The sequence below is a fragment of the Gorilla gorilla genome, chromosome 14 (assembly GCF_029281585.2).
Source record: "Gorilla gorilla gorilla isolate KB3781 chromosome 14, NHGRI_mGorGor1-v2.1_pri, whole genome shotgun sequence".
NCBI classification, from domain to species: Eukaryota; Metazoa; Chordata; class Mammalia; order Primates; family Hominidae; genus Gorilla; species Gorilla gorilla.
Window position 1 is genome coordinate 23,386,385 of NC_073238.2, and position 139,589 is coordinate 23,525,973.

The 139,589-nt window shown below is 55.9% G+C and overlaps 3 protein-coding genes, 1 long non-coding RNA gene and 1 pseudogene across 13 annotated transcripts; 2 read left to right on the forward strand and 3 right to left on the reverse strand.

The window, feature by feature from the left end:
• Positions 1 to 6,462: 6,462 nt before the first annotated feature.
• Positions 6,463 to 40,628, forward strand: LOC129526389 (alpha-2-macroglobulin receptor-associated protein-like). 7 transcript variants are annotated; one of them, XR_010130444.1, is made up of 12 exons: positions 6,464 to 6,671; positions 13,817 to 13,961; positions 18,724 to 18,845; positions 19,925 to 20,045; positions 20,696 to 20,854; positions 22,690 to 22,772; positions 23,960 to 24,136; positions 24,838 to 24,994; positions 28,729 to 28,895; positions 33,905 to 37,109; positions 37,943 to 38,065; positions 38,477 to 40,628. XR_010130444.1 is itself a non-coding variant. In XM_063697090.1 (8 exons), exons 1-8 carry the CDS (start codon positions 6,468 to 6,470, stop codon positions 24,880 to 24,882), a joined length of 1,056 nt encoding a protein of 351 aa, XP_063553160.1. In that variant the 5' UTR covers positions 6,463 to 6,467; the 3' UTR covers positions 24,883 to 26,321. The 7 variants fall into 7 exon arrangements, 4 of the variants coding, with proteins under 4 accessions (XP_063553160.1, XP_063553158.1, XP_063553159.1 ...); XR_010130443.1 differs by lacking the exon at positions 24,838 to 24,994 and having other exon boundaries at positions 33,905 to 33,980; positions 37,012 to 37,109; XR_010130442.1 differs by lacking the exon at positions 24,838 to 24,994.
• Positions 36,602 to 74,305, reverse strand: LOC129526387 (protein Dok-7-like; annotated as a pseudogene).
• On the forward strand, positions 51,751 to 63,032 carry LOC129531443 (uncharacterized). 4 transcript variants are annotated; one of them, XR_010130447.1, is made up of 4 exons: positions 51,751 to 52,177; positions 52,371 to 59,256; positions 60,593 to 61,804; positions 61,934 to 63,032. It is a non-coding gene; the product is annotated as an uncharacterized lncRNA (long non-coding RNA). The 4 variants fall into 4 exon arrangements; XR_010130448.1 differs by having other exon boundaries at positions 52,371 to 57,163; positions 57,589 to 61,804; XR_010130445.1 differs by having other exon boundaries at positions 52,371 to 61,804.
• A 13,919-nt stretch (positions 74,306 to 88,224) lies between the features above and the next one.
• LOC134757059 (hepatocyte growth factor activator-like) lies at positions 88,225 to 93,694 on the reverse strand. Its single transcript, XM_063697653.1, has 10 exons — positions 93,562 to 93,694; positions 93,281 to 93,412; positions 92,996 to 93,106; positions 92,736 to 92,910; positions 92,379 to 92,464; positions 91,393 to 91,645; positions 90,077 to 90,216; positions 89,673 to 89,813; positions 89,432 to 89,580; positions 88,225 to 88,473 (listed from the first exon to the last, which is right to left on the reverse strand). The coding sequence occupies exons 1-10, from the start codon at positions 93,692 to 93,694 to the stop codon at positions 88,291 to 88,293; spliced, it is 1,503 nt and encodes a 500-aa protein (XP_063553723.1). The 3' UTR covers positions 88,225 to 88,290.
• Positions 93,695 to 97,701: 4,007 nt separating this feature from the next.
• On the reverse strand, positions 97,702 to 107,912 carry LOC134757060 (regulator of G-protein signaling 12-like). Its single transcript, XM_063697654.1, has 3 exons — positions 107,871 to 107,912; positions 106,579 to 107,125; positions 97,702 to 98,155 (listed from the first exon to the last, which is right to left on the reverse strand). The coding sequence occupies exons 1-3, from the start codon at positions 107,910 to 107,912 to the stop codon at positions 97,926 to 97,928; spliced, it is 819 nt and encodes a 272-aa protein (XP_063553724.1). The 3' UTR covers positions 97,702 to 97,925.
• Between the last annotated feature and the right edge of the window lie 31,677 nt (positions 107,913 to 139,589).

Genomic DNA, 139,589 nt, shown 5'->3' on the forward strand with positions numbered 1-139,589 from the left:
CCACCTATCAATTCATTCATTATCAATCCCTCCCCATCCATCTACCCATCCACCCACTCATCCATTCATCATCTATTCTTATCCATCCATCCACTTACCCATCCATCCGTCCACCCCATCTACCCATCCATCCATCCACCCCATCTACCCATCCATCCATCCACCCATCCACCTACCAATGCATTCATTATCCATCTATCCACCCACCCACCCATCCATTCAGCATCCATCTATCCCCATCCATCCATCAACCCACCCATCCATTCAGCATCCATCTATTCCCATCCATCCATCCACTCATCCATCCATCCACCCATCCATCCATCCACCCACCCATCCACCTACCAATTCATTCATTATCCATCCATCCCCATCCATCTATCCCCCCACTCATCCATCCATCCATTCATCATCCATCTATCTCCATCCATCCATCTGTCCCCACCCATCCACCTACCCATCTACCCACTCATCATCCATCTGCCTACCCATCCAGCCACCCATCCATTCTTCATCTGGATGGACAAGTCTTCATTGAGCACCAATTCTGTGCTGGGCAACAGGAGACAGAGATGCAGGAAACACAATCTCTGCTCTTAGAGAACATGCTTTCCAGGGACAAGAAGACATGGACAGAAGCACCAGGTGAAGATGCTAGGACATGGCTGATCTGTGGTCCATATCCTATTGGGGAAAACTGGGGGCCTGGGGACGTTGGTCTAATGAAGAGAAGACTTGGAGGAACTGGCATATGCTGCTGAGAATGTTTGGTGTCCACCATAATACCTGGGAGGGGGGAGGGAGGACAGAAGGGTGACCACAGTGAAAATGTGGAGGGATCAGTGGAGTGTAAGCCCAGCCATTGAAGGAATGTTTAGGTGAGGCACTGCAGAAGTCAGCTGGACACATGGACACAATCAGGAGTGTAAGTGTTAAAGAAAGAGGAAAGAAACACAAAACGCAGCCTTGGGGCTGACATATCTCTGGCTAGAGGGGAGGTTATCTCTGGGTTGGCATGCCTCTGGTGAGGGAGGGGTTTGGAATGTTTCTGGTCTGAGATGTTATTTGTGGTTTTTGGTCATGCTGACCTTAGCCATTAGGCTGATGCCCTTTAGATTTAGGCAGTTTTTGATCAGGGTGAACTTAAAATGGCAGTGCTTGTCCAAGATGGCGATACTCCTGCTCTGTCAAGGAGGTCACAGCTGCTGATTGGCCACTCGGAATTGTCTTCATGGAGAGAGAAGACTTTATGGTTATGGGCCACAATATCTAGGGTGTGGCCATGGGAGAGGAGGGCTAGGGTAGTTTTGAGGTCAAGACCATGAAAGGAGAGCAGGCCAGGGTTTTGCAGGGATCACCCCCTGGAAACGGAAATCACCAAAAGTTATAAGAAGAGGAGGAGTGCTGGAGAGCGATGTGGTCCTTGAGGGGCGAGCGGGTGTCCATCTCCAGTTACAGCACAGTCAAGGGGATGCTCAAAGTGTCGACAAAAAAGAGTCAAACTCTGTAAAATATTTGAAGAGAGTTATTCTGAACCAAACCTGAGTGATCATGGCCCATGATGCAGCCCCCAGGAGGTCCTGAGAACATATGTCCAAGGTGGTCAGGGTGCAACTTCATTTTACACATTTTAGGGAGACATGAGACCTCAATCTAATACATTTAAGAAATAAATTGGTTCAGAAAAGCAAGAGAACTAGAAGGCGGGGGGTGGGTGAGGGGGGACTTCCAGGCTATAGGCAGATTTAAAAATTTTCTGGGTGACAATTGGTTGAGTTGATTTAAAGACCTGGGATCAATAGAAAGAAAATGTTTGGGTTAAGATAAAGGATTGTAGAAACCAAAGTTCTTATTTTCAGAGGAAGCCTTCAGGTGGCAGGCTTCAGAGAGAATAGACTGTGAAATATTTCTTATCAGACTAAAGTGTGTTGATGTTAATGCTGGAGCGATAATCATGCAAGTCCGATCCCCACTTCCCATGACAGCCTGAACCAGTCTTTCAGGTTACATTTTAAGAGTGCCCTGGCAGAGGAGGAAGTCCATTCAGATGGCTGGGGGGCCCTCAGAATTTTATTTTTGGTTTACAAAAAGTTTAGGATATGGGGGACGTTGCTCATGGCTGGTCAGGAGCTCAAGAGTGGAAGGGTTTGAGGGAACTGGGGATGGGGGAAGGGGTCTGAGAAGGGGATATACAGAGCTGTCTGGGGCAAGGGGTGGCCTGGGGGGACTCGAACTTTCCATACAGAGGGAGAAGCAGCATAATGAGCTTCATCCTGGGGTCCACAGTGGCAGACAGTGGGGAAAGCAGTGACAGGGAGTTTGCCAGCAGAGGAGGCAGCTGAGGGTGGTCTTACTCAAAGACCCTCCCTGAATGCTGGGAGCTGGGAAGGAGTTTGTTTTGCCCAAGCACATGGGGTCTCACTTGTCTTCAGGCAATGGTGGCTGCCTGAGGATAGCGGAGGCTCATTGCCCTAGGCCAAGTGGGAAAACTGCCTCACCCAGAAGGTCACACCCTCCCCCACAACCCAGTGCCTCACTGATGAGGGGAGGGAGAGGAGACACAAAATGGTCCTGGCCTTAAGGCAGGGACAGCCGTGAGGTGCAGTGCTCCCGAGCTCACCTTCATCCAACGAGGCTGAAGCAGTCACAGCCTTGCTTAGCTCTCTGCACCGGCTCTCTACCCCCACTCTCCTTTCCTAGGAGCACCCCCTCCATAAACACCTCCACAGGAATTCCATCTCAGCTTTGCTTCCAGGAAACCTGACCCAAGACAGAGGTTGTTGCAAGGGCAGAGGCCACAGGCATCCACACCAGCCTCTGTGCGTTCAGTCTGTGAGCGGCCCAACGCTCCCCATGCACTCCTCCTTAAAGCCTACTCAACCCTGCGGTCTGCAGGCAAATTCCTCACGGGTGCCTTCCCTTGTCTTGGCTGCCGCTCTGCTTCCTTTGCAAGCTCCTTCTTGCACCCTTGCGCTGGCTTCCTCCAGAGGGCTCCATCCCCTGCCCACTGTGCCTTCGTGGGTGGTGCCCAGATCTCTGTCTCCTCTGCCCTGGACCCCTCTTCCCCTGACTGGCAGATCTATAGAGTTCAATGCCCCTGGAGGGCTCCACGTACATCCCACAGGGACCTGGACTCTCATCTTCCTCCTGAGCGTGCTCTCCCCGGAGACCTGGCATTGGAATTCGCCCTGCCACCTTCTGGTCTCCCCAAGTGGAAACCTGGGCGTCAGTCTGGACGCTTGTCACCAAATTCTGTCCCTTCCACCTTCACATGGCCTCTCAATCTTCACCGCCTCGGTGTCTCTATCTCGTCCCGATCACCATCGCCTCTCCTCTGGCGGAGAGCACCAGCATTCCCACTGGTCTCTGCTTTTCCTCAAACGCATCTCTGTGTAAATCTCCCCTCAGGATCACTCTGTGGCCCCCACTGCTCTGGGTGGAATCTTCTTTCCAGCGGCGTTTCAGTCCCCTGGGTCTGCCTCACTCCTCACCACCATCTTGTGCTTCTGCACTGAGCTCCAGCCAGACCACCTGCCTGCAGCCACCTGGCGCTACCTGTTCCCATGTGCTTCCTGCCTTTGCCTGGAGAGAATAACAATCTATAGTCCAAACTCAAGGACAAAAACAAACTGCTTTTTGGCTGTGGTGGCATGAAACCCCAATAAGTCAATGACAATGCTGCATGCTTCTGAAAGCTGGCCAGTCAGGGACAGCCCCACACTACAGAACAGGACCAGGCAGCAAGAACCTTGTGCCCCTAAAGTCAGGCTGAACACTCTCGCTTCTGAAAGCTGGACAATCCTCAATGCCAGGCTTCCCAAGAGACTCAATTTGTTTTGCTCTGAGAGATGGTCCTATAAGCACAGTTCCCCTTTGCTCTAGTAAGCAAGATACTCAGCTTCAGCACTGACCAGCCTCACAATCTGTCCTCACCAAGTGGAGGGCCCTCTCTCCGGGTTCCTCCACGGCCGTATCTGTCTGTGTTCATACACCTTCCCCTCAGCACTTACAGACATGGGCTGGCATAGGGGGTGCTGGTGGCAGGGGTGAGAAATAAACTTTCAGCCCTAGGTGAGGAGCCCAAGAGGAGAGCATGCTGTCACCTGGAGTCTCTGGTATGTGCCTGGCACCTGTACTGATTGCATTAACCACTGTGATTTTTTAGAAGATGTACTACTTTGAAATGTATAATACATACGGAGAAGTGTATGAAATATGTACAATTTAAAGATAAGGAAAAATGCATGCCTGTGTGCCCACCACCTAGTGAAGAAATACAACCTGGACACCACTTTGGAAGCCTGTCTGTGTTCACCCATCGCATTCTCCCTCCTCCCCCAGCCCAGGTATCCTCCATCCTTTAGCCATCCCCTGACTTTCTTTAGTTTCATTGCCTGTGCATGCAGCCACGAATAAAATATTGCTTAGTTATCTGGGAAACTGGGCTGTACAGGAAAAGGGCTCTTAGAACCCCACACCACTGTCAGATGCAGGATCCCAGAAGACTCTGCTCCCAGTCCAGCTTCCAATTCCTGTGGGTTTATAACAGGCCTTTCTAGAGACACTGGGGGCAGGATTCACAGAGCTGGAACATTTGCAGTGAGGACCACATTCCAGATGACCAACAGGGACATGCTTGGGGGGGACAGGCCAATTTGGACTGTCCCCTTCTAAGCCCACCAAGACCTACCTGTAGCTCTCAGGAGTGGGGTCAGGGCAAAACATGTATGTGGGGTAAAACAGGTGACCTCTGATTCTAGGCACCAGGAGATGGAGAGAAGAGCAGGAATGAGGGAACAGAAGGGGAAGGCAGGCACAGGTGAGAATCTAGGCCAGGCTCACCTGGCCATTCTGTCCTGAGGCTTAAAAACATGCAACGATGGCAATGACAGCATTTGATCTGTCTCTGGAGTCACTTCGCATGAGGTCATTCTCCCTCCACCACCCTCCTGGGGGATTCCTTTACCTCCTCTCCCCCATACATCCCATATTGGGAACTTGTGCTTACAGCTAAGATGCAGTAACAGACTGAATTTACCCTCTTGCCTGAAACAACTCAACAGCTGGAAAAAAAGAAATGAAACGATGGCTCTGAAAATACTAGAAAAGCAGCACAGGACAGCAGCAGATCACCTTGATTCCAGGGACCTGAAATCTTCTCTGGAACAACACAAGATACAATTTAAATGTAAATTAGGGTAGGCCCAGTGGCCCACGCCTGTAATCCCAGCACTCTGGGGGACCAAGACAGGAGGGTTGCTTGAGCCCAGGAGTGGGAGAACAGCCTGGACAACATAGGGAGACCTAATTTCTACAAAAAAATTTCAAAAATTAGCTGGGCGTGGTGACATGTACCTATAGTCCCAGCTACTTGGGAGGCTGAGGCAGGAGGATCTCTTTACCCAGGAGGTCGAGGCTGCAGTAAGCCATGATCATGCCACTGCACTCCAGCCTAGATGACAGAGACCCTATCCCCCCACGCAAAAAAAGGAAATGAATTAACATTAATTCCTCTCAAGATGCCCAGGCTCTATTCACCCCCTTTGTCATTGTCCCTCCAGTTGGAAATTCCTCCCTCCCCGGGCAAAATCCCGCCCACCCTTGGAGGCCTTTTCAGATCATTCTTGCCAGATGAGCTCCCCTTGTCCCTTCTCTGAGCCCAAAGGGGCCCAGCTGCCGTCTGTCTCCCTGCTTCCCCTTGTTTCCCGCGCTACCTCCAGGGCACTTCCCAACTCACTGGCCAAGCCCCCAACGAGCGGTCTATGCTAACTTTGGCTCTGTGAATTTCCTAGAGTGTCATGGGTTGGGGAAAAGCGCACGAAGTCCTTCCTGCCTTGCAGCAGGCGCGAGAGCAGGCGCTTGGGACGCGGGTTGGGGCAGGGGCCCCGGGACGTAGGGGGACGTCTGCGCGGTCCTGCGTCCCCGGGACAACCTGGCCTGGGCTCACCCACGGCCAGGCGCTCCGCGGAGGGCAGAAGCGGGCTGGGCCAGGCTCCTCAGCGCCAGGCCCGGGCCGCAGTGCCAACCCCGCAACAGCACTGGACATGCAAGAGTCGGCGTCAGTGCGCGTGAAGCCGGAGCATTATCAGGCTCAGCCAAACATGGCCCGGTTCTTGGGCTTTCCGCTCTTTCTGTGGGGCAGAGAGGGAAAGAGGCCTCGAGTCGTGCGGGCTCCAGGCTCCGGGCTCTGGGTGAGGCCTGATCCCTGCTCCCGCCCGGCCACCCTCATTCTCCAGTTGTATCCCCTGCCAGAGTCTGCAGCCTCGGGCCGCGGCGTGGTTGCCTGGGAAACGCTTGCGCCTGCGCAGGGCTTCCTAGGCTCTGGAGTCCGCAGGCGGCCTCGCCGCTGCCGGTCGCTCACGGAGGAACTACAATTCCCAGGAGACAGCGCGGTGGGTGGGGGCGGGGTAGTGGGCGGGGCATCGGCAGGCTAGGTTCTCTCCGCGCAGCGCCAGCCGCAGAGAAAGATGGCGCCGCGGAGGGTCAGGTCGTTTCTGCGCGGGCTCCCGGCGCTGCTACTGCTGCTGCTCTTCCTCGGGCCCTGGCCCCCGGCGAGCCACGGCGGCAAGTACTCGCGGGAGAAGAACCAGCCCAAGCCGTCCCCGAAACGCGAGTCCGGAGAGGAGTTCCGCATGGAGAAGTTGAACCAGCTGTGGGAGAAGGCCCAGCGGGTGAGCGCGGCCCGCGGGCGGTGGAGCGGGGCCTGGGGGCGGGGGCGCGGGGCCTGGGGGCGGGGGCCGTGGTTGGGGTCGTTGGAGCGGGGCCCAGGGGTCGGAGGCGGAGGGGGGCGCAGCCGGGGCACCTGTGCCTCACGCGCCCTGTCCTTGGCACAGCCTCCCCCAAGTGTCAGGTGGGGCGCCCCGACCCCTTCAGCAGGAAAGGTACCCGTGCCGGCGACGACGCCGTGTGAAGCAGGTGGCGGCCGGCACCCCGAGGGTCAGTGTCGCCCTCCCCAGCCTGGGCGGCCTGCTGACCCGAGCGTAGGGACAGAACCAGGCTAGATCACAGGTCTCCTGCCTCCCGAGCCTTTGCCTGTTCCCTCAACCTTATCTCCCTATGTGGGGGAACAAGAAAAACAAAATGTTGGGTAGAAAGACGTGTCCAGGGACAGAAGGAATCCCAGTAGCAAGCCCGTGCTTGTTCATTTGAGCGAGAAATGAGGAGGTGAGGAGATGGGATCGGTTTAGAGCACATAAAACGCGACCTTGGGAATGCAGAAAGTCAGTCTTAACAGGGCGCTCACCTGATCTCTCCTTCATTTGAGAGATGAGGGTACGGAGGCCCCGAGGGGAAAGGGCACCCCCAAGGTGGCTCGGCCGGTGGGGCCCCCCGGGACAACAGCTTCCTAATTGGTGCGTGACCCTGGGCCAGCTGCTCTCTTCATTAAGATACGGTTGCTTCATTTGTTAGGTGTTCCTGAAAACACCTGAAATGGGTGTTTTCGAACTATGCCGACCATCTGGGCCTCATTATCTCATCTCAAATGCAGGAGTCAGATTAGATCTCTGTCTCAATAGTCCAGTTTTAAGCATTCCTGAGTCTTTGAGAGGGAAAGTAAATGATTTGCAGAATAAGAAGGAACTTTTGGAACGAAAAGGGAGAGGAGAAACAGGTGGGGGACAGATACGACGGTTATAAGACTGCGTGGGGATGGGGATTGACGCCTGGGCATCAGCTCCACAGGCCCTTCCTGAACTGCTCCTGGGACCAGCAGTCAAGCCCCATGCGTAATGTTCAGCCTGCGGAGGTGGGAGAACGCTCTGGGCTGGAGCGGCAGGGCGGCTTCTTGGAGGAAGGGATTCTGGAGGGGCTGGGGACACGGCTGGGTTTGGATGTGTTGATGGCCTCCCAGCAGCAGGGAACAGGTGTGACCAGGAGCAGCCGGGATGCAGTGCTGCCTCCCCGTGCCCACTGCACTGGGCATCTGTTGAGTGGGTGGAGTCCCCCCTCCCCATGAGGAATGGGGAGCCCGAAATAGACTCCCTGACCAATTGGAGGTGGCGCTGAGGAAGTGCACTCGGGCCCAGGAACCCCAGCGGCTCCCTTTACTTTTGGGTGCTGGCCCAAGTCTTCCACCTGCTCTGCAGGGCCGCCCTGGTGCGCTCCACCTTACCTCCAGCCACCTCCAGCTGGTCCTCTGTCTTTGTCAGCCCAGGCCCCCTGCAGCAATACGCCTGCCCTCAGGCTGCCCCTGCATTGGTCCGGCTACCCTCGGGCTGCCTCTGCACTGTCCCCTGGTGCTGGGTGCTCGCCTGACCAGTTTCAGTCTTGGGTCGGGTCATGTCTCCTGAACCTCCCTGAGGTTCACTGGGCACCATGGTAGGGCGAGCTGCTCACCTCCACTTTGGACTGAGCCTTGGACTAGATGATCTTTCTGGTCCCTTTAAGTCCTGAAGTTCTAGTTGTGTGGGCAAGTCTTTTTTGCTGAACAGAACGTGAAATTCTTCGAGGGTGAGAGTGTTTTGGGGGATTTTGTGTGTCTTCCCCCCTTCCAGAGAGCCTGGTACTATGGCAGGTAGGCCTGCAGAGCCCATTCGTCTTGATTTTCCTTCCAGATAACAGAAGCTTGGAGGGTGGCGGTGCTGTGAGGGTGTTCTATCCTGGAGCCAAGTGTGCAGGCGTCAGACCCGTCCGGGTCTTTTTGAGGTTCTCAGTGGCGGTAGCGCATCCCGGGTGGTCTTTGTGCTGTGGCTCTTGCTGCTGAGCGTGCCAGGGCCCAGGGTGGTCAGGAGGCAGGAGGAGCCACAGTCAGTTCGAACGTAGGGGCAGAGAATTGTTCGTGCAAACAGTCACTCCAGTCGGCTTCTTACCCCACCTGACTCGCCGCTCTAGGTAGGTATCAGACGGAGACGGGGTCTTGGATCGCCCCCTGGAAGATAACTGAGGTGAGGGCTGCTTTTTCAGAGAAGCACGTCCTGCCTGGCTCTGCAGCCACTGCTCTCAGCCTCCTGCGACCTGCGCTCAGCAGCCAGGATGGTCTTGTCCTTTCTTTGGTTTGCTTCATGAAAACATCGTGTCCCTGTTTTCTGCATGTAAAGCCACATCCTGGCATATAGGATTGTGTAGTGTGTCAGTAGGCATAGGGTGAAGGGAGCGTTTCAGGAAACCTTTGCCTTTGATGGGCTGTGAGACCTGCGTTGAGGTTGCCGCCAAGAAGATGCTGAGACCCGCTTTCATCAGGCAAGACCCGGCCGGGGGGTGCTGCTTCATCCTCTCCAGCAACTTGAATCTTGACTTTCTGTGACTCTCCCAGTTCCTCTTTCACAGGCGGGCTCCACTGTGTTGCAAGACTCCTGAGCAGAGGCTGTCCCTGGAGCTTTGGAGGTCGGAGGCCATGCAGAGCCCTTGTGCTCACAGACGCCTTCTGAGGACTCTGCCTCTTCAGAGCTCTGTGTGTTGTGTTGATGCTGAGGAGTAAGCTCCAGGGTCTGCATGGTCCAGCTGCGGCGCTCAGGGACACACTCGTGTACCTCTTGGCCTGGGCTGCACGGTGCCATGAGCTCGGAGTCCTTGGCCATAGGTCCTTAGTTTTTTTGGTTTTTTGTTTTTCTGTTTTTTTTTTTGAGACAGTCTCACTCTGTCGCCCAGGCTGGGGTGCAGTGGCGTGATCTCGGCTCACTGCAACCTCCGCCTCCCAGGTTCGAGTGATTCTCGTGCCTCAGCCTCCTGAGTAGCTGGGATTACAGGCATGCACCACCATGCCCGGCTAATTTTTATATTTTTAGTAGAGACGGGGTTTCACCATGTTGGCCAGGCTGGTCTCGAACTCCTGGGCTCAAGTGATCCTCCCGCTTCTGCCTCCTAAAGTGTTGGGATTACAGGTGTAATCCCAGGAGGCACCACACGCAGACGGTCCTTAGTTCTGACATGAATGGTGACTGCAATGAGAGTGTGTGAAGCATCTTGTTCTCAGAGGTCTGACGAGTGGAAACTGAGATCTGCAGAGAGGAGCCCTCAGAGCCCCACCCCAGCTCTCAAGCATCCCCCCTGGCTTGAGAAGGGCCTCTGAGGATGGGCCAGCCAGTGGCCTCCATGGGCACCTAGGACTCGCCAGGCCAATGCATGACCTCACAGCAGCTCAAGGTGGGTATGGCTGTGCCCTTGTCCATGGAGCTCAGGTGGAAGGAGCTGGGGCACAGTGGCTGGGCTGGGACAGTGCATGCCACCTGCCGTGGTGAGACAGGTACAGCGTGCCAGGAAGCCTTGGTCACCGCCACAGCCTGCTCCTCATGGTGGGTGCCTTGCAGTCTGGCGCGGGCACTCAGGTGAGCACTGGGAGAATGGCACGTGCCCTCTGAAGAGGTGGTCCATTGGCGGTCCTGGTGGCATTGGAACCTGCCCAGCCTGAACTGTGCTGTGTGTGCAGGTTGACACCAGTGGTGTAGCTGTGGACCCTGGCCTGGGTTTCCTGGGGCGTTGAGAAGCAGCAGCAGGTTATTGGAAAGTTCCAGAAAGCTCTGCTGGCACGCGGGTGGTGCTGTGTGGGGAAGGGCCACTGCTGAGGTCCCGAGCAGTGCTGGGCCCTTGGGTCTGGTCAGGAGGACACGGTCGGCTCTGCTTGTGTCTGAGGACACGGGACCGGCATCGTTTGATCAGCTGAACCGGCTTTCTTGCCTGCATGTATACCCTGGCTGTTGATGATTTGCCTCGCTGCTTCATGTTTGACAGGTTCTTTTCTGCAGTTGGTCTCCACAGGGTACTTCTAACTTGATGCGTTAACATTTAACTTGAGAGAGGTGAAAGAATCCAGACGTGGGGTCTGGGGTCTGCACGTGACCTGCTGGTCTTCCTCTGTGCAGAGCTGGGGCTGCTTTCTGTGGTGGTGCTGCCAGGCTGGCCCCTTCCGCGCTGAGCACTGGCAGCCACACATCAGGGGAAAGGGAGCTGGCTTTTGTGAGACATGCGGTGTGAAATTTAGACACCCTGTTGCCTGAGAGTTGGGGAATCAGAGGGAGAAAATGACTTTCGCCTGTGGGTTGCAGATTTTACAGCCCACGGAGCACCTGCCCTTGATTCTCCCAGCACCCTAGGGAGGCAGACAGGAAGCCAGTGAGGACTGCAAGTTACAGGGGTTGGTGCCTGGCTGTGAGCCTGCCAGGACGGGCCCAGGACTTCAGCAGCCCTGGGTCTTCAGCTCCGCTTTCCAGCGGGCAGCCCATGGGCAGTCATGGGACACCTGCGTCCTCTCCCCTGCAGCCAAAGAGGGCAGACCTGGGGCCCCTCAAGGCCAGCACACACTTGAGAGCATGGGCCTGGATTGCCTGCCCCAGGGTGCTGCTTCTGGCTCGGACCATCACTGTGGGCCTCGCATCTCAGACCCTCCCGGGCAGTGCAGCGCGGTAAGTAAGGCGCCTACAGGGTAGCAGCAGCCACGGGGAAGTAGAGATGGAAGCAGACCTGTTCCTCCAGGAGTTTGGGTCACAAACAAGATAGGCAGGTGTGGGCTCCCCCTCCTCCTGAGGCACAGACTGCCCCTCCTGAGAGTTCAGCGTCACTCAGGTGCCTCATTGTCCTGGGTCCTCCTGCTGGGAATGCTCAGATCAGACCTCAGGTCTCCTAGGGCCTTCCAGTGGACGCCGCAGGCGAGTGTCCAGGGCACAGAGGGGCACGGGGTGGAGCTCTGGGGAGAAGGGGCTGGGTGGATGGGGCTGGCTGGGGAAGAGGCACGCAGGTAGGGGTGTGTCAAAGGCTGCCAGGGAAAGGGTTTTCAGGTCGGGACAATCCTGGAAAGCAGCCCCTGCAGAGATGGGAGCGCAGAGCATCTACCAGGAGGGCCCAGACAAAAGACTGCCCTGGGACCACCCACCAAGGGTTAGAGAACCTTCTAGAGAATTAGAAGCTTTCCTCTGCCCTAGGCCCTGCCATTCATTTTGTGCCTACCGTTTGCTATCTGTTTACCATTGGGGATCTTGGCTCAGTAATCTGAATTCGTCCCTAACTAAATTTTAAACTCCTGGAGGGTGGGGCCTGTGTGGCTAGGGCAGCTGCGGATAGTCAGGCTGGGCTTCTGAGAGGAGAGAGGGCGGAGCTGACAGCCCCAGCACCCAGCTGGAGACAGGGCCTGTGGTCAGGGGTCTCCTTCCTCCCAGGCCCAACACAGACTGAGCTGCAGGGAGCAGGATGGGCTCAGTCTAGATACAGGCAGAGTGAGGCGAGGAGGTTCCGGAGTGTGGGGTGTGCCAAACACACAGAATTGGCTTCGCGTGAGTCTTGAAAGAAATGTGTGCCCCTGCGCGGCGCGGACCTGAGGGCTGGGCCTCCTGAGGTCTCGGGCTGCAAGGCAGTGTGGGCCACAAGGCGGCGCGGGCTGCGGGACACTGGGAAGGCAGCCGGCTCTTGACGCTTCCTGGGGATGTTCACTGTTTTACATAAACTTTATTGAAATATAACACACATACTTTGGATACTAGCTTGTGTTGTATTTATGTTAGAAAATAGCTAATGAAATATAGATAAAAGATTAATATTTCAAATCTCTAAGGGGAAACAGACTCCATATTGAAACACACATGATCAGAGGCAGGCGTTAGGTGATGGGCACCTGGAGCTCAGAGGCAGGAGCTGGGGTTCCCTCCTAGAGCCACGGGCAGCTCATGAGGACCAGCCCCGGGGGAATGTGAGAATGCAGGTGCTCAGGGAGGGGGACCCTCCTGAGAGCTGAGAGATTTGGGGATCTGCACTGCACAGTGCCGAGCACTTCCTTTGCTGCAGGACTCCACAGAGCCTTTAATGCGCTGGCGTCACGACAGACATGCGGTGCAGCCTCCCCAGTTAGCCAGGGACAGCACCCTGTCTCCGTGAACCCTGGTCCCACCTCATGACACGTTCTGGTTCACACAGCTGGGCCACTCTGCTCTGCACGGAAGAGCCTTCGCTTCCCTGAAGGGCTCGCCTGCCCCAGCACACGCCTCTTAGCGGCCGGGCCAGCCCCGAGGCCAGAGTTGATGAGAGCTGGCCGGTGGGTTTCCTTCTGCTGCTTGCCTCGGCCGCCTGGCATTCTGGCCCAGTCATTCTGACGTGGGGACACTCTTGGCCTAAATCCTGTCTTTGCAACCAAAAAGCAGTGTGCCCAGCGGTCACCTCACTTTCTCCCTTCTCTCACCCAGGGTCCCAGAGCTGGGAGGGCAGGGGTGGGATGAAGGAAGCGTGGCCTGCCCTGCGGAGAGGGATGAGGGTGGGGCGGGGAAGTTCCTCAGCCCCAGTGCGGCAGCTCATTCCGGGGCGCTGCCTGTGTGGTCTACGCCAGCAGGTAAGTGAGAGGGTGACAGATTCCTGCTCCAGAAGGATCTGGGGCTGTGTAAGAACCGTCTCAGCAAGACAGTTCGGATCATGGTACACTTGAGAGGTGGTGACTGAGGGTCTTTGGGAAATGAAGATGGGGCAGATCTGAGATTACAGTGATTTTTTTTAAAAAAGAGCTTCTAGGTGTCTGTGTCCTTGCAATGTGTATCTGCAATGGTAATGCAGTGGGTATCTTCTTCCTGCTCTGTTTATCCGAGTGCCCGATGACTGTCCTCAGGTGCTAGGGTGGGGTGTCCTGTTACAGCCGGACAGGAATGAGCAGCCGCTGCTGGTAGGGAGCCCCCGATGGACTTGGGGTTTCCAGATCGTGTATACAGACAGGCCTAGAGAATGGTGTCCATGTTGAGTTCTTGTCTAAACCTGTGGGGTTTGAATCCTGCGGACAGTGACCCTGACTCCACCTCTTCCTGGTCTCCCAGAACCTCCCGGTGGCCAGCCTCTTCCGAGGTCAGTTTCCCGCTGTGTCCTGGTCCATCCTGCTCGTGGCTCACAGGCTCCTCCCCTTCGTTCGCAGCTGCATCTTCCTCCCGTGAGGCTGGCCGAGCTCCACGCTGATCTGAAGATACAGGAGAGGGACGAACTCGCCTGGAAGAAACTAAAGCTTGACGGCTTGGACGAAGATGGGGAGAAGGAAGCGAGACTCATACGCAACCTCAATGGTACATTTGTTTCTTTCCTAATGCAGGTCGAGTATCCCTCTTCCTAAATGCTTGAGAGCGGCAGTGTTTTGGATGTCGGATTTTGTTTTTGGATTTGGGAATATTTGCATTATGCTTAATCTGGATATCCAAAATGAGCCTTTCCCCTGAGCATCCTGAGTGCCCAGAAAGCTTAGGATTTGGGTTGGGGGCTCACCCTCATGAGGGAGGTGGCCACTGGCTTCAGAGGTTGGCGAGGCTAACCCTCATGAGGGATGGTGGCTGCTCGCCTCAGTGCTGTGGGCTACGCCTCTGACTCCTTGGCTCTTGGCCAAGGGGCCCATTGGGCACAGCCTGCGGGGGGCTCTCCTCTGAGCACAGATGCGCCCTTGGCCGTGGTCTCGGTTTGCTGTCACAGGTGCCATTGGCACGCCAGAGGGAGGGCCAAGGCAGGGGCACTGGGTGCAGGAAGGGGCCGGAGGACAGCAGGAGGCTCTGTCACCCAGAGGAGGAAGCAGTCTCCCCTAGCATCTTGAAGTTTTGGGGACATACTCCAGATGTTGTCAGAATGGACACTTGGTTGTGATGCACTTAGTGAGCCCTCGTCCCTGTGGGTATTCAAGAAGAGGCAGGACAGTCACCTGCTTGGTACCAGCATACGGAAGACAGGTGTGTCCTCAGAGCCAGGAGGGTTTTAAATGACAGAGTTGCGACTGTTCCTTTTGGACCCTTCTCCTCCACCATCCTCCCTCACCACGGGCCCGTCAGCAGGGCACTGGTGGGCAGAGGACGCACACCAGGTGGGCCCGTGGGACTGGGGTTGGGGCTGCTCCGGAGAGTCGAGTGCTCAGCTGCCTGCTGTCAGCTATGTGTAGCAGCCCTAGGAGCTGCTGCGCCTCCACCCAACTGCTGCCCCTGGGCCTGACCCCAGGCACACCTTCCCCAATCCCCTCCCCCGCTGCTCCCTGTGTGACCTGGGCCCCCGGCATAGTCCCCTGCCCCCCACCTCCATTTCCTCCTCCTGTCTCACAGGACAGTGGTGTGAACCAAGTGGGATACTCCCCACTGGGGTGGGGGTGGGGGTGGCTGCCATCGCACTTGTTGCTGTCGTGAGGGTGGCCCCAGAGCCCTGGCCATGTCTGGAGTCTGCTGTAGCCCTGCTTTTCACACGTGCTGATGGCCTCAGGCATTGCAGCGCCTGGGTTGTCTCTGGTAAGGAGAGGAGGTGTCTACGGAGTTCCTTCGTTAGGCCTGATGCTCTAACACCTACTCCTCAAAACTCGTTGTCGTCCCATTTGACAGGCTCAGAGAGGGTGATTTGTCTGGCGTTGCAGAGCTGAGTAGTGCAGCAAAGATTTGGAGCCAGGGTTTTCTGACTCCTGAGCAGGTGGTCTGTTCCCAGCCACCCCTCTTCTCCCATTGGCAGGCATCAGTAGACATGTCATGTGGCTGCGCCCGGGTTAAAGACAGAGGGCTGGCTTCATTTTTGCTGGTTTATGTCACCATGTTCAAGAGTCTAGGTGGGACGTAAGCCAAGACATGGCGGTAGGGACTGCCTGGGGAACAGAGACATGGCTGAAACAATTCTGGATGGTTGCATCCCCACCAGCATGTCTAGTGGGCCATTCCCAAGGGCCAAGAAAGAGCCTGTCCTGGAGGTGCCCCCAGGAAGAAGGGACTGGCTGTGCAGCAGGGCAGCATTTGGGGCCTGGAGGAGACAGAGCAGCTTGCAGGGGGCACAGAAGTGGGCTAAGAACCAGCTCCCTCCTGCACGCCAGGCAGTGTCCTTGCAGAGTGTCCAGGTCTGTGGCCCAAGTGGAGCTGTCTTGTTTTCTGCCATTGCCTAGTGACCTGGCAGAAAACTTAGTGGGACTCTAGGAGCTGGCGTCCCAGAAGCAGACCGTGCCCACACTCAGGAGAGAGGCTCGTCCTGGCCGGTTGCCCGCCATCTTCTGGGTGTGGCCCCTGGACCCCCAAGGTCCCCCGTGCCATTATCAAGTCTGATACCATACCTGGGGGACCAGCCATAGCCAAGTGTGCCTGCCCTTGGCACCCTCCATGCTGAGGTCCACCCTGAGACAGACGGGCCACGCTCCACTCTGCCCTGCCCTGCTCTGCTCTGGGGTTCGCTCCTGTCCTCACCCTCACTGCGCCCCCAGGGCCACTTCACTCCCCAGGCAGGGAGTGTGGGGCGGCGTCCATCCTCCCCAGGCAGGGAGTGTGGGGTGGCGTCCGTCCTCCCCAGGCAGGGGGTGTGGGGTGGCATCCGTCCTCCCCAGGCAGGGGGTGTGGGGCCACCTCCGTCCTCCCCAGGCTGGGGGTGTGGGGTGGCATCTGTCCTCCCCAGGCAGGGGGTGTGGGGCGGCGTCTGTCCTCCCCAGGCAGGGGGTGTGGGGCCACCTCCGTCCTCCCCAGGCAGGGGGTGTGGGATGGCGTCCGTCCTCCCCAGGCAGGGAGTGTGGGGCCGTGTTCATCCTCCCCAGGAGCTCTAAGGGCTCGGTGCTCCTGAGGCCGCCTCCAGCTTCAGTGCTCTGTGACTCCATTCCATGCAGAACCCAGCACCTCCAGAATCCAGAACCTTCCATAGTCCCTGCTGCTGATCGCAGCCTTGGGCACTCTGCCTTTTGATGGGGTCTGACCAGCCACTTTGGGCTCTGGCTCAGAGCTTTTGGCTCCAACTAGGAAGGCTCGAGCCAGGCTAGCCTCAGAGCCCCAGGACATGGCCCAGCCTCCCTGTCTCCCCCTCTCCTCCTCTCGGGCTCAGGGGTGCACAGCCTGGGGTTGTGACCTCAGTGCTGCTGAGCAGTGGCTGGACTTGGGGGTCTGGGCAGGACGGCCTTCACAGGCAGGCCTGGCACTGGCTTTCTAAGGCCAGGAGGCATCCAGGCCACTTTTTTAAAAAGTTTGTGTATTTTTGTATGTATTTATTTCATTTATTTTCTCATCCCCCACAGCCGGTATTATTTATTTAATTATTTATTTATTTTAAAAGATGGGGTCTCACTTTGCTGCCCTGGCTGGTCTTGAACACCTGGGTTCAGACGGCCCTCCTGCCTTGGCCTCCCAAAGTGCTGGGATCACAGGCATGAGCCACCGCGCCCGGCCTAAAATAGTTATTTCAGGTATAAATTCCCTGCCATGGAAGACAGGCCCAGCATGTGGTTGAGCTTTGAAGCGTGCATCTACGGGACCCGTGCCCAGTGCCAGCAGCTCTTGACTGCTGTCAGGAGAGACGGCTTTCCTCAGGGACAAGACCACAGGCTGTTTTCTCACGCTTAGGAAGATCACAAGCGCTTCCAGGCTGGAACACGAGAAGCACATGCTGCGTGTGGCCTTGAGACCCCCATGGCCCAGGCTTCCAGACAGAATGAGACAGGAGGGATCAGAGGCCAGGGTGGTGTCGATGAGAAAGGAGGCCTGAGGCTTTCGGGGTGTCCCTGGAGCAGGGACAGTCCCCAGGGCTGGCAGTGACAGAGGATGGACCTTTGGGAGAGGTGCGGGGAGGGGGGGCCTGCTGAGCCCAGAGCATGTGGAGGCCCCGCTGGGAGTAGTTCTGTCCAGTAGGGTCACGGGTGAAGGTGAAGGCCCAGAGGAGGCGCTGGGGTCCAGGAGTCACCATCTGGGTGAAGAGGTCCCGGGGTGAGGGGAAGTGTGAGGCGAAGGGAGGCTCCGAGCCCAGCATCTTGGGAGAGGCCTACTCGGGGCCCTCTCGGCCCGGAGGGGAAGGCAGGACCCCATTCTGTGGGAGGCGGGGCCCTGGGAGAATTCCCCCAGCCCCCAGGAAAGGGCCGGCAGGCAAGCCCACCGCCAGCTAAGGAGGCGGGTGGGGTTGCATGGGCCCCGGATTCCAGGGGACTTAGTAGAGGGCCTGTCACACAGAGCCACAGCACAGGACTTGGAAGTGGGAACTGGGGCCTGGGGAGAGCTACTGCCGGAGGGCCAGGCCAGCCCCCAGGCTCTGCTCTCACATCCCAAGTGCAGGACTTGTCTGCAGCTGAGTCCTGTCGGTACCAGGGCCCGCGTCGAGCGCCTGCTTTCATATCATGTTGGTGGCAGCGTGTGGTGACAGACACAGCCCACAGATGCCGAGTCCCCCCTAGGGAAGCGGGGCTAGGGGAGCACCACGTGGGCAGATCCTAGAGGGCTCCCCGAGTGGCTGGGCCACAGCACACTGCAGACTAATTATTCCTCCTGGCTGCTACCGGTAACTTTTTGTTAGAAGCTGCTGACACTGACGTTTCTCCTTTAGAAACTGTTTTTCCTCCCAATAAATATAAGATGTGTGCTGTCAGAAAGCCCTGCCACCCTGCACAGTCTGCAGGTGGCCTCTGTCCTGTGGTCCTTAAGAGTTTTTGCCCTATGGTAGCAGGTGAGGCTGCAAATTTTGTTCTTGAAAATCTGTGCAGCTGGTCGCTAAAGACGGGCCAATCGGTAACCACTCTTACAGCCCAGCCCACCAGCTGCTTCCGACAGCTGCGTCTCACGGGGACACAGCTTGATGGAGGACTCCAGCCGGTGTGTCCCTGGTAGGAAAGAGGGAGGTCCTGGGGGTGTCCCGTGAGTTGCCAGACCCTTTCCTAAGCGCTGGGAGACCACAGACCCCACGCTTGTTTATATTCTTGTTCTCCCCAGATCTCCAGTGGTCATCCAGGAAACGGGTGAAAGGAAACTACTGGAAAATGAGAGGCAAACCTGTCTCACCCACCGTGGCAACCCAGATGTGTTGGCTGTTGACTGTTTTTCACAGGAAACCATATCAAATAGAACCTCTCCTCTCTCCTAGTCATCTTGGCCAAGTATGGTCTGGACGGGAAGAAGGACGCTCGGCAGGTGACCAGCAACTCCCTCAGTGGCACCCAGGAAGACGGGCTGGATGACCCCAGGCTGGAAAAGCTGTGGCACAAGGTACTCTTCGATTGTTTGCATACCTTGCAGAATTGGTGCCGTTACGCTGAGTGTTAAGGCGGGGGCTGTGAGGGGCAGTCTCTGCTCTGCATGGGAGCCGGGGTTTGGGAAAGTCTCAGGAAGACGGTGGCTTCCTAAGGAAGCCATTCCACTGTCGTTCTGTGAATCTTTTCAGCTTTCCTGTTTAGAAGATTCCTTGCTCTTTAAGTAAAGGAGCTCTGTTTGGCCTGCAGCTGTCAGACCTTCAGCTCAGGTCACGTGTGGTTAGGGATGGTGACGTAGCATGGGCTGCGTTCTTTACTCCGTGTCGGATTTTTAGTGTAGTGAGTGGTGCCGTGGACGTGCCTCTGTGATTAGAAGGGTGCCCTCGTGTGTGGGGCTGGCCTTTCACCCTGTGCCTGGGAAGGGTGCGGGGGCCTGGTGCGGGGCCAGGCGCTGGGACCCAGCAGGGCCTGGTGGGCCATGGCAGGGTGTTTACCTGCCGCAGCTCCCCCATTTCCAGCGGCTCCAGAACAGTTTCTCTGGATCACATTGATTTGGGGTCAACAGTTAGACTTCTTGTACTAGCCCAGTCACAGCTCATTGTCCTTGGCCAGGAGAGATGGAGTTGGTAGAAGGGGGCTGAGAGGGAGAGAGGGCCCTGTGTGGCCTCCCTGGACGTGTGTGAGCCACGTCACCCCACAACCGGGAGGCAGGTGGGATGACAATGAGGGGCTGGCAGAGGTCCCCCTAGGAAGGTGGCCTTGCTGTCCTCACCACCTGCAGCCGGGAGAGCCAGGCAAGCCCAGGGTCACCGGGCTGCTGCCCTGTCCCCCTCCTTGGGATCTTCTGCTCCCCACCCCAGCCAGCTCGGTAGCCGTCCCCTGTTGAGCCTGGACACGTCCAGGAGAAGGGTGGTTGCCTGCCGGCAGCTCTTCTCCGGTTTGTTTTTTGTTTTCCTGCCCTTCGTGAGGCCAAGAACCTGGCCCGGCACTCATGTAGGCAAGGGCCTGCCTGGCCATGAGGAGTGGTCGGCTGAAGAGCGGCCCTGGCCACGCGAGCCCGCGGCGGGTTCACTCCAGGCCTTGTTTCCCTCTTAGGCGAAGACCTCTGGGAAATTCTCCAGCGAAGAACTGGACAAGCTCTGGCGGGAGTTCCTGCATCACAAAGAGAAAGTTCACGAGTACAACGTCCTGCTGGAGACCCTGAGCAGGACCGAAGGTGCCCCCCGCCCCCACCCCCTCCTGCCCCCCACCCCTCCTGCACCTGAGGCTCGTTGTGCTCAGTGGGCAACCTCGGCTCCCCTCGGGAACACGGCAGGGGCAGGGGGGCGGCACCAGACGCCCTCTCCCAGGGTTCCACCGGACTTGTGAGTGGGGAGGTTGCTGTGCAGGCAGGGCTGGCTCTGGGAGTCGCCAGCCTGCATTGGATGAACCAAGTCTCACCGGCGCCTGCCCCCACCATGGGCACAGCTGCTGCCTTTGTCAGACCTGAGCTTCACTGATGGGTCCTTCATTCTGGACTCGTGACCCTCCCCAAATGTGTGACTTTCCCACCCCACAAAGCTGGAGTAAAATGGAGGGTGACCCAGCAGAGAGGGGGCAGGGCAGGGGTCCAGAGTCAGCCCCCAGGGGACCTGGTGCCCCAGCTGTCACCGCCAGGCGCCACTTGGTGCGCGTGTCCCGGCGTCTCGCCTGGAAAGGAAGCTGTGCCAACGGTTGTTTCTGCGGCACTGCAGTACCGCGGAAGGGGGACATTTTCAGCCCAGAAATGAGAGTTTGAGCTCCCCAGCAGTGGGCATTATAGACAGTGGTCTGGGCAGGCAGGGCGAGGACTCCCAGCCTCATGGCGTCCTGCCTTCGGTTTTACAGAAATCCACGAGAACGTCATTAGCCCCTCGGACCTGAGCGACATCAAGGGCAACGTCCTGCACAGCAGGCACACGGAGCTGAAGGAGAAGCTGCGCAGCATCAACCAGGGCCTGGACCGCCTGCGCAGGGTCAGCCACCAGGGCTACAGCACTGAGGCCGGTGAGTGCCCGCCGGGGACTGTTGGTTCCCGAGGGTGGGGCCGTCTCTGGTTGTGTTTTGGGGACAAGCAGGCAGGTGCTTGTAGCGACGGGAACCCGGGCCTGTGGACGCAGCGGAGACCCTCGGCGCGCTCAGTCTACCCAGGGGTGGTCACAGGCCTCGCTCCCAGGAGCTGCTCCATGAAGGTCACTTGCCGTCCCCAGCCTTGTACCTGGAGACTTGCGGAGGGCAGTGGCGGTAGCGGGCCTGGGAGCAGCCCTTCCCAGCGTCTCCCCAGCCTCAGCAGCACGGCCCCTCCCATGCTGCTGTTGGCCAAGAACAGAGACCACTTGTCAAACACAGCTCTGTCTCCATCTCATGCCACCCACACCGTCCGTCAGTCCCCTTCAGCCCGGCAGGGGCAGGACGCCCGCTGAGGCCACAGAGCTTGTGGCTCCATCTCAGCAGCTCATCTCCCTCCACTGCAGGCCCTCAGTGGCCAGGCTCTGCACCACTGCTTCTTGCCCCGGACCCGGGCCAGAGCCTTGTGCAGGGTTTACCAGAAGCCTGCTGGCCTCACTCACACAGCTTCCGATTCTGTACCTCATCCTCCACGTGCACACTGAGCGCCAGCTGCACACCAGGCACTGCTCTAGGCTCGAGGAGGCAGCAGCCGCCAGGAGATGGCATCTGTGCCCTCATGGTGATAAGACAGCAGGGCTGGTCTCTGTCCCCGGTGCCAGGCAGAGCCACCGCCTCGTCTCCAGGATGGTCTGGCCAGAGGCAGCCTCCAGCACAGCAGTCAAGTGTGTCCACGCGGGCCCAGGTCCCCTTGGTTGGCTGTGCTGCTGTCACCTGAGTGCCCTTGGGCAAGACCCCTCACCACCCACCCCCAAACCCAGGCTCCCTTAGCCTGACCTGGTGCTGGTGACTGTGTCAGCTGTAGGCTTTTGGCCGTAGTGTTGGGGGCTGGACCACCTTGTAGGCCTGCGATGCAGTTTGCTGAGTGCCTGTGCTGGAGAGCGGATGAGCCTGGCTATAGTCCATGCAGGAAAGGGCGACTCAGCCCCACACACTCCTCTTCCCACCTCGGGCTGTCCCCAAGGCAGTTGTGTCCAGCGGCTCCTACAGTTCTCTTGCGGGTCTGCCTGGGCCTTCCAGCAAGCCCCTCCAGCCCAGGGTCCTCAGGGTCCTGAGCAGGAAGGGGTCAGCAGAGGAGGGAGCAGGGGCCACTGTTGCAGGGCTCCATGGGCAGGCGGCTCTGGACTACTCGCTCCTGGATGGAGAGTGGTGATGGCCCCGGAGTCTCTCACTGCGTCCCTTCGTGAGCACCAGGGCCCAGGAGCCGTCTTGGTTTGTTTGGCTCCTCCCAGGAGCCCGAATGTTTGACTTTCACGAACAACACATCCTGCTGGAGACCCTGAGCAGGACCGAAGGGAAACAGCCTGTGCCTGCGTCTGGACCTGGCTGAACTTGCAGGCGCCCCCACCCGAGGTCCTGAGCAGCCTCTGCACACAGGCCACGTCCATCCTCTGCCTCCTGCTTCAGAGGCAGCCAGGGCGGGCTGTGGCGCTTCCCAGGCTCTGATGGAGGCAGGTGTTTCTGGACACAAAGGAGAAGCAGTTGTTTGGCCAAGGGGACAGAGAAGCCACATTTCAGCGAGGTCATGTGAGCTACTGAGCAGATGCCCTCTGTGCCCCACGAGACTTTGAGTGCACGCACCCGTGTTTCACACACATGCAGGTCGCGCCTGCAAACCCTCATAGGCTCCATGCACACTCAGCGTGGTTGCCGCGGGGCTGGCTGTGGTGTGCACCCCGGGTGCTGCTGAGGCCACTCTTGCTCCTCCCCTGCAGAGTTCGAGGAGCCCAGGGTGATTGACCTGTGGGACCTGGCGCAGTCCGCCAACCTCACGGACAAGGAGCTGGAGGCGTTCTGGGTAAGGCAACACGGCCCTCTCCTTCTAGCTCTCTCCTGTGGTGAAGATTCTCTTGCAGTTTCCGGGTAAGGAAATGCAGCCCTCTCCTCCGAGCTCTCTCTCTCAAGATTCTCGCAGTTTCTTCCTTAACCACTCGGTGAACCTGCTTGCGTTTTCCTTCTCATCTGCGTGGGAACTCGTGTTTCAGGGGCGGGGCCAGGCTCTGGAGGGAGGGGCTTTGGTTCTTTTGTCCGTGTTCACGTCTGAGCGTGGCCTTGGTGCGGGTACTGTGGATGGTCAACAGTTGGTCGGGACCCAGCCACAGCCTGGGGGGAGGGGACCAAGGACACTACCGGGATCGTTTAGGGGTGTCACCGCTTCCTGAGATGGAGGCCCAGGGAGGGAAGGAGACCACCTCAGGTGGCAGGGGCTCCTGGGGCGTGTGGAGTGCCAGATCATTCTGAGGGTGGAGAATTCATCAGCTCGGTGAGCACCCAGCAGGGCTGTGAGGAGTGGGGAGTCCAGCGGGGGTCCTGGGTGGGCAGCCTTGGGTATGGTATCTGGCCGTGAGTTCACCCAGGGTCGCTATAGCTGGTGTCTGTTGGGAGGGAGGTGGGTGTGGTCCTGCCCTCATAGGACTTGGGACTTTCCTGGCCCCAGGAAGGGCCCTTAGCATCTCCCCCAGAAAGGGGTCAGGAGCTTCCCTCTGGGGCTGGGGCACCTTAGCTGGCCGCAGGCATGTGCATGGGGCTTGGCAGGTGGGGCCACATGGAGGGCCCTGGGTCTGGAGTGTGGGGTCAAGGCAGGGCAGGGCGCCTACAGGAGCAGGGACAGAGCTGCAGTCCAGCAGCAGTGGAGCCCAGGCAGGCTGGGGGCAGGGTGCAGAGGCAGCCACCACAGAAGCACAGCCCCTGGACATGGGGTCTGGCTGGGAACGAGTTGGAGGCCCCCCAGATTCGGGGGGCGGGGGTGCCATTTGCAGAGACAGGGAAGGGGTCGGCTTAGGGCTGCCGAGGAGGCGCGGGCTGGGACCCATTGCTAGTGTGATGGCCTCCCAGCTGCCGCCCCCTCATTGCCCATGTCACCGCAAGGCCTGTCCTGCCCCGGGTATGGCACCGTCCCTTGGCGTCCTTGCGGTTCACCCGGGACCACAAGATGGCATGGCGAGCACGGGGAGGGAACACTCACCTATGGAAACCTTGTTCCAGGAGGAGCTCAAGCACTTCGAAGCCAAAATCGAGATGCACAACCACTACCAGAAGCAGCTGGAGATTGCGCACGAGAAGCTGAGGCACGCAGAGAGCGTGGGCGACGGCGAGCGTGTGAGCCGCAGCCGCGAGAAGCACGCCCTGCTGGAGGGGCGGACCAAGGAGCTGGGCTACACGGTGCGCACGGGTTCCAGGACCGGGGAGGCCACAGTTCCCCTGCAGGAAAGACGAGGCTGCCCACATGCAGCTCAGGGCTTCCTGTAGATGGGGTGTGGGCCCCACGCTGTTGTCTTCCCTGTCCGAGTTGAACCCCAGGGCCACAAGTGTGTGGGGCACTGAAGGCCACAGCAGCCATGCTAGGGGAGCCCCCCGGGCTTGTAGTGCAGTCTCCCGACCCTCAGGTGTGAGCGCAGGCCCCGGCAGGCCACTGCCTCGTCCTCCTGTGACCAGGATGGGGCGTGACCTGGATACCCACAGCCAGCCCATGAGTCAGGGCACTCTCCAGCCCTTGAGACAGGCGAGCCCCCTTCCCCACAGCCCCTGGGATGTGAGGGGAGGAGGGGCAGAGCCCAGGAGAAGCCGAAGCCAGCGCACGGCCTTGCCACAGAGGCACAGAAAACCTTGGAAGCTCATGCCAAGTTCTTTCTGGAGGGAGCTGGGGCTCTGGAGCCCCATCTGTGCCCTTTAAACTTTGAACTGCAGGCATGTGTTACCGATTCAAAAATAGGAAAGGCCTAAAAAATAAATGAAGGTAGAAGTTCTGGTAGGAGAGGGTGGTGCGGGTCTGCCTGGCAGAATGTGCGGGAGAGCAGCCTGCGGCCCTTGCCCGTGGGCAGGAGCTCAGGTCCAGGGTGAGCACCACCATGTCGGGTTTGCAGGGCGCTCCCGTGAGACGCGGGGATGGAATGCTAGCGTGCACCTAGCTTCACCTGACCACGGCAAAGCTCGGTGTTGGTTAAGAAAGCCGTGTGGCACTGCCTGAGGCACCCGCACCGTTGGAGCAGAGGTCAGGGCCGCTGAGAGAAGGGACCTTCGGTGAGTTATTCACCCTGAGCCACGGGCTCCTATGTGGAGAGGGAGGTGGCGCCCACGAGCAGGGTTTTGTGAGAATCCGGGGAGAGCTACAGTGACCCCGGCCCAGGCTGGGCTGACGCAGCACCTGCTGCCACTGGGGTGGTATCTGTGGGGATGCTCTGGGCTGTTGTGATGTGAGGAGCTGGAGGTCCCTCTCCTTCCCTCCCAGGCCCTGAGGAGGAAGGCGCCTTTCCCAGAGCTCTGTCCCAGTCTCTCTGGTCATTACTTTTAAAAATAACACTGTGGGGCTGGGCACAGTGGCTCACACCTGTAATCCCAGCACTTTGGGAGGCTGAGGTGGGTGGATCATCTGAGCTCAGGAGTTCGAGACCAGCCTGGGCAACGTGGTAGAACCCCATCTCTACCAAAAATAGAAAAAATTAGCCGGGCGTGGCGGTGGGCACCTGTAGTCCTAAGTACATGGGAGGCTGAGGTGGGAGGATCACTTGAGCCTGGGAGGCAGAGGTTGCAGTGAGCTGAGATCATGCCACTGCACTCCAGCCTGGGTGACAGAGCGAGACCCTTTCAGTAAGTAAATAAATAACACCATGGGCCTATCACAGAGACCCTGAGCTTTCCACTTCAGCATGAACTGCTCCTGGCTGGTGGCTCTTAGCGTTCTTTGGTGGGATTTTCTAGTTAGCACTGAGCTGCTTTTGTGATTTGAGCATTTCTGGATGGGTGTGGAATTGGAAAGTCAGATGTGCAGGGCTTGCGCCTTTTCCTTTTGGATCGCGCGTCTCCTGACGTGAGGCTGAGCTCACAGAGCTGGCCTCGAGGCGCGCTGTCACCAGCTGATGAGACGTTTCTGTCCACATGTGAAGAAGCATCTGCAGGACCTGTCCAGCAGGATCTCCAGAGCTCGGCACAACGAACTCTGAAGGCATTGGGGAGCCCAGCCCGGCAGGGAAGAGGCCAGCATGAAGGACCTGGGCTCTTGGCCGTGGCATTTCCGTGGACAGCCCACCGTCAGGGTGGCTGGGGTTGGCACGGGTGTCGAGGCAGGAAGGATTGTTTCTGGTGACTGCAGCCGCTGCTGTCGCGACACAGGGCTTGGTGGTGGTAGCATTTGGGTCTGAGATCGGCCCAGCTCTGACTGAAGGGGCTTGGCTTCCACTCAGCATCAGCGTGGCAGTCACCACCCCAGTGAGGACCTTGATGTCCAGCTGCTGTCAGGTCTGATAGTCCTCTGCTAAAACAACACGATTTACATAAAAAATCTTACACATCTGCCACCGGAAATACTATGCACAGAGTCCTTAAAAAATAGAGTGCAGTATTTAAACCACCCGCTTGTTGGCTGGTCACTAAGTGTCCTGGTGGCTGGGGCCGGAGCCAGTGCTCGTGAAGGGATCGCGTCATAGCCAGCTTCCCCTCTGGGCCCCGTGGGTCTTTGCAGCCAACCTCCTTTTCCCGTGAGACGGCCCGGCCAGATTTAAAGCCAAGAGCGCTTGGGTTGAGTTTGAAGGGAAGATGTGGAGCGTGTGGTTCTGTGGACAGTCAGAGACTGTGGCCTGGAGGCAGCGTCTTTCAACTCTCACCTCTGCAGCTCAGGGACCTTGGGAGACCTCACCAAACCTGCAGGGCCTCCGTGTCCCTAAGTGTGCTGTGTAAATGCCCCATCTCACGGGGGAGAGAGAGCCATGGAGGCCTTCCTCTGACCATAGCTGATGGACTGGTGGTTGCTCAGGTCCGGCTCCGAGCATGTTCCCGTGTCTGAGCCTGGAAGAGGCTCGGGTCCGGCTCCGAGCGTGGTTCCCTTCCCGTGTCTGAGCCTGGAAGAGGCTCGGGTCCGGCTCCAGGCATGGTTCCCTTCCCGTGTCTGAGCCTGGAAGAGGCTCGGATCCGGGTCCGGTTCCGAGCGTGGTTCCCGTGTTTGAACCTGGAAGAGGCTCCACCAGGCGTATTGTGTTTTGACTGCAGCTGGATCTTGGCTTGACTGTTGAGATCTGCCAAACATCCGCTAAGCTATCATTTCTGAGAAAGGTCAAGGCTAGAGGCAGCATGTCGGGAGTTGGTGCATCAGGGTTGGAAAGGCCCCAGGGTACAGCATGTGGGTGCCTGTTCCTATGTGGACTTGTGTGTGTGTGGCTGGTGGGGCGGGGGGTGGATTCTGGTTCTTTTTTTTCCCATTATCCTGAGAGCCTTAAGGTACTCAGTGTGTTGGTGAGACTCAGCCCTGTCATCTAGCAGAAGCATGTTCCTTTTCATTGCTGTATAGTATTCCATTGCATGACTGTCCTGTGCTCTGATTTTAATGCACTTTATTGTGGGTGGATATTTGAGTTGCTTCCTTTCTGGGGTAATAACACTCACTTGGAAATAGCTGTGGTGAACACTCGTGTGGGGGTGGGGGTGGGGGCCGACTCTAGGAGCACCTAATGGATCTTACGAAGTGTGTTGTCCAAGTATAGAGATGATTCCAAAGTGGTTGGACTATGTTTCTTTCTCCCAGCCGGGTGGAAGGAGAACACTAGTGGATTGCTGAGACTTGGTGCTCGGTATTTTTAATTATGGACAGCCTGGCTGGCGTTTTGTGGTGTCTAATTGCGGAGTAGCGTGTCTTACTGTATAATGGCCTCTTTTGTATGTGGGAGACCATGGTGTTGAGGGGAGGCAGTTACACAAAAAGCCCAGATACCCAGTGTTAGTTCCATGGGTGTGGCTGGTCATGGTGCGCACTCACGAAGGACGTAGGTGATGCCCTCCACTCCGCAGAGCCAGTCCCACAGGGGTACCCATTCTGACTCCTACCACCGCAGCTCCCTACCTCCCGCCTGCCATGGGTTCCACGTGCATGGCTCTGGGCAGTCTGTGTCTTTGCGTGCGTCTGTGTATGTCTGCGTGTATCTGCTTACATTCGCTCAGCGTCTGAGATTCACCCAGGCTTTTGCGTGGATCAGCGGCAGACTCCTGATTGCCGCGTGGCGGCCTGTTGTGTGGGTGTGTTCCGCGTGTGCATCCAGTCCCTACTCAGGAGTGTACGTTTCCAGTGTGGGTTGCAGTCAGGATCCATTTCTCCCTTAACTTTTCAGATTGTTTGCTGCATAGGCTTTTTTCTCCTAATTTGGCGCCTTTGTCAGAAATCAACTGACCTACCTGTGTGGGTCTGTTTCTGTTTGTCCTTATGCTCTTGCCATTGCCACACTTTAGACAAGGTCTTGCTCTGTCCCTCAGGCTGGAGTGCAGTAGCGTGATCTCAGCTCACTGCACCCTCGACCTCCCATACTCCAGCAATCCTCTCGCCTCAGTCTCCTGAGTAGTAGCTGGGACCACAGGCGTGTGTCACCACACCCGGCTGATTTTATTTTTTTTATTTTTATTTTTTTTGTAGAGACGGGGTTTTACTATGTTGCCCAGGCGGGTCTTGATCTGGGCTCAAGTGATGCTCCTGTCTCAGCCTCCCAAACTACTGGGATTACAGGTTGTAGGTGTGAGCCATGGTGCCCGGCTGCCACACTGTCTTGGCTACAGTTGGGTTTATAATAAACCCTGAATCGAGGTGATGTGCATTTTCCAACTCTTCTTTTTAAAGATTCTTGTGGCTGTTTATGTCCTTGGTGTTTCCATATATGTTTTACAATCAGTGTCTCAATTTCTACCAAAAAAAACATGACTTCTGGAATTTCAATAGCAATTCCCTTGAACGCATTTTTGAATACCTTTTCTGAATGTCTTGAATACATGTTGGGAAGAATCGGCGTCTTAACAGTCTCCAGTGTCCACGCGTTGACTGCCGTGTGTGACTCCAGTCGGCGTCTCAACAGTCTCCAGTGTCCACGCGTTGACTGCCGTGTGTGACTCCAGTCGGCATCTCAACAGTCTCCAGTGTCCACGCGTTGACTGCCGTGTGTGACTCCAGGTATTGAATTCATCTTCAACTTCTCCCAACAATGGCCTGGAGTTTTCTGTGCATGTGTCTGGCATGTTTTCCTTTAGATCTAGTCCTAGGTGTTCAATATGCTATTGAGGACTGTGTATTTTTATTTCATTTGTCACCTGTGCGTGGTGCTTTAATCCTGTGCCCTAAACTCCCACTTTGGCCATGGCGGTGTTTCTGTGGACTCGCGGGGTTTCCGTGTGCACACGCGTGTCCTCTGTCTGACAGTGGCTTTGCTTCCCCTTGTCAGTCTGTGCCTCGGCTTCTCACTGCACTGGCGAGGTGAGCCGGCGCTTGCTTATCTTATTCCCAGTCTCGGTGAACATGGGCTCGGTCTCTCCCGGCTCAGTGTTGGGTTTGCACTGGTGCACTTACAGGCAGAAGAGCTTCCTCATTTGCTGAGGGCTTTTCCTGAATCCATGTTGAATGTGGTCAGCTGCCTTTCCTGCACCTAGTGAGATGCTCATGAGGTCACTTCCTTACCGCATTACTGTAGTGAATTACGCTGACTTTCATATGCCAAGATGACCTGGCATTTCCAGGTAAGTCCCTGTGGCCGTGGTGCATTGGCCTTTTCTCTGCATGGCCAGATGAGATTTGCTCATACCGGGCTAAGGACCTCCTGTGTAGGAATGCTCATGAGGGACACTGGGCTCGGATGTTCATTGTCTTGTCATGTGATGTGTCTGTCATGGTTTGATATTGCATTAAGTGGGCCTCCTGAAACAAGTTCTGCCATAGTTTGTATAGGATTGGCATTATTTGTTTCATAGAGATGTGATGGGTGAAGCCATCTATGCCTGCCATTTTCTTTTTGCTTAGGTTTTTCATTAAGAACTTGATTTTTAAAAATAGACATGAGGCCTGGCATGGTGGCTCACGCTTGTAATCCCAGCACTTTGGGAGGCCAAGGTGGATGGATCACCTGAGGTCAGGAGTTTGAGACCAACCTAGTCAACATGGTGAAACCCCGTCTCCATTAAAAATATAAAAATTAGCAGGGTGTGGTGGTGCATGCCTGTAATCCCAGCTACTCTGGAGGCTGAGGCAGGAGAATCACTTGAACTCAGGAGGTGGAGGTTGCAGTGAGCTGAGATCACACCACTGCACTCCAGCCTGGGCAACAGAGTGAGGCTCTGTCTCAAAAAAAAAAAGACATGAGGCTTTTGGATTTTCTGTTTTCTTCCTTTGTCATTTTTTTAAAGATAGGTTTGTTGCAGAATTTCATCTAAGTTATCAAAACAATTTACATAAATCATTCACAGTATCCTCTGTGCAGTGATGTCCATTCTCATTCCTGCTCTGGGCCATTTGTGTTTTCTTTTCCCCCTGATCAGACTAGCTAAGAGTTTATCATTTTTACAGATATTTTCCCCAAAGAAACCTACTTTTGGGTCCATTGATTTTTTTTTTCTGTTGTTTTCTTTTTCATTGACTTTTGCTCTTTTCTTATGAATTTCCTTTCTTCTACCTATTTTGTGTTCAATTTGCTGTCCTTGTTTTAGGTTATTTTGATAGAGGCTTAGATCATTGATGAAGAATATGAAAGAATGGGATAATACAGTTAAAAACTTGGTCTACTTATGCCCATTAGAGAAAACATTCTTAAGCACGCGTGGAATCTTTTAAAAATGGACGAGGTCCTAGGACCCAAAGCAAATGTCAGTAATTCGCAGATGATAATGTAATGTATGAATATATGATATGTAGGTAAATAATACAAATCACATTCTTTGGCCAGAGTGCAATTGAGGAGGAAATCAGTAACAAAAAGACAATTAAATCCATTTGATTTTTTTGTTTTCGTTTTGTAGTAACTTGCACTTCCCTGGTGCCAGAGGCACGACACCTTTTTGTCTGCTCTTGGCCATTTGGGTGGCGTCTTTGGGAAGGGCGTACTTAATTCTTTTGCCTATTTAAAAAACTGGGTCTTGGAAATCTTGTCTTTTTTTTTGAGTCAGGATCTTTCTTGCACAGGCTTGGAGTGCAGTGGTGCGATCATAGCTCACTGCAACCTCAAACTCCTGGGCTCAAGCGAGCCTCCCACCTGGGTCTCCTGAGTAGCTGGGACTACAGGCATGCATCACTATGCTCTGCTAATTTAAAGAAAAGGTTTTTTTTGTAGAGACTGGGTCTCGCTGTGTTGCCCAGGCTGGTCTCGGAGTCCTGGTCTCAAGTGATTCACCTGCCTCCACCTCGCAGAGTGCCAGGATTACAGGTGGCGGGAGCCGCCACACCCAGCCTGGTCTTAGCGTTATTCCCAGGTCTAGGTGTGAGTCCTTCCTCAGATATGTGTTGTGAATAATTTCCGATCCTCTGGCTTGCTATTTTACTTTCTTAATGGTTATCTTTTGGAAAGCAAAGATTTCCAGTTTGATGAAATCTAATTTTTATTTGTTATTTTTCCATTCTAGTGGTCTATTTTCTCATCAAATTGAGACTTTGGGGAAACTACAGAGCAGCAAACCAGGATATATCCTCTTAAAAACAGCTCAAGCTGGCTGGGCGCAGTGGCTCACGCCTGTAATCCCAGCACTTTGGGAGGTGGAGGTGGGCGGATCATGTGAGGTCAGGAGTTTGAGACCAGCCTGGCCAACATGGTGAAACCCCATCTTTACTAAAAATAAAAAATTAGCCAGGCATGTTGGCAGGCACCTGTAATCCCAGTTACTTGGGAGGCTGAGGCAGGAGAATGGCTTGAACCTGGGAGGCAGAGGTTGCAGTGAGCCGAGATCACGCCATTGCACTCCAGCCTGGGGGACAAGAGCAAGACTTCGCCTCAAAAAAAAAAAAAAAAACCCAGCTTTAGCCAAGTGTGGGTGGCTCCCGCCTGGAATCCCAGCACTTTGGGAGGCTGAGGCGGGCAGATCACTTGAGGCCAGGAGTTTGAGACCAGCCTGGCCAACATCACAAAATCCCATCTCTACTAAAAATACAAAAATTAACCAGGAGTGGTGGCAGCATCTGCCTATGATCCCAGCTACTCGGGAGCCTAAGGCACGAGAATCACTTGAAGCTGGGAGACAGAGTTTGCAGTGAGCCAAAATCGTGCCACTGCTCTCCAGCATGGATGACAGAGCAAGACTCTGTCTCAAAAAAAGAAGCTTGAAAATTAAAAAATATCTCAATAATTATGAGATGCAGTGATTTTTTTTTTTACTTCCCTAAGCTGGGTTTCCAGGTATCTCTAGGTTCAGCTCCTCCGGGGCTGGAAGTACATGAAGGGCAGCATTGCCCACCTTGACCAGAGCAGGCTCGGAGCAGGGCAGTGGAAGAGCTGGTCCCAGCTCAGCCCAGCCTGCTGGGTCAGCATCCATCTGAAAGGCCATCTCTACCCAGGAACTTGGTGGCTTCCAGCTCCACCCTAACAGAAACCTCCCCAGCATCTTGCCGAGTTGTAATCCAGGGTGGTGGTATAGACGGTCTTGGGGTAGCTGGTATAGACGGTCTTGGGGTAGCTGGTATAGACGGTCTTGGGGTAGCTGGTATAGACGGGCTTGGGGTAGCTGGTATAGACGGGCTTGGGGTAGCTGGTATAGACGGGCTTGGGGTAGCTGGTATAGACGGTCTTGGGGTGGCTGGTAGTGGTGCCGAGGAGGTGTGTGGGCTGGTGCTGCAGCTGGAAGCGCACCTCAGCCATGGTGTTGTGCCAGGTGTGGTTGGGGATGCAGGGGACCTTCCGGCCGCAGGAGGCCCCTGCCAGGCACAGGCAGCTGCGCGGTGTGGAAGAAGTGCTGCTCAGAGTCGTGCTTGACAAGGAAGTACACCTTACTCCTCTCAGTGGTGAGGGGTCAAACCACTCCTTCCCAGCGATGGGGCCAGCAGCCTGGCGAGGGCTAGGCACTGGGGAGGGATGCTGGATTTGGAGCTGGGGGGAAGGGGTCACCCTGCATTGGGCTCCAGTGCTCCGGGTGCCATGCCTGCTCCCCCACCACTGCCCCCGCGGGACCCCAGGGGCTGGGGCTGAAGAGCAGCCTCGAGCCGGGCTGTCCAGGACGCGGTCACCCTTCTTCCTCGTGTCCGTGAGCTCAGGCACAACCTGCAGCTTAGCCAGCCCACTATGGCTGCGTGCGTGGCAGGGCCCGGGCCACCATGGCTGCGTGCGTGGTAGGGCACATGATTATTTTAGCCTCTGGTATCACTAGCCATCCCTAAAGTCTCCAATGGTCTGTTCCTGTCTTTCCCTCTGGTTCACTTGTGGGGTCATGTTGTCTTCTGTTCTTTTTTATTTCTTATTTTTTTCTTGAGACGGAGTCTTACTCTGTCGCCCAAGCTGGAGTGCGTTGGTGCGATCTCGGCTCACTGCAACCTCTGCCTCCCAGGTTCAAGCGATTCCCCTGCCTCCCAAGTAGCTGGGACTATGGGCACCTGCCACCATACCCAGCTAATTTTTCTGTGTGTGTGTGTGTGTGTGTGTGTTTTGTTTTTTGTGTTTTTTTTGAGATGGAATCTCACTCAATTGCCCAGGCTGCAGTGCAATGGCGCAATCTTGGCTCACTGCAACCTCCACCTCCTGGGTTCAAGAAATTCTCCTGCCTCAGCCTCGCAAGTAGCTGGGATTACAAGCACTGGGTGCTTGGCGCTCACGACCTTCCTGGGCCCCTGCGTCCCTCACTTCTCCCTTGTTTCTACCTTCCTGGCTTGTCAGATTCCCACAGCTCTTAAGGAGAAATTCAGTATTTACTGCAGCATGTGTTTTCAGTGTGATGGTTCGTCCAGGTACCCTAGCCTGTCGTTGCTGGAATTGGAAATCTTTGTTGTCTGCTGTTGTTTTGTGAAACAAGCGTGTGAGGTTATAAGTTTCCCTCAACGTACCACATTAACCACATTTCCCGAAGTTTTGATGTGTAGTATTTTCACTGCCATTCAGTTCAAAATATTTTCTCATTTCAAGTATGATGTCTTCTTTGATCCATGTGTATTTTTAAGTTGCTAAGTGTACTTACTTTGGCCAGGCATGGTGGCTTACGCATGTAATCCCAACACTTTAGGAAACTGCGGGGGAAGGATCACTTGAACGCAGGAGGCTGAGGCTGCACGTCACAGGGAGAGACGGGCCGCGGTGATGTACGAGCTTCCTGTTGATAGGCAGTTAAGTTGGTTCGGGATAACGTGGCCTGCCTGGCACGGGTATTCCCAGAGTCACAGATGCTCACCCGTGCCAGCGTTGGCTGCTTGGGACATGGGGACGGTGAGGTCCCCACACCCCACATGTGAGCTGCTGGTAGCTGGGCTGAGCCCAGGTCCCATCCGTGTGTGGGGCGTGAGTGTGCGGTGCCATCGGGTCTGCACGGGCCCCGCCTCGTCCCGGACGCTCCAGGCTTCCTGCGGCACAGGTGCCGAGAGGGACCAGCCTGGGCCTGCTGAACAGAGGGGGTGGTCTAGGGCAGAGGCTCCTGCTCTGACAAAAGGGAAGGTGAAAGGCAGGAGCACCAGGAGGGGCAGCACGAGGACAGGGCGTGGGGTGGCAGCCGAATGGGTGGTGTAGCTCGAGGGCAGTGGGCCAAGGCCGGGGCAGTCTCAGGCCCAGGGATGGAAGCCCCATGCAGGCACAGGTTGGAGTCCTGGGTGCCTGAGACACGATGGCCCGTGTGCTCCACCTCCTCACATCTTCAACAGCTTTGCAGAGATGACCCTGTTGGGCTTTGGCTGCCGGTCACAACTCCAGGGGAAGGTCAGGCTTCCTGTTCAGTTTGTCCAGTCACAGCTCTGGCCTTGAGTGGCTGTCCTGGGCCAAGGGCAGCTGCCCTGAGATCAGAGCGACCCCGCCTTGGCCAGCATCATCCCTTCCCACGGCTCCTCCACCACACAACTGGGACCCATGGGTGCCAGATACAGCGTGGGCCATCACAGCCTCCCCGGGCACTCTGCTGGAGACCTGGGTGTACCTGAGCCCCATACCACGCCCCCCCCGTGGTGCCCTGGCTAGGTCTGACTCTGACCCCTGCTTCCTGGCTTCCCACAGCCGTGGGACCAGCCCCAGCCCCACATCCACACTCTTCGTGTGGCCATTTCCTCAGGACATGGCCTGGCCACTCCATCGTGCCGAGAGGATGTGGCCCAAGGCACACCCAGACACACTGGGTCTAGGCTCCAAACCCGCCCCCACAGCCCCACGATCCCATCAGCAGCAGAGGGGCTGACCCTTTCTCCCACTTTGTGAACAGGAAGCCTGAGCTCCAGCAAGCTAGGGTCACGGGGAGGGGTGGGGCTGTGCCACCCAGGTTGCGTGTCTGAGCTGGTGCATGTGGCCAGCCCCGGAGGTGGACATCTCAACTCTGCCACCCTAAGGGCCCGACACGGCTGCAGCCCTGGATCAGGGTGCAGGCCATGCCTTGCCCCAACTTGCAGCTGAAAGTCTTGTCCATGGACCCTCCAGGCTGAGAGCCCAGCCCTGCCCTGTCTGTCAGAATGCTCCCCAGGGCCTTTGCGTCTAAGCGGGAGATCTCTGTCCTGGCCCCAGCTGGCTCCGGTTGACCCTGCATCCTGCCACCTTGACGCCAAGCATCCTCAGCAGTCACATGCGGAGCGGGGGCGCCAGGAGGGCCAGTGCTCTGAGCCTGCCCACTGAGGGCCCCGCTGAGCAGCAGTGGCAGCTGCCTGCCATACCCGGGGCAGGCCAACCACAGACTCTCTGGGTCCTTGGTGGGCTCCTGGGGGAGGAGCGGGGGAAGGACGGGCAGGAAGATGAAAGAAAGGGATGAATACGGATGCAGCCAGGCAGAGCAGAGAGCCCCATCTCCAGGAGCAAGGCAGGGGGCCCACCCGGTGCTTCCTCCTGCCACAGGGGTTGAGGGCATGCAGGACGCCCACCACCTATGCACATAGCCCCGTCACCTCACCCACCCCCAAGCCACAGCACCGCACCGACGCAGGAGGAAGCCCCAACCCCGTGCCACCAAGGAAGGCAGCTCTGCTCGCCCCAACCCCGAGCACCCCCAGGTGAAGACATCAGACCCATGTCCAGGAGCAGAAACCAGGAGAGAGAGAAAATAGGCATTGTCAGAAACAGAACAGTCACAATTTTAAGCTCTTTACATGACTGGCTGTAATAGGTCCCAAGAAATGGAGCAGTCAGGTGGCTGGGAGAGTCCAGGCTCCGTCCCCAGGTGCAGGGTGGCGGTGGCCCAGGCAGGACAGCCGGGAGGCGGGGAGGGGATGCCGGGAGTGTCTGAGCCGCCAGTCTCAGGAGCGGGCATGGTGCCGACAGTGGGAGCGGGCACTGGCTCCTGGCTCTACAGGGCCGCAACACCCAGGTGAAGGGATGAGCATTTTGCCAGGACACGGCTGACATCTGTGCAGTCACCCCCAGGGTGAGAGGGCAGTTTGCATCCCAGGCACCACAAACCATGCTCCCAAACTCCTGGGCAGCGGCCTCTGCCTGAGACGCCACAGCAGCAACCAGAGCTGCCTGATGCCTGGAAGCAGGGCCTCAGTCGGCCTGGGGTCCAGAGCAACTCTTTCAGGCCGAAGGAAGGGTCAGCCCCAGACACCTGCGAGGCAGGAGGCCTGGCCGTGGGCCCTGAAAACTTCCTGTTTGCACCATGGCCCCGAGACCGGCCATGCCTGCTCCTGCGACTGGGGGCTCCCGGGGGACCAGACCACGGCCAACAGAAGGGGCCGGCCTGCCGGGGGCCACGGGGCCGCACAGCGCACCGGGTTTGCGGTCAGCTCCTGGCGCTGTGACCTCACTGCGGGGCTGCCTTCCTCTGCTCCAGCTCCGACAGCTGCTCCTCCCGGGCCTGTGCGTGCCGCGTCCCCACTCTGTGCGCCGTCTCGGTGGCCGTGATGTCGATCTGGGCGTAGAGGGAGGCGCCAGCCCCTGAAAGAATTCTGCAGTGAGCAGCAGCCTGCGCCCCCGAGCCACCCAGCCCTGTGACCCTGCCCTCCACACCAGTGCCCCAGCCAGGCCCTTGGAAGCATCTGAGTGGGGACACCTTCAGGGGATGTGGCCTGGCCAGGGATGGAGTTGGGGACGTTTGCCTCCTGGGGGGAGGCTGTAGGAAAAGCTCCCTGGCCAAGGGCTGCTGGGTGGGGCTGGGGGCTCAGGGCCCTGAGGCTGTGGTCCCAGCCCCCCACTGTCAGGGCTTCCATGCAGGGCGGGGACCCACCTCGGACACCCTCGCTGGCCTCCTGGAGCTCCAGGCCCATGTAGTGCACCTGCTTTCTGGAGGACGGGCTGATGGGGATGTTCACGTAAGTGGGCGACTCACCGCGCGGCCTCTCTGGCCCTGGGCTGTCCACAGCCACGGGTCCTGGGGATCCTGTGGGGGGAGCGGCTGTGAAGCCCCGGTGGGGACCGAGAGGGGCACAGATCCCAAAGATTGTGCAGTAAAGAGCTGCCCACTCTGCTTAGCCCCTCCTCCCCGCTCCGCCTCTCCTGCACCTTGGAGGTTCCCGCTCCATTTTCCTGACCGTCCATCTTTGGCCCAGCGCTGCCCCATCCTGAGGCCCCCCCACACTGTCCACTCCTGGTCCAAGTACCCACAGAGCAGAAGGAAGCGCTGTCCCCTCCACTGTGCCGCCTCCCCTGCAGGAATTGCCGACCCCCCCATGGGCCCCCCAAGGCCCATTCTTCTGTCCCTGCGCCCCTCGCCCCGCACCTTCCCAACTCTCTCCACCAACTGCCCTTCCCTGGCTGTCCCAGCACCTTCTCTCCCTAACCCTCCCGGGCCAGCACAGCCCTGCTTTGTCCTGGCCCCCAGCACCTCCCCCTCACTGTCCTCCTGGGTCACCCCCACCTGCTGCAGGCTCCAGGGACCCCCTCCTGTCCTGCACACAGGCCCACGCTCCCTCTGCGTCCCCTCCAGGACACCCAGGTGCCCCACACCCTCTCTCCCCTCATAGGAGCTACTCCCTTCCCCCCACCCCCTTCCTAATAGCTGATGGTTCTGTCTGCAAACCCCATTGGTGCTGGGGAGGGCAGAGCAGGAGCAGGATAGGAGGGGACCCCACAGGCCCGGCTGGGTGGGACTTGAGGCAGGCTCCCACCTTAGGGGGTTGGACACACACTGGCCCCTCCTCTGCAGGCCTGAGGGCTCCGCACCGTGGGCACCCAGGTCCTACAGGAAGGACCCCGTTCTCCAGTGCCGCCTCCCATTCTTGTCATCAGGACCTCGTGAGGGAATGCACAGCCACGTGAGGCAGGGGAGGTAACAGCAAGTCCCCCCCATTCCCTGAGCCAGTGGCTGGGAGACACAGCCAAGCCCCACCCACGGTGACCTCCCCACCCCCAGCACACACTGAGCCCTCAGAATTCAGGTGGGGGCTGGGATCCAGGGGGTGACAGCCCTGCAGGTCGGCCTCCCTGAAACACCTGCCTGTCCGGGGGAGGGGCCTGACTCGAGGCTGGGCCTCCCTGCCCCAGGGATGCATCCTCAGCAGATCAGGTTCTCCTGTGGCCACCCGCTGCCCGGCACCTGCTGCAGACATCCACTCTGCCTGGCTTCTCTCACCCTTGTCCCCGTCACTCTCTGCAGCAGGGCTAGGGGTTAGGAACTTTCACTTGCTTGCTCCCGGTGGGGAAACTGAGGCCAGAGAGACCTGACTCGCTGATTCTGCAGGCAGCAGCCGGGACAGAGCGAGACGGAGCCCAGGTCGACGAGGGTTCGCTCACCTGATTCCATGAACTAAAGCAACCAACACAATTCTGCCCCAACCCTGCCTGGTCCTGAGGCCCTGGGGAGACCCCCTTCCTGCAAATGTGTGGTCCTAGAGGGCTGGTCCCCTCGGAATGCCAGGACCCCTTCATCAAGATGAGCCACAGAACATAGCGGCCAAGTTCTGGTGCCCAGGCAGGCACCTGGGCCAGCAGGGACAGGGCCAGCAGGGCCAGCTGCCTAGAGGAGGGGGCATGGCTGAGGGGCTGAGGCCAAGAAGGGGTGGTGGGAGAGGCAGGTGGAGTGAGGGCCTGGGGAGAGCTGAGGGAGCGCCGGGGCCTGGCGTCTGGAAAGGGGGCCTTGAACCCAAGGGGCAGGGCCGGGGCTTGCCCACGGTGGGGCTGGACACCCCCCTGCAGCCTGGTACCTTGTTTTAGGATTGCATCCGTTCTTCCAAGTTTGCTCACAAGGGTGGGCGGTGAGGGGTGAGGGTGGAAGCAGGAAGGAGCATGAGGTCTGACTGCAGGGAAAGGGGACGAATGTTCCCAACACCACTCGGAGTCACACGGGGGCTGTAAGCAGCGCTGGGCCAGCAGTGTGTCCATATCTGCATCTCCCCCAAGGCCACTGGCTCCAGGGCCCTCAGTGCTCCTCCTCCCGTCCACTCCTTGGGACTTGGATTTTGCTTCGGCTTCTGTGAGCATCGCTTCCAGTACCTCGGATACTCTTTCAGTGAAGCAGCAACCGGGAATCGGCTGGCCCTTCTGCACCCTCCTCCCAGACCCCGCCCTGGGCTGGCGGCCTGACACTACCACTTGGGCCTGGCTCACCTCTGTCCCATGACAGACCCCAGGCACCCCTCCTGAGTCCCCTGCCTCTGTGGAAAAGATTCACATCCTCCAGCAGATACTGGGCCTGTCCCCTTGATCCCCACACCTGTGTCCCAGGGCACCCCTGTCTGGGTAAAAGACATCTGAAGGGTATGGGTGGCCTCGGGGAGGCAACAGCAGGCTGCCCAGGAGGACCCTTGGGGCAGGGCTGGCCCCACCACCTCTGGTCTGGTGGCCGCCTCAGCACGCTGGACTGCAGGGATCGGTGTCCAGCCCAGGGCCAAGGCCGACTGGTGGGGGCTTTCCCAAGCTGCCCCTGCCTGCCTGTGGCCTCGCCCCCATCCCTGACTGTCTTCTCCAGGCCTGCCTGGGCCCCTCCCCCAACCCTGGGTGTCCCCTCCAGGCCTGCCTGGACCCTGCCCCCCTGTAGGTGCCACCTGCCTGGGAAGAAGGGATTGAGGAATCCAGGGTTCTGCCCGCAGTGGCTCCTACTCCACAAGGAAACAGGCACAGAACTGGCCCGATGCCACCCATCTACCCCATGCCAGCCGCCCTCACCTCCAGCCTCTGTCAGCCCTGCCCAATCTTCAGCACAGCTCTGGCCCCAGTGACTGCCAGGCTTCTCTAGGGAGACCCTGGGGATCCGTACCTTCCTATTGCCTCCCTGCCTGGCCCTCCCTCCCAACCTGGCCCCAAAACTGCACCTGCCAGGGCACCAATGCCCTGCCCCTCGCCGAGTCGCTTACCAGCAGCCCAGCCTCCACAGGCCCCCTCCGCTGTCTGAGGACACAGCCTCTCCTCCCTGAGCTGGGGCTCCTCGACCCCAACCCTGACTGCCTTCCTGCCATGCCCCCTCCCAGGAACAGGTCCACACTCAGGGCTTGGGGACCCACGGACCCCAGTCTGTGTCTCCCAACCTTCAGTCCATCCTCCAGCAGCCTGCCCTCTACGCACTGCCCTGCTGTCCACACCTGGGCTGGGACTCACCCCCACTGCCACCCAACACCCACTGCCACCCAGCAACCACTGTCACCTGTCACCCAATATCCACTGTCAGCCAACAACCACTTTCACCACATTGCCCACATTCCCTGCTGGCAGTGGGCCCCCCACCCTCCCCACCTAGCCAAACTCTGGCTGCCATCTGCACCCACCCAGACTCCCGCCTCCCTGTCCCCGAGCTCTGGGGGACCGGCTCCAGGTGCCTACCTGAATGTGCTGTCGCAGGTCCCGGGGCTGAGGCTGCCGCTCCCTAGACCAAAGAGAACCTGGGTCAGTGCATCCTTCAGTCTTCCCCTCATCCTGTGCCCGGGGGGCCCCCGAGAACAAGGACACTACCCCCCAAGAGTGACACAGGCTGGGGGGCCTGGGCCACCTGCAGGGAGTCCAGCCCGCAATACCTGATGCCTTCTCTCCAGGGCCCGTTGCCCCACAGCCCCCAGATCTCCGGGCCACCCACTGCCTTGACCACCCAGCCTGGTGGTAGCCCCCATAACCACCCATGGGGGAGCTGGAGGCCTCAGCATCTGGGGAGGGGGCGGTTCCGAGCCCCGAGGCCCAGTCCAGCCCCACTATTTTGCTATTAGAGCTTTACTGGAGGAGGACCATGCCCATGCAAGGTAGTGTCTGGGCTCCGACCTCAGAGCTGAGCGGCTGCTCTGAGGGCGCCTGTGATTTCCTTTCCCGTCCTTGAGGGTGTGGGCCCTGCTCTCAGCAGCTGGCAGGGAAGGCTCCACAGGGGGGTGCCCCTGGAAAATGCCCCACTGGGAGGCCCCAGGTGAGATGAGCAAAGTTCCCTGACACTGCAGGTGACCTTCTCCTGGGCCTCTGAAGTGGGCCGTGCCTAACGGGGTGCCCCAATTCCCTGGAGGAGCGTCCGGTGGGGTCTGAAGGGCGCTTGCGGGAGGGACAGCGGCCCACTGCTGAGCAGAGGCTTCCTGCCCGCCTCCAGCCCGGATGAGCAGAAGCGGGGCCAGCCCAAGACAATGTCCCACATGGGCTCCGGCAGCCGGCAGCTAGAAAGAAGGTGCAGCACCCTCCTGTTCTGAGGGGCCTCGTGGGTGGGGGCTGGGAGGCCGGAAATGGGGGCTCAGCACCTAGCACTGGTGCAGGCCAGACTCAAGGGCAGACAGTCACAGGGCTGGGACCCTCACACGAGGCCCCCTGAGCAAACTGAGCTGGTCTAGACTTTGAGAACCTTCGACAACAGGCCGACACCCCCTGAGCTCATCACATACACAGGCTCCTGAGGGGGGCCCTCCCCAGCTGCTCCTGGGGGGGCCAGGCGGGCAGGTGTGGATGGTGCAGAGCCCGAACCAGTGAAGGTCCACCCTGTCCCCTGCCTGGCCAGGCCCAGGTGCTCCAGGGGCGTCAAGAAAATAGAACCAGTGTCTGCCCCATCTGGTTGCCCCTGGCCTGAGGAGAAGCCCCCAGCCTGTTGGCCACCCACCTGGGAACTGGGTACTGAGGCTGGAGACCCTGGGCTGCCGTAGCAGGCGGTGGCCGGAACCTTCAGACGCCCGGAGCGAGGCCCACTCACGAGCATAGTGACGACAGGCAGATGGCCCGGCTGCATCCCCACAGGGAAAGGCTGTCCAGGGGCCCAGCCCCCACCAGGCAAGAGGCCCCATGACTCCACGCCACCCCCAGGCCACCGCTGTGGGGTGCCTTGGTCTGCTCTAATCAGAGGGACCTTGCCCCCACTAGCCTTGGGCAGGTGACCTGTGGGAACACAGAAGGCTGAGCGTGGATGAAGAAGACTCCGGCGAGAAGGGCCTGGCTCCCCAGCAAAGGAGCTACAGCCTCACTCGTCCTGCAACAAGACTGGCACGGCCACCTCCGGAGGTGACAGCAGCAGGGGTAATGGTGACGGGCAGCTATTGAGCACCTGAAGAGTGACCTCATCAGACCCTCAGTGCAGCCCAGTGAGGCGGGGTCTGTCATCCCGTTTGCAAGAGGAAACTGAGGCTGAGAGGGGCGGGGCTTGCTAGGGTCACCCAGCCAGCAGGTAGTGGATGTGGCCCAAACTCAGTCCCCAAAGCCCACACTTGCTCACCAGGCACTGCTGCAGAAGCCCTCCAGAACTCCCCGCTCAGTCAGTCCCCGACAGGGTGGCAGGCAAGGGGGCAGGCAGGCACCCACACAGATGTGCAGGGGTGACGACTGAGACAAGCCTGGAACTTGGCCCCATGTTGGGGAGACAGGCAGGGCAAGGGCCCTGGGCTGAGCCAGCCTCCTCCTGAGGTCCGCCCTCACCGGGACCTGAGGAGCCCCGTGCCTGAGCCTGAGGGACTACTGCAGACCCCACACTGTGGTCTCCAGGACACACCACACATGCACATCCCAGCCCGAGGGCTGCCCGGAGCTGCCTCTCCGCACACCACAGCATTCAGGCCCAAGGCTCACAAGACGGACGAGGCCTCTCGTACTCTCTGAGATAAAGGTCAAGGAGGCTGGGCCCGGGGACTTTGCATCCAGGCAGAGGCCCCACGTGGAGGGCGGGCGAGGAGGCGGAGAGGGCTGGGCAACGGACTAGGACAAGGTGGTAAGAACATTTTATTTCCAGTCTAAGAATGTATTACAAACAGTGTCTGGGTTTAGAAGCAGGCGACAGTGAAGGGACAAAGGTGTTCACAGGGAGCTGCTGGGCTGTGGTCAGGGCAGGCTCCAGGCTGTGCAAGAGGAAGCCACCCAGGGCGGGGGACAATGGGCCCAACACAGCCCCACCTCTGACGCAGGTGAGCCCAGCTGCTGAGCACCAAGCAGGGGCTGAGGCCTGGGCCAGGGGAAACACAGGCCAAACCAGCCTTCGGCCCTGCGAGGAGGTTCAGACGGGAGCCAGCGGAGCTCCCACCAGGGGCCCGAGGCACGGGGCCTCTCCGAGTGGGGTCAGCAGGCAAGGCTGTTCTGAGGACACCACCTGCTCCCGGAACCTTCCCACAAGGGATTCACTGGGGAACAGTGGGGCCCAGAACCCCGCAAGCCATGCAGCCTCCTGAGCTTCAGTTTCCTCCCATAGATGGGGATGAGGCCCAGCGCACACGGAGCCCAGGGGGCTGGGCTGGTGGAGCCCAGGTGGCCGGAGCCTCTGTGGTAGCTTGGTGCTTAACAGGTGGTGTGACTGCCCCAGAGAGGTGATGGGGAGAACCGGCCACCCACGAAGGGGGCGTGAGGCCCAAGGAGGACAAGGCCAGCGGCAGGGCCTCCAGCCCTTGGCACCCCAGTGCAAGGCACGAGCCAGCAGAGGTGCAGCACTCACCTGATCCTCAGGGGTGGGGGACACAGAGTGAAGCAGCTGGGCCTTGGGGCTCTGGTGACCCTGACCTGCCAGACCCAGAGCCCCTGCCTTCCAGAACTCACCTCCCCAAGTCAGCCCCTTCCTCCACTGGCAGCCACTGGGCACGCCCTCCAGCTCCCCTCTCCGGGAGACCCCTGGTCCCTCCCACAGAACGCAGAGCACCCGTCTGCAAGGAGGCTGGCGCCACCTCCTCTCCCATCTGGGGGCAAATTCAGCCCCTTTGCAGCCGCAGGGCCGGATCTGCAGCTCTCAAGGAGGGGGGTTTACCTTGAGTCCTCTACAGACTGGACATGCCAAAAAGAAAGCCGGGGGTGGCCCCGCGTGGGAGCTGCCTGCATCCCAGGGCTCGCCGGGGGCAGGGCCAGGCAGTGTGGCCTCGCTGCCCTGGGATCCTCCATCACCAGGCCCCGCCGTCTCGTGCCCAGCCAGCCAGAGGGCCACCCGGCAGACGTCTGGCTGCCTGAGTCCCTGGCCGCACTGTTGCTGGGGCTGCCCTTCGAGGTGGGGCTGTGGTCTCTGGGAGCCAGGCGAAGGCTGCATGGTGTGTCATAGTGGGGCCGCAGGGAGGTGGGCACCTGGTACTGGACTGTCCCAGGCAGGCAGATGCACAGGCTGGGCTCGGGGGCCCCCGCTGCTGGCAGGCCGAGCAGTGAGCCCAGTTCGTCCGTGGCCCGCCACACGTCCAGGCTGCTGCTGGAGTAAGAGGAGTGGCTGCCAGTGGCGATGCCGCTGTCCGAGGAGCTCTGGCGGCCAACCTCCTGCAGCTGCCGCGGATGCAGCGGCTTGGGGGGTGGCCTTGAGGCACCCACCATGGCTTCCCCGGGGGCCTGGGCAGCTGTTGGTCTAGGCCCCTCCTGCGACATGCTGGCCGACGACGAGGATTGCTCTGGCCATGCGGTGAGCCAGCTGCTGGCGCTGACGTCCAAGTGACTGGCCTCTGAGGATTAGCTGGACAGGCTGCGGTCATCCCCTGAGACAGAGCAGGAAGCCAAGGCAGTTGTGAGGGTACAGGGGTCTGGGCAGGACGTGGCTGATGCCTGGTGGACCCCCACGGGCCAGCACTCTCTGGTCTCGCCCCAGCCCCCAAGCCCCAGGGGCTACAGCAGAAACCTGGCTTTACCAACAACAACCCCTCTGCCCCTCATCCACTCCTGCTCTTTGTCCATTCCTGTCCTTCTGCCACCTGCTCTCCTAGGGCCTGCGCCCCTCCCTCTCAGCACCCGTGCCACCTCCCCTAGAGCTCCCCACCCTCCCTGCCTAACAGACCCATGCTCCATACCCAGCCATCCCGACTACCTTCCAGGGCCACCTGGGGCAGCTCACCCTCCGCACCGTCACAGCCCTAAGGCTGGTCTGGACATCCCTTCCCCGAGAACTTCCCAGGCCCTGCCAGCCTGGACACGAGGCACCAGCTGTGCCCACACACCTCGACTCGCCCCCTGCCCTCACCATGCTGGCATCCTTGCCTCACTCCCGGTCTCCCTCCCCACGGGGGATGAGAAGCACACCCAATGCAGATCTCAGGCTGCCTCCTGCCTGCCAGGCCAGGCCCCTCCCGTGCTCTTGGGAAAGCCACTTTCATCTCTGCTGCGTCTCTAAGCTGCCTGCTCTGCCTTCCAGGGCTCCCCAGGGCTCCCAAGTGGAAAGCAGTTGTGAGTCACCCCCAGGAAGGCAAAAGCTCATTGCAAACCTGAGTCCCCTCCTCCTGGGGCAGGGCAGGAGGGGAGACGACCACTGTCTGCTCGGTGCCCTCTGGGGGCAAGCAGTGATCAGAGGGCACTGGCCGGAGCAGCATGGCTCCTGCACTTGGCCCTGGGAACACAGGTCACCCATGCAGCCACCCTTCTGGGAGCACAGCGGCCCCTCCTGCTCTGCCAGCCCCTTCCACCACCTCCTCTCCCCACAATGGCAACAGAGCCAGAGCCACTGGCAGCTGAGGAGGTGCCTCTGCTCCTGGGCAGCCAGGCAGCCAGCTCACCTGCCTTAGAGCCTTTTATCTGGGCACAGAAGGTAAAACCAACACGCAGGGCCTTGGTCTCCCCTGGCCACAAGCTGGTGGGGAGGAAAGGATTCAAAGGCTCTCAGGGCAGAACCACCCTTCCCATCAGCACCTCAGACCAGAGTTTAGTAAATGTGGAACCGTAAGTGAAGGAAGGAATGAATGAATGGGTGGGAGAAGGAAGAAATGAATGAACAGACAGAGAAGGAAGGAAGGAATAAGCAGGAGGGAAATGAAGGAGCAGGGGGAGAAGGAAGGAATGAATGAGCAGGAGGAAGAAGGAAGGAATGAATGAGCAGTGGGAGAAGGAAGGAATGAGCAGGGGAGGAAAGAATGAATGAGCAGGGGGTGGGGAAGGAATGGGGGGAAGGGAGGAATGAATGAGCAGGAGGGAAATGAAGAACGAGCAGGGGGAGCGGGAAGGAGTGAACGAGCAGGGGAGAGAAGGAAGAAATTAATGAGCAGGAGAGTAATGAAGGAATGAATGAGTGGGGGGGCAAGGAAGGAATGAGTGAGCAGGGTAGGGGGAAGGAAGCAATGAATGAGCAGGGGGAAAAGGAATGAATGGGGGGAAGGAAGGAATGAATGATCGAGGTGGGGAAGGAAGGAATGAATGAGCAGCAGGAGAAGGAAGGAATGAGCAGGGAAGGAAGGAATGAATGAGCAGGGAGAAAAGGAAGGAATGAATGAGGGGGCGAAAGAAGGAATGAATGAGGGGGGAAGGAAGGAATGAGCAGGGGGTGGAGGAAGGAATGAATGAGCAGGGGCGTGGGGAAGGAAGGAAGGAATGGGGGGAAGGGAGGAATGAATGAGCAGGAGGGAAATGAAGAAATGAACGAGCAGGGGGAGAGGGAAGGAATGAACGAGCAGGGGGGGAGAAGAAAGGAAGGAATGAAGCAGGGGAGAAGAAAGGAAGGAATGAAGCAGGGAGAGCAGAAATGAAGGAATAAGGAGGGAGAGAAGGAAAAAACGAATGAGCAGGGGGAGAAGGAAGAACGAATGAGCAGGGGGAGAAGGAAGGAACAAATGAGCGGGGGGGGTGAAGGAAAGAATGAGCAGGAGGGAAATGAAGGAATGAATGAGCAGGGCGGGGGGTGGAAGGAAGGAGTGAATGAGCAGGGGAAAAGGAAGGAATGAATGAGCAGGAGGGAAATGAAGAGCAGGGGAAGAAGGAAGGAATGAATGAGCGAGAAGGAAGGAATGAATGAGCGGGGGGGGGAGGAAGGAATGAATGGAAGGCAGGAATGAAAGAGCAGGGGAAGAAGGAAGGAATGAGCAGGGGGTGGGGGGAAGGAAGGAATGAATGGGGGTAAGGCAAGAATGAATGAGCGGGGGGGGGCGGAGGAAGAAATGAATGAGCAGGTGTAGAAGGAATGAATGAGCAGAAGGAAGGAATGAATGAGCAGTGGGAGAAGGAAGGAATGAATGAGCAGTGGGAGAAGGAAGGAATGAATGAGCAGGGAGAAAAGGAAGGAATGAATGGGGGGAAAGAATGAGCGGGGGGGGGTGGAGGAAGGAATGAATGAGCAGGGTGGGGAAGGAAGGAATGAATGAGCAGGGAGAAAAGGAAGGAATGGGGGGAAAGAATGAGCGGGGGGTGGAGGAAGGAATGAATGAGCAGGGTGGGGAAGGAAGGAATGAATGAGCAGGGGAAGGAAGGAATGAATGAGCAGGGGAAGGAAGGAATGAATGAGCAGGGGAAGGAAGGAATGAATGAGCAGGGAGAAAAGGAAGGAATGAAGGGGTGAAGAAAGGAATGAATGGGGGTGAAGGAATGAGGGGGTGAAGAAAGGAACGGGGGGGGAAGGAAGGAATGAAGGGGGAAGGAATGAATGAGCAGGGGGTGGGGAAGGAAGGAATGAATGAGCAGGGGGGTGGGGAAGGAATGAAGGAGCAGGGGGGTGGGGAAGGAAGGAATGAAGGAGCAGGGGGGTGGGGAAGGAAGGAATGGGAGGAAGGAAGGAATGAATGAGCAGGAGGGAAATGAAATGAATGAGCAGGGGGAGAAGGAATGAATGGGAAATGAAGGAATGAACAGGAGGAAGGAAGGAATGAATGAGCAGGAGGGAAATGAAATGAATGAGCAGGGAGAGAAGGAATGAATGAATGAGCGTGGGGGGGAGAAGGAATGAATGGGGGAAATGAAGGAATGAATGAGCGGGGGAAATGAAGGAATGAATGAGCGGGGGAAATGAAGGAATGAATGAACAGGAGGAAGGAAGGAATGAATGAGCAGGAGGGAAATGAAGAAATGAATGAGTAGGGGGAGAAGGAATGAATGAATGAGCAGGGGGGAGAAGGAAGGAATGAATGAGTGGGGGGAAATGAAGGAATGAATGAAGAGGAAGGAAGGAATGAATGAGCAGGAGGAGAAGGAAGGAATGAGCGGGGTGGTGGGGGAAGGATGAATGAGTAGCGGGCGGGGTGGGGTGGGGGGGGAGTTGGGGGAAGAATGAATGAGCAGAGGGAGCCTGCAGCCCCCACACATGCATGGATGCCTCCTGAGCTCTCCCGCTGGAGGCTTAGCCGAGGTCCCACAGCCCAGGTCAGCCCCTGGCCCTACCTCCACTGCCCGGCCTGCCCGCATGTGAGAGGAGGCTCAGCCGCTTCTCCAGCTGTAGGGTTTCCAGGGCTTCCTGGGCCACACGCTCCTCCACAGTCGAGGGTCCCGGGGGACTTGGGTCTGCAGCAGAGAGAAGACTCAGTGGAGGAGGTGGCCACCACCGCCCACCCTTGCCCGCAGGCACCAGGCCCAGCCTGACTCAGTGGTTATCCCCCTCTGTGGAGTGGCAGTCCCCTGGGAGTCCTCGCTCCTCCCGATGCCTCATCCCAGAGGCTGGGCCTCAAACGCAGACACCCACACCACCCCTATCCAGGCCACCATCTGCCCAGCTGGGTCCCTGTGCCCGTGGATGGCCCTGCCACCTGCCCACTCACCAGGACCCCACGCCGGCCAGACCCCTCTTCCTCATCTTCCTCACCACTGAGTTTTTCAATTTTCTGTTCCAAAAAATGACCAGCCCCTCCCCCATCCCCAGGGCCGGCCTCGCTGCAAGAGGGGCTGCCTGCCCCTCATTCACGGTGCCCATTTCTCACAGGCTCCCCTCCGCCTGGGGAAATGCCCGCCCACCTTGCAGTGGCCCCACCGTTCCCTGGGGTCTGGGATGGAGACTCATACTGTGCCCAAGGCTTGGAGCATGGTGGTCTGCGGACCCTCGGCCCCACCTAGCCCCTCCCCTCAGGGCTGCATCCAGGGAGCACCAGCCTCGCCCTCTCTATTCATCGTCCATGTGTCCTCTGGGACTGAGTGGCAGGAAACCTCCCCTTCCTGCCCAGGCAGAGTGGGACCTCTCACTGGCCCCTCAGCACTGCTGCCGCGAGCCTCAGCATCACTGCCTTGGTCCCCAAGCCCCCGCCCATGCTGGGATGTCCCAGGCACTAAGTGATGTGAACACTGGGCCAAGTGGCTACCTTGCTCCAAACAGCAGGGCTCAAGACCCTGCCCCTTCCACATCCACAGCACCCACGGCCACAGCCATCCCAAAGAGTTTCCCTGGCAGGGAAGCCACAGCCACACCCACAAGAGCAAACCGACCCCGTCCTGCTCCAAGTGGCCTCCTCTGGGCCTCCAGAACACATCTCCTGACACCCACCTTGGGGGCACCTGCAGGACTGAGCCGAAACAGGTCCAAGGACCTGCTCTCCCCAAAGTCCAGGAGCAGTGGCAGCATGAAAAGTTTACACCAAATTCTGCAGCACACAGAGGACCAGAAGGTACAGTCCCCAGCCTGGGACACCTAGATCAGAGCCTCAGCGGACAGAACCCAGCCTGGCGGAGGCTGGAGCCGGATGTCCTGACCCCATAGTCAGCGCTCCGGAGAAACAAACAGAGAAAGCAATGGTGTCCCTGTCCAGGTTCATATCTAGGCTGAAGAGGCCCTGTCCCTGATAGGACACTGTCCTCTGCTGACACCTTCAGCCCACACAGGTGCCCAGCTGGGGCCTGTGTGCAGTCAGGATGCAGGACACAACCTCCCACCATTTCCCGTCCAGTAACTGGTGGGGCAGCAAGACACGGATCGACTCCCAGCTCCACCACACGCCCCCTGAGCCTCTCACCCTCATCTGCAAAATGGGGTGCAGCAACGGTGCACCCCCGTGGAGGCCAGGCCAAGAAGGTAACATGCACACCTTGCTCGGAGCGTGGTGGACCCCCCAGACCTCTGAGCCCTTCCCTCCTGCTCCTGGTGGGTCTGGCTGCCTCTGGGCCTCGGTGTCCACATGCGGAAGACCAAGGGGCTGGACTTCCTGCATCTCTTGGCCCCTCCAGTGGGTCACAGCGGGCTCAGCACAGGAGGACGGCAGAAAGCCCAGAGCTTGAGGATGCCGCCCGCAAGGCTCTATTGTGGGAGTCCTGTGATCACGGGGCTCCAGTGTGCTGCCAGCACAGGCAGACGAACCCATCAGCCCAGACCCTCCAGTAAGTCCAGCCTGCGGGCGCTGGGCCCACGGCTTCTCTGGCGGGGTGCTGCCCAGCATAGTGTCTCAGCTCAACCAGCACCTCCGGGTGGCCTGAGGCCCCCACACACCTGCAGAGGCACAGCTTGGGGGCACAGCTGCAGGCCGAGGCCCTGACAACAGAGCTTTCTGAGAGCTCCCAGCTGACTCTGACAAAGATGTCCTGTGGAGTGGGGTCTGGGACCTCTGGTCAGCCCCACCCCCTCCAGCCATCAGCAATGGCCCTGCCTGGGGCCAGCCCGCGTGCTGCCTGCGGTGGAGCCTGTCCCATCTAGTGGCTGTCCCAGGCAAACCCTCCCTGGCATCCTCTGCCCAGTACTGCTTCCCTGCTTCCCTCTGCTCCCTGGGAACTGCCTGAGGGGAGCAGGAGAGAGCAGGGAGCCCTGCTCAGCCTCCTGCTGCCCCTGCCCGGCCCTGTCCCTGTCCCCGCCCTGCACTCTGCACACCCTCGCCTTGCACAGCCAAACACACCGACCACGTCATCCACGCTGACCACACCATTTACTCCTGCCTGCAGCCGCTAGGCAGGAAGACACCTGCAGGGGTGCATCCACTAGGCAGGAAGACACCTGCAGGGGTGCAGCTGCACCATCCAGCATGGCAGGGCAGCGGGGAGGGCGCTGGCCATAGGTGCCACCTCCCCACTCCCAGGGCTGCCCCCAACGGGACTTTGCTGGTTTGGGCAGGGGGCGTTGGGGGCTGTGGCCAGGAGAAGGGAGGCCCAGGTCCCGCCCCACATGCCGCTCGCCTCTGCCCTCCCAGTCACCCTTCCCTGCCACGCCAGGGCGGGTGTGCCAGTGCCAGGAGGCGCCACATGTGAGCTTGCTGCTCACCCGCCACATGGCCTAGGCCTTGGCCTCACTTGGACATTGGGTGAAGCGCTGCCCTCGTGGAGCTATAGGAGCATTTGAGAGAGCCCATGGAGGCACCTGGCCCCGCACCTGCCCCGACCTGGGGAGCCCCACTGTGCCCAGGCACCAGAGCCCCTCTGGGGTCCAGCAACATCCCTGGCCAAGGACTCCTGCAGAGAGTGCCGCAGCCAAAGCCAAGGAAGTGTGGGTGAGACAAGACGAGACCCCCTCAGCCCAACGTGTCCTGAGACCCCCTCAGCCAGGGGACCTCCCGAGGTGGCCTTGGGCCTAAACACCGGGCTCAGGCAAAGCCAGTCCGGACCCCAGCTGCAGAGTCAGACCAGCTGCCCCCGGGCCACCGAGCTCGGGCAAGGCCTTCCCTGCTCCTGGGCGTGGAAGATGGTGGTGGTGGGTCAGAGGGTCTCTTACTGCACAGTGGCAGCTGTGGCTGACTGTCCCAGTCAGAAAGCTCTAGGCCCAAGCATTTCAACAGCTCGGACCCCCGAGGGAGAGCACCTGCAGGTACGAGCCCAGCCCCCGCTGCTCTGAATCCCTCAGCAGGGCTTGCGGAAGCCCAGGCTGCAGTCCTGGCCTGGAAAGGCTCTGGTTCCTTAGCTGGGGTTGGGGAGGGTGGCCATCTAACTGGGCTGACAAATCACTGTCGCTCCCCGCCCCAGGACGTTGCACAGCCCGCCGAGCCCACCCTCCCCAGCCGGCCAGGCTCCCACAAGCACCTGGTAGAACCGGCCGCAGCCCAAAGGGGCCCTTGATGGGGGAGATGCCTCGGACGATGCAGTCGAACAGGAAGCTGATCTGCTCCCCATCGGCCGAGGACAGGAAGAAGACGCCAGCCCCTGCAGAGGAAGGATAGAGACAGGTCAGCCTGGCCCGAGCGCAGGCTGGGGACCCTGAAGAGGAGGAACGCAGGAAACCGGAGCAAACTCCACCAAGAGCTGCCAACGACACCCCGCCTGGCCCCACGAAGTCAGATGCCCAGAGCCGACACCCCGCCTGGCCCCACGAAGCCAGGTGCCCAGAGCCGACACTCCGCCTGGCCCCGCGAATCCGGGTCCCCAGAGCCGACACCCTGCCTGGCTCTGTGAAGCTGGGTCCCCAGAGCCTCTGGACTCCCCAGGGACCCCGCCGCACCCTTCAAACTTGGGCGTTGGGGTGAGTGCTGCCCTGCCCATCCTAGGTCCTGCAGCCGACAGGGCATGGGGAGGAGGAGGGAGGGGGTGCCCTGCCCTGGATGGTTGGGTGCCCCCGCCCACATACCTGCCTTCTGGGCTGGCTTGGGGGGATGGGGGGATGTGGCTGCTCTGCCACCCAGCAGGTGCTTGATCAGTCCCTCCTCTGCCCCAAGGTCCCAGCAACCCTGCCCCCACAGCCGTCTTGAGGGCAAATGAAGCAGCCAGGAGACCCCAGAGACATCAAGTAGGGTCCTCTCAGGGCTCCAAGGCCACAGGAGAAGGGAGCTGTGCCACCTGGAGCTGGGGTCACATCCCAGGACAGCTGCCATGTGACCGCACTTCCTTCCCCCGGGCTGTCGTGAGGGCTGCGTTCAGATGTTTGTAAAAGGTGTGGCACGGCACCTGCCCACACATGCCGCAGCCATCACTGCTGGCCAGCACCGCGTCCTCCCCACCTCCTCGGTCATCTTTCAGGGGAAGCTGGAGCTGCCAGTGTGTGGGTGCCGCCCTGAGGCCATGTGCAGCATCCTGGGGCCAACATCCACCGCTGCACCCCCACAGCAGCAGGAGGGCCCCCGGGGACCAGCCCGGCGTCACTGGCAGAGCTATGCGGCTGCCACCCGTGGAGAAGCCCCAGCTGCGAGTCACGGGGGTGCTGCCCTCCCGGCCAGGGGTGAATGAAGCCCTGGCGGCCGCGTGAATGGGCCACTGGGCTGGCTGCACCCGGCTGGACACTCCGGCTGGCGTCACCTCACAGGAATCCCGCCCGCTCCGGGGCCTCTGCCCATTGCCCAAAGAAAGGTACGCAGGAGGGAAGGCGCCAGGGCGGGCAGGAGTCGGGGGGAAGGGAAATCTCGGCATTAGAACCCCCGCTGCCTGCTGCCCAGTCACGCTCTGCCTTCACGGAACACAAGCTGTAGATTCCAGGGACACGGAACTCGGGCCAGCCCCGACACGTGGTGACGCTGCTGGCCCCTTGGCAGCCACCCCGGGCACACGAGGGCGAGCGGCACCTTGTGCTGTGGATGCTTCCTTCCACATAGTGTCCCCAAACCGGGTCACGGGACAGCGCCATTCCTACTTTAGCAAAAAGGACACTGAGGCCCAGAGAGGGCACGCCACCTGTCCACCATCACACAGCCACGAGGTGGACTCAAGTCCAAGTCCCCTGGCTCCCTGAGCACCTCCTGGCCCGACAGAGCTTTCAGTCCTGCTGTGGGTGAGGGGTGCTCCTGATCAGAAGTGGAGGTGGAGCATGGAGGGGAGGCCAATGCCTGCTGCGATGCCATCCAGGAGGATGCCCCGAGAGGCTCATGGGGGCCGTGATGGGGTGGGGCCCCCAAGCTGGGTAGGGTGGGCAGAAGAGAGCCCGCACCAGGCCCTGGGGGCAGGCAAGGAGAAGGCCGTCATGCTGTCTGCTGCCTGGCTCACTCAGTGCCAGGCAGTCGCTCCCTGTCCCCGTGGTCCACCCCTCCCTGTGAAGGGCTCAGCCGGCCCAGCCCCAGCTCTCACGAAAGGCCAGGCTCTCTAATCCTGAGCTTACAGACAGCTGGCAGTGGCCGCAGGACAATGAGTCCCCCGACTATAAAAAACCACATTATGGAAGGAGTGGAGCCGGCCCCGCATTCCATGGGGCGTCTGCGGAGCGTCACTCACCCCGAAGACACGGTCAACCGGGCAAGGCCTGGAGCACAGCCCACCGCCAGCCTCGGGCTCCCACGTGCCCACGCGACACCCTTGCCAGCCACCCCCATCATCCATGCCAGCAGAGCTGACATCAGTGGCCCTGGAGGAAGATGCCCATCTCCAATGCTGGTCTGCCAAGGTCTTGGGCCGTGGCCTCCCAGGACACCGCACGACTAGGCTCTCGCTGGGCCTCCCTGGGTTCATGCTCCACCCCTGCCCGCAGCCTCCCCGCTCCCACCCAGCCCCCACAGTCTTGGGAATGCGCAAAGCTCCCTCTGCACACCAGGTCTGCCTGCCATCTCCACTCAGGAGGCTGCCGTCCCCACCCTCCACACCCCTGGCCACCTAGAACACCCCGGACCTTTCCAGACTCAGGCCACATAACGACACCTTTCATGATGCTTTTCTTGGCCTCTGGCCCCCCTTCAGTCCCCTGACCCCGACAGCCCCTCTGTGGTGCGCTCACGGACGCCTCCTCTGGGGCAGAGCCCCACCTGCTGCTGTCCCGGCCGCCAGGCTGAGCACCTTGCCAGCAGGGAGCCCAAGCCGTCTGTGGTCTCAGTGTCCACCCAAGCGCCCATAACCAGGAGACCCCCAGTGCTCAGCCTTGGGTGGAAAGACATAGGTGAGAGGCTGCTGACCGCCCCCCTGCCCCTTCCCCAAGACAGGGTGCGCATGTTTCCTGTTTGCCTGTGTGTTTGGGGAAAGGGGGGAGAACAGGGCCTGCCCCATTTTGCGGTATCACACAGGTGTGACTGCAGCAAAGCCGGCCACTCTGTTTCCCCTATCCCTGCCCTCAGAGGCCGCTCCTTCTCCAGAGGCTGGTCCACTCCCTCCCCGGAATCGAAGCCAGCCAGTGATGGCTCTGGCATAAAGTGGCACGAGGGATGCTCTCCCAGCCCTGCCCCAAGACCATCAGAGGCCTGGCAGCTTCTGCTTCTGCCCTCTTGGAACCTATTGAGAAGCCCAAGGTGTCCTATCAGAGGGTGAGGTTCCTGGAGGGAAACTGAGGCAACCCAGCCAACAGCCGGCACAGCGCTTTCCTGGGCCTTTGGGCCCCACCATAGCCAAATGCCACTGCCCGAGGGACCCCAGGCAGCACCTCATGGGGCAGAGATGAGCTGTCCTCACTGAGCCCCGTCCAGATCCCTGGCCCACAGAATTGCCAGCCAGGGAACAGCCACCAGCCGCTAGGTGTGGCAGGGTAAATAGGAGTTAGCTCAGCTGTTAGAGGGTAAGGGGTGGAGTGGGGTGAAAAGGGCACGTCAGACATCTTTGAGCACAAACGGGTGTCTCAAAGGGCTGTGTAGGAGCCCTGTTGGGGGGGATAGGAGGCATGAGGGTAAGAGGAAAGAGCATGGGAGACGCAGAGAAGCAGGACAGAGTCAGCACAACACAAGCAGAAGGCCAGGACCTGCGGGGCTCAGGGCGGCGCCAACTCTGGACAGAGGCTGGGGTTGCTGAGCGGCGGGCAAACCTCACCCACGTTACAGACGCACCTGCTTCCTGAGAAACACGTCTCCAGTGAAAAAGCTGTTGCACTAACTCCAGGACTCACCGGCTTGAGAAAGAAAATGCTCCTCCACGCAGACATTTAATGAGCCAATTAGATCTAAGATGGTTTCCATCTGAATATTCTTGAGTGCCCTCGTGGCTTCCACGCAGACATTCAATGAGCCAATTAGATCTAGGACTGTTTCCGTTTGAATAATCTTGAGTGCCCTCGTGGCTGCCCCTTGATGTCAGAATCTTAAGTGCTCATAATCCCAGCTCCTCAGAGAACAAACATCGGGGTGACCAGGGTGTCCTGCATGGCTCATGCCAGATAGGCGTGGGCAGGACTGAGAAGTCTTGATAACATGACCCTCAGCCCTCTCCATCCCCCAAGGTGGCAGCTTCTTGTACACTTGGGAGTGGCCCCACCTGGTGGGTCTCGGGCGGAGGAAGGCCTGGAGCCTGGCAGTGGGTGTTGGCTCCCACCCCTCCTCTGCCCTCCTGAAGCAGCCCCAGTCCAGGGGCACCACTCTAGAAGGCCCCCCTTCCCGGGCCGGCTCTCCTTCCCTTGTCCATCACCACCTTGTTAACATTCCTGCAATCCACAGGGTTCCCATCCCCCAACCAGGCAGCTGCTGCCTGGGGCAGCCTCGCCCTCCATCTTCTGGACCTCAACCAGAACCTTCTCTGGCCCCTGCCAGCCTCTTCCTCCAAGCTCATCTGCACCCCGGGGTCAACATTAGCATATAAAACACTCCCCCTGCTCAAGCACCTTCAATGGCTCCCTGCTGCTCCGAGACAATGGTGCAAACACTGGTCCAATTAGCCAGCTCTCTACAACCCAGCCCTGTCTCCTCCTCCTCCTCTACCCTCACGCCTCCTATCCCCACCTAACAGGGTTCCTACACAGCCCTTCGGGACACCCATTCATGCTCAAAGATGTCTGAAGTGCCCTTTTCACCCCCCTCCACCCCTTACCCTCTGACAGCTGAGCTAACTCCTATTCACCCTGCAGAAGTCCGCTGAGGCTCACCCCTCCAGAGAGCTTCCCCCCAGTGCCCCAGCCTGGGGTCTGTGCCCCTCCTGGCTCCCCTCGCACCCTCTGAGGACTGAAAATGCCTCATTCAGTCTCATGCAGCCTCTGAGGCCGAACCATCTGATCCCTAGGCCCAGCGCCCGGCAATGAGAAACCGCTGAAGGCGCTCCCTGCTGCCTGACAGAGGCCAGGGTTCCAGCCAGCTCTGTCCAGGCTGCCCCCGCAGGCTGCAGTGGCCAAAGGTGGCCGGCAGGGGGCTCTCCAGAGCTGGGCAGATGCCGCGTTCATGTAGCAAGAGCCTCCCTAGTTCAGGTTTTCATTCTTTACTCTTTTTTTTTTTTTTTTTTTTTTTTGAGACAGAGCCTGGCTCTGTTGCCTTGGTTGGACTGCAATGGCGGGATCTCAGCTCACTGCAACCTCCAACTCCCAGGTTCAAGTGATTTTCCCACCTCAGCCTCTGGAGTAGCTGGGATTACAGGCACCTGCCACCACACCTGCCTAATTTTTGTATTTTTAGTAGAGATAGGGTTTCACCATGTTGACCAGGCTGGTCTCGAACTCCTGACCTCAGGTGATCCTCCCACCTCCACCTCCCAAAGTGCTGGGATTACAGGCATGAGCCACTGTGACTGGCCACATTCTTAATCATTTTTAAAAGTCAAAATGAGTTTCAAATGCTCCCGGTGGCCCCCAGAGGCTGGGCGAAGAGGCAGATATGGTCCTTGGACTGGACCCAGCTGGAGAGAGCAGGTAAGGGGGGAAAAAGGGGGCACCTCCAAAAGCTTCCATTCACCCTCAAGGCCCAGCTCAAATGTCCCCCTGCGCCTCCAAAGCCCTCCCTTCCTAGGCTCTGGGTGGGCTCACCCTCTCTGGGACCCACCACTGTCTGTGCTGCAAGCTGAGCCTGTCCCAGGGCGAGTGGCCCTCTCTGCATCACTCTCCACCACGCACAGTCCGTCCCCAAAGGCGGGGCCCAGTCACTTGCCCGTGTGTGAGGCTGGAGCCCGCAGCCCTGAGCTGTCCACAGACCATCGCCTGCCATGTGCCAAGTGCGCTCGAGCCAAGCTCCAGGAGTCCACACTACAGGCCCGTGACCAACAGAGATGGGGAATTGGGCCACAATGGGGACCCGGGGGTTGCTGTCACCAAGCCACCTCCTGTCCCATTCTGAACAGGCAGCTGTCCACAGACCTCCGCTCCCCAGGCACCAAGACCAGCCAGGCCTGCCTCCACCCGACCCCACCAGGGCCCCCGTGATGCACACCCACGCCCAGCGTCTCAGGATGAGTGAGGCGCAGCCATCGCCTTGGGCCAGGGTCACCCTTTCTGCTCTCTGCAGAGCTGGCTGTGGTGGGGCCAAGTGAGGCGATTCTGGGGATCGGGGGCCAGGCTAGGACCTGTCCCTGGGGAAGGAGGGAATGTGAATTTCCTACACCCAAGAACTTCCAGGGCCTTCCCACGACTTCAGCCCAGCTGTGACCTCCAGACTGAATGCGACGACACCCACAGACTTATTGGGATTCAGATTCTGGATATTTCTCCGTCCCAGTGGCCCCGGTTGTCGGCCAAATGGTGGCCCACAAAATGTGTTCACATACCAGGGCCTGTGAACAGAAGCCTCTGCAGATGGAATTGATGGTCTCGGGATGGGGTCACCCTGGGTCATCCAGGTGGGCCCTAAGTCCACAGACTGCAAGACTGAAGAGGAGGCCCACGCAGGAGCCAGCAGGCGCAGGGACTGGAGTGGCACAGCCACGAGCCGAGGCCGCCAGGGCCACTAGCGGCTGGAAGGGGCAGGAAGGACCTTCCCATGGGTCCTCCCCAAGAGGTTTTGGAAAAAGCCAACCCTGAGGACCCCTTGATTTGGGACTTCTGGCCTCCAGGCTGCAGAAGGAACCTGTTCTGGACACTTGGCCCTCTCTTGGGGGTCATCTGCTACAGAAGCCCCAGGAAGCTGATGCCGCTGCCCCTGGACCACCCGAGTTGCCGGCTCCCTCCCGCCAGAGGCCCCAGGCTGCCCACACGTGCCGCAGACGCCCTGTCCCTCCAGCCACACGGCCTGCACTCAGTGCTGCGTTGAGAACACCATCACGTGGCGGAGTCTAAGACCCAGCCTAAACCACCCAGGGTGGTGGCCACGCCTGTCTCCAGGAGGATACAGCCCAGCAGGGCCTGCCGGGGACAGGGATGGGTGGCTCGGCCAAGCCTTCCAGCCTGGCCTCCAGAACCCACCTGCCCTACGGGGTGTGCAGCCATCGGTGACCGAATTCCCAGAGCCCTTCCTCTCTCAGGCCAGGGTACCACCGGGGACGAGAACATTCAGCACTGAGCTGCAAAGGCGGGTTCTGTGGGGCCAGCCCCTGTTTGCAGGTTCTGTGGGGCCAGCCCAGTTTGCAGGCTTGTGGGTTCTGTGGGGCCAGCCCAGTTTGCAGGTTTGCAGGTTCTGTGGGGCCAGCCTGGTTTGCAGGTTTGCAGGTGGGGCTGCTCTAACAGCTTGCCCCGGAGAGGCAGCAGCGACACAGACGGCCCCACAAGAGTGCCCCCGGCTTTTGAGCAGCCCAGGAAAACGGCACAGTAGCCTCGCCCTGGGGAGAAGCACAGCCCCAGGTGTGGGATTGTTTACCAGCGGAAAAGGGGCCACCCACACCTCGGCAGGGATGTGAACCTCCACGGCCTCAGAGGAAAAACATCCAGTGTCCCCATTCCATTATGGCCCAGACAAAATAAGCAGGTCTCCAAGGAAACGGGTCCTCCTGCTGTGCCCCGGCTTAGAGGGTGAGAACGCGGCGCCACCCCGGCCGGCTGCCTGCCCGTGCCAAGGAATTCCACAGACAGAAAGGAAGGTATGGGTCCCCCTCCTCTAGGCACCCCCAAACCTAGCCCACAACAGACAGGACAGGCTGCCCGTGCCAGGACAACTACAGCCTGCAGCTCTGGCTTCCCACACGACAAAGGACAGGGACGCTGGGCCCACCCACTGTGCCCAGCCACCGCCAACCCACTCCCCAGTGGCTCCCGAAGCCCCAGTACTGAACCTCTGGCCTGCCGCAGGGAGGGCCTGGGGGCAGATGGGACCCCGACAGGTGTCCTAGCTCTTCCGGGAACCACCCCCCACCACACCCCCCTGCACCAGCTCACAGCTGGCGTAGGCAGCGGCCCTGCCCATCCATACTGGCTCTCCAATCCCAGAGGGGCCAAGGCCCTTTGGACTCTGGCTATGGCCCCTGCCAGCCCCAAGGGTCGAGACTCCGGGCCAGCTCTGCCCCACGTGCCTCCTGCAGCTGGCTGTGTATGCCCCCAGTCCGTGGAGCCTAAGCCTCACTGCCCTGTTCCCCTTTCAAGGGTTATATGTCATCTCCTCAAAGGCCCCAGCAGGGCTGGCTCCTGCCACAAGGCCCACTGGGTTTGCTCCCAGCGCCCAGCGCAGAAGGTGGCAGAACGTGGCACCCAGACAGGCTTGCGCCCGTGCCCCAGCTGGCCTTTGCAGGATGAGGTCCCAGGCGGCCAGTGTGGCCCATGTCCTTGCCTGCGTTTCCTCCACCCAGACACATCCAGGCTCCACCAGAGCCCCCACCAGTGTGAGCCAAGTGCAGTCCCTCAGTCCTCTCAGCCCCAAACCAGGCCCACAGGAGGTCCCTCTGCCCACCTTCAGCCCGGCCAATGAGCAGCTGCCCCTCCAGAGAGAAGAGAGGAGACGTCACACCCTCCGCGGGGACTGCAGGTCCACAGGGCAACCTGGCGCATCTGCACCCAACATGGAAGAAAGTGGAGGGGGTTGCTGGAACAACCTGCTCCTGCAGCAGCCCCAGTGGGCACCTCAGACTCTCTGGGGAGGGCCGGGTGCCTTCCTGCTCCCATTTCCCTCACTCCCCTGGCTGAGGACAGCTCTCAGGCCTTCACAGGCTCAGAGGACTCAGGCCATCCCCACCCACGGCCTGGCCACCTCACTGGGGACATTAGGGCCGCTCTGGGCGGCCCACAGGTGGGGTGGCTGGCATGTCCACCAGGAATTCTTGGTCCAGGAATGTGTTTCTGCGGTGCTTATGCAGGAGCTCACACTCCCCACTGCTAAATGTGTTTGTTCTTTGTTTTTTCCTTTCCATGAAATCTGGATATGAGCGGCTCTGAGGCTATGTGGCCTCAGGCCCCGCCTCACATCCCTGAACTCTCTCCCTCCAGTGAGGAAGAGCAGAGGTAGCCAAGGCCCAGCCTCGACACTCCACCCTGAGGTTCCTGCAGGCAGAGGACCTCGGACATCGAGCGTGGGGAGACTCCGTCCACCTGCCGGCGCATTCTGGAAATGCCAGCAGGCCAGCCTGCAAGTGGGGTCGGCCGGCCTGAAGCCAGCAGTTCTCGGGGGAAGTGGGGGGTGCTGCTGCTGCCCAGTGACCCCACACATCCATACTTACAGTACCCACACCTGGTCCTGCCTTCAAAGATGAATCCGCTTGGCACGGCCCCGTAGCGCCGGAGGTCGGACAGCTTCCACTGCCCTGTGACAGCCGGGGGGATGTCCCTGGCCAAGACGAGGACATCATTGCAGAGGTGCAGGGTAGCCGGGCCGCTCTCCAACTTGGTGCCTGGAGCCACTGTCACATGGAACCTATGCACTGCGGGCAGGCGGGGCGAGAGGGCATCATGGGTGGGCAGTGTGAGAGGACATCATGGGCGGGTGGGGTGAGAGGGCATCACGGTCAGGCGGGGCGAGAGGGCATCATGGGCAGGCGGGGTGAGAGGGCATCATGGGCAGGCGGGGTGAGAGGGCATCATGGGCAGGCAGGGTGAGAGGGCATAACGGGCAGGTGAGGTGAAAGGGCATCATGGCCAGGTGGGGCGAGAGGGCATCATGGGCAGGTGGGGCGAGAGGGCATCATCAGAGGAGGCAACAGGGGCCACTGTGGACAGGTGGGGTGAGAAGGCATCTCAGGAGGAGGCAGCAGGGGCAGGGGCCAGGCTGGGGCAGGTGGGGGCAGCCACCCAGGTGTCAGCCGGGGAGGCAGCGATGGCAGGATGAGCAAATGGCACTCCTCACAGCCACGAGGGGGACTGGTGGCTGCACTTCTCTCCTTGCCATCCTCCCAGGAACTATCTTTGTTCAGGGGCAAGGAAGTCTCAGAGGGGCCTGACCTCGGACCTCCACCTCCCTCCCCTCCACCACGGAGGTGCTAGGGAGGACAGGGCAGCTGAGTGCCCTGGCTGGGCTCCCACCCCCAGCACCTCCTCTCCAGGAAGGCTCTCTCTCCACAGCTGTGTGGCTCCATCACAGAAGGGGAAACTGAGGCTCAGGGAACCCCCAGCCTCCAGTTCGGGTGTGGAGAGTCTGGAGTCTGCATCGAGGCCCCAGCCTGGCCACGGGAACCTCAGGGCACCACCGGCCCTCTCTCCATCCAGGTGGCCATTCACCCGAACCCTGAGCACCCCCATGGTCCTGTCCACTGGCTCTGCCCAGGCCCCTGCCCCTGAAAGCCTCAGAGACGACAGTGGTCCTGAATGCTGTCCCCGCCTCCCCTGTCTTCCCAGGTCAGCACGCCAGGCAGACAGCAGCCTCCCCACCAGGGGCCCCACCTGCTCCATCTCCAACCCCCAGAGCCAAAGGGACCCCTGTTCCCATCCCACCTCCCCCTTCTCTGCCTCCTCCACCTGCTCCAAGCTGTGGCCTCAGGCGCATCCTTGTCAGGCCACGTTCTATCAAGATGAAACTGCCTGGGCGGTGCCCAGCAGCCTCTGTGCCATGGCCCTGCGCCAGCGGATGAAGGAAGCAGACCCATGCCGCTGAGCCAGGCTGGAGGGAACCCCCAATGGGAGAACTTTCTGGAAAGATGCAGTTCTTCCCTCCTAATGTCTCCTTCCCCTGCGCCCTCCTGCAGAGCCAACCGCACCTCCGCCCACTAAGCTCCCAGCTTCTCTTTCCCCACTCAATGGAGCAGGAGGGGCTGCTGCCTTGGGGCCAAGACTGGGGGAGCGGGACACTCACCTCCAAGGCTGAAGAACTCAGCCATCAAGGGCCAGGATATTTTAATCAGTATTTTAAAAAGTAAAGTTATGCAGAGTCCATGCTGATCAAAATAGCAAGTTTTTTTGTGTTTGTTTTTTTGAGACAGGGTCTCACTCTGTCGCCCAGGCTGGAGGGCAGTGGCACAACCTCAGGTCACCGCAACTTCCACCTCCCAGCTCTTTTTTTTTTTTTTTTTTGAGATGGAGTCTTACTCTGTTGCCCAGGCTGGAGTGCAATGACGCAATCTCAGCTCATTGCAACCCCTGCCTCCCATGTTCAAGCGATTCTCTTGTCTCAGCCTCCTGAGTAGCTGGGATTACATGTGCCCACCACCACACCAGGCTAATTTTTCTATTTTTAGTAGAGACGGGGTTTCACTATGTTGGCCAGGCTGGTCTTGAACTCCTGACCTCAGGTGATCTGCCCGCCTTGGCCTCCCAAAGCACAAGGTTTACAGGCATGAGCCACTGCACCTGGCCATCATTTTTGTATTTTTAGTAGAGACGAGGTTTTGCCACGTTGCCCAGGGTGGTCTGGTCTCTATCTCCTGGGCTCAGGTGATCCACCCACCTCAGCCACCCGAAGTACTGGAATTACAGGTATGAGCCACCGCGCCCAGCCTAAAATAGCAAGTTTTTAAAGCGAGGGCAGCTGGGGCTGCTGGGATTATTGGGTGGGTGCCAGGGTAGGACCAGGACTCAACTCAGTGGACATTCTACTGTTTTGCTCATTATGGGGTTTTGGCACTGATTTTGGTTTCTTAGGAGATGCAGGATTATGCTTGCTCTGCCGCTGAGTGCCCAGGGCCCCATCACCACCCACCTCTGCTCACAGCCCCAGGGCAGCTCAGCCCCCAGAGGCCCCCAGGCACCCATTCGAAGCCCCTGCAGGGCTGGGACTGACATTCCACCTCTTCCTGGGCCGGTTCCGCAGGGGAGCACTCCCTTCCCCTCCCTCTCCCCTCCCTCTATTCCCTCCCTCCCTCCCATCCTGTTTTGGGGGGAAGCTGGGGTGGGACCGCCCAGCCTGGGGCTCTCCTTCCTACCTAGGCTCTGGGCTCCACTGTCCAGTGTAGGAAGCAAAGGGCAGGGCTTTGGGAAGCCACGTCCCTCCAAAGGCCACCAGCTTGGGTTAAAGGCTCCAGTTGTAACTAACAGTCAGGCTAGGGAGCTCTAAAGACACCATAGCCCAGCAGACTCCCCCTCCCAAACCCTCGTGGGCACCCCCAGGCTGGAGCTCAGTCCACCCTAAGGCACCCATGAATGTCCCATCTTCCTGCACGGTTCCCTGGAGCCGCTCCCACCTCCGCAGCCCATGTTGGTGAGGGGCCCCGGCACACCTGAACAGGGAACCCCCGCCCGGCCCCGGCCCCTGTCACTCACCCTCGCCGAGCGCATAGCGGATCCGGGCATCCCACGCACACATGGCCTCGTGGCTGTCAAAGCCCAGCATGATGGCCTGGGACAGGCAGACAATGGCCAGCGTGTGGGCCAGGCCCTCGTAGGGCAGGCCGGGCTCCAGCCCGCAGATGTCCTCTAGCGTCAGGCTGCTGCGCTCCCACAGGCCCTTGGTACGCTCCGACTTGTCCTTGTAGACCAGCATCAGCAGGCAGTCTGCAAGGAGCGCGGCCATCAGGGACGCCAGCCAACACCGCCTGCCCGCACCCTTGGCGTCCCCGGGGAGGCCGTGACAGTGCAGAGACCCGGGCTGGGGTCATGACCTCAAGCCAGCCACTCAGCCATGCCAAGGCTTCGACTCCCGGCATACAAAATGGGGCGATCCCCTCCCCTTGCAAGACCCACGGGCTGCAAGAGCAGAAATGAACTCAGAATATTCATGTCTGTGCCCGGCCCCCGACGCTGGCTCCCATGACTCGGTTCTGGACCTTCACCTGCGGATTTGCCCTGTCCCAGGCCCTGGAGCGCCCTGGGCCACACTGAGGGCTGCAGGATCTGTGGTCAGGGGCTTGGGGGCCCAGCGTGGGGCCTGCCCGGTGGCTGTGGCCTCCTGCCCTGGTTCTGCCAGCCCGCTCCTATCCTGCCGCCCTGCCAGCCACACCTGTGCCCACTCCCTGCTGCCTCGAGACCCACCGCCCCTCCTGGTTCCTTTAGTTCCCAGGGTGTGGCTGAGCTTCAGCCCCAGGGAGTAGGGGAGGTCAATGGGCCTTGGGTCCCATCCCCATCCACCCGGCCACTGCCCAGCGCAGCAGGCCCTAGTCTCTTCCTCGGCTGCTGGGGACCTGCCTGCGTTCTGCCTCCCGGACCCTCCAGGGCAACTCGGGTCCCCGTCCCCACCCCCACCTTCCCATTTTCCAACGTCACTGTCACCACAAGCAACCGGCTGGTGCCATCCACTCCACCAGGTGCAGCTCAAACCTGGCACAGCACAGTCCCTGTGTGGCCTTGGGTGAACCACCTGGCCCGGGGACACTCCTGTGAATGGCGAGGGCAGCAGGTCTGCCTGAGAGAGCAGAGAGGATGGCGCAGGAAGACTCCCAGCCCTCCCGGCACGGCTCCAGGCTTGACAACCAGGCCTCCTCCCACCTAGGCCCCGGCAGCTGGGCTCCAGGATACCCGGCTTCGGCGAGGGTGTAGGTTTTGGGACCTCATACAAACACCCCAAATCCCTGTGAGCATGCAGGAGGGGATGGGGGAGAATGTCCCCGAAGAGGATTGCAGAATGACATGTCATCCGAAGCTCTGAAAAGCAGGTGCTCACTTCACACAGGCCCTGCAAAGCCACGTGAGAACCAAAATCCCAAATGAATTTGACGCAGACACTCATTTTTGCAATGGAGTCCAGAGCAGACATGGTGCTCAGCTTCCCTCCCCAGCCGTGCTCACCTCCCCAGGCCACATGGCCACAGCCCGCAGAGCCAGGGTGTCTGTGTGACCACAGGGGCCAGCGGTCAGCAAGCTTCCTCTGCAAGGGGCCAGAGGGCAAGCATGCAGCTTTCAGGGCCACACAGGCTCTGCGGCCACTGCTCAGCACCGCCACCCTTGCTGCGTGAAAGCAGCCTCAGACCATGTGTAGACCCGTGGGCGCAGCTGCATGCCGGGAAACTTGATTCACAAAAGCAAGGCGCGGTGTGGGCGCGGCGACAGGGCGTTCACTTCCCATTGGAGGATCTGTCCGCAGTGTCTGAAACGTTTACAGCTAGAAAAAAGCTAGGCATTCCCAATTTGAGAAAGAAGCCCCCTCATTCCCGCACCTACAGAACTCTGCCTGCCCAGCTGAGGCTTTCCAGACAATCTACTGGCCCCCTCTGGAAACTCCAAGGCAGGAAGCAGGACGCCCGGCCCCAAGAGAGAAATCAAACACAGCGGCGTAATCGGAATTCGCCGTAACAGCAATGTCCCCCAAATGCAACGTCCCCCAAATGCAATGTCCCCCAAATGCGTCACCAGAGCACCCAAGAAATGACGGTGTGTGGGAACAGCATGAACATGGGTGGCTCCGCGCAGGATGGGGGCCCCAGGGCCGCTTGAGCCAGAGGACAGCCCACAGTGTCCACCCTCTGCAGTTGAAGTGTGTTGTGAGATCGCTGCAGGGGCCCGGGCCGCCTCTGCCTCGGGGGACCCTAAAAAGCTGAGCCACACCCATGTGGAAACTTCCACTGAGGATAATCACGCACCACACAGACTACCCCTTCACTCCCTTCCCCTAAGGGGCAAGGCCCCTGGGAATCCCTGCTCTGACCTCCCAGCTGCATGGCCTTGGGATCTTGGCCTCAGTTTCCTCATCTGTGACCTGGGGACAGTGGCACCCCCACCTGCAGCAATGCCGTAAGGACCATCTGCAGGAAGGTGTGGAGGCCCTGTGTGCAGTAAGGACTCAGTACATGCTTGCATATTCAGGTACACATCTGTCTGCATTACCAGCTGTAAGGCCAGACCGGCTTCCCTGCAATCTGGCTGCCCACGCACAGAGGGACCAGGTGACCCATGGCTCACCCTCAGTGCTCAGCAAGGGGCACACACTGGCCAACCATCCACCACCTTCCACCTCGAGGGCCTCAGCTTCCTCGGAGCCTTGGTGGGCTGATCACCCAGAAGTCAGGCAGGGACCTTTCCTCCCCTGTGGCTCTGCTCTGTGGTGGTGGCACCTTGGCCACACCCTGGCAGACAGCTCCGGCACCTGATGACAACCAGTTCCTTCCATTGCCCCCAACCAGCACCTCCTTTGTTCAACAAGTTACATTCCCAATAATACAGTCAGGACTGGGGTCAGGAGCTTGCCTGTAAAGAGCCCGACGTCACCCTTTTGGCTTGATTGAGCTTTAAGTCTCCTTTACCATACTTAGCTGGAAAGCAGCCACAGATGACATGTGTGGGAATGGCTGCGAGCCAATAAAACTTTATTTACAAAAACAGGTTCCGGCAGGATTTGGCCCAGAGACCACAGTGAGCTGACTCCTGGCCAGGAGTTGAATTTGCCACAACGGCTTCTCACACCTTCTACAAGCCAGTCGGCCCCACCCTAGACGTCTACCCCTGCAAGGCTGGTGGTGGCGCGCATGCTGAACCCATGCTCGACCCTCAGACCTTTTTCTGATTCACGGACGCCACCCCTCGGCCTGATTTTTCTGGACTCTGTCTACAAATGCAGACTCACACCCTGCACCTTGGGAACGCCTGAGAATCCAGGAGCACTTACGTGCAGGGGCTGAGCGTAGCCCCCAGCAAGACGTGTCCACTCCCGACCCCGGAACCTGTATGTCCTTATTTGGGAACAGGGTTTCTGCATATGTAATCGAGTTCACGATCCTGGATTATCTGAACGCAGCAGCAAGTGTCCTTGTAAGGGGCAGAACAGGAGGCGCAGACACAGGGAAGGTCACCTGAATGGGGACAGAGGCAGGGACTGGAGCGCTGAGGCCACAGCCAAGGGACACCTGTGTCTAGCACGAGCTGGGAGAGGCAGGAAGGAGCCCCTCTAGGAAGCCTGGAGGGAGCGTGGCCCTACGGCCCCCTCGACTGCAGAGCTCTAACTCCCAGGACTCAGTGGGTGAATTCTCGTTGTTTGAAGGCCCAGCTGTGGTGCTTTCTTCTGTCGGCCACAGGAAACTGACGACCACCCAAACCACCGATTTCATTTTCAAACATGAACAGAAGCAGAGAGGTCAGAGCTGGGGTCCCACTCGCCCCTCCTGCCTGGCGGAAGCTTCTCCAGCAGCTGACACCCACCCCCTCATGCTCAGGCCGCCCTCTCCTCATCACTGACAATAAATCGATCCTGTTTTTAAAGTGCATCTCTCGGGGAGTGCCAGGGGGCAAAGCGCTGCAGGAACTGGAACCAGAGAGATGGAAGCTCCAGGCCGAGGGCTGAGACCAAGCCAGGTCAAGGCCGGGACACCAGAGCCCCAGGATGCAGCGGCTCTCCCTGGGACACAGCACGTGTGCCGGGGAGACACAGGTCTGAGGGACTCAGGAGTGGATGGCCACCGGCCAGCTCCCTGGGCGCCAGGCCCAGAGGGCCCCAGCCACACCCTCCCAGGAGGCCTGGGCACCTGGGGGTCTCTCACCCAGCGGCTGAGGAAGCACTATCTGCCCTGCCCACCCACCCTCCGGCTGGGGGTCTCTTGCCCGGCGGCTGAGGAACCACCATCAGCCCTGCCCACCCACCCTCTGGCTGCGGGCATTGGCTGCAACCTGGCCAGGGAAGGCTTTTGCAGAACTTGGAGGGTTCCCGGGGCTCTGGCAGGCAGCACTGGGCTGGGTGGAGGGCACCGGGTTGTGATGGTGAAAGGAGACAAACGAGGAAGAGGCACCAGGAGAGGCCAACCAAGGCACAGAGACCATGTGGAACAAGCAGGCACACACGCACACTCTCACACACACACTCATACAGGCACACTCACAGACACGCACACACATACATGCACACTCATACACACAGACACATACACGCACACTCACACAGATGTGCACACACACTCATACATGCATGCACACACAGGCACACTCACAGGCACACACACACTAATACATGCACACACACTCAGACATGCACTCATACACAGGCACACTCATACACGCACACTCACACACATGCATACACAGGCACACGTACACTCATACAGGCACCACACATACACGTGCACAAAAGCACGCACACTCATACACACACTTATACACACAGACATGCACACTCATACACAGGCACACTCACATGCACACACACAGAGGCATGCACACTCATGCACACAAACATACACGCACACACACACTCCTACATGCATACACACACAGGCACACACAGACATACATGGACACACACAGGCACACATACATGCACACACACACACACAGACACACACAGGCACACATACAGGCACACACACTCATACAGACACATACACAGGCACACATACATGCACACACACAGGCACGCACACTCATACACACAGACACACAGACACAGGCACATACACTCATACATGCACACACACACAGGCACATGCACACTCATACATGCACACACACACAAAGCACGCACACGCCAATACATGCACACTGACAGACAAGCACACACATTCATACATGCTCACACAGGCACACTCACACTCATACACTCACACAAGTCACACACTCATACACACACGCACATGCACACTCATACATGCACACAGAGGCACACTCATACATGCATACACAGGCACACAGACACACTTGTACATGTACATTCACACACAGGCACACACACTGCTGCACACCCATGCAGACACCGGCACACACTTGCACACACAGACACATGCACACAGACAAGCATTTGAGCTCACACACAGACACACACTCGCACACACAGGTATTCACACGCATGTGCACACGTGCACACACTCCCACAGGTATTCACATGCACGCGCACACACACTTGCACACATACACCCCCACACAGGTATTCACATGCACGCACACACACTTGTGCGCACACACCCCCACACACAGGTATTCACATGCATGCACACACACACTTGCACACACACCCACACACAGGTATTCACATGCACACACACACTTGCACACACCTACACACACAGGTATTCACATGCACACACACACGTGGACACAGACATGCGCTTGCACTCATGCTTGTGCACACACACACAGAAACGTGCACTCACCCACTCAGTGCTGGGGTCTGAATCTGAAATTCCAGTGTTGAAATCTTCACCCCCAAGGCGATGGGTTAGGTGGTGGGGCCTTTGGGATGCGATGAGGTCATCAGGGTGGAGCCTCAAGAATAGGACCAGTACCTGATGAGGGGGCCCCAGGGCGCTTCCTCCCCCTACACCATATAAGGACAGAGAAAGCGCCACCTATGCAGCAGGACATGGTCCTCACCAGACACCCAGGCTGCCTTGATCTTGGACCTCCAGCCCCCAGAACCGTGAGCAGTGACTGGCTGTCATCTGAGCTACCCAGGCTGTGGCATTCGCTAAGAGCCGCCTGAGCTAAGACAGCCACATAAGCCCACACTCACACATTCACTCTTACACACTCACCCAAATGCTCACACTTGCTCACACGTGCACACGCTCCCACGGTGTGTACAGGTGCACATGTACATTCTCACACACACGCACGTGCACACACGCTCCCCCTGCATTCACCTCCACAGCCACAGGGAAACGAGGAATCCAGGATGAGCCCTGGGACTTGGGTGGGGGAGGGATGCCTGGGGACCCTTCTGGGGTGGGGGCTGGGGTGGGGGGGTCTTCCCTGGACACGTGGGGCTGAGAAGCCCACCAGACACCGGGCGTCGATGCACACAGGCAGTTGGACGCAGGCTTCTGGAGATGTAAAAATAACTGTGGAGTCATGAGCACACGGAAGGCCTTACAGCCAGGGCGGAGAGCCGGGGAGGGTGGGAGGGAAGAAGGAGGAGGGGGAGAAGCCGCAGGGAAGATGGAGTGAGTAGGCGTGGTGACCCAGGGAAGGCAGGGGCGTGTGTGGGCCGGGGACGCAGTGGGGGGGGGTCCCCGCCCACACTGAACATGATGGGAGTCCGCAGAAGTGGCTGCGGGACAGCCTTTGGAGGTCACAGTGACCTTGAGGCTGTGCCCTTCGCAACGCAGGTGGTAGCCGCCTGAGGGGACCCTGCTGGGGGTGCAGCAGCCTGGAGCCGCCCCCAGAAGCTGGGCAGGAGCAAGGGGGGCGTCCATCGACCAGGCCGGCCTGCTGATGCCTCCTCGGGCCAGGCCACAGCCAGGACACACGAGACCAAGATCCAGTGCCTAGCCCTGGACCCATTCACAATCTGGTTCGGGAAGGAAACGCGTGAGGGTGCCCCTGCCCGGCACAGGTGTTGGAGGTGTGGTGCAGGTGGGCCCCCCAGACCACAGACATCACCAAGGGCAGCCCAGGACGAGGCTCCAGATGCCAGGGCCAGGCCCCCGCGCCCACCTCTCCATCGCCCTCAAGAGCCCTGTGAGTAGACGAGGACGCAGGTGGGGAAGGAGCCGTCCCAGGTCACCGCTCCCACATGTGGAGCTGAGAGCTGCACCCCAGCTCTCTGATTCCCTGTCCTGACGCGGGGGCTGAGGGAAGGTCGCCCTGTTCTTGATGTTTCTATGGGGAGAGGATAACTGGCCACCACCCACGCCCGGTCTTCAGCCCGGAGCTGGGATGTCAGCCCCAGTCCGTTGGGGCAGGAGCCAGACATACAGGAAATCCACCACCAGGAGGCTCTGCTCGGGAAGGGCCGACCCAGTGTCCACCCCCAGCCCCTCGTTAGCAGGGGAGCTGTGGAGGGCAGGGCCCCAGGACAGCACTAGCCGTGGGGCAGCTCCGGGGCTCACGGGGCACCTCCCAGGGAGCTCCCGGCTCCTGCGCCGTCTCCGTGGGGTCCCTCCTGCAGGCCGGGCTCAGTCCCACCAGGCTGCCTTTGAGGGCGATGCAGAACTGGGAACCCTGCCCTCCGGGAACTCAGCATTAGAACCGAGAGCAGGGATAGGGGAGACTAAGCAAGGGCCCAGCCATCAGCCCGGGGGCAGGCGCAGAACTTCCAGCCAGCTGTGGGGGGCAAGGTTTGGGTTGCTTGGGGGGAACTGGGCTCTGCCCAGCAGTCCGTGTCTTGGGCCAGATCCCTCGGGTTTCTGAGCTTCAGCTTCCCCCCACCACGGTGACTCCAAGACCCTGCCAGCTCCAGGACTCAGGCCCTCCTGGTGGCTTTTCTGAGCTGGATGAAGCCCCCAGGGGCAGCCCCTGTGGGAAGCAGGCCCCCTCAAGTGTCTGGCCCGGGGCCACACCCTCCACAGGATGTCAAGAACACTTTCCTCACCACCCCCAGCCGCTGCACCAGGGAGGAAGAAGAGAGGGGCTGGGCCAGGCACCGCTGGCATGCAGGGCCACCAGCAGTGAGTCCTGGGCCACGACTGGACACAGACCACCCTCCTCCCCCGGGGCCCTGCCCAGAGAGGGGACGCAGACACGCATTCCACAGTGAGGACGCGGTGGAGACCTCAAGGAACGTGGTCCCACTGCAGGGCACCCTGCAGTCCCACACCGAGGCAGACGGCCCGACGTCCACTGGCCATGCCGGGCGCTGCAGCTGAGCAGCCCTTTGATAAAAGGGTTTCCCTTTCATTCGCTAAACCTTGTCATAACAGAAAGACGTGCTCACGATTGAGAAAAACGCAAGGAGGAGAAAGGAGCCAGTGGAAAAGGTGCACATCAGGGCCCTTCCCAGAAGGAAATCACCACTGGTAACAAGAAGAACCCTGCCTGTCTTACAAGGAAGCAGACGGGACCCTTCCTCTCTCCCTCACACCAGGAGCGCAGGGTCTGTGCTGTCTGCTCCTCCAGGGCTGGGGCCTGCTCCCTCCACGCCGGGCCCATCCACAAGGGAGGTGGTCTCCAGCGCTGAGCGGGAAGGCAGCTGGGTGAAGGCAAAGGGGGCAGCATCCAGGGAGGCTTATGAGGGGCGGGGGGAAGAGACATCAGGGCCTCTGAGCAGAGAGGAGGTGCCAGGCTGGCCTGGTCAGGGTGGGGAGGTGGGCATGAGAACTCCGCTCTGTCCCATCCCCTCATCTGACCGACCTCTGGGCAACCCCACAGGGTGTCAGTTTCAACCCTAGGCTGCTGGAGTGACCAACACAGAAAGCAGGTGTCCAAAGCAATGGGTCCCAGGCCAGTGAGTCAGTGGGTGCTAGGGACACCTGGCTGCAAGGCTTGGAATGAACATCCACCCAGAGGGGGCATGGCACCTTCCACTACCCCACATCACCTCCCACGCCAGCCCCACAAGGCTGCAGATCTCAACTGCGCGGGATACGGGATAACCCAGCAGACGCTCGGGAGCCACCATGTTCACCTACAGACTCACAGATTGTCCCACCTGGGGGACCCATTGCAAACTCCTGTCACTCCACTCAGGCACTCACCGGCCGGGGGAGCACACCCTCTTGAGGCTGGCAGGCCCTGCCTCCTGGGACTGTCTGATTCAGAAAGAAAATCCCTCCAAGAGGGACAAAGACCTCTCCCCCAACACTCCTCTTTGGGGGCTGCTGTCCCGGGTGCCTTCCTGGGCTGCGGCCTCTCTAGAGGGTCTGCACTGGCTCCAGCCCAGCACCGTCCACCAAGCATCACCTGCCCCACCACGGCCCCGACCCAGCCACAGCTGACTAAAGCCTGTCATCCGCCCAGCCTGGCAGGGCCTCTCACTCTGCCCAGACCCCATCCCTTCCTATACCAGGTCCCCTGCAGCCCCGGAGGACAAAGATGCCCTCCCAGGCTCTGTTGGTGCCCCCACAGCTCCAGGCAGGAGGTCTGGGCACGGAGGGCTGAGTGGAGAAGTGACCAGCGTGCAGTCCAGGCCCTGCAAGGGGAGGCGGAGGCAGGCAGGAAGTGCTGTCCTCCAGGACCACCTGAGGCCCTTCAGAGGGGACGCAGGAGGCATCCCTGCCCCACACCCTCCCTGGGAGTCACAGACACCCGTCCTGGAGGGCGCTCTGGCAGCCCCCTGGCGTACAGCCCCCCATGCACGCAGGCCGAGCATCCCACCCAGACCCGGGCCTGGCTGGCTCCGCCGCACCAGTCCTCTGGAGCAGCTGCAGGCCCGGCTCAGCCCTCCCTACAGGCCCAGCGCTGCAGGCGGCCTGGGCTGCCAGACCTGGGGGCTCCGTGCTGACCCTCCCCAAGCTGGGGTGCTGGCTCAGGGCGGGGACTGCGGGGGACCCCTGCCTCCTCCCAGAGGACTTTTCCCCCAGCAATGTGGCAGTCACTCTGCCCTGCCCCACCGCAGCCCAGCCTCTCCTCTGCCTGGGAGGGGTCCAGGGTCAGCGCTAACCCACGCAGCACCCCTGGAGGCTGGGTTCAGGGGCCCTGCTCTGAGCGTTTCCACAAGCACAGCTCAACCCTCAGGCATGTGGGGCTTTGCTTCTGGGGGGCCCCTTGCTGCTCTGCTGGGGGGCTCAGGGCCTGCGTCCCCTCTGCCTACAGGGCCACCAGGCAGCCCCCTCGGGCCTCAGTCTGCGCTGCTGGAAAGAGGGTTCTTCCGTCCAGGGCCCCCACCTGCGCTCCCAGGGGCGCTGTGGGGTCCGGGTCCGCGCGGGGCTCTCGGGTTTCCCGGCGGGGTGACAGCGGCGGCGATTTTGGGCAAGCTGGCATTACTGCCCCGGGCCTCGGTAACCCGTGTCGCTAGGCCCCCCGCGCCCACCATCCCCCGCCCACCCCGCTCACCTGCCACGGGCGACGGCTTGCGCAGCACCAGCCACTTACTCTTCCACTGCGGGGACAGGGGGGAGCGTGAGCCGCCGCCCGCGCCCGCGCCCCCCCCGCGCCCCCGACGCGCCCCGACCTTCTTGCCGTCCCGCAGCTTGACCTGGCCCTCCTCCACCAGCGCCGCCTCGGTCATCTTCTGTCATGGTTCCGCGCCGCCGCGCTCGCCCCGGCGCCCCAGCCCAGGGTCACTTTCAAAATAGCTCCCAGGGCCCTGGGCTGGGCCAGGAGGGCGGGCCCGCGGGCAGGGCGGCGACACCGGCGACTCCAGGGCCGGCGCGGGCGGGGCTCCTTCTCCTGCGGGCGGCTCCCCCACCCCCACGGGCCCCTCTGGCCCCACCGTCCCGCGGCGGCCACTGGAGCCGCCCGCCCTCTGGAGCAAGCGCACCATCTGGGCTCAGACGCTCAGACCAGCGCCTGGGGCGGGGGGTCGGGCGGGGACTTCTTTTTCAAAAAGCAGAGAAAACCACCCAGCAGACATCGGCCCGGCTCTGGGCACTGCTCCCAACTTTGAAGTTGGTCTTCAAACAATCTGGCTTCCCAGACTGGCATCTGCCCCTCCCACTACCCCAGGGGTCACCAGACACCCCGACAACAGACTGGCCACGGGCAGCCCAGGCCCAGGATGCTCTTACATCCCCAGGCTTCCCCCACACTGAGGTGACCCCTCCCCAGGCAGGCAGTAGGGGTCGAGGAGCCCCTGGCAGCCTCTGTCTCTTCCTCCATTTCTGTTCCCATTAAAAGCCTGCAGGGACCCCAGTGCAGGTGGGCGGGTCCAGGACCCACATTGCCGCCTCGGGTCCCCAGGTCTCCACCTCTTCTGCCCCCATCCCAGGCAAGAGCAGGCCCTGGTTAGGCCAGCCGGCTCCGATGGGCAGAGGAGCTGCCTGCTTTGTAAAGGACCCGCCAGCAGCCCTCCCAGCTGGGTGGACTTTGTGTTTCTGGACTCCCCCTCCTTAACCCTGTGGCTCCAGTCCAGCTGTCCCCAAGCTCTGGCCTGGGCATTAGATGTCACACCCAGGTTCTTTTGCAGAGAGGCCATGTGCTTTGGGGAACCTGGCAGGTCTGTGCCTTGGGTGTCAGCCCCATCCGAGAGACGGCCTCCACCACCCTGGGGTTGGGGACACCCAGCAGATACGGGAACAGCAGTGGGGAGGGGCGATGGCACCCTAGAAGATAAGCACCTGGACAAACAGCAAAGCTCCGTCCACATGCCCTACCCTAGACCCCATCCTCACGGGGCTGACGGTTCTCGGGGGAGAAGAAGGAAGGGGTAGACAGTGTCCCGTTAGGGAGGAGACGTCTTCATTTCATCCCATCCAGACCCTAGGCTGGGCTCTGTCTGCCTCGTACTGAGGAGGAAATGGAATAAAGGCAGCGTGAGGCCTCACAGCCAGGACTGAGCCACATCGGCTGACCTCAGAGCAGGGCTCAGAGGCATCGGGAGCCCTGGGCGCCCCTCCCCACTGCCCCTGTGATCCAAGAGACAGGTCTCCGGTGGGCCACAAGGGTTGGCTTTGATGCTTCGGTGATGTCTTATCAGGGCCTCATGTAAGGCAGGAGACACCAGGCCCAGGAAGCAGAATTTTGCATCCCCCACTCACCCCCGCAGTCACCTGTGCAGCCACCAGCCGCCTTCTGCAGAACAGTTGCTGGGTCACAGAGCCCCATTCATGCTCCCCACACATCCCAGGCCCCCAAGGGGCTGGCCTAGGACAGCCGGTGTGGAGGCGGGGGCCGTTGGGGCTGTAGCCACAGACACATCTGCTGCCCTGGGCGCCTGGCACTTGCTTATCCCTACAGGGAGAGGCAGGGCCCCGCTGCATTCCTGAGTGCTGGCCCGGGCCCAGGCTCCTGCCATGCCTGGCAGCTGCACCTGCTTCCACACAGCCTGGAACACACAGGATGCCGGAGGGTAGACAACTCCCTTCCCTGCTCCACGCAGCTCCAGGGCTGCTGAAAGGTGGAGGAAGCTTCCTGCAGGAGGAGGAGGTGGCCTGGCTGCCACTCCCAGACTAGCCAAGAGCGCTGTGACCCTGGGCAAGCTCCTGCCCCGCTCTGTGCCTCAGAAGTTATAGCCAGAAGTTTCCCCAGAAGTTATAGCCAGGGTTGCTGGTTGCAAATGGAGAAATAGGCTGGCCACTGAGTAGGAAGGGGTTGATTGGAAGCAAATCAGGTCTCCAAGAACCAAGGGGAAGGCTGGAGAGCTGGTAGGCAGTGAAAACAGAGCCACGTCCTGAAAGAGGAGGACACCACAGCTCAGCCCCACAGCACAGCTGGGCTCCACACGAGGGGCAGGGTCACCACCTTCAAAGGAGCCCACAGTCTCAGGTCACAGCAGCACCCCTGTCTGACCACAGAGCCCTGCTGCGACTGCCATGCTGCTGCTGGACACTGTGGCCAGGGACACTGCCATCTCTGCCAGACCCCATGGTCGTGGCACATTGCCGCCCGCCAGTGGCTCTGTGGCCAAGGGACCTGTCCCTGACTTGCCACACCATCTTCAGCCACAGTGTGATCTTACTGGTCTCAGCTTCCTCTTCTACCTTGATACTGTGATGAGCCCCAATAAGATGGCGTCCATGAGCATCTTTCAAAATGATCCAGGGTTTTCCAAGGTGATTCCAAGGGGATGATGGGGACCAGGGGTGGGCTGCTTTGTCTTGCATCTCCAAGTGGCCTGGTGTGTTGGAGAGAAACACGTCAGCTGAGTGTGGCAAGCACTGTACCCTGTGGTCACACCCGTTTGTGCATCCACATTTCCCAGTACCACCACCCCCGCCCCCATCAGGTAAGGCTGTATGAGTGAGTTCTGGCCAGTAAGGCATGGGTGGAAGGGGTAACCAACACTTCTGGCCTGCCCATAGGATGCCTGATACAGTTCGGCTGTGTCCCCACCCAAATCTCATCTCGAATTGTATTAATAATATTAGCTCCCGTAATCCTCATGTGTTGTGGGAGGGACCCAGTGGGAGGTAATTTAATCATGGGAGTGGGGTTTTCCTGTGCTATTCTCATGAAAGTGAATAAGTCTCATGAGATCTCATGGTTTTATGAAGGGCAGTTCCCTGCACATGCTCTTTGCCTGCCGCCATGTAAGAGGTGCCTTTGCTTCCCCTTCACCTTCACCATTTCCCTTTGCCTTCAGCAAGCACCTCAGCAGTTCATGTTTTTTTTTTTTTTTCCTGGTGGAGTGACCCAAACCTTCATTCCTGAAGTGTCTGGGTGATTTGTAGTCCTGCCTGGATTGGGCTGTTCTAGTTTCCCATTGACCTTAATCACAGGGCATGGTAATATTAATAGACGCCCTAATGGATCTTTTGTAATTCTATGCATACTCTTACTTACCTCCTTTGTGGAGTTGTAGACTGATTTCATCTCGAGAGTCTGGGTCAATCACCCCAGCCAACACCGTAACTCCTTCTTAGCCTGTTGACTTAAAGGTAGGAGGAGCCCAGAGTGTCCAGGTGGCAATCTTAACTTCTAGCTTAATGGAATAGTTGTGTCTCCTGGTGGCAGCGTTCCTCCCTCTGGAACTAAGACCTCCAGGCCAGCAGAACATAATGTCATGGGAACAGGAAGCAAACATTTTGCTAGTGGATCACTAGGGGTGATGGCAAGTGGTGCCACTTCCACTTCAGTGCCTTGATTCCTGGACCCGTGCATCCTGGCTAAGGGAGAAACAATATCATATCTTGGATGCTGATTCAGAGCATACATGGCCTTCTGGAGAACTTGGCCCCAGCCCTGCAAAGTATTGTCACCTAGTTGGTGGTGTAATTGTGACTTCAGAAGGCCATTCCACTGTTCTATCAATCCAGCTGCTTCAGGATTATGGGGAACGTGGTAAGACCAGTGAATTCCATGAGCATGAGCCCACTACCACACTTCTTTAGCTGTAAAGTGAGTGCCTTGCTCAGAGGCAATGCTGTGTGGAACACCATGATGGTGGATGAGGCATTCCGTGAGTCCATGGATGGTAGTCTTGGCAGAAGCACTGCGTGCAAGATAGGCAAACCCATATCAGGAGTAAGTGTCTATTCCGGTGAGGACAAACCTCTGCCCTTTCCATGGTGGAAGAGGTCCAATATAATCAACCTGCCACCGGGTAGCTGGCTGATCACCCTGAGGAATGGTGCCATATTGAGGCTCAGTGTTAGTCTCTGCTGCTGCCAAATTGGGCACTCAGCAGTGGCTGTAGACAGGTCAGCCTTGGCTAGTGGAGGTCCATGTTGCTAAATCTCCATGTGTAATCTCCATCCTTGCCACCATGGCCACTCTGTTCATGGGCCCACTGGGCGATGACAGGGGTGGCTGGGGAAAGAAGCTGAGTGGTGTCCACAGAACAGGTCATCCTACTCACTTGATTATTAAAATCCTCCTCTGCTGAGTTCACCCATTGGTGAGCACTCACAGGGGATACAAATATCTTCCGTTTTTGACCACTCGGAGAGGTCCATCCACATACCTCTTCCCCAAATTTCTTTGTCACCAATTTTCCAATCATGCTTCTTCCAAGTCCCTGACCATCCAGGCAAACCATTGTCTACGGCCCATGAATCAGTACATAATCACACACCTGGCCATTTCTCCTCCCATGCAAAGTGCACAACGAGGTGCACCGCTCCAACTTCTGCCCACTGGGAAGATTTCCCTTCACCGCTGTCCTTCAGGCATGTCCTAAAAAGGGGCTGTAGTGCCGCAGCTGGCCACTTTCGGGTGGTGCCTGCATATCCTGCAGAAGCATCTGTGAACCAGGTCCTAGTCTTCTCTTCCTCTGTCAAATGATTGTTGCAGGCCGAAAGAGTGAGGGTCACGATCAACTCAGTATACCACCAGAGGCTATACGAGTAAACAGCAAACTGTTCTCATAAAAGCAGGTTGTTGGTGAAAAAACAAACCACATATGCTGCCCAGAAGGACTGCTGACAGCAGTCACGACCCACGCACAAGTGTTTCTTGTGATTAGGCAACTACGAAGCCTGTTAGCAATAATGTGAACCTGTGATCAATTAAGGAGCTGACCAATCGTTACCTCCTGCTCCCTGCTCTTTCTACCCAACATGAAGGGCTATAGAAGCTCAGGGTGGCTGCCCTTGCTCACTGGAAACTGGGAGCCCTCTTCTTCCCCTTGCTCTTCCTTTAAAATAGTTTCTTGTTTTTTGTTTTCATTTCTACATTCATCCTCCTTCGTTCAGCCCCGTAGTAACCATGGCAAACCACGGCAAATGATCACAGGGAACTCCCCATGAGGCCATTGGTGCAGGCTGGGGGAGAGGAGGCAGGGTGGCAGGAGTGGGCATTTGAGCCACTTCCTCATGTAAAACTTACTTGTGCCTTCAGGATCTGCTTGAGCCCAGTCACTCATATACCACTTCTCTTTGATGACGGAATGCTGCTGTGCATGACCCACTTTATGGCTAGACGGGTAGGAAAGCACCCAGTTCATGATGGGCAGTTCAGGTCGCATGGTGACTTGATGACCCATAGTCAAATGTTCAGTTTCCACCAAAGCCCAGTAACAGGCCAAGAGCTGTCTTTCAAAAGGAGAGTAGTTATCTGCGGAAGATGGCAGGGCCTTGCCCCAAAATCTGAGAGGCCTGTGCTGTGATTCACCTATGGGGGCCTGCCAGAGACTCCCAACAGCATCCCTATCTGCCACTGACACCTCAAGCACCATTGGATCTGCTGGGTCATATGGCCCAAGTGGCAGAGCAGCTTGCACAGCAGCCTGGACCTGTTGCAGAGCCTTCTCCTGTTCTGGACCCCACCCAAAGCTGGCAGCCTTTCAGGTCACTCAGTAAATGTGCCATAGTAACACACCCAAATGAGGACTGTGTTACCTCCAAAATCCATATAGGCCCACTAAGCATTGTGCCTCTTTCTTGGTTGTAAGAGGGTCCAAATGCAGCAACTTATCCTTCACCTTAGGAATATCTCGACAGGCCCCAAACCACTGGACCCCTAGAAATTTTGTTGATGTAGAAGTTCCCTGAATTTTAGTCAGATTTATTTCCCATCCTCTGGCACACAAATGTCTCACCAATAAGTCCAGTGTGTTTGCTACTTCTTGCTCACTGAATCCAGTCACCGTAATGTCATCAATGTAATGGACCAGTGTGATATCTTGCAGCAGCGAAAAGCGATCAAGGTCTCTCTGAATAAGATTATGACACAAAGCCGGAGAATTGATATACCCCTGAGGGAGGACAGTAAAGGTATATTGCTGGCTTTGCCAGCTGAAGGCAAATTGCTTCTGGTGGGCCTTATCGACAGGAATGGAGAGAAAGGCATTTGCCAAGACAAAGGCTGCATACCAGGTACCAGGAGATGTGTTAATTTGCTCAAGCAATGAAACCACATCTGGTACAGCAGCTGCAACTGGAGTGACCACTTGCTTAAGCTTACGGTAATCCACTGTCATTCCCCAAGATCCATCTGTCTTCTGCACAGGTCAAATGGGAGAGTTGAGTGGGGATGTGGTGGGAATCACCACCCCTGCATCTTTCAAGTCCTTGATGGTGGCACTAATCTCTGCAGACCCTCCAGGGATGTGATATTGTTTTTGATTTACTCTTTTTGTAGGTAGAGGCAGCTCTAATGGCTTCCATTTGGCCTTCCCCACCATAATAACCCTCACTCTACCTGTCAGGGAGCTAATGTGGGGGTTCTGCCTGCTACTAAGTATGTCTATACCAATTACGCATTCTGGCACTGGGGAAATGACCACAGGATGAGCCCGGGGACCCACTGGACCCACTGTAAGTCAGATCTGAGCTAAAACTCCATTAATTACCTGACCTCCATAAGCGCCTACTTTAACTGGAGGACCACAGTGACGTTTTGGGTCTCCTGGAATCAATGTCATCTTAGAGCCAGTGTCCAGTAGTCCCCAAAATGTCTGATCATTTCCCTTTCCCCAACATAGTTACCCTGGTATAAGGCTGGAGGTCTCCTTGGGGAAGGATGGGAGAAAGATTAACAGCATAGGCCAGGTGTGGTGGCTCACGCCTGTAATCCCAGCACTTTGGGAGGCTGAGGTGGGTGGATCATGAGGTCAGGAGATCGAGACCATCCAGACTAACACGATGAAACCCCATCTCTACTAAAAATATAAAAAATTAGCTGGGTGTGGTGGCGGGCACCTGTAGTCCCAGCTACTTGGGAGGTTGAGGCAGGAGAATGGCGTGAACCCGGGAGGCGGAGCTTGCAGTGAGCCAAGATTGCACCACTGCACTCCAGCCTAGGTGACAGAGCAAGACTCTGTCTCAAAAAAAAAAAAAAAAAAAAAGAAAGAAAGAAAGAAAGATTAACAGCATAAATTGTCAGTAGTGTAGTGGAGTCCTTCCTCAAGGGGACCCGGCCTCCCCTTCATTCACGGGGTTCTGGGTCTGTAAACTGTCTCAAGTCTGGAAATTGATTGAGGGGCTGTGACTCTCTGTTTTTATAATTCATATTAGTCTTTTGTCCATTCGACCTAGAAGTTTTCTGCTTATATAAATTAAGCAGGATTGCAGTAGGCTTCCAGTCAATTTCACTTTTAGGAACACCGTGATTAATTAGCCAACGCCAGAGCTCTACACAAGTCAGACTATTCTGATTGCCACTTTGCCTCTGCTGTCCATTATGGTAGCTGTGCCCACCCTGCCTTTGATGGTTGAGTGCCGCCACTTGGCCCCTGCCACCTCAGGATCCAGTTATTCCCATCATCCCATTAAATCATATTTAAATTTTGTAGTTGAGTGACTGTGGTTCCCACTGTTAGATCTGACATACAGAGAAGAGCAATTACAGGGCCCTTCAAAGACGCAGGTGCTGCCCTCAAAAATCTATTTCGCAAGGCATTGGTCAAGGGTATATCTTCTGGACCCTCCCAGCTGGGGTGAGTAGGTCTAAAGTGACTAATCCACTCCACCACCTCAATCTCCCTAAGCCTTTGGATCCCTTCCTCTACATTAAGCCAAGGGAGATCAGGCATTTCCAACTTGCTCACAGTGGGCCATCTTTTAATCCATATTTCAGCCAACCAAGCAAATAAACTATTAGAACCTTTTTGAACTCCTGAGCTGTGACATTAAATGCAGAGTCCCTGCTTAGTGGGCCCAAATCAATAAATCCAGCCTGATCCAACTCTATGTTCCTTCCACCATTATCCCACACCCTTAATATCCATTCCCATGCCTGTTCTCCAGATTTCTGTTTATATCAATTAGAGAACTCAAATGGTTATTTTCAAGTGTAGCACACCTCCTTATGGGTCACACTCTCAACCTCACCTCTAGGCACCCACTGGGACTTTAGTCTAGTTATAGGTCGAGAAACAAACAGGGGTGTTAGGGGTGGCTCCTCAGGAGAATCAACATTATCTTGTCTGGCAACTGCCTCAGGGGAGGCCATCACTGTTGCTTCAGGCAGTGCAGGATTTATCTCCTCAGACAAAGGTGGAAAGGCTGATGGCAGCATGGGTTAGGGAGGGAATGTTGCCACTACTGGGGATGGGGAAGCTCTTTCTTCTGGTGAAAAATATTCATCAGAGTTTACAAACTCAGTGTCCCCAGCTTCATCAGGGTCCTCCCACACATCCCCATTCCAAGTTGCAGGGTCCTATTCTTTTCCAATCAGTGCCCTCACTTTAACAGTAGACACCCGGCGAGGCTGTGCACGTACCTTTCATTGCAGGTCAGTCACTCGCATGGTAAGAGCTTGTGTCTGTTTTTCCACGATTTCAGCTCTTTCTCTAAAGGAGATAAGACTCTCAATGAGGGCAATCTTAGAAGATTGGAGGCTCAGTGTCTGCTTCTGAAGCTGAGAGTTAGAATCCCTGAGTTCATCATTTTCTTTCATCACTTTGTCCACTGAACTTTAGGAGCAACCAACCAGCTTCATTAGTTCTTTGGTTCTCCACATGTGGTCAAAGGTATTATGTATAGAGTCACTAAACTCGTTGCCTCTCATGAGCAGTGAATCAAGAGTGTCAAATGCATTTAGTTTGCATAACTCTCTAAATAGTTCATGCCAAGGACTATCGGTGTTCTCCATGCCATTAGAAGTAGAGTCCTTAGCATTTTTGGGTCTAGTCATATTAAGCAGGCAACTCCAGAAACCCCAAAACCAACAAAAGAACTCCATCATTAATATTCTGTTCTTCTAGAACCACTCCTGGTACCAGGGCTCTCTAGAGGGACAGAACTAATAAGATAGATAGACATATATAAAGGGGAGTTTATGAAGTATTAACTCACATGATTGCAAGGTCCCGCAATAGGCTATCTGAAAGCTGAGGCGCAAAGAAGGCCAGTCTGAGTCCAAAAACTGAAGAACTTGAAGTCCAATGTACAAGGGCAGGAAGCAGCCAGCACATGAGAAAGATGTAGGCTGGGAGGCTAGGCCAGTCTAGTCTTTTCATTTTTGTGCCTGCTTATATTCTAGCCACACTGGCAGCTGATTAGATGGTACCCACCCGGATAAAGGGTGGATATGCCTTCCCCAGCCAAATGACTCAAATGTTAATCTCTTTTGGCCACACTCTAACAGACATACCAAGGATCAATACTTTGTATGCTTCAATCCAATCAAGTTGACACTCAGTATTAAACATCACAGTGGAACTTCCTGAGAGTGGGTCTTCCTCTCCCAGTCCACTGACTCAATTGTTAATCTCTTCTGGCAACACCCAGAAACACCCAGATACACTCAGAAACAATAATTTATATCCTTCGACCCAGTCAAGTTGACACTTCATATTAACCATCACAACCAGGAACAACTTTGTGTCAATGAATATAAAAAATTAGACAGATGAATTTTTTTTTTCTGTGAGACAGAGTCTTGCTTTGTCACCCAGGCTGGAATGCAGTGGCAGGATCTCAGCCCACTGCAATCTCCGCCTCCCAGGTTCAAGCAATTCTCTTGCCTCAGCCTCCTGAGTAGCCGGGATTACAGACACCTGCCACCACACCCAGCTAATTTTTGTATTTTTAGTAGAGATGGGGTTTCACCATGTTGGCCAGGCTGGTCTCAAACTCCTAACCTTGTGATCCACCCGCCTCGGCCTCCCAAAGTGCTGGCATTACAGGCATAAGCCACCACACCTGGCTGACAGATAAATTTATAAAAGCATAACTTCCTGTAACTGACTCAAGAAGAAATAAAACTAGTCCCATAACTATTAAAGACATTGAATCAGTAGTTAAATACAATCCTGTAAAGAAAACACCAAGACAGGTAATTTTATGGGTGAATTCCATTTAACTTTCAAAGGATAGATCCTTCCAACTATATACAGAATTTTCCAGTGAATTTTGCTAAAAGAAGAACTTATTTTATGAGGCTGTGATAGCCTTGATAACAGTCATTCAGAGAATATAGGAAAGGAAAATTATAGGCCAATCTCATAAACATACATGCAAAACCCTAAATAAAATATAAATTTTAAAAAGTTTTTAAAAACCAATACAGCATGTATCAGTCAGGGTCCCAATAGGCGGGCACACACAGTGGAACCGTTCAAGGAGGGTTTTTATATACAAAGCTGTGGTCAAAATGTGGACAATCACAGTCAGAAACTCCGGAGCCCAGGGCTGGTTAAGGTGGAGGGGCCACACCAGTTCTAGAATGCTGGCAATGGCAGGAGTGGACCCCGGAGCCTCAGAAGGAGAAAGTTATTTACATCCTGAGAGCAGCGCTGACCTTCAGTCCCAGAATGCAGCCAACCTGAGGGTATTTGTTTGCTACGGGGACCATAATAAACTGCCACAGATTAGGTGCCTTCGACAAGAGAAGCTTATCACCTTGCAGTTCTAGAAGCCAGAAGTCCAAAACCCAGGGGGCAGCAGGCTTGGCTCCCTTGGAGTCCAGCAGGGGGCACCTGCTCTAGGCCTCTGGCCCTGGTTTCTGGGCGGCCATCTTCTCTCCAGGTGTCTCCCATCGCCTTCCCACTGTACATGTCTGCGTCCTGTAAAAAGAAGCCATTCAAAACCAAAGCTGTTGGAACTTTAAATTATTTTGCATCTTCAAGGAACATGATTATAGGACCTGAGTTGCGTATGATAGGCAGCTGTAGCTTAGGCAGCTGTAACCTTTGTTCCTCTGATTATAGATTAGCTTTTTCTTTACCTACATTGTTCTGTAAAATGTTATAAAAGACTACAGGACACCAGGGAAGACCCCTTCCCTCTTCATGTTGATCTTCACTGTAGATTTGCTCCCCTCTGACTTCTCTTACACAGAGACCTCACTGGCCACCACGTTGTCTAAGACAGAACGTTCAATAGACTCTTTCAAATTGGAAAAGGAAAAGAAAACAAGCTGTGATTAATCAAATTGCTGTGACTCATAAACCAGCCTTGCATGGGAAGCACTGTAACTCTGTTCAATTTGTTTATTTTCTGCCTGTATAAGCAAGACCTTCACTTTTTGGCTTTGGGGTACTGGCTCTAATCCTCTGGAGTCTCTGTGTCCCGAGTGGCTATTTTCAGCTTCGGGCCTGCATATGCTCTTTTAAACTGGATTCTGATCCTTTTGATTATTTCAGGTGGATAGTCCAAATTTTCTCTTCTCATTAGGACACCAGTCATATTGAGTTAGTGCCCATCCTAATAACCTAATTTGAACTTGATTGCCTTTTTAAACATTCTATCTCCAAATACAGTCACATGCTGGGCTATTAGGGGTTAGGACTTCAACATATGAATTAATTAATTTATTAAAACAGGATCCTGCTCTGTACCCAGGCTGGAGTGCAGTGGCGTGATCATGGCTCACTGCAACCTCCACGTCCTGTGCTCAGGTGATCCTTCCCCTTCAGCCTCCTGAGTAGCTGAGACTACAGGTGCATGCCACCATGCCCGGCTAATTTTTTTGTAGAGACTGGGTTTCGTCCTGTTGCCCAGGCTGGTCTTGAATTCGCACCTGGGCCTCCCAAAGTGCTGGGATGACAGGTGTGAGCCACTGCACCCAGCCATCACATGAATTCTAGAAGGACATAATTCCACCTGAAACACTGAGGTGACTGACCCCAAAGAAAGGGAGCCAGGAAAATACATGCCCAGTCTCTCTCCCCTGCCTCTGATCTCCCAATAGCCCAACAAGAAACGAGAGAGTGCACAGCCCATTGCAGACCAGAGAGGCCAGCCTCCCGTGGCAGAGCACGACGGGAACAAGCAGGGCACAAGTGGGAGGGACAAAGGGAAGACCCCAGCTCGCACTTCAGCTCAATACCGTCCACTCCAGGAATACAAGGCCAACCTGAGTTAGAAAACCTATCATGTGCCGGGCGCAGTGACTCACGCCTATAATCCCAGCACTTTGGGTGGCCGAGTTGGGCGGATCATTTGAAGTCAGGAGTTCAAGACCAGCCTGGGCAACGTGGTGAAACCCCATCTCTACTAAAAATACAAAAATTAGCCGGGCGTGGTGTCAGGCACCTGTAATCCCAGCTACTCGGGAGGATGAGGCAGAAGAATCACTTGAGCCTGGGAGGCAGAGGTTGTGGTAAGCCAAGATCGTGCCACTGCACTCCAGGCTGGGTGGCACAGCGAGACCCTGTCTCAGAAAGAAAGAAAAAAAATGAAGAAAAGAAAGAAAGAGAGAGAGAGAGAGAGAAAGGAGAAAGAAAGAAGAAAAAAGAAGAAAGAGAGAAAGAGAGAGAGAGAAAGAAGAAAGAAAGGAAGAAAAGGAAGGAAAGAAGGAAGAAGGGAGGGAGGGAGGAAGCAAGGAAGGAAGAAGGGAGGGAGGGAGGAAGGGAGGGAGGAAGGAAGAAGGGAGAGAGGGAGGAAGGGAGGAAGGAAGAAGGGAGGGAGGGAGGAAGGAAGGAAGGGAGGGAGGGAGGGAGGAAGGAAACCTATCATGGAAGTCATCATGTTAGTGAAGCCAAAGGGAAAATGTGTACATTGATCTCAACGGAGGCCGAGGAAGCATGTGAAAATGCTCACCGCTCACGGGGGAAGGGTCAGGGACGGCTCACATCGGATGTGGGTGAAGTGGGGCTGAAGCCATGCGGTTCAGAGCCCCAGAACCAGCTGCTGGAGGCCCCCACACTCAGGAGGAAGAGCGGCTCCACTCTCAGGATCCTGGGGCACAGGTGCCGGCCTCAGTCCCCCAGCCACTGCCCAGGCTGCACCAACACTGTGGCGGGGGCAGGGGTCTTCAGTGGCAAGTTCGTTCCGTGAGCTCGAAGGCTCTGAGGCCCATGCACGGCAGCAGGGGCCGTGGGGAGAAGGGCCTGGCCATGTCTCTCTTCCCTCTTTGCTCAGAACCCGGCTTTGCTTGGGGCGGTAACTGTGTGGCCCCAATGCCCCCGTTTCCTGCCCTCCCAGCCTCCTGTGCAGCCTGGGATGGCGCCAGTCTGCTGGGGAAGGGGCTCCTGACAAAAGGGAACAGCTGTAACTGCAAACCACTGCCTCCCCGAGACCAGGACGCCAGGAAGGAGGTGGGGCGCAGGAGAGAAGGTCCTGGGTGCCTCGAAGCAGGGAGGAGGCCTGCCCCACACCAGCCACACTCCCGCCCTCTCCGCCCTCTGGCCCCACCTCCCCGTCTCCTGTCCTCCCTGGCTGGAGGGAGGGTACAGCCTCTGCCAGCCCAGCAGTGACCCTCTAACTGGGCCCCATCTAGCACGTGGGCCCCTCCCTCCCTCAGCCCCCACAGAGGCAGCCTGTGGCCTCCTCCCTCCGGGGAAGTGCAGCCCAGGCTCAGGCAGGTGGGCTGCCATCTGGAAGGCCAACGACGGCCTACGGGTGTTCCTGTGGGGCCGCTCTTTCTTCTTCGGGTTCAGTACTCCATGCACCACGCGGATCGGACCCCTCCACGCCTGGGGGCCTGGACTTGGTTTCCACTTCCTGCCCTGGGACAACCCAGGTGCTGAGCCCCGGCCTGGGGCTGGCCTGGGAGGGGGCTGGACTCTGCTAGGGCCTGGAGAGGCCCAGACCTCATCCCCTGACAACTCTCTGGGCCGTGGGGCCACAGGCTCCGTCTCCACTGAGGACTGTGTGGGCTCCAGAACGGCAGCCTAAGGCCTGCTGCGCATAGACCTGGGCCCCAGTCATGGCCTGGAGGGGAAGGCGGGGCCGCAGGCAGGGGCCAGGCAGCGTGGGCCGGGTTCTTGGAAATATCTTTATTGTCAGCAAGGCAGGGAATGGTGGGAACCAGGGTGTCCCGCTGGAGGGTCAGGAGGGAGCCACAAGCCACCTGGGAGGCCGTATCCGGTCATTGATCCAGTCCACATAGTTGGCCACGCGGGTGTAGACCCCCGGCTTGTGGAGCCGCCCGCAGCCGTCACCCCAGCTGATGATGCCGTAGAGGTAAGCCACGCCGTTCTTCTCGCAGGCCAGGGGCCCCCCTGAGTCCCCCTGGGCAGAGACACCAGTCAGAGCCACCCTCCCAGGGGCCTGGTTCAGGGACCCCCCTCTCCCCCAAGTGGCAGCTTGGGGACAGAGGACAAAGGCATTTCTGAGCAAGGGAGCTGATCCACTCTCCTGAACCTCATGAAAAGATGTCTCATTCCCTGGGGGCAGCACTGGCTGGGCCAGGGCATCCAACCACGTTATTCCCCTTCCTGAAGCCACGGTCCCCCTCTTCCCACCAGCATGAACCCTGTGTGGACCACACAGCCACCGTGTGTCCCAGCATCTCCTGAAATGACTTCTTCACTCCCTGGAAAACTCCTACGCATCACTCAGGACCAGTGCAAACACTCCGTCTTCCAGGAAACCATCCTGACTTCCCCTATCGAGGTCCAGTGACAAGCCCTACCCACTCTACCACTCCTGGGCTTTGTGGCCTTGGAAGAGTGAATTGACTGCCTGGGGCTCAGTCTCCCCATCTATAAAATGGGGCATAAAAGCTGTCACATGCCAGGGTTGCCGTGCCGCCTGAGCACACAGGCCTGCAGAGCCCAGGAAGTGGTTGGGCTGTTGGGCTTATTGAAGGTTGAAGAACTTATTGAAGGTTGAAGAGCTGGCTTGAGAGAACTCAGGGCAAAGGGGCCTTTGGTGCCTAGTGTCACACGGAAAGCACTGCCTTGGGCTGGACAGCCAGGAACTGTCCGGGCTCTGTGGGAACCCAGGCCCCTCTCAGAGCCTGGGTCTCCCCTTCTGTGTGAGGAGGATGCCCTTCCGGCAGGGCTCTGGGTGGCCCTGGGGTGCTGGCCACCGACAGTAAGTGTGCTCCCTGCCCAGGGTTCCCTGGCTGGCCCTGCCAGGTTGGGGTGCCACCAGGCTCTGGGCTCCCCAGGGGCAAGCATCTCGGAGACTCAGGACCAGCTGAGCCCCCACCAGTCGGGTCCTGGTGGGGCGGGCACCAGCTCACCTGGCAGGCGTTGGACTTGCAGTCGAAGTAGCCGGCACAGAGCATGTTGGGGCTGATGTCGGCGCCGTAGACCTCAGGGCTGCTGCACTTGTGGTCGGCGACCAGCGGGACCAGGGCCTCCCGCAGGGAGCTGGAGTAGCCGCTCACGTCTGTGGGACATGATGCCCTCAGCATGACACGCACACCGTGGCTGGCCACTGTCCACCCTGGCGGGGCGCTGGGCGCCCCTCTCCCAACTCACTCTCATCCAAGTGGCCCCAGCCCGCAATCTGGCACTTGTGTCCTGCAGGGAAGGTGCTGCCAGGCTCGGGCAGGCAGATGGGCTGCACGAACTGTGAGCGTGTGGCACAGCGGTCCCCTTTCTTCTTCAGCCGGATCAGGACTGATCAGAAGAGCGGCCAGGGTCAGCCTGTGGTGTGCGGGCTGAACAGGAGGCTGTCGGGGCCCGTGATGGAGGGAGGGTAGCCAGTGGGTTCCACGGGGCAGCCTGGGAGATCCAGAAGGGAGCGGTGCCCTGTCCTCCCTGCCCTGCCCCCAGCTTCCCCCGCACCACATGTCTGCCCAGCTCCTGCCCCTGTCTGGGCCTGGCCTGGGGAGCACAGGGCCCACCTGCCCAGAGTGCGGCCACGACATGCCGGAGCTCACCAAGGTCGTGGTCGCTGGGGTTGAACACCGAGTACAGGGTGTACGGGATGTACTTCTCGATGCCGAAGGTCTGTGCCACGTCCGTCGTGCGGTTGAAGAAGTGCTGGCCCAGCACCACGGAGACGCTGTCCCTGGGGCGGCTGTGCAAAGGAGGCTGGAGGCTGCATGGACCAGCCCTCCCCCGGCCACCGGGCTCACCTCTCCCCACCCCCTGTCGGGCCCACGGAGGCCAACGGTGTGGGACCCTGGTCCCGGGGAGGGGTCTGAGCAGGTGCCCGGGTGTGGGCTGTTGATACTGGGGAGACAGGGACCACCAAGCAGGGGCTATTGTCAGTCACCCCCAGATCCAGGCATGGGAGCTGAAGTGTGGTGCCATCCCTCCTGACAACACTGGTCACAAGCCCTGGGGGGAGTCTCAGGCCAAGCCCAGGCAGGATCTGCTGCAAGGCCGACCCGAGTGGGTGGAGACCTGGCCTGCTCAGGCCCTGCCCCAGCTTCCATCCACATTGTGGGGTCCCCAGATGCAGCCCTCACTCCTGCTGGGCACAGAGCCCGGGCCCCTGAGCCTGGCTCCCATCTGCTGTGTGGAGGTCGCTCCACCCTGCCTCGGCCTCCTGCCCTGGGCTCCATGTGGGGAACCCCATTTCTCCACATTTGTAGGCCCAGGAGCTGCCGGCTGCAGGTTCTGCAGGGCCACGCAAGACCCCACCCTGGGAGCTGTGGTCCTCGAAAGGCCGCCAGACCCTCGGCTGGCCGGACCCCTGCCCCTAATTACTGGGGTGCCCATCGAAGGTGGAAGGGCGTCTGGCCCAGGCTGCTCCGTCTCAGGGTCTCCCCACTTGAGGCCCGCCTCCCAGAGTGTGGGCCTGGGTGGCTGTGCGCCCCCACTGAGGGGAGCCGGCTGAGTGGGCTGGGCCTCAGTTTCCCTGGCTGTGCTTGGGCTCCTAGGGCTCTGACGCATTGTCACTGTGCTCCCTGGCTCCCTACTGAGAGCCAGGACTCTGGGAGGGGCGGGGCCTGCGGGGAGGACAGGACCTGGCCCACTGCACCCTCCGCAGGCGCTGGGTCCTCTGTGGAAACGCCACTGACCCCTGGCCTCCCTCAATAGGGACAAGGTTTCTGGAGTGTCCATGCATGCCCAGCTCAGGACTGAGCCCCAAGACCCAGAGGGGTCAGAGAGGGTTACCGGGGACCCCGGGAAGGGGTCAGCAGAGGCACCGGGATGCGGTCCGCAAGCGGGTGGGGACAGGTGCATAGTGACGCTGGATGGTGTGCGGGGCCTCAGGGCAGGTGACTGGGGCCCAGAGGAGGTGCACCTGTGGGAGAAGCAGTGGGCGGCCGACACCACCCAGCAGGTGTGGACCAGGCTCCCGGCGCAGAAGCTGTCCCCGATGTAGATGGCGGCCAGCAAGGGGTGCGAGCCGGGCAGCAAGGAGGAGCCGCCGATGATACGTGGCCGCAGGAACGTCCTCTTCTTGTGCCTCCTGCCGCAGGCCTGGCACCCCGGGGAGGCTGGCTCAGACAGGGTCGCCAGGAGATCCGGTGACAGTTGGACTCTGGTGAGGGATTCTGGGAGCAAAGGTCACTGGGTCACACCCCTGGGGTTCGCAGGTCCAGCCCCCTTCCACACACGGGCCCTACCCGGCAGGAGGCGCTGCAGAGGGCCATGGCCGGACCCCCTGTCCACGCTGCTCAGGCCCTGGCGCCCGCCCATCTCTGCCCTCAGTTTCCAAATCTGTAGAATGGGGTTTGATGCCCAATCCCGAGGCTCTGTGAGGGCCAGAGGGGCTGGACACACGGAGGCCTTTGTGGCCCCCTCAGCAGCCTGGAACCCCACAGCCAGCCCCAGCATAGTCAGAGACCCCCACATGAGAGCCCCAGGCTGGCCCCGCCGGGGTCCTAGGGAGCAGGGGGGCCTCTCCCCAGGGCAGGAAACAGGTGGCCTCCGGGGGGCCTGCCCGCCCAGGGTCTGATGCCAGGGGTGCCTGTGGGGAGCCTGCACGCTGTCCTCCCTGCACCTCCCTGAAAGCCTTCTGGGGCCATCCTGGGCATGGTCCAGGCTGGGCAGGTGCCACCCCAAGGCCGTCGCCTGGTGACCAGCCCCCTGCAGTGGGCTGCTTCCCCACTGTGACCCCAGTACCGACCCACTGCGTGACCTTGGACCAGCCTGATCCCGTGAGCTCCAGTTTCCCCATTTGTCAGAGATGCAGTAGCCAGGTGTGGGGAGGGGCTAGGAGGATCACAGGGAAAACTGCTGTGACCTCGGTGGGGCCCAAGGCAGCACCCCCTGCCAGCCGCGCACCGCAGGCCTCCAGGCGGCAGTACTCCCAGGAGAGCGCGCTGTCCTTCACCACGTAGCACCAGGGCCTCTCGTCATTGTCCGGATTCCTGCGGTGCATAAGCGCGGGCTGGCAGGGAGTCACACTGCCCCTCAAAGAGGGCATGGGGTGGGGGCATCGGAACCCCCAGCAGGGTGGCTCCCCACACCTGGAGCAGTGGGAAGAGAGTGGCCCTCCCTCGGGCAGCCTCCCAGGCAGAGGTTCCGAGGCCTGTCTGGACGGAGCTGGCCCTGCCTAGGTCCTAGGGAGCTGGGGGGCCTCTCCCCAGGACAAATCCTGCCTGTCCCGCGTGCGGCGGCCTGGAGTGGCGTGGTGCTGACCGGCAGTAGGCATGGGGGCCCAGGCCCAGCAGGGCCGCGGTGCCCACTGAGTCCACGTGCAGCTCCTGGTAGAACAGATTGGAGTTCCAGGCCAGGCAGCTGAGGCCCGAGGCTGAGGTGCTGGCCACGCCATGGTACCCAGTGCCGTTCCCCAAGAAGCAGCGCTCATCAGGCTCTGCGGGCAGAGGGGCAGTGAAGGCGGCCCACAGTGGGTCCACCCGGCACTGCCCCAGGGCACCCCGGGGGGCTGACCCACTCACCGATGTTGCAGAGCCGTCCAGCGAAGCCTGGTGGGCAGGCACACACGGTGGTCCCGGTGGCCACGATCAGGTGGCAGGTGCCCCCGTTCAGGCAAGGGCTGCTCAGACAAGCTGGGGGCAGGGCCGAGGAGCTGGCCCAGGGGCCGCGCAGTGCCCCACGACAGCGGAGTCGGGGTCCACCCCTTGTCCCTTGTTTCTGGGTGACCTCAGGCCATTCCTCCCACTCGGGTGGGGACAGGGACACCCGTCGGGGGTCAGCGGCACGGCTCACACCCCATGGCACACCTGTACGTCGGGTGCCTCCGCACCAGGCCCGGCCCCCCAAGCACTGGCACTGTTCCACGTGGCCCTGGCGCACGCGGGCCCAGCGGTCGCCCGCCTCCAGGTACTCGTAGCGGGTCTCATCAAAGCATTTCTCTGAGGGGTGCACGGTAAGCCCTCACACCCTGCCACCTGCTGTCCCCATGCAGGGCCCCTGCCCTGCGCTCGGGAGCCACCTGTTCTCCCATCCTCCGGGGACTTGCTCCGGCCCCTGGACCCCCGCGGACCTCCGAGGCCCAGCTCACCTGTGCCGCAGTCCTTGCCGGTGAAGGCCCGGGGGCAGCTGCAGTGATAGGACTGGGGGTCCTGGGTATTGGAGCAGGAGCCTCCATTGAGGCAGGGGCCGGAGGCACAGGGATCCAGGGCAGCTGGGGACATGCGGGAGGGGACGTGAGGGGTGGAATGGGAGGCTCAGGGTCCCTCTGTGACATCCTCTGCTTGCTAAGGCCTCCATCAGGCCCCAGTGAGGGGCTCTGAAAGCAAAGGGGCCCTCTCTATGCCCCTCGGGGTGCAAGGTCCCTGGGAGGGGCACAGACCTCCCCTTCCTCCCAGCGTCCCCCACTCAACACCTGGGCCACTGGCCCAGCTGTGCACGTGGCTTCCTGGAAGCCTGACACCCACACTGTCAGGCAGCAGCCCCCTCCCATGTGTCCCAGGACCCGTGTGAGCAGGGCGGCTGGCACCGCACCCCACAGACCCTGCCCACCTGTCCCCTGCCTGGGGCACGCCTGTGTGGCTGCAGGGCCCGGCCTCACCACCAGGCGGCGCCTTGGCCCCAGCGATGGCCGCGCAGCCACCATGAGACGCAGGTCCCGCCTGGGAGAGGCTCTGGCCCTAAGTGGCACCCACTGGGGTTAATCCCAGAGCCCCTCTTCTGCTCCCCTCCAGCCAGGACCCCTGCCCGGGTCCGCTCCATCCTTCCCTTGGCACTTCTGGCCTGGCCCAGTGCCCCCTGCCCGCCCCAGGCTACCCAACCCAGCACCCACCTGCGCCCCCTGGAGGCGGGGTGGCCTCCACACAGTAGCCCCAGGCCCTGTCCCGGTCCTAGTTGTGAGTTGTGGCACACCTGGGGGGTGACACCTGCGTGCATGGGGGTCCCAGGCAGAGGCCCCCCACCCCACCCCACCACCCTGGAGGGTCTCTGGGTTCACTGGGTCTGCCTGCTGCGTGGTGAGCACCTACTGTGTGCCCAGCTCCCAGAAAAGCAGGCAGCGTGGGGCAGGTGACCCCAGCTCGGGTGCCCCGGCTGCCCGGACCCACCACTTCCTGTGTGCACTGCCCTCCGAAGTGCAGGTGTGCAGCATGCGGCCCCCGTAGCGGAAGGGGAACCTGCAGGGCCTCCCGTCCTCGGTGAGTGCTGTGGGGAGGGGGTGGCAGGGTCAGGGCTCCCTCGAGGGGCACCCGAGCCCCTCAGGACCTCCAGCCGCAGCCATGCTCCTCCCACCCAGCCCTAAGGTGAAGCATGACACCTCCTCCCAGGCCCACCTGACCCACCTTGGGCCTGGGGGCTACTGCTCCAAGGAACTGCCCTGGGCCGGGGCGGGAGCCCCCCACTTTGGGATCCCTCTGCCTCTGGAGCACTTGTTGCTGGGGTCTCAGAGGTCACAGAGGTCACCAGGATAGTGGGGATCGCAGGGGTCGCTGTGGCATTAGGTTCTGGGGACTCCGTACGGTTCTAGGAGGAGCAGAAAGGGTGTCAGTGTGGGACAGACCCTCACACTCAGGTCCTGCCGGGCAGGAGGTCATAGCTCTGAGCCTGTTTCCATACTGGGGCCCCCAGATCTCGGAGCAGGTTCCAGGAGGACACACGACATTCCTGAGGCCTCAGCCAGGCTCTGACACCTTCCCCGCCCTCGGCCCCTAGTTAACACCTGCTCAGGGTCACTGCCCAGGCCCAGGCACTGCTACCCACCAGGCTTAAACCCTGACGTCAGTTTTTGGTGATGGGAGCAGCTAGGAGGCCCTGGGAGGTTCCCCCAACCTCACGCATCCAGACCCAAAAGAGGTCCAGAGAGAGGGGGCAGCCCCCAGACACATAGGGGCCCAGGCCAGGCCGCACAGGGATGACAGCCCCCAGGTGGGGCTCCGTGAGCCCAGGCCCCAGCCTCCAAGGCCAGTCCAGCACCCACCTGCCCTGTGAGGGCCAGCTTTCAACGTGAGCCCCCTGCTCAGACCCCCGCCCCCTCAAATCCCCACGCTCTGCAGCGACCCTCCCTCTGGCCTCCTCCCAAGGACCCCAAATAGCCACTGGGAACCTCTGGTCGCACTGTGACAAGGTCAGTGCTCACCCCGCCAGGCTGGGGCTGGAACCCCCGTGGCAGCAGCAGCAGCAGCAGGAGGAGGAGGAGGAAGGGGCCCAGCCCCAGTGGGGGGCAGGGGCTGGGGACCCAGGCCCAGCGCCCCATGGCTCCTGAGCTGGCCTGAGGTGCAGTGGGAGGCGGGAGCAGAGCGGCCAAGGCAGGTGGGGTCAAGGCTTCGTGGAAATGATTAACCCTGGCTGCCTCCCACGTCAGGCGGGCCCAGCTGGAGAGGAAGTCCCCGAGTCCCCTGGCCCCCACACCTGCTGCCCACCTCACTTTGACCCTACCTGGAAGCCCAGCTATCTCTCTGGCCTCAGCCTGCACTGGTCCTAGTCCTAGACCTGACATGGTCCTTGGGCCTCTGCTTAGAAGCCTTCTCCAGGAAGTCTTCCAGGATAATGCAGATAGGTTGGGGCCTAGATGGTCTGGTGCTGCTCCCAGTCCCTGCAGGCCACAGAGCTGGCCACCATCTGCCTGTGAATTGTCCATGATGAGAGCCGCTATGGGTGCTGAGCCTTGGAGGTGTCCAGCTCTGTGCCCAGCACAGCACAGACAGTAGCAGTGGGGATGGGATTGTCCCTGTCCCACAGACGGCAGCACTGGGGGCTCCTGGAGGGTTCGGTGCTGCCTCCTCTCGGTGGCCCCAGGGCTGGCCAAAAGGCCAGGCACAGGGAGGAGAGGGGCCACACAATGGCTGAGTGTAGTATAGGATGACCTGAGATCCTGCCCCACCTGCCTGTTCTGACTCTGGGGGTGGCCAGAGCCCCCCAGCAGCCCCTGGAGATGTTCAGAGTGTCCCTTCCTCCCCGTTTCCCAGACAGACCCAGGAGTCCACTCCAAGAAGCCTTTCCAACCCCAGCTCCCTACCGCCACCTGGATGGTACAGGCCAAGTCTGCGGCAGCACAACCCTGGGCCAGGTACCCTGGGGCCTGGGATGGAGCTGGAGTCATGGAATTCGTGACTTGGGGCTGTGGGCAGAGCTGCCTGAGGAACCTCTTCTGCAATATTGGAGCAGCCGCTACGGCACCTCGGGTTCCTCCTGAGTCAGCAGCGACATCCCAGGGCTGCCGAGGTGGGAGGAGGGGCGAGTGAACCACTGTGGCCTGGAGACCAGCGAGGGCTGAAGCTGCCTCCCTGTATCCCCTAAACCCCCTCTCTCTGCCCCCCATTTGCCTGTCTGTGCAGAGGGAGAGAGAATGGACACCCACTGACCACCCAGCTTGACACCGTGGGCCCCAGGGGGCACAGTGGGCATGGAGGCGTGGTGGGCCCTGGGGGCACGGTGAATGGGGGGTTGGGGGTGGGGGGGAGGTCATGGTGGGCCCTGGGGGCAGGATGGATGCGGGCTTGTGGTGGGTCCTGGGGGCACAGTGAATGCAGAGGTGTGGTGGGCCCTGGGGCCACAGTGGGCACCGTGGTGGGTGGTACACACAGCTGGCACTGGGCTTCATCTTCCATTCCGACCCCTCCCCCAGCCCCCTTCCTAGAGCACCACTAAGTGGGGTGCATCCACTCCCTGGAAGCTTCTAGAACAGCCCCAGGGGACTGGCTGTGCTCTCGGGCCTCTAGGATGCTCTGAGGAGCTCACCAACCACCCTGTACCGAGGGTGCTCGGCTTCAGGGGTTCCATCAAGGCAACCTGGGGAATGGCCCTGCCTCTTCTGACTCAACCCAGCCCCCAAGGCCCCGGCCTCCCCTGCAGCCACACCTGGCTCCCCTTCTGTACTCAGACCCTCCTTAGCCCCAGGGCCTTGGCACGGGCCCAGGGCTCTTTCTAGACTTCCTCTGCCGTCCAGTTGCAGTTTACATGGTCCCTCCCCAGAAAGGCCCTCAGACCACCCTGCTAAACAAGGCTGGGGCAGGGTCCCCACGTGACGGCGAGAGCCAGTCTCTGCCATCTGGTCCTGGCCCTCAGGCCCCAGGAGCCAAGCTTTCCTCTCCTCAAAGCCCCCTTGACCTTACCCTGGGGCACTTCTCCTCCTCAGGCCCCTCTGTTTCCTGCATGACCTCCTGGGGATGTGCTCGGAGTCCCCGAGAACGAGGAGTCTGTGTCCCCAGCACCCAGCACCAGGCCGACGCTTGGGTCCTCAGAAATGCTTTATTGGGCAGCAGGGGGCCAGGGCCAGGGAGCCCCATGGCCAGCATGGTGAATGTCCGGGGCCAGTGCCTCCAGCGAGGTCACCCCCTGCCCTCCTGGCTGGGCTCCTGAGGGTGTGGAGGCCAGGGTGGCCCCTCTGAGGCCCACAGAATCCACCTGGGCTGCCCCACCCCGACATGTCCACAGGAGAGCTGGCCAGGCCAGGGCAGCTCAGACGAAGGTGGCGTGGTGTGCGCTGGTCTTGGGCTTAGCAGGCTCACCCGGGACGGGGCCCAAGCCAGGGAGGTCTGACGTAGGAGGCCCACCACTGGCCTGCGACCTCCCAGGGCCAGCCCGTGCCCCCGCTATGCCACCATCCCGCCCGGGTGCCAAGCCAGTTACAAGATCCACATCGATGATTCTGTTGACTGGGAGGCCTCGGCTGCCATGGGTCCCACTTCCTGTCACAAGGAGAAGAGAAGCTGTCACTTGCCTGGCCCGGCCCTGGGCCCCGGAACCCACCCCCTACCCCGAAGGCCCCTGCACAGTCAGCATGGGAGGGGTCCCTGAAATACCCCAAACACATCCCAGAGGCAGCTGGCCTCCCGCTGTGGGCCTCCAGGCTGGGGCAGGTACGCCCAGGGGAGGTGCAGTGTTCCCAGAGCCCTCCACATAACACCTGCCACCAAGTGGGGGAGCCAACCCACTCAGAAACCCTACCACCCTGCTTCCCCACTGCAGCTTGGGAACAGAGCTGGGCCCCTGGCGGAGCCCCCACCCCAACTGCCCCCCTAATTCTTCCTGGGGGCATCCTCAGGGCCCCCCCCCAGGCCCAGGGCCCATCCTCAAGGGCCACCCCCTGGGGGCTGAGCACTAGGGTTCAGTTCCAGATAGGCTGGACCCTCTTGGCCTGGTGGAACGGGCCCTGAGCCCTGCGTCTGCTGCCCCATCCCACCCTACCAGGCTGGCCACCTGCTCGCCCACCTGGCTCGCTGCCTCAGCACCGTCTTCACCGCACACACCCTGCTCTGGGCCTGCCGGTCGTGTCCCCTCCCCCTCCATCCCTGGCCTCCCTACTGAGGCCCCTCTTTCTGGCTGGTCAGTGACTCTGGCCCCACTTCTGGCTCCAATGCCCACTCCAGCCCCAGGAGATCCCAGCTGCCTGAACCGGCCTTGGAAGCTTCTAGACCCAACATGGGCAGGCCATCTCCTTGCCAGCACCCCCAGGAGGCCTCCCTACCCAGGGCGTCACTGCCTTGCCACATCTGGTGACCTCCACGTGGACCCCTGGAGGACACAGTTGTGTCTATGCCAGGGTGGAGTCCCCAGGGGCCAACGAAGGCTGGGGCCAAGGAAAGTGAACGGTGCACGCAGAGTGGCTGGGTTCACGTGCCGCCCAGAGCTCCATGACAGGACCCCAGGGCCTGGGCAGGGGCAGTGAAGCCCCCGTGCTGGGAGAGCCCAGCCCTTCCCCGCCCATTGACCCCACCCCCCATCTGTACGGTGGGGGTGACGTTACCGACCCGCCCAGTGACCCCACCCCCCCATCTGTACGGTGGGGGTGACGTTACCGACCCGCCCAGTGACCCCACCCCCCCATCTGTACGGTGGGGGTGACATTACCAACCCAGAGGAGCAGGCTTCGGGGGCAGGTTCCTGCGTGCCTAGCGTGTCTCCCAGGCAGGGGTCCAGGAGCTCCCTTCCTCAGTGAGCCTGGGTCTGAGGCCCTGAGACAGTCATGTCCATGCCAGGGTGGAGGCCTTGAGGCGCCTATGGGGTGGCAGGGGCCCCAGGCCTGGGCCCACAGCAGACAGGCTGCAGGAAGAGCCAGCCCCCGGCAGATGAGAACCAGGGACAGGGGGTCCCTGCTACCAACTGCTGCCCTCCACAGGTGAACCCAAGTCCTGGGAAGGTGAAGACCCTCCTCGATCTACACTTCTGAGGTCCCTGAAATGGCCGCAGGGTCCTTGCTGCCCCAGCGGCTCCGTGGCCACCAAGGTCCCCAACCCCAGCGTGCCCCTCCTCACCCTCAGTCCAAGCTTCCGCAAGCGGCCTCCATGGCATCACAGATGCCATGAGGCATCTGTGAACAAGTCCAGGCTGCGGGCTCCCCTCTTGAGCGTGCCCAGCCCGTTCTCTTGAACAGGTCCCAGCAGTGGCCCCAGAGGCCCTCATCCTGGCCTCGACGCAGCAGCCCAGCCAGCATGTGGGAGCTGTGTGGGGCCTGTGTGTCTTACTCAGCCAGGCCCGGTGGAGATGCCATCTGGAGGCGCAGGGGTCCATGTGGAGCAGCTGAGACTAGAAACTTCTCCCAGTCAGGCCTCTGCTCATTCAACAAGTGTCCTACTAGGTTCTGCCAGGGCTAGGAGCTAGCCCTGCCCCCAGGGGACAAGGGGACAGTTCTGCCCATCTCCTTCTTGTCACCAGGTCCACATGGCTCCAGATGCCAGGCTGCAGGGCTGGGAGAGATCAGGTGTGGGGAGAGGCAGGGGTTTGCCCCCCCTCACCGGTCAATACCGTGGGCATTTGGGCATTTGCCTGGAGTGTTCATAGGGCTCTGAAGGGGCCTGCAACACCACACATGTCCAGAAGCCCGGCTCTACCCCGCCAGCCCCACGTGGACAGATGGGAGGACAGGCCCCTGAGGGCCCCAGGAAGCCAGCATGCTCAGGATGGAGAAACACTTGTTTCTGGAGACAGGACAGCTCTGTATGGACCAAGGATGTCCACATCACAAGGAGGGGGCCACAGCCAGGCCCTTCCTGCTTACGGGACCCAGCCTCGCCCTCCTGTGCAGGGCAGCCATCCCCAGGCCTGTGACTCAGCCGCCTGGCCCAGCCCTGAGCAGCACGCAGCCTCACCACCTACATGCCAGGACCTGCCCAGGGAGCACCTTCCTGCCCAGCATTTCCCTGGCAGGGATGGCAACACAGAGGACCCAGCAGAGCCTGCACCACTTCCAGAGGGGCCTGGCCTCCTGGTCTCACTCCTGGTGCCACATCTCCAAACATCCAGACCTGAGGCCACACTGGGATCTTGTTCCCTGCCGCTTGGGCCACCTGTGAACCTCTCCCCAGCGCCCCACGGCTCCCTGCCCTCGGCTGGCTGGTCCTGCCGGCTCCGACTGTGCTGTCCAGCCTTCCCAGGAGGGGGTCCTGCTGGAGGCCCCACAAGATGCAGCAGAAAGGCCCCTCTTTCCACATGCGCAGGCCCGTCACTGGCTGCCGGTCGCCCCCAGGCCTCCCAGACACTTGTCCATGAGTGTCTCTGTGCCAGCCACTGCCAGCTGCTCTGGTCTAGGCCTCGGGCAGGACCGCGCCCCACCCTGGTCCTCAAGGCTGAGTCAGGAACCCTGGCAGGCACAGCAGAAGCAGGGGCTGCGCTGGCCTGGCCGGGGCAGGGGCATGGCCTGAACCCTCCCAGGCTCTCCTTCGAGACCCAGGCCTGGCACCTCTCCCACTGCCCTTCCTGCCCCCAGAGGGACCCCGCCCCCCAGGCACTTTGCTCAGCCTCTGCCTCCATGCTCCAGATCATCTGTGCTGCCAGGCGCAGCCACCTCCTCTGTTAAGCCTCCCCAGCGCCCCTTGGAAGCTCGCAGGGCACAAGGACACCCAGGCATGGCTGAGCCGGCTCACACTGAGAACACGGCAGGAAGGGGGGAGCGAGGGGAGCCAGAGGCAGGGACCCTACAATCCACTGTGGCTCCCAAGGCCCCTTCCCTTCCCAGCCTTCCCACCACAGCACACCCCACGGGCTCCTGCTAAGGCCTGTGCACTCCTGCTGATGGGCCCCCATGGGAACGAGAGCCCCCCCAGAACCTTAGTTCCAGAGTGTGACCCCCCAAGGTCCTCCTGTCCGTGTGGGTCCCCAGCCAGGATCATGACTGTGTGTGATGGGCTGGGCCTGGGATAGAGCTCCTCAAATATTTGCTGGGCATTGGCGAGGGAGTGGACAGTGCCCAGCAGGGTGCACAGTGTGGTGAGTGGGGAATAGGGGAGTGGGGGTGACTCAGGGCACAGGAGTGCATGTGGCAGACCCCAGGGAGGGGCTTCAGGCCGGAGCTCCAGCAGTGCCGGCTGAGATGGGCACAGGTGGCCAGTCCTGGAGGGAACATGGGGGCAGGCCAGGTCACGGTCACTTGCAGGCCTGAGACTTCCACTCTGCAAGACCTGGCTGGAACTTCAGGTGGAAGGCAGACACTTCAGGGGAGGAGGGGGAGCAACCTAGGGTGGCTTCTGGTGGGATCCAGGAGGACCACGTGTCACAACCAGGCTGGGGGCTGTGGAGGAGGGCCCAGGCCAGCTGGTCAGTTCAGGAATCCCCTGGGGAGCCACGGAGCTGGGCAGGAGCCAGGAGATGCTGGGGGGAGACAGGGCTCTGGGGAGACGGGGCTCTGGGGAGAGGGGGCTCTGGGGAGAGGGGGCTTTGGAGAGGCACCTAGCAGATGCCCTCAGCAGCTTTGCAGGCCTGAGACCAGTGGCAGGCTCCTGGGGCTGTGTCCCCAAGAAAACCAGCGGTCTCAATCCACATCAGAGTGAGGGGGTCTAAGCTGCATCTGCTCCTGCGGAGGGCGGGGCACAGGAGCTGCCGAGGAGGCCTCTCTTGGACAGAGCAGGAGCCAGGTGGGGTTGCATCCTCACCCGGTACAACACAATGGCCGTGCCATGGGGGGTACTTTCACCCCTAGGGTGAGGGGCGTGACCTCACTTCCAGGCTGCAGAAGCCCCGGCAGGCAAACATCGCACACCTGGCAGGTAGCTGAGCTCCGGGGGCCCTGAGGGCAGCCACTGGGCCCAAATGTGTTCCTAGGGGATACTGGCAGCTGTGACACTGGGGCCTCCAGGTTGAGTGACCCCTGCCCCTGCCCAGTGAGCTGCCCCAGGGGACCCCAGCCCCAGGAGAGCTATGCGGGGACCCCTCCTGTGGTGGTGCCTAGCATCTCCCTGCCAGCAGCTGGAGTCCATCCTCTTGGGACGTCTGCACCAGGAGCTCAGTCAGGCCATGGGGCTGGGTACTCAGCCTTACCAAAGGGGCTGGGAGGAGCCACTGGCCTCCAGCCCCCAGCCAGGACCCCTGACTGTCGCCTTGCAGCCAGCGGGGCAGCAGTGAGACCACCCAGCTCCCGGGCTTTTTGTTGGAAACCAAGCAGATCTGGTTAAGAAGGCAATTGGGAATTATCACCAACACAACCTAAGAACAAGTTTTAAGATGGCGCATACGGAAGGAGCGCTGTGCACTGGAAACTCACGTGTGGGTGCACACGACCTTTTGAATGCCTCTCTCCTTTGTGAAAACACAAAGCACAGATGCCTGCTTCTGTGCAGGGGCGGAAGATGACTGCTAAAGGCGGGACACAGCAGTGCTGGAGGGACAGCTGCTCCCTCTCCACGAGAACAGAAGGTGAGCATTTTGGAGGGTCCCTGTGTCGAGACACAGATATGCACAAAACATGTGCCATGCAGACACATGGCAGGTGCACACCGACACATGCCACACGAACACACACCAGGCGTGCACGCACATGGGTATATCTGCCTGACACACTGGTATGGTTTGGCTCCGTGTCCCCACCCAAACCTCACCGTGAATTGTGATAATCCCCAGGTATCAAGGGTGGGACCAGGTGGAGGTGACTGGATCATGGGGGCAGTTCCCCCCATGCTGTTCTCATGATAGTGAGTCTCAGGAGAGCTGATGGTTTTATAGCGTCTGGCATTTCCTCTGCCGGTTCTCATACTCTCTCCTGCTGCCCTGTGAAGAGGTGCCTTCTGCCATGACTGTAAGTTTCCTGAGGCTTCCCCAGCCATGCAGAACTGTGAGTCAATTGCACCTCTTTTCTTTATAAATTACCTAGTCTTGGGTATTTCTTCATAGCAGCATGAGAACGGCCTCATACACACAGCACTGTGTGGACACATGCACACCCCTGCCAGCGTGCCCTGGAATCTCACAAGGGGCCTGACACTTCTCCCGCTTGTGGCCTCTGTTGTGTGTGTCAGACAGCTAAGGCTCAGGGCCATTAGACTGGGTGGCCTGGCAGCAAGTGGCCAAAGGGAAAGGAGACCCACCCACATGCCTCCGGGGACCAGACATGCATGGGGGCACCGGCCAGCCTGCAGGACCTGACGGGTCTCAGTGCGTGGTGCTGGGGCTAGACAGATGGGGTGGAGTGCCGCATGGTGTGTGGCGCTGGGGCTAGAAGCATGGGGCGGTGCGGTGCATGAGACTGAGGCTAGAAGGGTGTGATGGAGCACCACGTGGCGCTGGGGCTAGAACAGGGTGGCATGGCCCGTGGTGCTGGGGCTAGAACAGGGTGGCATGGCACGTGGTGCTGGGGCTAGGATGGGGTGGTGTGGCATGTGGCACTGGGGCTAGAAGGACAGGGTGGCACAGTGCGTTGCACTGAGGCTGGAAGGGCAGGGTGGTGTGGCACAGCTCTGTGGAGACTCCCCCTACCTCAGGGCTGTTGCTGGCAGCCCCCACGCATAGCCGGCATGCTGCCCACCATGGCAATGGGGAGGGCGGGAGCCCGTGGGCTTGGCTGCACCTCCTGTTGTGTTTCTCACCCCGGACGCTGGGTCCAGTGTGGCTGCCACATTGTGAGGAAGCATCCCACAGCAACTGTCAACGTCGGAGAGCGTGACCCGGGATGACCGCCAAGCTCCTAAACCCTGACAATGGACAGGTCAGCACTCAGTCCAGGCTCGCCTCGGCCCACAGATGTGAAAGAGGTTCCATCAGGCCACCACAGCATTCACAGCCTGTTTCCTTTGCCGCCATGGGCAGGTGAACTCTCCAATACAGAGAATCCCATTAGAGTGGGGGTCCCAGAAGCAAGCTGCACAGAGCAGTTTCTGCCCCAAGGCCCCCCAGCAGGCTTGAGCCAACATCACAGGAAGACTGGGCAGGTCCTCAGCAGTTGTCCTGTGTTGCCACGGACAGGCACGTGGAGGACACACACCTACGACCTATGGCCAAAGCCACTCCCACCTCCTTCTCCCACTCACTGGGTCTCCTCCTAGGAGACAGCCCAAGAGCCAAGGATCCAGGGTACCCACCTGCCCAGGGGCTGAGGAGCCCGCGGGGCAGGGAACCAGTTCTGGCCAGTGGCAGTCGGGGCAGCCACCAGAGCGCAGGGGGACCTGCTCCTCCCAAGGCCGGTACCACCCACCCTCCTGCCACAAAGTCAGGGACATCAGCCGGGGCGCTCGGCTGGGCCTGCGCTGTAAACCACCTCTGTGCTAATGGCCCTTGGCAGGCAGGAGAACTGACCCCCAACGTGGGTCTGTCTGGCCCTCCCAGGCAGCCTGACACACGCCACACCTGTACGCAGAGCCAGCCACAGCCCCAGGGCCGCAGGGCCGGGGTGTGGGTGCGGGACTGCAGCCCAAAGGCCAGCAGGCCAGCTCATCTCAGCACCCGCCACCGGGCCACCAGCTCTTCTGCTGTCCTGCCGCACGGCTGTGCTGCTGGGAGCACACCAGGTGCTCAAGAGTTTTGTTCAGTGGATGGTATATTTTTAAAAGCCAGTAGATTATGGTAAATCCACTTAATCTCCTAAAAATGTGTGATATTTCCCCTAGATTAAAATACTTTTATTATTTTCTAAAGTGGAAACAAAGTTTCAAATGAGAAAGAAAAGTTGTAAGCCAGTCCAGTGATGATGTCCAGAATTTATTACTCCTGGAAGAACAGACTCAAAACGCAGGTGAGAGCCACACGGGTGTCCACCAAGACGGATGGAGGGGGACTCAGGCCAGGGGTGGAGGCTGCAGAGTGGCACCGGTGGGCGTGCCAGGCACCTCAGGCTTTCTCATCCAGGCGTGTCCTGGCTGGGAAAGGGGCCAGGTAGCCCCTCCCATGCCACACGTGGCCTCCAAAGGCCCAGATACGTACAGATCTACAGACGTGCACTCCCTGGTCCCCCGGCGGGGTCCAGGCTACAGGTCTGACAAGACCAAACCCCACGGCAGGCCTCTCACTGCTGTCAGCATCCTGGACCAGGGCACAGGACAGAGAGGCGCTCCCATCGCCCCCAGCAGCCAACCACAGCAGAGGTGTCCATGCACCCCTGAGCACACTCCATAATGCGCACCCTGAGCGGCTCCTCTCTCCAGGGGATGGCCACGCAGGCCACGGAGGCCACGGCCCTCGGACCCCTGGAAACACCTTTCCCTACCGGCTGCTGGGAGCCTCGCCTCAGTTTCTGGTATTTGTGGCTCACGGAAACATCCCTGCTGCCAGGCCATCCTGTTCACCTTCACACTCACTGAATCCCCTGCTTCCTTTGAGAAATGCCCGTGACACCTGCGGTCAGGGAGCGCTGCTGACGTCACCTCCACTCCCGAGCACCCACACCACCTGCTACGGGGGCCACCGGTGGGTCCGAGCTGCACTCTCAAGGCTCTTCCGAGGACGGGCCTGTGTCTGGGAGCCCTCTCCTGCTATGAACACAGCGGGCTTCACTTCCTCACTCAAGACAAATGCCATTGTTTTCCAGTCTTGAGACAGAAATACTAAAAACGATCACTGTCCAGATTTGGAAAGGAATGCCTCCATTTTCGGAAACTCCCAGGCCTCACCCAGGGTGTTCCCAGACCTGGCTGCAGGCACTGCCATGTATCATTCCTGCAAGAGCCTCTCGGGACACCAGGATGCCTGCCCGGAGCGCCTCGGGGGGACCATCGTGACAGACACCGGCCTGGGGCCACACGAGCCCCTCCTTTCCAAGAGGGCCAAGGAAGCCCCCAACCAGCAGGTGAGGAGGGGGTCACGGAGACCACCAGCAAACAGTGGCAGCCGGGGGCCCACTGTCCTTTTTGACTGGAAGCTGAGCAGACCACGCTGACAGGGCCAAGGTGGAGGGATCAGAACCTGGAGGTACCTGGTCTGGAAGGTCCTGGCACGTCCTGGGGGGTGGAGGGTGGTGGCAGCAAGGTGCTGTTGGGGCTGCTGATATCCCCCTCCCCCATCAGGGTCAGCTCGGCCACGTGCTTATCCTCCACCGTCTGGATGCCCCCGGCCTCCCCTTCCTGAGACTGCCTCTTCCAGATCTGCGCGGTGCCCTCCTGCGCGGGGGAGACGGGGGACTGGGGAGTGCAGAAGGGCCCGCTGGGAGACTTCTGCTCAGGGGGGGTCGTCCCAGGAGGTCCAGGGGGGCTGGGGGCTGAGCCCGGGCTGGTGGACGGGCTGTCGCTGCTCTCCGGGGCCGGCTCCCACTGCTCGCCCGGCTGGGAGGCGCTCTCCCGGCCGTTGTCTGTGGCGCTTCTCTTGCTAAAGTCCTTGGCCACAGCAGCTGAAGTGGGGAGGGTGAGTTCTGTGGAACCAGGAGGTAAACGGAGGAACTCTGGCAACACCAGGTCTTCCTTCCTTAGCAGCCCATGTTGGTCATCTGCTCTGTTGCTCTGAGCTTTGGAAATAAGCTCAAAAAACTATTGGAAGAAAACCCAGAGTGACCGTGTTTTAGAGAGTTTCACATTAATGACTGTCACAGCAGAACATTCTAGAAAGCTCTCATCCTGGGCTGTCCTAACGCCCTATCAGCTGTGGGTCAACAAGAGCCCTTTTCCATCCACACTATCTTCCCACAGACAGTGGAAGGGACAGCCCTGGGGCTTCTAGCATACTCTGTCTTCAGGAGTCTGAAAAAGCTGTGTACTCCCTAAAAACCACACTGTGTGAGGTCCAGACTTGAACAAACGAGACGCTTGACTCAACACGGTTACGCGCTGATGCCGTCTGAGTAGGAAACTGTGGGACTCTCTGGCCTGGGCTTTCAATTTAACACTTGGGGCCCTCTGAGCACTGGCCCCCTCCTCCGGTTGGTCAGCATCTGAGGCACCCCCCCCGGGTCCCAGCTGCAGCTGCAGTCCTCAAAGTCAGGAGCAGAATGAACCCGAGGAGGGGAGGTAGAGGAAGGACCTGAGACGGGTGGTCTGGGAAGGGGCACCCTCAAATCCACGCCTGCCTCTCGGGGTCATTGCCTCTGGGCAGAGGGTGGTCCTCCCAGGTCTAGGGCAGAGGGGGCAACACGTGCTCTCCCTCTCCCCACTGAAGCTCCACAGCCCCGAGGGGCCAGGACGGGTGCCCCTGGGCCTCCCACTGCCCAGCCACTGCAGGGGCCTGCAGGCGCCTCCAGCTTCTTCGCTGGCTCCTCCAGAACTCTCCTTTTCTTACCTGGGCTGGGTTTTCTAGTGTAGCAGGCCCCAAGGCCACCATTCGAGGTAGATGGCGTCTAAACTGGGCTTTCTGTAGCGTTGGAATTACACTCGGAGTTTTTAACAACTACAAGGAATCTCAAATCTCCGACTTCACTGGTTCTCAGAAACATACAAGCCTCAAAGAGGGCGCGTGATTTACTTGTGCTTGGTGGCCAACAAAGGCTGGAGGTGTGTTTTAGTTTTACCATGAGGTCAGACTCCACAGCCAGCTGTGACAAAGCCGTGACATGCCAGGTGGACTGGCAAGTACGCCCTGGATGAAAATTCAGGTCACGGTGACAGCTGTTGGTTTTGACTCTGTTTTCAATGCTTCTCCTTGTTATAAACTTCTGGAGAAAAAGGAGCTTCAAGAAAGGACTCATCTCTCCATCTCAGTCTTCCAGTGTGCCTGTTGTCTCTCCTGGAGGCCAGGGGTGTGCAGGCTGACCTTCCTCACTGACCCCCGTAGCCAAGAGAGCTCAGCAAGCCCACAGTCCTTCCAGGCCAGTGTGCTCCACCTCCCCTCACCTGGGTGCCCAGCTCTGCCTGGGGTGGACTCTCTAATGCTAACTGTGCCTCCAGTCACGCTGGGGACCCTGGCACAAGCCAGTGGCGGGGCTATAGGGAGGAGCTGGGGTGAGAGGGAGGCAGAGCCTGCGGGGGCCTCTGGCATCTCAGGGCAGACAGTGCTGCTCACATTGGCTGCCCCTGACGCCCTAGGAGGCCTGGCACTCAGTCTCAAAACTGGGGTTTCAGTGAAGTGATCCCAACAGCCCACAGACTGCCCCCGGGAGAAACATGTCTTCCAGGCCACAGGGAGGGACCGCAGTCACCCAGATGCTGACAGCTCAAAGCAGATCTACTGACTATACTGGAAACTAACTGTGCATTTACTAAAAAGGTGGAAGTTTTAAAAAGTTCACATACCCTCTGCTTCATCCAAATTAATTTTCTGATATTTTTTTTTCCCAATCTTTGCAATAGATTCTTCTCTCTTTGAAAGCCGGGGATCCCTAGCATTTTTTCCATTTTCTCCTTTTATTTTAATAGAATTAGACTTGCCTAGTGTTCTTTCCTCTCCCTGCATTAGAAGGAAAGTCAAAGTTCTACTTTCATTTCAATACACGACAATACATCATGCATTAGTTAGAGAGTAGAAGGCTCTATGAAATAGATTGCATTGATACAGAATTTACATGCATTGCAGAAAAACCATTGCAACGATAAAGATTACAAACAAGAATAGCATTTAAGGCACAACCACTCCCACCTCAGAAGAAAAGAAAGCCAGTCCTTCACAGGTAAGAGGGAGCTGGGCATCGGCAGGGACGAGAGAGACCCCGCCAAGGAGCGTGGGGGAGACACACAGTGATAAGCAGGCGGTAAGGAAGCACCAGGGCACTGCGCAGGGCAGGCGGGGGCCACAGCGAGAGGAGCGGGGCACAGGGTGGGCCAGGGTGGGGAATTACCGTAGCCGAGTGGTTTCTGGAGCTGGAATTTGCAGCTGTGTTCTGTTTCACTGGCACACCTTTCTGTTTATCTGTGGATGCTAAACATAAGAAAGCTTTATGACTTCAGGGACTCGCAAATCCATCTGAATGTTTCATAGACAACCTGCTCCTACTGTCTCTGAGAGCAAAGCTGTAGAGAAGCCACAAGGCATCTGCTGCCCTTATTCACCACACACAGCCCTGAGGGGAGTCCCCATGGGACAGGAGAGAGAGGGCCCGTCCTCCACGCACACAGCCGGGCTCCGTACATCTAACTAGGGACTTGCTGGGGGAGTGATGTTGAAATTGGAGTTTTTACCATGTTGGCCAGGCTGGTCTTAGCTCCTGACCGCAGGTGATCCATCCGCCTCAGCCTCCCAAAATGCTGAGATTACAGGCGCGAGCCACCATGTTTGGCTGCTTTCATCATTTCAGACTGAGCTTGGAGAAGAACCTGAGGAAAAACATGACTTTAAAATTTTGATGAATGGAGAAATCTCTTTCCATTCACCTTCCTTTCCTCTATTTCATTCTTATTTTAAAATATGCAAACAAAGATATGGATACATCAGTTATTAAATAAACGTCTGTGTGATACCTATCCAGGTGAAGAAATAGAGCACTATTACCACCGAGAAGTCCTCTGTATGCCCCTAACTGATCCTAAAGTCTTCCTTCCCCTTATTAGTAACAGATATAACAGATATCCACATTACCTGTGGATATCTGCCATCCTCTCCTTGGTTCTCTTTATAATTTTATTATGTATTTTATATATTTTATTTCTGTTTTGGAGACGGCGCCTTGCTCTGTCACCCAGGCTGGAGTATAGTGGCATGATCTTGACTCACTGCAACCTCCGCCTCCCAGATTCAAGCGATTCTCATGACTCAAACTCCCAAGTAGCTGGGATTACAGGCATGGGCCATGTGCCACCATGCCTGGATAATTTTTGTATTTGTAGTAGAGATGGGGTTTTGCATGTTGGTCAGGCTGGTTTAGAGCTCCTGACCTCAATGGCTGGCCTTATTATACATTTTTTATATGCCTAAAGTAAAGTCTGATTTTGCCTGGTTTTTCTCTTACATAATTGGAGTAAAAGTCTGTATCCTGGTGCATCTGGCACCTTTTACTCAATATTAAGTATTTAAGATTCACACTTAGCATTGTTTCTGCATTCTATTAAAACAGTACACCAGCCAGGCATGATGGCTCACACCTATAATCCCAGCATTTTGGGAGGCCGAGGCAGGCAGATCACTTGAGGTCAGGAGTTCCAGACCACCCTAGCCAACATGGTGAAACTCCATCTCTATTAAAACTACAAAAATTAGACCACTTGGTGGCTAATGACTGTAATCTCAGCACTTTGGGAGGCCAAGGCAGGTGGATCATGAGGTCAGGAGATGGAGACAATCCTGGCGAACATGGCAAAACCATATCTCTACTAAAAATAGAAAAAAATAGCCAAGTGTGGTGGCACATGCCTGTAGTCTCAGCTACTCAGGAGGCTGAGGCTGGAGAATCACTTGAATCTGGGAGGTAGAGGTTGCAGTGAGCCAAGTTTGCACCACTGCACTCCAGCCTGGGTGACAGAATTAGACTCTGTTAAAAAAAAAAAATTAGCCAGGTGTGGTGGTGTGTGCCTGTAATCCCAATTATTTGAGAGGCTAAGGCAGGAGAATCAGTTGAATCTGGGAGGTGATGGAGGTTGCAGTGAGCCAAGATCGCGCCCTGTACTCCAACCTGGGCAATAGAGTGATAGTCTCAAAAAAAAAAAAAAAAAAAAAAAAAAGCCCAGGCGCAGTGCCTGCCACCTGTAATCCCAGCACTTTGGGAGTCCGAGATAGGTGGATCACCTCAGGACAGGAGTTTGAGACCAGCCTTACCAACAAGGTGAAACCCCATCTCTACTAGAAATACAACAATTTACAGGGATTGGCGGCACATGCCTGTAATCCCAGCTACTGGGGAGGCTGAGACAGGAGAATTGCTTGAACCCAGGGGGCGGAGGTTGCAGTGAGCCGAGATCGCACCACTGCACTCCAACCTGGGCGACTAAACAAGACTCTGTCTCAAAATATATATATAAATTTATATTTATATACATAAAATAAATATAAAAAATAAAAATAAATAAAACTACAGTACACCAGTGTGTATCCCTTCATTGTTGGTGGACATGTGGGTTATATTCATTTTTGTCAGTTACAGATGACGCTGTTGTGAACATGTTTGTATTTCTATTTGGTTACCATTAGTGTGTATTTACATACAGTATAAACCAAGAGGTGAAATCACACGTTACAGGGAAACATATCTTCCGTTTTACCAGGTATTATTGGTTTCATCCCAATGTTAACACACCAACTGACAGTCTTACAATGTCTGATAATTCCCAAATCTTCGCATTCTTCTTGACACTTAATTTCGTCAAAATTTTAATTCGAGTCTTTTGGTGGGTATGTGGCAATGATTGTGATATTAATTTACTGGGCCTTTTCTTCTCTATAACAGGCCCTGTCAAGATATATGTGTGGTGTGGCAGGTGTAGGAGCCCCTAGAAGTAGCATGGGTTGTGGAATCCTTAATCATACTATGTGAAAAAGTTGGTGGGGCAGTGATTTTTTTTTTTTTTTGAGACAGAGTTTCGCTCTTGTTTCCCAGGCTGGAGTGCAATGGCACTATCTCAGCTCACTGCAACCTCCGCCTCCCAAGTTCAAGTGATTATCCTGCCTCAGCCTCCCAAGTAGCTGGGATTAGAAGCATGTGCCACCACACCCAGCTAATTTTTTGTATTTAGTAGAGATGGGGTTTCACCATGTTTGTCAGGCTGGTCTTGAACTCCTGACCTCAGGTGATCCACCTGCCTCAGCCTCCTAAAGTGCTGGGATTACAGGCGTGCACCACTGCACCCTAATATTTCCTATATGCAATGGTGTAGCCAGGGTGCAAAGCCGGTTCTTAATGATTCTGTCATCCAAATATTATATCTTCTCGATTCCCCTTGAGATATGCTCATTCCTCCATACAATTAAACAATCTCAATTACTCTTGAAGGAGCATAAAATCCTCCCTGTCTAATCATGGGTCCTTCTAAATTATTTGTTGTCTTGTGTTTAAAATATAAAAAAGAGAATGTAGATTTTGTTTTCTTCTTCCTGCTTAACCTGAACAAAATGTCATAGATACCTCCTAGCCTGTTGCTAAACCAAGGAGAGTCACTTGAATAATGAACAAGACTGGAGGGAAACCACATGGATAATTTATCGTTACACTATCATCACATACATGGAACTCATCAATGAAGCTTACGAAAAAAAATGAGTCATTTGTGGAAAAGTGTAAAGAGAATATAGGAGATGCCTCAAGTGAAGAGAAAAAAGCTGCAGAGAATAATTACAAAAAAGAGTGTTAAGATGTAAACACAAATTCAGAGATTCAAGAACACGAAGGGTTAAATTAAGGGAAACAAGAGTTATCAATATTTTCTTATTCATTATGGAGAGCAGGATGAGTTCTTAAAAGGTCAAATAATTATGAGTCTGATATATCTGATGATAATTTGTATTTTGTATTTCTAATGTTGTAAATGGTTGTTAATTCACAGTCATTATTCCTATTTCCTTTAGACTAGTGACCATGAGTTTGATTGACAAAAACCCATTGGGTTAGTATTGTTATCTGTGTGTGTTCATCATGCTAAGTGTTAAAATAAGTCCATCAATTTTTGTCTTGTGTTTGTTTTCATTTCCGTTTAGTTTAGTTTCTTTGGGACAGGGTCTCACTCTGTCACCCAGGCTGGAAGTGCAGTGGCATGATCACAGCTCACTGCAGCCTCTACATCTCCAGGCTCAGGTGATCCTCCTACCTCAGCCTCCCAAGTAGCAGGGACTACAGGCATGAGCCACCACACCTGTCTAATTTTTGTATTCTTTATAGAGACGGGGTTTTGATATGTTGCTCAGGCTGGTCTCAAACTCTTGGACTCAAGTGATCTGCCCACCTTGGCCTCCCAAATTGCTGGGATGATTGGCATGCACCACTGTCCCCAGCCTGTTTTCATTTTATTAATTGGCTGATTCATTCAGACACATAATTATCAAGTCAAATCTCACTCTTTCCTTAGCATTTCCCTTCCATTTAACTGAGAAAATCTATTCCTATTTTAAAACATATACGATTATTCGAGTGTGGTGGCACATGCCTGTAATCCCAGCTACTTAGGAGGCTGAGGCAGGAGTATCACTTCAACCCGGGAGTGATATAGTGATTATATATAATATATAACTATATAGTGATTATAGTTTATAATTTTAACTATATCATTTCTCCTGCCTCATAAGTACCACTGGACAAGGTCCCTTTTATGAACTCAGCTTCTGTCAGAGGTAAATGTATTTTGAAGTGGAGAACAAAGATAAGTGCAAAATTGGCATGGAGAACTAAGGTAATTATGAAAGTTCCAGATACAAAGCGAGAGGGCTCAATATGCCAGCAGTTCTCTTCCAATCCATCCTAGCGGTCTTCTTTTAGGATTGCCTAAATAATGCAGGAGATGGGTGCAAGACACACAAGTGTTCCAGAAGCATGTAAACAAGGTACAGAGAAGAGGATAAGATAAAATAAGATAAGAATATTAGGAATGCCTTGTTCAGAAGATTGCCTACAGAGGCAAAAGGGACAGTTTCATTTTGCTGAGGGAAACAGGGTGGTAAGAACCCTCCTGGGGAAGATTGCCACTTACCCTGATACAGAAAGATGGTGTAAAATTTCATAAAGGGAGAGCATTAGGCTGAGATAGCTCCCATGGTCAGGGTTCGTACATAGACAAAATGAAACAAGCTTAGCCCACCAACAAGTGGCCTGCTGAGTATTAGCTGTGTAATGAGAGACCTACCACCAGGATAGTTCAAGTAATGCAACTGCCCACATATTTGCCAATCAAATAATTTCTCTACTCTACTTGTATATTCACCCTATAAAAGCCTTCCTTACAAACACCTCCAGTAGATCCTCCAGCCACTTTCAGTTTGGAGCTGCCTGATCCATGAATCTCTGTTTGCTTAAATAAACTGTTTAAAATGTTAATATGCTTAAGTTTATCTATTTTTTTCTCATTTTAAAAAATTGAGATGGGGTCTTCCTATGTTGTCCAGGCTGGTCTTAAACTCCTGAACTCAGGGACCCTCCTGCTTCAGCCTCCTGAGTAGCTGGAATTATAGACGTGTGCCTCCACACCCAGCTTACATTTATCTTTAAACAAGGGTTTGACCCCTTTCTGAAATATATTTGTGTGAAGACCTGTACCCTCAGTGATATGGCAGACTCATTTTAGACCATCGAGCACTTTTGTCTCTGGACCACAATTTGCCCTTTGTGACCTGCTGTATTAAAAAATTCAAGTGTAATTCAAGTTAGTTTACCATCTGCTGATCAGGGGAGATTGCTCTCGGTGCAAGTTCAAAACAGGCACTCACACCTTCATTCATACCCCAAATCTCAGCATCACACAATACACCCATGTAATAAACCTGCACAGGTACCCTCCGGAATCTAAAATGAAAGTTGAAATTCATTAAAATTTTAATTTCATCTTATTACAAAACAAAGATAAATTTACTTCTTTCCAATTTTGATATATACATTATACTGACATACACACTGTATTCTATGGTGAATTATACTGATTGAATTTCACATTTTAAACTAACACTGAGTTACTTTGAAAAACCCTATTGGGTGATAATGTATTATGTTTTTAATATATTTTAATACAATTTGCAAATATTTTGTTTTAAAATTACATCTATGTTCCATAAATAAATAAATATGTAAAAATAATAAATGTTTGTATTATTTAAGTGAAGATTATAGCAATATTTTTGAATATCTACTTAACCTCAACTAGTTTTAATTCAGAAGTAGCAACTCCATAGAAATTCAACTTATTACTACCTTATTACTCATACTTGTCTCCTTGAAGAAGCTTCACTGCTATCATCCAGTTTAGACTGGGATGTCATAAATCTCTAGACTGAGTAGTATAATATCCACTGTTCAAATAAAATCAAATTGTTATTATAATGTTATGACACCTCCAAATACAAAAAGCAAGCCCATGGATGTCAGGTTAAGGTATAGAGACAAATATTCCTACTTACTATCTTTTAGGGCAGACATATCCCAGCCAAGATGATTGCAAAATGAAATGGAAACCATATGGTGGAAGGGGACTTGGGACTCACACAGATTGGATTTTCATTCCAACCCTTACATACACAAGCTGCATGACTCTGGGTAGATTGCATATTCTCTTAAACTTTCAATTTCCTCATCTGTGCAATGGCAGTTAATGCCTATGGGCTATGGCTGATGTGGGGATAAAAGAACCAACACGGATGCATGGGCAGGGCCTGGTCCATAGAGCAGCTGGTATCAACAAATGGAAGCCCCTTCCCATCTTGTCTTTGCGTGCACCACAAAATCCGGAATATGTGGGTATAAAAAGTACTCTTAAAAGAGACATAATTGGGAACGTTTGCAAAAAGAGATTGGAAAGGTGTCACATCTTGTGGCATGAGGAGCTGTGGGCTTACACTTGAACTTTGTGCTGTGAGATATCCACAGAACTTCAGTAGCTGAAGAGAACAGTTTAGATGTCATCTTATTCATCTACCATAGAACTTCCTCTTCTTCTCTGAGATTTCTCAACAGTAACTTTTACAGCTCTAATAATGCAGTTTTCTCCCAATTGTTTGGACTATTCTAATAGATACAAAGCAGTATTTCACCAGCAGATGCTACTGCAGTTTGTATGATGATTTCAAACTGAGAATCTATTTAAAGTTATGCAATACATTTTTTGGAAATAGGGTGAAAGTAGTTTAAGTTTAAAATCCTATAAAATAGGTTTACAGTAAATAATTACTTGTTGCAATATCTATCATACTATCTTATATTCACACATCTGTTTGTGTCCTAATACATATGTATGAGAGTGAAAGTTACCTGAGGTCAGAGACTGTGCCATATGTTCCCTGCACCACTGGTGCCTATCTCAGCACATGATATACAGTAGATGCTCAATAAATACTTTCACTTAAAAAATGCACTGACAATAAATCTTATTAGACATCAAAATACATATGAGTACAATCTAGGGACATGGTCAGGAGCTCAAAATTCAATCTTATTTATTTTTTATTTGGAGACAGAATCTCACTCTGTTGTCCAGGCTGGAGTTCAGTGGCATGATCTCAGCTTACTGCAACCTTCGTCTCCTGGGTTCAAGTGATTCTTCTGCCTCAGCCTCCAGAGTAGCTGGGATTACAGGTGCATACCAACACGTCCGGCTAATTTTTTTGTATTTTTAGTAGGCACAGGGTTTCACCATGTTGGCCAGGTTGGTCTCAAACTCCTGAGCTCAGGCAATCTGCCCACCTTGGTCTCCCGAAATGCTGGGATTACAGGTGCCAGCCACCACGCACAGCCACAAAATGTTTTAAAGTAGCTTCAAAACTCATTTGCAAATAGATGTATTCATAACAAGCTGCAAACAAGAAAACATTGAGCTTCATATAACAGAAGGGTTCTGCCTGGATTTGCATGTGGCCCCATCATTTGTTTGCTGTTGGGCCATGGTCAGGTTACGTAGCTGCTCTCTGCCTCCACAGAGGCTTTATGCCTGTGCATCCCTCATCTACAAAATGGGAATAATAAGAATATCTGACAATCAGAAGTGGAGAAAATATATGTAAAGACCTTTGAAAACGGCTTGTGAAAGCTCAATAATTGTCCTCAATAATTGCTCTCAATAATTGTCAGCTATCATTCAATCATAAACATAATCATGAAAATGTATGACTCAAAGAAAGATTCTGACTGCATATCCAGCTTCCCAAAAGAATCAGGCACTGGACCTGTGAAAAGAATGACATTGAGATGTATTTTCACATCGCTAAGTTGGTTTTTTCTTCGCCATTCAATTTCTGCAGTCCCTACTCTATGCCAATGGTCCACCTTTTTATTTTTCCTCCTAAGATGTCTTCCCTTCTTGTAAGATTTACTTTTCCTTAAAAAGGGCCCTTTTCATCCACCCACTCTTTTGCCCTTCCCAGAAGTTGGTTAATGGGCACAAAAATACAGTTAGATGGAAGGAACAGAAAAATTTCTAGTGTTCAATAGCACAGTAGGGTGATGATCATTAACAATAACTTATATATTTCAAAATGACTAGAGGAAAGATGTGGAATGTTCTCAACACAAATAAATGATAAATGTTTGAGGTGATGGATATGCAAATTATCCTGATTTGATCAGTGCACATTGTATGCATGTATCAAAATATCACATGTACCCTACAAATATGCATAATTGTCATGTATCAATAAAGATAAAAAGGCCTATTTCTCTTTCCTTCCTCCCCGCATTCCCTCCTGTCCCAGATATGTGTTGTTCCTGGTGCTCTCCTGCCCCCCGTTCAGCCAGCACTGAGCCAGGAGGAAGGATCTCACAGGTCGTATCCTGAGATCAACCCTCCACCACTTCAGGTAATAATCCTCCTGCTTTTAGTCATTTATATCCTTTGGTTCATACATATTTTGAGTCAAGTACCTTCTAACTACTGATCTACATAATATTCCTTGGTTTTTAAAGATAATACAAAGTGGATTTTAGTAACAATCTTGAGTCATCACAGAAGCTAATGAAGTTGGGGATTCCACAAAGCCATCCAAGCATATAAAGCCCATTTCCTTGGGTCCCTTTTCCTTAGCTCAAGGCCACAAAAAATCAGAACTTGAATTTCAGTCCACATTTGCATTATGTCTAAATAATTATGAGTTGTAAATGAAGCTAACAAATAGTTAAATATGTTCTATTCTCCTATTTCGATAAATATACTGCCATAATAACCCACAAGGTCAAAGTCGAGCATAGAATTCTCTGATTTCTTGGTGCTCTGCACAGGAATGTGGTAGTAAAGGGAGAGCCGATCCTCAGTCCCAGGCTAAACTTTTTTCTTTCATCGTAGGTAGCCCTGTCCTCACTTGAGAAGCTTTGCGTACCTCTGTGTGGGGGACTCCCTAGGCCCCATGCAAGCTCCATCCACAATTCTCACCCCTTCAGAAAGCAGACCCTTGGGCACCATTTGGACAAGCACAGTTTGCACTTTGAAATGGACCCAGGGAAGAGGCCATGCAGGCTCAGGCACATTTCGCCAGGGCCCTGAGTGCCCAGGGTGTGCCCTAGAAGAGACGGTGAAGCTCTGGGTGGGCCAGGGTACAGTCAGTGGAGGGCCAGAGAGGCACCTTCTCAAGTGCAGGATTCATGGCTGGGGTCCTCTTGCCCAGATCGATGGCTATGATTGCTTAGTGCAATGGCGCCTGCATCATGTCTTCTCAGCTCACCTTTCATTCAGTCTCAGCCACCATGGGAAGTTCCATGGAAGCGCAGGCTTCCCTTGTGCTGCCAGCAAACTCAAGGTACACTTTCTGCCCTAGGGCATCTCCATTATTGTAGGATTTTGCCTGAGCACAAATACAGCCCAGACACACTTGCAGGTTAACAGCCTCAGGGGAAGACCTCAACCAGTGTGGGACAGGTGGACAAATGCTTCAGGCTCATGTTTCAGGTGGACAGTTCTGGATAACTTTCCGGAGCCTCTCAGAAGGTCCTGCAGAAAAAACTGCATGGCAGGAGCCTCAATAGCATGCCATTATTTTGGCTTTTCTTTCTTGCCTGGCTCGCTCTTCCCACTTCTGACTCTTGCTTCTTGGAATCACTTCCCAAATAAACCACCCACACCCAAGTCCTTACCCCAGCTCTGCTTCTAGGGATACAGGCACACCTTGGAGATATTGCAGGTTTGGTTCTAGGTAACACAATAAGGTGAATATCACAACAGTGCAAGTCACACGAAATTTTTTGCAAGTCACATGAAATTTTTTGCTTTCTGGTGCATATAAATGTTATGTTGCCAGGCATGGTGGCTCATGCCTGTAATCCCAGCACATTGGGAGGCCGAGGCGGGTGCATCACCTGAGGTCAGAAGTTCAAGACCAGCCTGGCCAACATGGTGAAACCCTGTGTCTACCGGGAATACAAAAATGGTGGTGCGCACCTATAGTCCCAGCTACTCAGGAGGCTGAGGCAGGAGAATTGTTTGAACCTGGGAGGCAGAGTTTGCAGTGAGCCAAGATTGCACCACTGCACTCTAACCTGGGCAACAGAGCCAGACTCTATCTCAAAAAAAAAGTTATGTTTAAGCTACCGTAGTCAATTAAGTGTGCAATAGCATTATGTCTAAAATATAATGTATATACCTTACTTTGAAAATACATGATTGCCAAAAAATGCTAACCAGCATCTGGGCCTTCAGTAAGTCATCATCATTTTGCTGCTGGATGGTCTTGTCTCAATGTTGATAGCTACTGACTGATCGAGGTGGTGGTTGCTAAGGGCTGGAAAGGGAGTGGCAATTTCTTAAAATAAGATGACAATGAAGTTTACCGCATTGACTGACTTCCTTTCACAAAAGATTTCACTGTAGCATGCTATGCTGTTTGGTAGCATTTTACCTACAGTAGAATTTATATCAAAATTGGAACCAATCCTCTCAAACCCTGCCACTCTTCTATCAACTAAGTTTATGGGATATTCTAAGTCCTTTGTTGTTCTTTCCACAATGTTCACAGCATTTTCACCAGGAGTAGATTCCATCCCAAGAAACCACTTTCTTTCCTCATTCATAATAAGCAACAATAATATATTATTTTATATATAGTATGTATTATTATATAATATAAATTATATATTATATAACATTATATAATAATATATAATAATATAGAGTATATTATATTAATTATATTATATTATATATTTTATCATAATATAATATGTATTATAATATATATTATATAAGCAGAAATGATATCCCTTGGTTTTTAAAGATAATACAAAGTGGATTTTAGTAACAATCTTGAGTTGTCACAGAAGCTAAAGAAGTTGGGGATTTCATGAAGCCATCCAAGCATAAAAAGCCCATTTCCCTGGGTCCCTTTTCCTTAGCTCAAGGCCACAAAAAATCAGAACATGAATTCCAGCCCACATTTGCATTATGTCTAAATAATTATGAGATATAAATGAAGCTAACAAATAGTTAAATATGTTCTATTCTCCTACTTTGATAAATATTCACAGTATATTATGATAAATATACTGCCATAATAACCCACAAGGTCAAAGTCGAGTGTAGAATTCTCTGATTCCCTGGTGCCCTGCACGCGAATGTTGTAGTAAAGGGAGAGCCGATCCTGAGCCCCAGGCTAAACATTTTTCCATCTAATTCCATTTATTTCCATTAAGATTGCAGCAATTTGGCTGGGCACAGTGGTTCATGCCTGTAATCCCAGCACTTTGGGAGGCTGAGGCAGACGGATTTTCTGCAGTTGGGAGTTCGAGACCACCCTAACCAACATGGTGAAACACCTTGTCTACTAAAAATACAAAATTAACCGGATGCAGTGGCACATGCCTATAATGCCAGCTACTCAGGAGGCTGAGGCAGGAGAATCAATTGAACCCAGGAGGCAGAGGTTGTGGGGAGCAGAGATCACACCATTGCACTCCAGCCTGGGCAACAAAGCAAAACTCCATCTCAAAAAACAAAAAAAAGATTGCAGTAATTCACTCACATCTTCAGGCTCCACTTGTAATTCTAATTTTCTTGCTATCTTCACCACAACTGTGGTTACTTCCTCTGCTAAGGTCTTGAACCCCTCAAAGTCATTTATGAGGGTCGGAATCAACTTCTTCCAAACTCCTATTAATGCTGCTATTTTTACCTCCTCTGGTGAATCATGAATGTTCTTAGTGGCATCTATCAGAGTGAATCCTTTCCAGAAGGTTTCGAATTGACTTTGCCCAGATCCATCAAAGGAATCATGACCTATGGCAGTAACAGCCTTATGAAATATATTTCTCAAGTAATAAGACTTGAAAGTCAAAATGATGCCTCAATCCATGGACTACAGAATAGATGTTGTGTTGGCAGGCATGAAACCAGCATGCGTTTCCCTGTGCATCTCCATTAGAGCTCTTTAGTCACCAGGTACTTTGTCAAAAAGCTGAAGTATTTGAAATGAATCTTTTTTTCTGAGCTGTAGGTCTCAACAGTGGGATTAAAATACTCAGTAACCCATGCGGTAAACAGCTCTGATATCATCCAAGTGTTGTTGTTCCATTTATAGAGCACGGGTAGTGTAGATTTAGCATAATTCTTAAGAGGTGCCCTAGGATTTATGGAATAGCAAATGAGCATTGGCTTGTAACAAGAAAGTCAGCCTGTCCTTTAAATATTTTTCTTTTTCTTGATATAAGGTCTCACTCCATTACCCAGGCTGGATTGCAGTGGCATGATCTTGGCCCACTCCATACTTGGCTTCCTTGGCCCCACAATCCTCCCACCTCAGCCTCCTGAGTAGCTGGGACTAGTAGCAGGCACCACCATACATGGCTTATTTTTATTTATTTATTTATTTTTTGTTAGAGACAGGGTTTCACCATGTTGCCCAGGCTGGTCTGAAGCTCCTAAACTTAAGCCATTCCCCCACTTCAGCCTCACGAAGTGCTGGGATTACAGGCATGATCCACCCTGTCTGGCCTCTAAATTCGTGTTATGCAGACTCATTTTCATAGCTAAAATGTCCTGAATTGACTGTGGCCTGTTGGGAGGTGGGATAGAGGAAACTACTTATGGAAAATGAAGAAGAAATGGAAGCACACCAGAAGCAAGAAAGTGTCATTCGATTTTTACATCAAGGACTCCATGGTAAAGAGAAAGAACAGGTAGCCTGTTTTTGTGGCTGACCATTGGACTGCAGACTGAAACTGCATCCACCAGGTTCTTCTGGATAATCCCAGTTTTAAATTTTTGACCTGACATTCATGAACACAGTGCTACTGGTCAGACCTTTGTCCGGGTTTAAGCTTCAGAACATAATGTCTTCATGCAGTGGGAGGCCTGATTATGGTTATGATTCTGCCCTGGGGCATCTGCCCCTTCTGACCTGGAGGTAAACTTGGCATCTACTACTTACCTCTACACTTGAACAGCCAAGGATGGGCTGAGCACAGAGGCTCACATCTGTAACTCCAGCACTTTGGGAGGCCAAGGCAGGAGGATCGCTTAAGGCCAGGAGTTCAAGTCCAGCCTGGGCAATATAGTGAGACCTCGTCTCTGTAAAAATAAACAAACAAAACCGAGGATGGGTGGGTGACATGGAGCAGTTCAACATGGGAAACCATTAATCTGACAGCTGGAAGGACCCTTAGAGCAACACCCCGTTAACAGATGAGACTCTGCCCTGAGATTATAGCCTAAGGTAATGCATTGAGCTTTTCTAGAGATTTGAAAATAATCAATCCTAAAACCCCCAAGCATACTGCTACTGTTTGCTATTGAATAATGTTTTCTAGTCTGGGTGTGGTGGCTCCTGCCTGTAATCCCAACACTTTGGAAGGTTGAGGCAAGTAGATCACCTGAGGTCAGGAGTTCGAGACCAGCCTGGCCAACATGGTGAATCCCCGTCTCTACAAAAATACAAAAAATTAGCAGGCCACCATGGTGCGTGCCAGTAATCCCAGCTGCTTCGGAGGCTGAGGCAGGAGAATCCTTTGAACCTGGGAGGCAGAGGTTGCAGTGAGCCGAGATCACACCACCGCACTCCAGCCTGGGCTACAAGAGTCAAATTCCATCTCAAAAATAATAATGATAATAATAATGTTTTCTACAAGCAAGGAGTTACTTTGTACTGTGAACTGGTGGGAAGGGATCCGCCATGTGTAAGCTTTTAGATTGATGACAGTTATTTCTAATTTTAAAAATAGCAACCCAACAGAAAATTGGGAAAAGGCATTAATAGGGATTTCACAAAAGAGAAAGCCTGCAAAACATAAAAATTTTCTCAACCTCATTAGTAATCAGGGAAATGTACAAGATACTACACATCTATTCTCTCCACAAATATTAAGAAGTTTGACAATACGAAATGTGTTAGTCCATATTCACACTGCTGATAAAGACATACCTGAGACAGGGAAGAAAAAGAGGCTTAATTGCATTAAGGGCTCCACATGGCTGAGGAGGCCTCAGAGTTATGGCGGTGGATGAACAGCACTTCTTACATGGCAGTGGCAAGAGAATATGAGAAGGCGGCAAAAGAAGCAAAAGATGAAACCACTGATAAACCCATCAGATCTTGTGAGACTTATTCACTATCACAAGAATAGCATGGGAAAGACCGGCCCTAAAGATTCAACTACCTCCCCCTGGTTCCATCCCCGAACACATGGGAATCCTGAGCAATACAATTCAAGTTGAGATGTGGGTAGGGACATAGTCAAACCATATTATTCTGCTCCTGGCCCCTCCGAATCTCATGTCCTCACACTTCAAAACCAATCATACCTTCCCAACAGTCCCCCAAAGTCTTAACTCATTTCAGTATTAACCCAAATGTCCACTGTCCAAAGTCTCATCTGAGACAAGGCAAGTCTCTTCTGCCTATTACCCTGTAAAATCCAAATCAAGCTAGTTACTTCCTAGATACAATGGGAGTACAGGTAATTGTTCCAAGTGGGAGAAATTTGCCAAAACAAAGGGGTTACAGGCCCCATGCAAGTCCAAAATCCACCAAGGTAGTCAAATTTTAAAGCTCCAAAATGATCTCCTTTGACTCTATGTTTCACGTCAAGGTCATGCTGATGCAAGAGGTGGGCTCCCACAGCCTTGGGTAGTTCTCCCCCTGTGGCTTTGCAGGGTATAGCCCACCTCATGGCTGTTTTCATGGGCTGATGTTGAGTGTCCGCAGCTTTTCCAGGCTCATGGTGCAAGCTGTCAGTGAATCTACCATTCTGGGGTCTGGAGGAGAGTGGCCCTCTCCTCACAGCTCCAATAAGAAGTGCCCCAGTAGGGACTCTGTATAGGGGCTCTGACCCCACATTTCTCTTCCGCACAGTCCTAGCAGAGGTTCTCCATCAGAGCACCACCCCTGCAGCAAACTTCTGCTTGGACATCCAGGTGTTTTCAAACACCCTCTGAAATCTAGGTGGAGGTTTCCAAACCTCATTTCTTGACTTCTATGCATGTACACGCTGAACACAACATGGAAGCTGCCAAGGCTTGGTGCTTGCACTCTCAGGGCCATGGCCTGAGTTCTATGTTTTCCCCTTTCAGCCATGGCTGGAGGAGCTGAAACACAGAGAAACAAGGCCCTAGGCTACACACAGCACAGTGAACCTGGCCCAGCACAGAAATCCATTTTATCCTCCTAGGCCCCGGGCTTGCGATGGGAGGGGCTGCTGTGATGACCTATGACGTGTCCTGTAGACATATTCCCCATTGTTTTTGGGATTAACATTCAGCTTCTTGTTACTTACACAAATTTATGCAGACAGCTTGAATTTATCCTCAGAAAATGGGATTTTCTTCTCTATCACATTGTCAGGCTGCAAATTTTCCAAAACTGTATGCTCTGCTTCCTTTATAAAACCGAAGGTCTTTAACATCACCCAAGTCACCTCTTGAATGCTTTACTGCTTAGAAATTTCTTCCAGCAGATACGCTAAATTATCACTCTCAATTTCAAAGTTCTACAAATCTCTAGGACAGGGGCAAAATGCTGCCATTCTCTTTGCTAAAACATAATAAGGATTACCTTTGCTCCAATTCACAACAAGTTCCTCATCTCCATCTGAGACCACCTCGGCCTGGACCTTATTGTTCAAAACACTATCAGCATTTTTGTCAAAGTCATTCAGCAAGTCTCTAGGAGGTTCCAAATTTTCCCACATTTTCCAGTGTTCTTCTGAGCCCTCCAAACTGTTCCAACCTCTGCCTGTTACCAAGTTTCAAAGTCGCTTGCACATTTTTGGGTGTCTTTTCAGGAGCACCCCACTCCACTGGTATCAATTTACTGTATTAGTCTGTTTTTACACTGCTGATAAAGACATACCCAAGTCTGAGAAGAAAAAGAGGTGTAAAGAAAAAGAACTGTGATTGGATTTACAGTCCCACATGGTGGGGGAGGCCTCAGAGTCATGGCAGGAGGTAAAAGGCATTTCTTACATGGCAGCAGCAAGAGAAAATGAGGAGGAAGCCAAAGCAGAAACTCCTGATAAACCCATCAGATCTCATGAGACTTATTCACTATCATGAGAACAGCACAGGAAAGACTGGCCTCCGTGATTCAACTACCTCACCCTGGGTCCCTCCCATAACATGTGGGAATTCTGGGAGATAGAATTCAAGCTGGGATTTGGGTGTGGACACAGCCAAACCATATCACCACATGTGGAGAGACTGCGGATCAACAAGATCATCTCAAACTAATACAGGAGGTGAGAGTTTAAATTAGAACAACCACTTTGGAAAGCAATTTGGATTATCTTATAAATTTGAGCATTCTCATATGTTATGGCAAAGTAATTCCTCTACCATAGGCCCTGGAGAAACTCTTGCACATATGTACCAGAAGTAGTAAAAAAAAAAAAAAATGCTCATGTAATGCCACTCATAATAGCAAAAATCTGGAAATAAGCCAACTGTTCATTAATAGGAGAATGGGTAAATTAATAGGAGAATGGGTAAATAAATTATACCCTTAAAAACTAAATAACATGTCATTTAGGGTAAGCATATGTATGCAATAAAACAATGTGGTTTTTTTAAAGGAAGAGAATCCTAAACATAAATTCAGGGTAGTAGTTACCCTCGAGCTGAAGGGTGAAAATCAGGAAAAAGGACAGAGGAGGAGCAGATGTTAGGGTCAGAACCCTAGTTCTTTGGTTGTGTTGTAAGTTCACAAGTGATTACCATATTGTTCAAATACATTTACACAGAGGCGCAGGCACAGACAAGGGTGAAATAGGAGCCAAGGTGTGCTATGAGCCAAGGATTATAATTAATCCAATTTTGTGCACTTTAAGCCATTTGAAAAACAGAAAAGCAAAACAACAAAATATTTTTTAAGAAATTGAATATAGGGTGCTATGCTCTGAATGTGTCCCCCTAAAATTAATCACCAATGTCATAGGATTAGGAAGTAGGGCTTTTAGGTAGTGATTCAGTCATGAAGGAAGAGTCTTCACAAATGGGTGTAGGATCCTTACACAAGGACTGGAGGGAGTGGGCTTCCCGTGTTTTGCCCTTCCGCCTTCTGCCATGTGAGGACACAGTGCATCTCCTCCTGAAGACACAGTGCACAAGGTACCATCTTGGATGAAGAGACCAGGCCCTCACCAGACACCAATCCTGCTGGCACCTTGATCTTGGACTTCTAGCCTATGGAACTGTGAGAAATACATTTCTGTTCTTCAGAAATTACCCAGCCTAGTGTATTTTCTTATATAGTAGCACAAACTCATTAAGGCACAATGCCTCTTGTCATTTTCTTCTACAGTTTTCTTTGTTGCCTCTTTAGCACTAGGTCATTTTATATTTGATCCTTCATAATATCTCTTACTTTTGGTTTTTCACATTTCTGTTCCAAGTGTATTCTTAGATACATATTTTCCACTATTAGCCTCAGGGGTTGCCTGGGAGTGTGTTTCTGTGCCACCGCTGAAGGACTGTGTGTGTGTGTGTCTCCCATTCTCTCTTCTCTCTCTGTCTCTCACCCTCTGTGTGTTTCTTTCCCTCTCTCTGTCAGTCTGTGCGTGTATGCCCGTGTGCGTATGTGTCTTTGGACGAATGTGCTTTGTTCGCCAAAATGCGATTTTTTGCATGTCGGCCAGTCTTTGGTGAGCCTCTTTCTGCGTCTCTGCCTGGGTCCCGTGGCCGGTTGTCCATCGTTTTCAGGGCGGTTCCACTTTGGGTTTGTGAAGCCCTCGATCACGTGAGGAGATGCGTCTGTCCCGGAGCAATCGAAGTCTCATCCCCATCCTGAGCGGCCTCTTTTCTAGGATCAAGAGGACCACACTCCAGCCCAGGACAAAACCCCACAGCAGCTCATTGTCCGGCAGGAGAGGAGCAGATCCACCTCCAAGAAGATGGTTGTACCCCTGCACGGCTCTTCTCTGAGCAATGAAGCCACACCACGATACAGTTCTGAAGAGGAAGCCGGGAATGGGAGATGGCAACAATCCCTGTCCCTGGAATGCTGGCCTCTCTGGACAAGTCACGCGTTTCGCACCCCTCCGCTTATGCCCGTGGCGGTGGCAAAGTCCTGTAACCTGCCTGGGCTCTGGCCTCTGCTCTTTCCTCCCTCTTGTTCTGTCTCCCCTGTTTCTGAGGGGCCTAGTTGCCTCTTGGTCTGGCTGAATAACTTCTATGAAGATCGCTTCCCAGTCCATCAGGGAGACACTTTCTGGAGATCCGCGACATGACTCTTCCTCTCTCCAAACCTGTTTCTGCTGGATTGGGCAGGTCTGATAAGCCTGGAACACTTGGCTTCCATGCGTGTCTCAGACAGGGAAGCTTCTTTGGTCTCCTTGTTTCACCTCATCGGTGGGTGGATTGCCTAGAATGAGCGCTAGATGATCATGACTGGCCTTGTCTTCTAGGACAGGTGGTGTCCCATTTCCTTTGCACGTCCTGTCTCACAAATGAGGGATATCCTCTCCTCTGCTCATAGGTGGACTGATTCCCTGAATCTTTTGGCTGTAACGAATGTCAGGAAACCAAAGTAACTGGGCTGGGCCTGGGGATGGGGTTGGGGCTGGGTGCAGGGAAGGTTGTGTCAGGGCTACGTGGGCGGTGGAGGCGTTGGGGTGGGGTGAATGTTGCAGAAACCTCTGTGATCCTCTGGCAGGCATTTCAAAATGTGGCTTGGACTGAGGCACAGGCCCCGTCCAGGTTCCCAGGTCTTCTTTGAGTTCCCTTGGCACTCAGAGAAAGGCCACTTGTTCCCCCTTTCCACCGGGCACATGCCTGGACACCATTGTTGGTTTTGCCATCACCCCATATGCCTCTGGTGACGCACATTCACCTCATCTTCTGTGGGATATGCCAGTGCCACACGTGATCGCATTGTCTCCACCTCAGCTTCACACCGTCCCTGTTTGCACCTGTCCTGGAAAGCTGTGTCCTCTTGCAGGAGCCCCAGGACTTTTAGAAGCGAGGCACACCCTGCTCTTTCAACGGAGGAGGGAGGCAGAGGGCTCACGGATCAGTGAACTTTCAGCTGACACCACGCCTTGAGGGCCATGGGATCATTCTGTGCTGCAGCGAGGACCTGCCTGCCTCACCAGATGTACTGAGCCCATCCTTTCTAACCCGGAGGAGTCCAAACTAGGATCTGAAGAGGAGTCCTGAGAATGCAGCAGGCGCCCTGAAGATCCCCCTCCATCGGTGGAAGTCAGCTCAAGGAGGTCTGAAGACTGGACTTCTGAGGGTTTGGCCCTGGGACAGGATACTCAAGGACTCCTCTCCCACCCCGCCCCAAACTGGACCTCAGCCCCCACGCCACAGCCCCCACTTTCTCCCCAGAGCTGAGGGACAGACAGAGAATTGCGACTAGAAATTCGATCGATTGGTACGAGGGACCACGTGGCCAGGGGCTGGCCAATGACCAGGCCGCCCGGGATGAGCTAATAATGGAAGCAATTTGTAACTTTCAGTAGCTCTCTAGGCCTGGGTACCAGAGGGAGGGAGGCAGGCAGAGGAGGGGAGATGGGCACCCCCAGTCTTTCCATCCTCCTCATTCGTCTAGGGGCACCCGAATCCCCTATTCCTTGTTTCTCCTATCACTCAGGCACTGGCAGGGTCCTTTGCCCACTCCTGTTGGCCGCCGCGGCTCCAAAGCGAGGTAAGCTGGTCCTCTACCCCTCAAACTCTTCACAACCCTCACCCCATTTACTAGCACCTGCAAACCACAGCCTCCCTTCCTGTCCCATTAGTGAATTTAAATCGGATTTTGTTTTTCCTCTTGGTTGAAAGAAAAAAATCTTTTTGTATTCTTTTGTGTAACCTATCTCAGATTTGGAGAAAATTTTAATTCAAATTAATACACTTACATTGGGGGGGTGAGTGGTACTTTCCTCCTTTTCAATAAATTTCTATACTTGCTACTTTATGGAGAGTTTTCTTTGGGGGTGAGTTACACCTTATGTTTTCACATGTGTTACTTCTTTAATGATAAGTTCAACTCCTTTCTCCATTCCATCCTCCAATTTTGCTATTTATAAATATCACCTAATGGATTTAGAGTTTATTCATTTTTCTCCTCCCTCACTAGTTTTTCAGCTGTTACAGAATCACCACAATTTATTTTTCTCTGTATGTGGATGAGGTTTTGTGTTGATTCCTCTTTTTTGTTTTGTAAATGAATTTATTGTTTGGGAAACTCTTGGGGGGGTGTGTGTAAAAAAGGTCTTTTGATTAATTCCAACCTCTCCTCTTCTGAAGAACAATTTGCCTGAAATGTTTTGTGTATTTTCCTCATTTTTATTATGTTTAAATTTGAGGCATTTTACCTTCTTTAAAACCTGACCTCTTTTTAAAATTTAACTTTTGTATGTTAAACCATTTTTAAGGTTTTTATTTTATAAACTGCAATGGTTAGTAGATTTACTTGCCTTTCCCTGACCTCCTTCACGCTCCTGCCTCCTCCATCTCAAAACTCCCATCCCCAGCTTCCACAATTCTCAACTTCCAACGGACTCATCCTCCCCTCTCCTCCCAGCCAAGGAGGGATGCCTGGGAAGTAGACAGTGTCCTTCTTGGGTCAGAACTTATGCTCTGGTTCTAGTTCAGGACACCTCCAGTCTGACCTCCAAGCTGGCAAAACGAGTGACAGCAGAATTTCTGTTCGACTTTTTCATTTGAGACTAAGTTCTTTCCACTTGGCTGTATTCTGGAGAACTCTGATACATGAAATTGAATTTTGAATTCTCACCTTTTCCCTAAATTCTAAGAAAAGTGCAGGCAGATTGTTTTTCTTCCTTAAATGTAAGCTTTTAGCTTAGGAGTCAGCCCTTTGGGTCTTTTACCTCCTGGGGGAGACTTCTCAGAGAGACACACAGTGTTGATTCTTCCTTTTAGTTTTGGGTAAGGTAGAAAGGGCAGGGATTGGGGAAGCCCATATTGATCTCTCACTCTAGCTCTGAACAAAGAAGGGTAGAGAGCTGGCCCAGGGACTTGTCCCTTTGGTCAGTAAGGTTTGGCTTAGGAGAGGGTTTGAAGTAAATCCCAGCTCTGAGGAAATTCTTCTTTTTAGCATTACTGTGAAAATAAACTCTTAAAATGGTGTGACATGGCTTCAAACTATTCAGATTCCTTGAAGTAACAAAAATAAACTTACAAGAGTAATTTGTGTTTCCCAAAGATCCGCCTCCAGTGACTATTTCTCTCAGGGAAACAGAACCCAACTGGGCAGAAGTAAAACTGCCGCCCCTCCCCTTTCAGTTCCCCAGTCACATTGACATTCTGGGCACATTTGGCCCAGCCCCTGTCCCTGCGTCTCCCAAGTATGAATCTAAATTACTATTAATAAGGGGCCGCTCCAAGTTAACTGGCATTCAAAGAATTCATTTCAATTTGTTAATATTAAATGAATGCTCTGCACTTTAGCTCCCTTCTGCACCCTGGATTCCCAGATGAGTGATGGGAAGAGGGGGCAGGGAAGTAGAATGAGGATTTTATTTCCGGCTCTCCAGCTTAGCCACTGTGGTGCCTCCCCTGGGGGTGTGCGATCAGGCACAGTGGGGGCCTGCTTGGGGAAAGTCTGGTGGTCTTTTTTGGTGAAATTCATCTGTTTCAGCAGGAGTTGTGGGGGAGGGTGGGTGGGGAGCAGAGGGAGAGAGACAGAATGGTTTGGGGGACCTTGTGGGGAGCAGAGGGACTAGGGAGAAAGTGGGAAGGGAAAGGGACAGAGGTCAACAGGAGTTTTGGAGAACAAGGGTTGTAGGCTGTGGGGGGTAAAGCCGATTTGTGAAGAACTGGTGATAGGAACTAAACAACCCACCTAGAAGGGGAGGGGCTTTGAGCAGGGGTGGGGAGGTGGGATTTGAGGCAAAACAACTAGAAGTTCTGAAACTATTAATATCTAGCTGTGTGACTCAGGGCAAGTTGCTTAACTTTTCTCTCTGCCTTAGTTTCTTGACCTGTAAAACAGGGATACTAATAGTAGAACTTATCTCAGGGGGTTATTTAGAATTAGAAGAAATACATGCCATGTGTTTTCCACAGTGCTTGGCACATAGAAACTGCCAGTAAATGTTAGCTCTTTTTATGGCAGAGTGGTTAACAGGATGGATTCTGGAGGTAGACGGCCTGGTTTTGAATCTCGGTCATGCCTTATGTGAGTTATATGACCTAGGCAAGTTACTTAACCCCTTGTGCTTTAGTTTCCTTGTCTGTAAAACGGGGTTAATAGTACCTAGCTCAAAGACTGGTGTCAGGATTAAACGAGTTATATGTACGAAGAGCCTGGAACAATGCCTATCCCATAGGAAACACTATGTAAGCATTAGTTGTCATTGATATTGTTGCTCTTCTGATCTAGGAAGGTTGAAAATAGAGGCACAGGTGAGCTACTACTTACAGGCTAAGATTGGAATCAGATCAACTCTTTCACTCCTATCCCTGAAGCTAGTCCTGCAACTGGGGCTGCATATGAGGGCTTGGGGAGAGATCCTATGACCCTGGAAGCTGGGATATCCAAGTCCTTCCTCTGCTCTAGATCTTGGGTTGGTGGTCCCTCCAAGACCCATAGACTCGAAGTCACTTCTTTTTGCCTGTGCAGGGTTGGAGTGGGGCTGGTAATGGGAGAATTACTTTCTTGGTCTAATAACTCCCTTTAGTAGAGAGTTAGTCCTGGGAGTGTGAGTTGGGGGAGGTTGGGTAGAGCAGAGGAGATTAAATATCGTTTATGTACCAGCCCACACACACTTGACCTCACCAGAGGGTTGGGAAGACAGCAATTCAAAGAGGGGAAGTGATCTGACAAAGTCCTAAAGCTAGAACTTGGCAGAGTTGGCATCTGAACTCTGATCTGCTTGATGACAAACTTAAAGCCCTTCCATTGCTGCATGCTTTTTGAAGGGAGAGATGGGACACGTGTAAACTTGGGCCAGGACCATGGGGTAGATGGAAGATGGGCGAAGATAGAGTATTGGAGTGAGAAGGGGCCAAGCAGGAATTTTTCAATCATGGAAGATTTCCTGAGAAAAGAGATTCCAGATCAGGGTTCAGAAGGTAGGGGAATGAGGATAGGAAGTAAAGAAGAGGGAGGGAGCCATGCATTGACAAGGAAGGAGAAGAAAAAAGAATTTATGCAAAGGCTGGGTCAGAGTAATGGATATGAATTCAATTTGCCTTGGGTTTGCCTTACCATTTATTGAAGGCATACTATGTACTAGGTACATACGTGATCACATTTGATGTTCACAACAGCCCTGACAAGTGGGTTTCTTATCCCAATTTCCAAAAGAGTTCATTGAAGTTCTGAGAGCTTAATCCCCGCTTTAGGTTACACAGTAGTAGCTGGATTTCCTGGCATCAGAACCCTCACCTACGCTGTCTCTGAGCATGGCTTCTGTGTCCCAGTCTCAATTTCCATGACTGTTTCAGGTCCTCCTGTTCCCCCGCATTTGTAGTCACCCTTGGTGACTGGGAACAAAGGGCTAGACCGTGAGCTGAAACTGAGACAGGAAGTGGCAGGCAGGCAGAGGGGACAGAAACTTTTCTCACATCCACCCATGTGAAGAAGTTGGACAGAAGGGTGGTCTTTCTGGAGGGAGGCTTCCAAGCCACTTTCCCAAGACAGCTGATCTTGGGATGAATGGCAGGGACCTGATTGGGTAGGGGATGGGTGGTCACATTGTTTTCTGGGCTGTAGAGTTTATTTCCCTTCCTTTAGGAAGAGAAGAGGAAGAGGACAGCTCAGGTGTGGGTTTGAGCCCTGGATTAAGACTGCCCATTGTCCACTAAAATCTCTTCTTTCCTTGCTGCACGAGGGTGGAGGGACACCCAGCTGGACACTCCATTTCCCAGCTGCTCTTGTTGCCAGGTGTAGACACAGGGGAATGTGAGGTGAGCATGTCCTCAAAGCCTGATGGCATTGAGTAAATTCTCCTTTGTGTTCTCTCTTTCATGAGCTGGGCATATGTGCCTGAGACAGGTTTGACAAGGCAACTGAAAAGATATCCCTAAAAGAAGACAAAGCAAAGGTATGAAAGGAACACACATCCCTGACTGACTAGGAGGAACAGAGCTGCCTGCTGTCTGGAACCGCTTCCTCCCAGACTAAGTGAGAAATAAACTTCTGTTTTCTATATGCTACTGTGTTTTGGGGCCTTTGTGTTATAGCAGTTTTGCTGTCATCCTTTCTAATTCACCTTCTCAGGCCAGATATTTCAAATTAAAAAGATTATATCAGGCCAGGTGTGATGGCTCGTGCCTGTAATCCCAGCACTGTGTGGGGCTGAGGCAGGCAGATCACTTGAGGCCAGGAGTTTGAGACCAGTCTGGCCAACATGGTAAAATCCCATCTCTACTAAAAAATACAAAAATTAGCTGGACACAGTGGCACGCTCCTGTAATCCCAGCTACTTGGGAGGCTGAGACAGGAGAATTGCTTGAACCCCAGAGGCGGAGGTTGCAGTGAACTGACATCATGCCACTGTGCACCAGTCTGGGCTACAAAATGAGATTCTGTCTCAAAATAAAAAACTGATTACATCAGATCACGGAATAACTATAATAATATTTATTGGGCCAGATAGTATGTGAAGGACTCTATGCACATTATTTAGTGTAATCTATGTGACAATCCTCTGAGATATGTGTTACTATTATTCCAATTTAAACACGAGGAAACAGGTTCAAGGAAGGTAAGTTATGTGCTGAGGGACAGGGTGGAGCTCGATTTCAAGCCCACTGGGTGTGCAGAACTGAGCCTCTTCACCATGAGGGCAAATCCCTCCTGAGGACAGGGCTGGAAAAGCCATGGAGATCATCACCCAGCAACAGACACTGCCTCTGCCCTCATGGACCTTGCAGTTCTAGTGGTGAGAGTAAGATGAATACAAGTGAACAAAATGATGGCAAGTTGTTCAAGCTTGTTCAAACTTCTAAACACTGTTCAATGAATGAATGAACCAACAAGAACTTACTATGTGCTCTGGAAAGAAAATGTGAAAAAAGTCAGAGTTGTAAATCACTTTCTGCTACCACTATCTTTCCTAGTCTGGAAGTCAGCACTACTTCTCCATCCCTTGGAGGAGATAGTGGGCAGATATTACAAAATGTTAGCTAATAAGAGCTACCATTTATTGGACCAGACATACACCAAGGGGTTTCTATAGTTCATTAATTTTCACCCTTTGAATTAGGCATCAATATTTCCATTTTGAAGATGAGAAAAACTGAAACTCAGGATTTAAGTAGCTATCTGAAATCACACCCATAGCAGTAAGTGGCAGAACATTTGCTCTGGACACTGGGATAAGTATGTGTGTATGGGTTTTATGTTGTTGTTTTTTTTTTGTTTTCTGTTTTTTTGTTGTTGTTGTTTGTTTGTTTTTGGGATGGAGTTTTGCTCTTGTTGCTGAGGCTGGAGTGCAATGGCATGATTTCAGCTCAATGCAACCTCCACCTCCTGAGTTCAAGTGATTCTCCTGCCTCAGCCTCCTGAGTAGCTGGGATTACAGGTGCCCGCCACCACGCCTGGCTAATTTTTGTATTTTTAGTAGAGACGGGGTTTCGCCATGTTGGCCAGGCTGGTCCCAAACTCTTGACGTTGTGATCCGCCCGCCCCGACCACCCAAAGTGCTGGGATTACAGGCGTGAGCCACTGCACCCGGCCATGTTTGTGTTTTTATTCCTAGCACTTCATAACAAATGCCAACATCTCTTCCTGCGGCCCTACCACAGAGGGAGCTGATCAGTTTCCCCTCCTGCCCAAAGGCAAAGCGGCCACAGTGGAAGTGCCAGAGTCCTCCCTCACAGCCTTCTGTCTAGTGGTTATTCCCGCTTCAAGGCTAAGGAAGGAAAGGACCCGTTTTGCTTTCAAACGCTTTTTCCTTCCAGCCCTTGCTGTGCGGCTGTTGTGTGTGGGAGGGACCATGAGAGGCCTGGATATTGTCAACAAAACACTTGAACAAGCCAAAGAGCTGATGATGTTGACAAGAAGGGGACGTTAACAAGGCAGATAATCAAAAGTTGATGACTGACAGCCCCTTTCACATCCCTTCACCCTCTGCTAAATCAGGTCTCTTACATGATCTTGATGACAAATAATAAAAATTATAAACACATTACAGTTTTCACATGCATTTGTTCACTTCTCACAGCAAATATGAGAGGTATCTAAGGCTGAGCAGCTTATTACAGAAAAAAGTTTATGGGACTAGAACCTTAATTTTATGTAACAAAATTTATATAGAGCTTACCATGGATCATGTACTCTCCTAAATAGTTCAAAACTTTCATTTTTAGAGAGATGGGTGTCTTGCAGCCAGGCGCAGTGGCTCACACCTGTAATCCCAGCGCTTTGGGAGGCCGAGGTGGACAGCTCACCTGAGGTCAGGAGTTCGAGACCAGCCTGACCAACATGGTGAAACCCCATCTCTACTAAAAATGCAAAACACAAAAATTAGCTGGGTGTGGTGGTTCATCCCTGGAATCCGGAGACTGAGGCAAGAGAATCACTTGAACCCAGGAGGTGGAGGTTGCAGTGAGCCGAGATCATGCCATTGCACTCCAGCCTGGGCAACAAGAGTGAAACTCCATCTCAAAAAAAAAAAGAGGGGGAGCGATCTTGCTATGTTACCCAGGCTGGTCTTGAACTCCTGGGTTCAAGCAATCCTTCCACCTCAGCCTTTTGAGTAGCTAGGACTATGGGCCTATGCCACCAGGCCTGGCTGTATCTCAACTATTAACTCATCTACTTTTTCACCACCATGAGAAGTAGGCTTTACTGTTATTCACATTTTTTAAGATGCAGAAACTGAGGCATGGTAATCAAGTATCTTGCCCAAGGTTGTACAGCCAGTAGGTGGTAGAACAGGGATCTTGAGCCCAGCCACAGCATCTGTGTCTAACCACTTCGCCAGGTGTGCTTCGCATGGGGACTACACTTGAAACTCTAGTTTGTTAGTCTGGTGCCCCTGCTTCCGCCTGCCTCCCTCAGTCTTTATGGCCCACTGGAAAAAGCAAGCCAGAGCTGTGGCTCCCAGGGTGATGATCCTTCAGCTGCCTCCTTGGCACTGTCATTCCCTCCTCCCATCTCCCGCCAAGGGCTACAGCCGAGAATACCACAGACGGTTTGCCATGGATCAAGATTTCTCTCAAGAAAGAGCTCACAGAAAGGCTGCTGTGAGAAAGGAAGTCACTTGCTACTCCCCTTATTCGTCCATCAGGAGGAGCTAGATGAGGTCACTGCACATTTGAGTGGGTGCTATCAAAGCACAGCCTCTGGCCAGCGTGGGGACAAACGTGGGCTGTGTGGCCCGTGACTGAGTGGCTGAAAGGAAATTTGAGGTGGTAGGTGATGGAACTGATTGAAATAAAACTTCAGTAGGAATGCTGCATGTCATTCATTCAACAGTGCTCCCTGACCAGGGCCCAGGGCCGTGCATATGAGCTGCAAATGGGTTTGTTCATTCGTTTACATAGCTATTTGTTTATTTATTCAATAAATTCTGATTATGCCCCTAAGAGGCACTGTGCTAGATATCAAGGATGAACAAGACAAAATTCCTGCCCCACAGGGGCTCCAGGTCTAGAGAGGGAAGGAGGAAGGAAGATCCACAGTGATTTGTATCATATGCTGAGGAAAGAGTCATTTTCTATCACCGTTTGACATCCTCACCCCCAGTGCGGTCCTTCTCTTTGTCTCTCCATGCTGGGAGTGGGCAGTCCCTGCCCTGCTGCCTTTCAGACACAGCCCTCTTCCCTCAAGCTGCCCTCTGCCTGGATCCCACCTTCCCTGTGAGCTGGAGTATTTGCCTTGAAGGAGTCTTGACTCTCCTTCCCTGTCAGTCACTGTTTGGCTGCAGGCAGTGACAGTGGTGGCAATAAAGCAGCAGAGAGAAGGCTTTGGTATCAGAGCAGGGACTCGCGGGTGGGATGGGATGGGGATGGTTTTCTGTTTGACCCACTGTGTTCTCTGTGCTGCTCTGCCCAGGGTGGCTGACCTCTGCAGACTGTGTCACCTGGGCCCCTGATCTCTCGGCCAATAGAGGTCCCGGCTGAGAAGGGGGAGAGAGGAGTCAGGGTATTTGTTTCCCCCATTCCCTGTCAGCCCCCCTTTTTGCCTGCCTGAAGCTCTGTTGGTGGTTGTGGTTCCTCTATGGTCACAGCTTTGCTGAGTGGCCTCTCTCCTGTGTCCCGTGACCCCAGTTGGCATCGGGCTTTGGTAGAGATATTTCTATCCTGGTGACACACTAGGCCTTATTAGTTTTCTTCATCTGGTCTATGCCTTTAGAAACTGTCACATCACTAAACACTTCAGTGAAACCATTTCGAATGTGTCATTTATTTTCTGTTGCCGCCCTGACTGGCTCACCTGGGTGCAGGGGAGGTGGGGACAGAGCAGGTTGGGGTTCCAGTTCAGCTTTATTATCCCTCTTTTTCAGGGTTTCCCAGAGGAAGAAAGAGAATTTGGACAAATGAATGAGGAACAACGCTCTCCTGAGGGTTTTCTTTAAGGGTCGAGGATCACTGCCTCTAGCTCCTTTGAAAGCAGAATTAAGAGGCAGTGCAGGAAGGCACAGCAGGAAGGCTTATGGTTAGACTACAGAGAAGGAAGCAGCCACTGCTGGGGACCTACCCTGTGCTGCTCACTGACAAGCTGTCTCATTAAACCTTCCCGGACCCTCAACCCGTCCTACTATCTTATCCTCATTTTACAGATGAGAAGACTACGACCCAGAGATGTGAAGGTCTGGGGAGCAGGATGGGAGCTTCACTTTGTCTCAGTTATTCTGGCAAAGAGAAGCCTCACCTTGTGATCAAGGGATTGGGAGGGTGACAGATGAATCTTGGCTTAAGTGTCAGCATAGCACTGGGAATCTGGAGCTAGACAGCACTGGCTTGACTCCTTGGATCTGCTTCTTACTAGCTGTGTGATATTGGGCATGCCTCTATTTCCCCATCTATAAAAATGGGGCTAATGATAATAACACCTGCCTTACAGGTTGTGTAGAAGGTTGAATTTGTAGTTATGAGGTGCCCAGGAACAGTGCTGGCACACAGTGAGTGCCAGGCACAAGTGTTAAAGAATGGGGCCTCCTGCTCTCTCCTTATTTTCCACCCCCTGCCCTCTTCTCATTGCCCACCTCCCCTGTCTTCTCCTCACCATCCTGAAAAAGGGTGAACAGCCACCCAGGAGCCCCTGAACAGGCATGTTGGTCCCAGGCCCTTTGTGAGCATGCTTTTCCCTGCCCTGCCCCCTGTCATCACCATTCTGGATGGAGCAGCAAGGATGGAGACACTTAGTTGGGCTGTCCACTCCAGGTCCAATGCCAGTGGGATCAGCTTCGATGGGATGCACACAGACTGACCTCTTCTCCCCAGCCCCTTCAACTTCCCAGAGCTGCGGGGGGCCTGGGAGTTCTTGGTAACAGCACATTAAACCTCTGTTTGTGGGAACTTTAATTTAAACACAAATTAGAAACGGCAAATGACTCTGGCAGCCAGATAAGCCATCCCGGGAGAACAAGGAGAAAGTCAAGAGAATCAGCCCAGATAAGGCCTGACTTTAAACTACTGGTGATACCCAGAAGCCTGGGAGAGATGAAATCTAGGGGTCCTGAATGAAGAACCCCAGAAGCTCCACACCCCAGTTGTCCTTGCTCTGGGCTCTATGCCAGCTCCCTCTCCTGTGTTCTCTATATTTCTATCTTTTTGCAAAATTCTAACACGATTCTTTGGCTCCATCCCTCCCACCCCCACCCCACTGTTTTAGAGAATGCACTTTCTTTACTTTGCTTCTCATCTTCTTCTGTGACCTACTATTCTGAGAAAGTTCTACTTGTTATCTAACCTCCATCTATGCTACTACCTTTAGAGTCTAATACATCCTGCTTAGTGGTAGCTCTGGGAGTTTCTGTTCATGTGGCAAATGTGGTGTAGTAAAAACAACCTGAAAAAGACCTGGGTGAACTTCTCTGCATCTCAGTTTCCTCATCTGTATGATGAGTGTGTGAGAAAGAATCTCTAAGGACTTGTAAACTCTGACTTCTCACAGAGAATCTGA

What these genes read in the sequence shown, in the direction of transcription:
- LOC129526389 (XM_063697087.1), top strand. Translation starts at nt 6,468, where the DNA reads ATGGCGCCGCGGAGGGTCAGGTCGTTTCTGCGCGGGCTCCCGGCGCTG. An exon ending in TGTGGGAGAAGGCCCAGCGG is followed by an intron (nt 6,672 to 13,816) that starts GTGAGCGCGGCC and finishes CTTCGTTCGCAG; the next exon opens with CTGCATCTTCCTCCCGTGAG. An exon ending in ACTCATACGCAACCTCAATG is followed by an intron (nt 13,962 to 18,723) that starts GTACATTTGTTT and finishes CCTCTCTCCTAG; the next exon opens with TCATCTTGGCCAAGTATGGT.
- LOC134757059 (XM_063697653.1), bottom strand. Translation starts at nt 93,694, where the DNA reads ATGTCCCCAGCTGCCCTGGATCCCTGTGCCTCCGGCCCCTGCCTCAAT. An exon ending in CTGGGGCCACTTGGATGAGA is followed by an intron (nt 89,581 to 89,672) that starts GTGAGTTGGGAG and finishes CATGTCCCACAG; the next exon opens with ACGTGAGCGGCTACTCCAGC. An exon ending in GCAAGTCCAACGCCTGCCAG is followed by an intron (nt 88,474 to 89,431) that starts GTGAGCTGGTGC and finishes GTCTCTGCCCAG; the next exon opens with GGGGACTCAGGGGGGCCCCT.
- LOC134757060 (XM_063697654.1), bottom strand. Translation starts at nt 107,912, where the DNA reads ATGGTGGCCTTGGGGCCTGCTACACTAGAAAACCCAGCCCAG. An exon ending in CACTAGAAAACCCAGCCCAG is followed by an intron (nt 107,126 to 107,870) that starts GTAAGAAAAGGA and finishes TTCTTCCAATAG; the next exon opens with TTTTTTGAGCTTATTTCCAA. An exon ending in GCCAGGACCTTCCAGACCAG is followed by an intron (nt 98,156 to 106,578) that starts GTACCTCCAGGT and finishes TCCTTGTGACAG; the next exon opens with GAAGTGGGACCCATGGCAGC.